This window comes from Ursus arctos, unplaced genomic scaffold (assembly GCF_023065955.2).
Source record: "Ursus arctos isolate Adak ecotype North America unplaced genomic scaffold, UrsArc2.0 scaffold_37, whole genome shotgun sequence".
Taxonomy (NCBI): Eukaryota; Metazoa; Chordata; class Mammalia; order Carnivora; family Ursidae; genus Ursus; species Ursus arctos.
The window spans coordinates 11,921,086-12,043,088 of NW_026623053.1; the positions used below are offsets into that span (position 1 = coordinate 11,921,086).

At 36.3% G+C, this 122,003-nt stretch overlaps 1 protein-coding gene across 2 annotated transcripts; it reads left to right on the plus strand.

Annotated features, from left to right (window-relative positions):
- Positions 1-65,026: 65,026 nt before the first annotated feature.
- Positions 65,027-118,350, plus strand: G2E3 (G2/M-phase specific E3 ubiquitin protein ligase). Of its 2 annotated transcripts, XM_026513537.4 has the most exons (15): positions 65,027-65,374; positions 79,916-79,956; positions 84,711-84,808; positions 87,254-87,355; positions 90,827-90,951; positions 92,186-92,351; positions 99,115-99,221; positions 99,879-99,995; positions 103,316-103,440; positions 103,552-103,684; positions 106,152-106,459; positions 108,835-109,016; positions 112,917-113,089; positions 117,034-117,224; positions 117,966-118,350. In XM_026513537.4, exons 2-15 carry the CDS (start codon positions 79,920-79,922, stop codon positions 118,220-118,222), a joined length of 2,121 nt encoding a protein of 706 aa, XP_026369322.1. In that variant the 5' UTR covers positions 65,027-65,374; positions 79,916-79,919; the 3' UTR covers positions 118,223-118,350. The 2 variants fall into 2 exon arrangements, with proteins under 2 accessions (XP_026369322.1, XP_026369323.1); XM_026513538.4 differs by lacking the exon at positions 84,711-84,808.
- Positions 118,351-122,003: the final 3,653 nt, after the last annotated feature.

Below are 122,003 nucleotides of genomic sequence, written 5' to 3' on the forward strand. Positions count from 1 at the left end.
CAATTTCCCCAAACGGTGAGTTTATTTTGACTCCCTTGGAATATGAAACCCTTTTAAACAATTCTTTGATTGTTGATTCAGATTTGCATAACATTTGCCCTTAGTGGAAACCTGACTAATTGCTAACAATAATTACTATTTATCTTTGTCTATTCTTCCTTTTTTGTTGTGTACTTGTGAGAGAAAAGTAATAGGGAAGAGAAAGGGCATAGGTCCATAATAAGACCATTCATTGAGCTGCCCTGGGAATGGAGAATTTCTGAAAATTTCTTCTCAGACTGGTATCCTTTGGACAGACTCAACCCTTGGTCAATTATCAAAATATCCTGGGAACTTCTTCAGTCCTGAGATGTCCCTGAGATTCTGGTTCTGGGTCAGATTTCCTCTTAACCTTTCCTTCCACTAGGAACTATAAGTAAGTTGAGTTTTCCTTTGGTGTAAAGAAAAAACAGCTTTTTCCACCTTTCTGTGTAGAGAAAAAAACAGTTCTTCCCTTCTGAGTTTCTTTCCTGTGTGTCTCCTTTACTACTCACACAAAACACTTCTGACACTTGTGGTCACCACATGTGTGGAGGTTTTTCCCCACACCAAACAATTCACTGCAGTACCAGCTAGGTGTTTTACAATGTAACTGAATTCTGACATTATCAACACAGAGATAACATCAGATTTCACAAGTTAAGGGCTCAGTCCCATAAGACTGTCCCCCCACCCAACACACACACACTTCAGATGCCAGTTGCAAGCCCAGGTTCTCCCTGTGCTTTTGACCAATCAGCTATAGATCAGAGCTTCCAAAAACCCCCTCCTTGGGTTCAATCAATTTCCTACAGTGGCTCAAAGAACTCAGAGATACACATACCTACTATAGGAGTGGAAGGCAGGCAGCCCCAAGATGGGCCACGTTGGCATGAAAACTATACTGAGCCAAAGGCAATTGAGACCCTATGGGCTCAAGAAAAACTTTTGCTTCTCCTTTAAGGATCTAAATTGGGGGTCTTTTTCAGGATAAGAGTTACTAGCAGAGATATATTTTATCTGAGTGACCCAGCTATATGGCAGGGCAAACAGCTAATTACCAAACATCTGCTTTTCTTATCACCCTGTGAATTACATTCTTTTCCTCCGAAGTCCCAGACCACTTAACAGAATGACATATATACCTCATTTTGCCTATCTTTCCATGTCTGTATAGATTTCCCATATGTACACTATTAAATTTGATTCTCTCCTGCTAATCTGCCTCATGTTGATTTGATTCTTAGTACAGCTAAAAGGAACCTTGAAAGGGACAGAAATTCTTGCTCCCCAACAGTATGTTTACCAGTTTATTAAAGAATATGATAAAAGATACAGATGAAGAGCCAGATGGAGAGATACATAGGGCAAGCTCTGGGAGGGTCCTGAGTCCAAGGGTTTCTGTGCCTGTGGACTTGGAGTGTATCATTCTCCAGGTATGGATATGTTTACCAACCTGGAAACTCTCCAAACCCCATACTTTTAGGATTTATGAAGGCTTCATCACATAGGTATTATCAGTTGTGAATTCCATTTTCAGCCGTATTCCCTTCTCAAAAGAACAGGGGGAACAGAGCTGAGAATCCCAAGCTTCTCAGTATGGGTTGGTCTTTCTGATGACCACCCTTCATCCAGGAGCCCACCCAGAGTCACCTCATTAGAACAAAAGACCTTCCTATCCCCAGGAAATAACAGGTGTTTCAGAAGCTCTGTGTCTGGAACAGAGGTCAAAGACTAATATAAGAACAAGAGATACTCCTAGTGTTCTTATCACTTAGGAAATCACAAAGGTTTCAGAAGCTCTGTGCCAGCAACTGGGGGTAGAAACCAATATACACTTTCTATTATATCACAGTAGGAGATGGTATGGCCATTAGGCTGGTGATCTAATTCACAAAGTACATGAGCAGCAATTTTGACTGTTCCCAGATGCTCATGGATTAGTCTCAGTCTTAATCTATGTCTTCTACTCTGGGCTGGACTTCTCTTTCTCATGTGTATTTATGCTACATCTCAAATTCTTCTACTTATATTTTCAAGTAAAATAATTTCACCAATATAGAATTTATAGTGACCACTTTGGTGAGCTTTAGATATCAACAAAATTGCTCACTTGATAGGCATCATAGAATGAAAAGGGAACAAAATACTAAATACCAATGGTCAGCATGTTTTTATTGGTCTTAGGAAGCATGCCAAAGAAATTCAGATTCCAGAATTGCTTTATTAAGAGATTCCTTGGCCAAAGCAAAATTTGAAAAACTTAAAACTAGCTCTCTTCAAGATACTTCAAATCTCAACTTGAAGTGAAAGATTTTTATCCTACTGTTCTTCCCCCATTCTATGCTCCTGCATATCATTCTATCTCTCCTTCTGACCTATTTCCCTTCCTTTCTAGCCAGCCAGTAACACCCAAAGCTCAATTACCTCTTAAAATTAATCTTTTCACAGGAAAATCTCTCATGGTTGATTATATGGCCTGATACCATTTTAAGTGATGAATCATTGTCAAAGACTTCCCAAAGCCTAGACAAGATGGAGAGAAATTTATAGAAGAATTTAGTATATAGTTTTAGGAACATAAGCTTCAGAGCTCCCAGATCTGTAACAATTGATTTATATATTTGTGAGAATTTCAGGTGCAAAACAAAGAAAAAAAGGTAAAATAGAAAGACCCTGAGGATAACTTAAGGATCCTAAATTTCATAGGTAATCTAAGAAGTTTCGAAAATCTATAGATGTTGGAGAAGATTTTTTTGGAGACTCTCACAAAAGCATTTCATGTAGAAATAGATGGGACTCTAATTCAGTCCTATAAGCAGAGTGAAGAGAATCTTTGGAAGGGGAAGATCCTTTGGTGGCACCAGAGGTTCTCAATTTGAACTTTACAAACTTTTTACATGAAATTACCCACCACAGTTAAGACAAAATCGACCATGTAATCTTGTGGTTAATGATAGGGGCTGTAGAGTCAGCCAGATGGAGGTTTGACTTCCATGTTGGCCACTCACTAGAAGGGTGCCTAGGGACAATAGGGACCAAGAGCAGACCACTTCAAAATGGACCACTTTAGCAGGAAGATTATTTTGACTTTAAAAGCAATCAAAACCCTGAAAATTCAGGAAAAGTTCTTTACCTCCCCCTCAACTGCCTAAAAGATTTTGGATTGAGAACCTGCTCCAGGAAGAGAGCTATCACTATGGATAAATATATTATGATATAAACTAGGTATAGTGGGGCTCCTGGGTGGAGCAGTCGTTAAGCGTCTGCCTTCGGCTCAGGGCATGATCCCGGCGTTCTGGGATCGAGCCCCACATCAGGCTTCTCGGCTGGGAGCCTGCTTCTTCCTCTCCTACTCCCCCTGCCTGTGTTCCCTCTCTCGCTGGCTGTATCTCTGTCAAGTAATTAAAAAAAAAAATCTATAAACTAGGTATAGTAGACAATGAGGAACCTAGCAAGACCACTTTGGTCAAGTCCTCTCTCTGTCCCATTGTTTCTGAGAGGCCCAGCAAACATTTGTTTACCAAACATTTAATCTGTTTTATCTTCCTGTAAATTGTATTTCCTCTGAAGGTCCAGACCCCCTACTTCCTCTCTTGCCTTCAGGATAATATACATATCTCATTTTGCCTATCTTTGGACATGTCTGACTATCCATGTCTGTGTGGATTCCCAGTATATATGCTATTAAATTTTATTTTCTCCTGTTAATCTGTCTCATGTTGATTTGATTCTTAGTCTAGCTAGAGGGACCTTGAGGGGACAGGAATTCTTGCTCCCCAACAGGACAACTTCTCAACTTTTCTTTCTACCTCTCAAGACCCTAAGACTCTATCAAAGTAGTGATTTCCCTTACTACAATAAAGTCAGCTGTGTTTTTATTAATAGGCTATTTTGGTGGTATTGGGGTGGGAGAGACAATATTCAAATACCTTAAAGCTTAATAGTTTTGAAACTGCACCCCGTAGGGTTAATGAGGTTAAACTGTCACCAGCAAGACCCCCAATGACCCCCCCCCCTTCTTCTTCACAGGAATGTTAAACCTAAATTAAATTAGGAATCCTAAACCTAAATAAAAGAAATCCACTCATTCCCACTTAGAGGAGTCACAGCTTTGGAAGTTTTTCCCGTGATCTTCTTATTTGCTGCAAATAAAGTTTCCTTTGTATGACAACACCTGGTGTAGTCTCCACCTGTAACTTACCAAGGAGTGAGCTCATGTTAGTTCAGTTACAGCTTGTTTTAGCAAAAATAGAAGCGTATAATGACACAGCAAAAGACCCTGAGCCAAGCCTAGCCATTAGATTTCTAATGTTCATGCGTCAGTAGGATAGACCTAACTTAGATATATAGCTAGAATTGAACAATTTTTAACTAATAAAAGAGAAATCAGTAGAGTTGAATCAATATGTTTGCCAAGTAGCCCCCAAATGATATAAATATCATATTCTAGAAGTAGTAATTTTAGATGCTGAGCAAAATTATCTTTACATGGGATGTAAAGGCGCCTCATAAGCCAGCCCACATAATTATTATAGGAAAGTAAATGGATGAATATATAAACAGTCACGATGAGCTAAGGACTACAGGTGGCAAAAATAATAGTGCTTCAAGGTCCTAAAGGTGAGAGTTTACGAAAATACACATTTCCTTTTCTGGTGCCCATTTTCTTTAGAAGATGCTTATTTACAAAAGTTTTCTTGAAGATAAAGAAAGATTTTCTTTGATAACTGGAACAAGAGCTTTCATTTCCTTTAAAAAAGTGAACTAGCCACCAATCAACCCTGGGGAAAATTAAAGAAGAAAGGATAGGAATACTAGTAAAAATAAGAGGGAGATGAGGAAGCCATGAGAAATGCCAGGTAGATGGAAGGCAGGTGTGAACTAGATGGGCAAGGGTGATTGCAGCTTAGGGCACAGAGCAGTGAGGAGGCCCAGAAAGGCAAGTTTAGAGATAAGTGTCAAACAAACTCAGCCAGGCAAAGGAATGCGTACCTTAGAAGAAACTCACTGAGTACTCCTTGAAGGGAGAAAAGTCAGGGCTTTTAAATGCTAGGAAGCAAAGAGGGAGGACAGTTTATGGTGGTTGAGTTAATTAGGAATTGGAAAGATTGAATTTATAAAGTGTAGGGGAAGAAAAATAATAAAAGGTAGAGACAACTCTACCCTTCTGAGTTCTTGGCTGAGACCCCCCCTGTAATAAAGGACAGATTAACAGAAGAAAAACAAAGAGAAGTTTAATAACATGGATCCCTCCCGTATTCATGGGAGACACCCAGGATATGAGTCTCTGAAATGACCCAAGCCATCACCTTTAATATCTTCTTCATCTAAAGACAAAAGAAGATGTTGGGAGGAATGAGGGAGGCCAGTTATGGGAGGTTACCAAGAAAAGCACAGTAAACAAGTGTATGGTTGTTAAGTAAACTTAAGTCTCTGCCTTCTCATTGGTCAGAGTTTCTAGAAATTTCTAGAGAGGGAGACACCTTGTACAAATGGAGATTTCCCTTATAAATGTAAATTTCCCTCACAAAAAGGCAACTTCTACTCTGTTTTCAGAAATATTCCTTTGTCTGCTGTTTCTTAAAAATAATCAGCTCAAAATCATCCTTATGTCAAAGAAGAGTATTTTGGAATGGCATTTTCTGCTCCCCTTCAATATAATTGGTTAAAACAAGCTCCTTTGTTTCTTGCAGGGGGAGGGGGGGTCATTTCCAATCTGCATGGTCATTTGTCAGCTTCAGGTAGTTAGAACCAGTCACAATGAAACACAATGTCAAGTCAACAGGAGAAAAGCCATTTTAATTATGTACAGGAGCCTCACAAAGATATGAGACTCCAAAAAGACAGCCAAGCAATTGAGCCTTATATACCATCCTGAGCTAAGGGAAGGGGTAGGGGTCTGGGGCTTCAGAAGGGAGGAAAGCAAATCACGGGAAGATGAAAAGAGGAATTATTTGGTAAAGAATGTTTGCCCTGCCATGCAGGCGAGTCTTTCAGTAGATATCAGTGTTATCTCCGCCAACAGCTCTCTTCCCGGTATAGGTCCTCTTTCTAATGTAAATTTCCCTTGCAAAAAGAGTAACTTCTCTATTTTCAGAGACTCTCCGGTGTCTGCAGTTTTGTTACCAAACTCAACTGTCTGTGCGCCTGATGCGCAGTAAGCCAGTGTCTGAGACACAGGTCTTGAAGCAAGGAAAACTTGAGTATCAGAAGGGCAGCCCGATGAGGAGATGGGGAATCATTCCCAAAGCTGCCTTGCCCTGTTAAGCCTAGGGACAGCTTATTAAATGTTTGGGGAAGTAGGTAAATAACGAGGAGAGTGAGGAGTGTCTTAAGCCTTCTAAGGCTGTGGGGGGTGGGTCCTTGACACACTCTGGAGGTATGCACTAGGTGCCACTAGGTCGTGGTACATTAAATAATTTTAAGACAAATGTTATCATCTGTTTCCCATCAGATTCTTATAATCAGTATGCAACCAAGGGGTAGAGTCAAAAGGGCAAAGTTAATGATTAATAGTGCATAGGTCTTAATTAACATAAAAACACAATTAAGTAGGGAACAAAACAGAACATGGAGCAAGTTAATAATACAGCTAATACGACTATAGTGCTGCTCGTGCTTTCAAAATAGGTCCCAGGAACCAAGCATCTGGCCCCAGTTTCTCAAAATAATCCTTATGCCACAAAATCATATTTTGGGGTATCATATTCTGCTCCCTTTCAGTTCAAAGGCCAGAATATTGACACAGCTAAGGAGGTCAGCCAACAAAATATATATGGAGCGACCAGATTGGGTGTAGGCCTGTGGCTCTGGTGGTGAAAAAATTTACCCAAAATAGAAGTTTATCCAATACACTGTGAGAGAGCAGTGGGCAGTACAGCAAAGGAAAAACTGTCTGCCCGGAGGCAATGGTGGGGGGCAATAGTTAAGGGGGGGGATTGAGGAGGTATGGGAACATATGGAATTTTCCTTTTTTGGTACCTATGCCCACTTGCAAGTAGCCCATTGATCAGCTAGGGCCTGTGGATGTTTTGAGATGGGTCACCTGCTCAGCCTGTTTGCATTCAGCCCAGTGGTCACTGTGGTCACATTTTACCTTACTCAGGTTACCATTGTTTGAGCCTGTTGCCTAAAAACAGCCTCTACAATATAGTTAAAGTGGAAATATTAGAACACACATAACAAGAATTAAATATAATAAACTTAAAGAGATAAGGTGATGAATATCATAAAAACAGGCATAATACATTATTTTTTAAAAAGAGCAGAACCAGGGGTCCTTGGTTCCTCAGTGGGCTGAGCCTCTGACTTGATCTCAGCTCAGGTCTTGATCTCAGGGTCGTGAGGTCAAGCCCCACACTGGGCTCCATACACTTGGGGCCTACTTTAAAAAAAAAGAAAGAAAGAAGAAGAAAGGAAGGAAAGTAGGAAGGAAGGATGGAAAGAAGGAATTGCACCAATACCTTAAAAGTGAACATTAGAGGTTTACCAAAAATATGACCAACATTAGCTCCTTAAAGATCAATTCCATATTAGGGGGAATAACAGATGTAAGCATGTTATTTTACTTCTTATCTGGTCACATTATGGTGTTAAGGATAATCTAGCTGTGAATTAAAATTTTGAAACAACTAGAATTGTGGGTCACAAATAGGATTGAGAGATTCTGTTTCGGTTTTTTTGTTGTTGTTGTTTCCCACTCCCTGTATATCTTTGGGAAAAAAAAGAAAAGAAAAAAGAAAAGAAAAGAAAAGAAAAGAAAAGAAAAGAAAAGAAAAGAAAAGAAAGAAAACCCAAAGATTCACTAATGGGTGGGGGAGTAGGGGGGAGACAGGGATTTTCCTCTATTCTTCAAAGGTTTTTCCAGCTACTCTAAGAATTAAATTGATATGAGACAGATTAACAGGGAAAAAATCAAATTTAGTCTCATATGTATGGGAACCCCACATACATGAGAGATTTAAAGACAAACAGGTAAAATGAGAGATATATGCTATCCTGAGCTAAGGAATGGGATAGGGACCTGGGGCTTCAAAGGGCAAGAGAGCAATGCACAGGGAGATAAGAAATGCAGATGTTTGGGGCACCTGGGTAGCTCAGTCAGTTGAGCATCTGCCTTTCAGCTCAGGTCAAGATCCCAGAGTCCTGGGATGGAGTCCCCTGTCTGGCTCCCCTGCTTTTCCCTCTCCCTCTCCCAGCTGCTCCCCCTGCTTATACTCTCTGTCTGTCAAATAAAGGAAAAGAAAAAAGAAAAGGAAAGAAAAGACAAGACAAGACAAGACAAGAAAAGAAAAGAAAAGAAAAAAGAAATGCAGACGTTTGGTTATTAGATGTTTGCCCCGCCAAACAGATGGGTCACAGATTATCTCTGGTAATAACTCTTATTCTGAGAGAGACTCCCAATTTAAATTCTTCTAGGTAGCTAAGAGAGGGGTGAGTTTCTCTTAACCCTGCAGGGTCTCAACTGCCTTCAGCTCAGAATAGTCCTAATGCCAAAGTGGAACATTTTGGGGAGACTTGTTCTGAACCTCTTAACTGACATCCATCTGGGGAAAAAAAGACTCTAGAATAAAAACTTTTGTTTTCCATATTTTCTTTACTGAAAACATATTGCTTTTGTAAGAAAAGACTATTTTATTTTTAGAAAAGAGTCAGGGTTTCTTCTCCTCCCTTGGAAATGAGAGAGATCATTTAGTTGTGACAGTCCATTGATCCCAGATTTTATCTAAACCTGCTGCCACTACGAATCAATGCTAAGTGAGCAATAGGTAATGTTTCCCCAGGCCCGTATTTGATTTCTACAATTACATCCATCCAAACCAATATTCACACATTATAATGCACTAATGTAAGAAAGCTTTTGCTTTTTTTGTTTTGTTTTTTGAATTGAACTCTCAGTATGTGCTCCGCTCTGCGTAAATGATCCATGGCAAAACCACACAATACCTTTATATGTAACTTCCTTTAAAATGTGATTTGAAATGACTATGGTCATTATTAGTGGAAAATGCCAATAGGATTGCCCAAGGAAAATGTAGAGAGATATTTAACAAATCAAGAGTATTACATGGGAAAAACTGTAGGTCTAATGACTCTGAAATACAATACACATAAAAACCTAATTCTGTTCAGCATTCTTTCTTTAAAAAGCTTCTGATTCCCATGTAAATAATTTGAATGATGATAAACAGCAACATTGAACACCTAATCTCTTTCCACCCTCCAATTTGGGTGTCTTTCAGGGTTCCCTACCTTAATGACTGACATCACCATCCCTTCAGGGCTAGAACTCATCTGACTCTTCTCTCCACCCCCATATCCAATCCATCCCCAAGTCTTTTGGGTTTGCTTCCGGGATATCTCTCAAATCTATCCATTACTGTCTGTCTCCTGCCACCATTCTAGAGCAGGCTGTTACCGTCTCTGGCTTGGACTACTGCAATAATCGAACTTGGCTTCAGGAATCCACTGCTCCATTCTTCAACCCATCCTCCAAATGGCAACCAGAGAGGGTATTTTTCTAATTCAAGTATTATATGGCCCATCTCCCCATATCTTACTGTCAAAACAAACAAAAAACTTTTAAGCTAAAAAATTAAAAACCAAATATTTTCTTGCCAGGCAAGGAAACACCTGCAAAGGAAGAAATTCTGGCTGGGACAGGGTGCTCAGAAGTACCAGAAAGAAAGAACTCGTGGTGTTCATACTAATTAGGCGTTGAAAGCTAGCAGCTAGGTTGGATATTATGAGTCTGTAGGTCTTTACATAATTGTTTAAAAAAAAGTAGTCCCATTCATTGTTTATCATTAATCAGAAAAGAGTCTGCAGTTAGATCCAGTAAGGGTCTGATATCCTGAGGTGGTGGGAGTGGGTGTTGCTCAAATTCACAGTCCTTTATCAGCTTCAGCTAGTTAGAGTATCTGCAATGAAACAGGAGCAACAGTTTTAACATGTCCCATGCCGGTACTGCTATTTGAAGAAAATTTTCCTTTTACATTATTCCTTCATTCCTGGTCCCAATGTTGCAGGCTAATTATTCTATGATCTGATCATTTTACTTCCCCAGCCCAATCACAGTCCTCTTTAAGCCCTGCCCACACTAGGCTTGTCTCCTCTCTCAAATACCTTGTACTCCCTTAATGTGCTGGTAAATACTGATCCCATCATACCACCACCCACTTAGTTTATTTAAATTGGCATCTTAAAATCTCAGCTCAACTGTCATTTCCTTCCAGTTTTCCCTGGCCCTCTGGTTAGGTAAGACTCTTCTGTTATATACCTGCCAACAAAACTTGTTTTTTGTTCCTCCGGGCACTTACCTCAGTTTATCTGATTCTTGAGTTTGGTTAATTAATATCTGTCTCCTCTCCTTGACTAAAAGCTGCCTGACAACAGGGATTGCATTTTCTTTTGTTCACCATCGTGTCCACCAGTATCTTCTAATATATCAGATAGAATTGGTGCTTAAAAAATTAGTGCTTATTATTTCTTGAATGAATAAATGAATGAATGAGTTGATGGAGTGACAAATGAATCTATCATTACTAATTGGAGTTTGGGACTATAAGCTAACAGAAGTAAGGAAAATTTTATGAAAGTCTTAGCTTGTGATTTTCATAAGGTTTAATTATGAAGATTTGAAGAAATTTAATCTGTTGTTTAAATAAAGGGTTTGGTAAGACGGGAAAGGACATGGAGAGAAAAAAAAAGAAAAGACATAGAATCTTCAATTATTTCCTTTAAGTGCCATTATCTTAGGATCTTGAGAAATCATTCTTGGACCATCCCACTACATATATTACCTGATGCCATCATTCTAAGACCCATCCTCAAGCACAGAGTAATTATACTTACGTCTATAGTACCAGCCTAAAGTCCCGATTTCATTATTTGTTGTCAGTCGATTTCACAACTTTAGTGTTAATTAAATGTAGCTGTTTTTGTCCTTGTGCCTTTTGTTTCTAATAGCTTTAGCTCTTTTTTTTAACCAAAGCCCATTCTCTAAAAACAGTTTGGTGTAAATATGTTTTCATTAATTTAGTGATTATCTAATGCAAATGGACTTAAGAGAGAAAAAGGATGCCTGAAGTTATATAAGGCACTAATGGCACTAAATGAACTGTAAAATAATTGAAGCTCAAAATGCTGTCTGAGTTTATGAAATATTTCCCTTAAAGAAGTATGTTATTGGGGCATCTGGGTGGCTCAGTCAATTAAGCATCTGACTCATGATTTCAGCTCAGGTCATGATCTCCGGGTCCTGAGATCCAGCCCCAGTTGGTCTCCAGACTCAGCATGGAATCTGCTTGAGATTCTCTCTCTTCTTCTGCCTCTGCCCCACCCTCCCCAACTCCCCCCCCACCACAGCTCACACACATGTTCTTTCTCTCTCTCTCAAAATAAATAAAATCTTTTTTTAAAAAAAAAGTATAAGAGAAAATTAGAATATATACTTTATTGATCTATCATCTTCCAATATTTACTATCGTTATAGTTAGGCACATTTTAGAAATTGCATTACTGGTACACATGGCAGATTAAATCCAGGTTTATTCCAACTCTCTCTGAATGGCAGTGTCTTAGTCCATTTGGGCTGCTATAATAAAATACCACACTGGGTAGCTTCTAAACAACAGAATTTAATTTCTCACAGTTCTGGAGGATGGAAGTCTGAGATCAGGGCAGCAACCTGGTCAGGTAAGGGTCCTCTTCCTCTTGCAGACCTCTCTTTGTGTCCTTGCATGGCTGAAGGGGCTAGGACCTCAGTGGGGTCTCTTTTATAAAAGCACCAATCCCAAGGCCTGGGTGGCTCAGTTGGTTAAGCATCTGACTCTTGATTTCAGCTCAGGTCATGATCTCAAGGTGGTGAGATCAAGCCTTGCGTCAGCTCCATTCTGGGTGTGGAGCCTGCTTAATATTCTCTCTCTCTCTCTCGCTCTCTGCCTCCCCCCACTCTCTCTCTCTCTCTCTCTCATAAATAAATGAATAAATGTTTTCTTCTTAAAAAATAAAAATAAAAAAACAAAAGCACTAATCCCATTCATGAAGGTTCTACCCTTATAACTTAACCGTCTCCCAAAGGCCCCACCTCCAAATACCATCGTATTGGGCACTATGATTTCAACATATAAATTTGGGGGGAATCACAAACATTCAGGCCACAGCAAACAGTGAAGGAAGATAGCACACAAAGGCAAAGAGAACAGAAGAACTGGACAAAAGTTTGGAAGCTGGAAAGAAAATAAGTGATGGTACTGAGTTAACAGGCCAAAGGAAGTATAAACTTAAGCTTGGAGGAGGAAGATAAGCAGCAAGAGGTTTCTTACTCTCTCCTCAGAACCCCAGAAAGGCCTGGGAATTAGAAGCATCTGGAACTTTGGAAGGCTATGGACTGGAGAATTTGTTGAAAGTTCAATAACAGTGAGATTTCCAGATCTCCTTTCCAAGGAAAAAGGTGGGTTCCTCTTTCCCACCCTGGCAGAGATTACTCTCTGGGGAAGTTAAACTTAAAGAACCCTGGTCTTGGATCATCAGATACTGCTAAGGGTAGAGGTGTCATAATTAAAACAGAGAAATTAACTGAAAGTTCATTTATGAAATGGTAATACCCAGAACTCTCTTCCCCATTTGACTTCCATAACACAGGCAGCCAACTTTATAACTTCCAGGGCAGGAAACTGGAAGAAAGTGATCAGCCCAAAAGAAATAATATATAGAAACTGTCACTTGAGTGACCCTTCAAAGAAAGAATCAATGCTCCCCCTACCATTCTACACCAGTCAGTAAACAACTTCAAAATTTAGAACATCCTGGGACACAAAATTTAGAACATCCTACCATTCTACACCAGTCAGTAAACAACTTCAAAATTTAGAACATCCTGGGACACCTGGGTGGCTCAGTTGGTTAAGCATCTGCCTTCAGCTCAGGTCATGATCCCAGGGTTCTGGGATCAAGCCCCACATTGGGATCCTTGCTCGGTGGAGAGCCTGCTTCTCCCTCTGCCTGCTGCTCCTCCTGCTTGTGCTCTCTCTCTCTCCCTGACAAATAAATAAATAAAATTTTCAAAAAAATTTAGAACATCCTGTCAGCATTAGAGTGCATCATTCTCAAATGTGGACAACCCAGGAAGATTTGTCAAAATTCTCTCTCTCTTTCAAGATCCTCTCACATGTCATTTTCTCCATAAGTTTTTCCTTGAGCCATCAATTTAATGCAGCATTAACCATAACCTACCTTCTCGTGTAGTTATTCTACATGTTTTAATACCCATTAGATGAATGTTCTCCTTGACAACAGGTATGTATCTAAATATCCAATTACTTCCTAAACAGACACTTAGATACCCCTATTTTCCTCAGGCTTAGCATGTCCAAAACTGAGCTCATCATCCTGCCTTCCAAACCTGTGTTCCCTGTCTCATTAAACAGCACTCCAGCTACCCAATTACCTCGGTCAGAAATCTAGCCTCTCCTCTACTTCGTCATATACAGTCTTTCAACAAATTCTGCTCATTCTACTTTTTATGTATCTCTCAAATTTCTATTTTTACTCCCTTACTGAAAACACTTCAATGGCTTCCCATCTCCCTTAGAATAAAATCCAAACTCCTTAAAAAGTCTGTTGATATCCCGCACGGCTTGACTTCTGCCTTTCTTCTGAGCTTCAAATTCCCTACACTCTCTAGAAACAGAAACTTTGCAAGACTTTTTCCTTCCGCCTTGAGTGGTTTTCTTTCCACTCCTCCTCTGGCTAACTCCTACTCATCCCTTAGGTCTCAGAGAGGATTTCCCCCAACAAAATATATCAGGTACCCCTGTTACCCTTTTGTGTGGGAGCACATACTTTCCCTTCATAGCATTTATATTCTGTAGATAATATGTGTGCTATAGGAAAGATCATTCATTTAATATCTACCTCATCTATGACCCTGTAAACTCCATGAAAGCAAGACAATAGATGTTTTGCTTGCTATTATATCCCTAGCACAAAACATAGTCTATAATGGGCACTCAAATGTTTGTTGAATAAACAAGTGAATATTTATTGGATGAATAAATATTTTAATTTACTTAAAAGTCCAATGCTGGTGGGTACAGAATTGGAAAAAATAACGAGATAGGGGAGTCATCAAAATTGAACCTAGCCAATGGCAACAGAATGGATGTGAAAGACAAAATAAAAAAAAGAATGAAAGATGGATCTTAGGTCTGCTGATGATTCAGACCTAAGTGACAGGGAAAAGGACAGGGCCACTAAAATAAGTAGGAAAGTTAGAAAGAGTGCTGTGTGGATAAGGATGGTGAATTTGGGTTTAGACAAGTTGAGTTAGAAGACCTAATTCCATGTAGATTGAAACTGCAAGTGTGTAATTGGGAACATAGGTCTATAACTCTGAAAAGAGGCTGAGATTAGAGTTAAAGTCATTTTGGAGTCGTTTCAGTGGGGACAAATATTCCATCTACAGCTCTTTCAAGCAGATATATACTCTTGGTGCATCCTGGACCTAGCTTTTGTAAGTCTTCTCACTCTTGTAATACCTTGTTCAGTGCTGGTCTTTCCCTACTCAGTTGTAAGTTTCATGAGGACAGTATTGCTCTATCCTTAGAAAGGGAACCAGTAGACTCCCTACAGTGTAGGGATTCTGGGAACAGGTAGTCAGGAAAGCCAACCTTCAGGTTGTTGAATGGAAGAAGGTCCCTTTTTCCAATGACAGTGTTAGCAGCCACACTAGAGAAATTTCCATAACACAGTGCCCAGCATTTTTCCACCAATGCAATAAACAATTTTAAATCACACAGTTGGCTAGAAGTGCAGTTCTTTTTTTTTTTAATTTTTAATGATTTTTTATTATATTATGTTAGTCACCATACAGTACATCTCCGGTTTCCGATGTAAGGCTCGATGATTCATTAGTTGTGTATAACACCCAGTGCACCATGCAATACGTGCCCTCCTTACTACCCATCACCAGCCTATCCCATTCCCCCACCCCCCTCCCCTCTGAGGCCCTCAGTTTGTTTCTCATAGTCCATAGTCTCTCATGTTTCATTCCCCCTTCTGATTACCCCCCCCTTTCTTTATCCCTTTATTTTGGAGTTTATATTTGGTATCCCTTTATTTCTTCCCCTACCGATCATCCTAGTTCTTATGTTCCATAGATGAGAGAAATCATATGATAGTTGTCTTTCTCTGCTTGACTTATTTCACTTAGCATTATCTCCTCCAGTGCCGTCCATGTTGTAGCAAATGTTGAGAACTCGTTCTTTCTGATAACTGAGTAATATTCCATTGTATATATGGACCACAACTTCTTAATCCAGTCATCTGTTGAAGGGCATCTCGGCTCTAGAAGTGCAGTTCTAATCAAGATTTGTGGTTCTCAATCCAATAGCCCCTCTCTCTTGTGTACAACTACAACATATACTTCTACTAAACACCTATCTCAATCTACCACAATGTAAAACAGATTATCCTGCTATCTTAGGTTTATTATGGATATAAACTTGCCAATTTTGAAAGTGTGTTAAAGCTTTGAGATACAATTTGATATTTGGAATCCTAGACAGGTGTAAACTTAAAAAGTATCCACCCAAGTAGAGATTTCCTAATATCTTCTCCCTCTATACTTATGCAGAAAGATTTATGTCTTGTCAAGATCATTAAAATTGGTTCTGAAGTTCAAGTTCCACACTATTTGATTATGTTATGTAGATACAACTCAAAGAACTTCCCCAGAAGTTCTAAATACCAGGGACAACAGACAATCTTTATAACTAACACATCTGCTATTTACAGATAATCTGGCAATACTATAAACTTATTTTATATAATCTGATGAAAATATATCAATAGTATCCCCCTTTATTAATGATTTTGCTTCTTGACTTCAATTAAATTCACTGAAGCATATGCTTGAAGCATATAAGCACCCCACAATTGTTTCCTAAAATGATCTGAGAAGTACTATGTTACATCCTTCCCCGTTAATGGAAGATAAAGTAATATGGAGCCCATCTTTAAACAAAAATCTGAGATTCCTACCATTAACATGAATACAGTGCTAAGCTACTTCTCATTCTGTTTTACTTTTTGTGAACTGTGCTATATCATGAAACCTAAAAATCAATGTTAAAAAAACTAAATTATATGCCTACATTTATATGAATTATGTAATTATTCACATGGTAGATTATTACAGAATATTACCAATTCATTAGCTACAATAAACTTTTTTTTCCAAAGAGTTATATAAAACACACATGGAATTACTTCATTTTTAGTTTTTCCCCCCACAGTATAAATCATTTTTCTCTGCCTAAGATATCACTATCTCTCCAGCAGGTTAATCCCAGGAGGTTTAGCAACTGCAATTACTACATTTAAATATTCCACATATCTGTCAAGACTTAAAAGAATTCTGTGGTGTCAGTTTAAATATAAATATATATAATTCTAGTTAATCATCACTTAAGGCAGTTTTGAAAACCACATTACTTACTGCTGCAAATTTCAGTGTTACATTGTGTATGTTGTGTAGTTTTCTATATTCCAACTCTCTATTGATTTATTGGTTAAGAAAATGTCCGTACTGATTCTGCCAGACTTAAGTGTTCTCTTTATAGAGAAAATACATAGTTTCTCACTGAGGTAAACTTGTCAAGATCATTTCATCTAATCGTCGAAGAGAAAAGAACACCAGAAAAATCACTTTTGTGCTTTACATAGAGCTCAAAGTGAGGTTGGAAATCTCATATAAATATAGTATTTCAAGAAAATGCTAGCAAAACATATTACAAGCTTTTCATTTGTTTTCTCTGCTGCTGAAGGAAACCTTTATATTTACCAGTGACCATACTAACGGTCAATAGCTTTCATTCTTCTTTTACCTTTTAATGTAAGTGCAGATTTTGTGCATTTTGTAATTTCATCTTATAAACAGCTTCAATGACCCTGCAATGAAAATCAAGCATTTTGATGGTATGGCAACTACAGCTACATAATTTTAAACTGGGATGGGTCATAGGGTTGCTATATTTACCTTTAAGTTAGGTCTGTTCCTGTGTCTGTATTTATTTATCCTACTTGAATAGCGCTTACAGTGAAGATAAAAGTGTAATTATTTTTACAACAATGAAAGATTCAGGGTGCCAGAACCTAATATCCTAGTGCCCAGCAACCATAACTAGCACCAGTGAATAGCACTTCAAGGCTTTTAATCTCCATGACAACCTACCTTGCGTTATTCAATAAAATACCACTTTGCATGCATACAAACATATTCTTTATGCACACAGTCTACTTGTTAATAAATATCACCTGCACTGAACATCAAAAAAAAAAAAAAAACAAAACCCTTCCTTTTAAATAACTCTGAGTTCTCCCTGTAAAACTAATTAACTGAACTGAGAAAGAACCTAATTTATATCTTTACATCTATAGCACACCTACATAATAAGCCAACCAAAAGACTTTCTGAAATAGGTGTTGAAACTGATCCCTTCTTCAATGTGAAATGCTATGGAGACATTACCCCCAAAACCCTCTTGGGTGTCGTCTCAGTAATACTTTCTTGTGGTGAGTAGGTAATTTCACTTTAGACCTAGTTGTTGTTGATGTTCTACCATGGGGAGACATACACCACAACAGGCTTAGGATTTTCTGTTTATTCTCTTAGTTGTTAAGAACAATTCTGTAATTTTTAGGGTAAGACTGACAGGTTTGTTAATTGTTCTTGTTCTTGATATCTCCTTTGAGAGACAGTTTTTGTTTATTTTTGTCCTTATTAGTTGTTTGCAATCAAGAATAGATCAGGAAGAATTGGAAGAGAAAACTTGAAACTTTCAGGGGGTGGTTTTCCCTGACCCCTTTACAATACAGGTGCCAAGGTGGAAGATAAAAACAGTATCTAAAGTGAGATTTGGAAGTCTCTGTTGATTTGGTTTATCCATATCTGATTTTTGGAGAGGAACAGAATGGGTTTATTGCAAAAAAACTTACTTTCTTTTTAAGCTGTTGGTCTAAGGTGGCTTCTGTATAAATCCAAGGAACATCAGAAGATGAAGATCTTAGGGATGACTGGGTGACTCAGTGGGTTAAGTGCCCGACTCTTGGTTTGGGCTCAGGTCATGATCTCAGGATTGCTGGATCAAACCCCAGGTGGGGCTCCATGCTCAGGATGGAGTCTGCTTTAGATTCTCTCCCTCTTCCCCTCCTCCTGCTCTCACTCTCTCTCACTCTTTCTTTCTCTAGAGTAAAATAAGTAAATAAAATCTTTAAAAAAAAGAAGAAGAAGAGAAATATCTTGGAAATCAGAGAACTTGATATAATATTCAGACCATTGAAAGTTCTGTCTAAGATAAATCACAATTTATTTTTTAGATGATGCTTCACTTTCTTATGAAAATTACTTCTCCTTTCATGTCTCTGGCTCTCTTTTCAAATGCTTTCTTTACTCTCTTACCTACTTACTTAGCAAACCAAGGTATTCTTAATTATTGTACAGATCACATAAAACTCTTAGTATATTTGGCAAAAATATTTTGAATATAATAACCCCTACCTAAGAAAACAACTAAAAAAAAAAAAAAAAGACACCCTAATCTCAGCTTCCCTAAACTAAAATAATGTGGAAGCAAAACCTAGCCTGGGACACCTGGGTGGCTCAGTAAAGCATCTTCTCAGGTCATGATCCTGAGGTCCTGGGATGGAGTCCCACATCAGGCTCCTTGCTCAGCAGGAAGCCTTCTTCTCCCTCTGCTTACGACTCCCCCTGCTTGTGCTCTCTCTCTCTCTCTCTCTCTCTCTCTCTCTAGTAATAAGTAAATAAATCAATAAAACCTTAAACAAAACAAAACAAAACCTAGTCATGACTTCTCTTGTCTAGATAATTTCAAATAGGTTGTGCTCATAACATCCACAAGCCACTCATTTTGCCTTTGCCAGCACTGGATAGCAGGCATGTCTGGTTTGCTGTCTTCTCTGTCATAATGGCAGTATTTTCAGGATTCTGAAAATACTCTACTCATTATTTCAAGCATCCAGTACAGAACCAGAAAAGCAATTATGGGGATAATCTAGCAAACATTTTATTAAAATAAATCAATTTATTTTTTTGAATTTTATAAAACAACCAATTTCAGTAACACTTTTTATTGTACAATATAACTGAATTGACTGGTTATTGTGGCATATAAAAAGACTTTCAAATGTAGTAATTATTATATGACAATGGCAGACAACCTGGCAACTTTTTTTTTTCAGGGTTCTGAGAGCTGAAATACTTTATCAAACATCATGAATCTAGGGTTATTGGGATTTGCGTAGGTCTCTAACAATGTGGCTTATTTATTTTTTTTACATGACAGCCCCTGAAATTAGTCTTTGAACTCCTTGAGAGCCAGCACTGTGTGTCTCCTCAGTGTTCTCTAATTTCTAAAACAGTGGCCACCACATAAAAAAATAACACACAAATGTCTGTTTAATCTAACCAAATTAAATTCCAAGTAAAATCATTTTCAAGCACAACATTCTAATCATTAGGTTCTAGCACATTTCTTGCTTGGTATTGGGTTAGAAGTCTTCTGCATTTAGAAGATTTAAAATTGGTCCACTTAAGCAATTTCCAATCGCTTTGATTAGTGCATTAAAGCTGAGTATCAACATTTCTATTTTTGTGTCTTTAAATATTGCTATGAATAGTAATAATGCATCCTCAGCAGCAGTCTTTTTCCCTGACACTACCATGGTGAGAAAAGAACTATACTAAGACCCAGTAACTCTGACTGAGAAGAAAATAGCATTTCTCCCACTATGTTTAAGTGTATAATTCTTTCAAAAATGTGTCCACCAAAATAATTTTTATAAGCACAAAAGTCCAAAGGAAACATGAAAATACGGTGTAATTTCCCTTGTCTTCAGGAAAAATAAAACCAAAACCCCCAAAACAGCATTCTATTATCTGAAAAGTCACCAAAGAAGAGGCTTTAGGTGGTTAATTTTGTCACATGTTCTAACAGTTCACAACATTTACATATAATGCAAACTGCACATACAGCTAAATGTAAACTTACCTTTTCTGATTTAACCCTCAATTAAACTAATAGATTTTTTAAATGTAAGGAATAAAATAGTTCTCAGGCCTTCTGTGGCTTTGTTTACAGTGAATCAAAGAATTGAGAGCTGCAATTGTTTTTCTCATCCCAGAATTCACTACCCAACCAGTCAGCAGTTTAATGTTTTCATTTCTAGTGAGCCCTTCACCAGGGTTGGTTGTGGTTGGATTTTTACCAAAGTGAGTGATGTATAAGGGCAGCCCTGCCCCAACTCTTGTGTGTTTGTGGACTTTCTAGTTGTTGTTTATAAAGCCAACTGACTAGTCCTGCAGTTCATATAGAGATACTGGTTGCCTGTGGTGCCTGCTAAGCAGACTTTCTAAAACTAAAGCCCGAATGTTTAATGTTGACAATTTTCATGGTATAAATGTTCCTACCATGGCTGATTTCAAACTACCAACATGAGATCACTGAGCAGGAATTTGGGAAGAAATGTACGTAGCCTGCTCCCCTGATCCAATAAGAGTCAGTTCCAGCACTCCACAACTGGTGGCTGGCTCTGTTTTAGGGACTTTTTTTCTGATTATAAAGGTAATTGGCATACAAAATTGGAAATGATTAACACTAAAAAGAAGAGAAGAAAATGGCCTACAATTTTAAAAGCCAGAGATAGTCATAGTTAATATGGTATATGGTACTAGTGCCTACCACAAGTAACCCTTACGAAATATCTAGATTTATTTCAGTATACCTTTCTGGAAACCATAGAAGTTTCAATATATGTTCAAACTGGGGTCACTCCTAATGGGAATATCAGGAGAAGAAGGACTTGAAACTCAAAAGGAAAAGTAAAGAAACTAGCTAAGAATTAGTAGAGGATCTAGAAATGAATTCTTAGATAGCTAAAGCTGGAAGAAAATAAACTCCAAAATTAGAACTGTATTCCTGCATCTGTTAGCTCAAGGGAACTGAAGATGAAGGAGCTGAAGACATGTGCTTTGGCAGGATACTATTAAGTGAAACATCAGATAACCTCATATATTGAGAGCAGGGTTGAAAAATATGAGCCCAGCTAGGCTGGATTAATTAAATAATGATAAGTCAAAGGTTTTTCCATCTCATAATCCAAATAGCTACAGATCTCTGACACCAAAAACATGACCCTAGTAGTGGGAGTTGACAGTTCTGAGTCATAATACCACAAAGAAAAATACAGTGCTCTTATTATGAATATTATCTGCAACATAGCACAAGAAATTTATAGGTATTTTGTAAAAGAATGTAGAAGGAAGGAGATCTTGAAGAGCAAAGATGGCAACAAAAACATTATTATAAATTCGAGATTTACCAAATGACATTGATACTCTTATTTATGGTACCAGTTTTCTTGCTTTTGTTTTTGTTCTTTTTTTAGTGAATTTTGAATAAAAACCATTTATAGAGGATTCTATAAAGTCACCCATGACTGAGTTTCACTACCCATAGCCCCAAATTATGGAGATTTTTTTAAATTTAATTTTTATACTTGAACATTGCTTTTATATATATGACTTAAAATATACTATTTCTTTGCACTGATATGCTTTTATTAGGGAAATGGTTAATTAATTGTATAGTATCTTTCTAGATTTATACAACCTGATCTTAGCCCATTTTTGTAAATAAACATTTTATTTAAGTATAACATGCATAGAGAAGAGTATACAAATCATAAATGTCTAGTTACATAAATTATCACAAAGTAAACATATTCACATATACAGCACCCAGATTAATAAATAAGAATTTCATTCAGTCAATACATGGTCTTGAGAAAACTGAACAGCTACATGCAGAAGAATGAAAGTGGATCACTTTCTTACACCATACAGAAAAATAAACTAAAAATGCCAGTACCATACTGTCTTGATGATTACAGCTTTATAATACAGCTTGAAGTCTGGAATTGTGACGCCTCCAACTTTGGGGTTTTTTTTCAACATTACTTTGGCTATTCGGGGTCTTTTCTGGTTCCATACAAGTTTTTGAACTGTTTATTCCAGCTCTATGAAAAATGCTGATGGTATTTTAATAGGGATTGCATTGAGTGTGTAGATTGCTTTGGGTAGCATAGATATTTTAACAATATTTGTTCTTCCAATCCATGAGCATGGAATGTTTTTCCATTTCTTGTGTCTTCCTCAGTTTCTTTCATAAATGTTCTATAGTTTTGGGAGTACAGATCTTTTACCTCATTGGTTAGGTTTATTCCTAGGTAGCCTATGGTTTTTAGTCCAATTGTAGATGGGATCAATTCCTCGATTTCTCTTTCTGCTGCTTCATAATTGTATAGAAATGCAATAGGCTTCTGTGCATTGATTTTATATCCTGCGACTTTCCTGAATTCCTGTATCATAGATCAATGGAACAGAATAGAGAACCCATAAATGGACCCTCAGCTCTATGGCCAACTAATCTTTGAGAAAGCAAAAAAGAATATCCAATGGAAAAAAGACTGTCTCTTCAGCAAATGGTGCTGGGAAAACTGGACAACCACGTGCAAAAGAATGAAATTGGACCACTTTCTTACACCGTACACAAAAACGTATTCAAAATGGATGAAAGACCTATATGTGAGACAGGAATCCATCAGAATCCTAGAAAGGAACACAGGCAGCAAGCTCTTTGACCTCAGCTGCAACAACTTCTTACTAAACACATCTCCAGAGGCAAGGAAAACAAAAGCAAAAATGAACTATTGGGACTTCATCAGGATAAAAAGCTTCTGCATAGCAAAGGAAAGAATCTATAAAACTAAAAGGCAACCTATACAATGGGAGAAGATATTTGCAAATGATATACAAATATAGGACTAGTATCCTAAATCTACAAAGAATTTATCAAACTCAGCCCCCAAAAACAAAAAAATCCGGTCAAGAAATGGGCAGAAGACATGAACAGACATTTCTCCAAAGAAGACATACAAATGGCCAACAGACACATGAAAACATGTTCAACAATACTCAACATCAGGGAAATACGAATCAAAACCACAATGAGATACCACCTCAATCTGGTCAGAACGGCTAAAATTAACAACTGAGGAAACAACAAATGTTGGTGAGGATGCAGAGAAAGAGGAACCCTCTTACACTGTTGGTGGGAATGCAAACCAGGGCAGCCACTCTGGAAAACAGTATGGGGTTTCCTCAAAAAAGTTAAAAATAGAACTACCCTATGACCCAGCAACTGCACTACTAGATATTTATCCAAAGGAAACAAAAGTGATTTGAAGGGGCACATGCACCCAATGTTTATAGCAGCATGTCCACAATACCAAACTATGTAAAGAGCCCAGATGTCCATCAACTGATGAATGGATAAAGGAGATGTGGTATATATACACAATAAAATATTACTCAGCCGTCAAAAAGAATGAAATTTTGCCATTTGCAATGACGTGGATAGAACTAGAGTGTATTATGCTAAGCAAAATAAGTCAGTCGGAGAAAGACAAATATTGTATGATTTCACTCATATGTGGAATTTAAGAAACAAAAGAGATGAACATGGAAGAAGGAAAGGAAAAGTAAAGTAAAACAAAGTAAAAACGAGAGAGGGGGGCACCTGGGTTGCTCAGTCAATTAAGTGTCTGCCTTCAGCTCTGGTCACGATCCCATGGTCCTGGGATAGAGCGCCATGGTGGGCCCCCTGCTTGGCAGGAAGCCTGCTTCTCCCTCTCTCTCTCAAATAAATACATAAAATCTTAAAAAAAAAAAAAAAGGCAAACCATAAGAGACTCCTAACTATAGGGAACAAACTGAGGGTTGCTGGAGGGGAGGTAGGTGGGGGAATGGGGTAACTGGATGATGGGCATTAAGGAGAGCACTTGATGTAATGAGCAGTGGGTGTTGTATGCAACTGATGAATCACTAAATTCTACCCCTGAAATTAATAATACATAATATGTTAACTAACTTGAATTTAAATAAAATATAAAATAAAATAAAATAAAACAAAATAAAATAAGATAAAATAAAAATGGATTGAGAAACTAAGTGTAAGACCTAAAAACTACATATAAGACCTAAAACTTCTAAAAATACACAAACAGTTGGGACTACATCAAACTAAAAAGTTTGCACAGCAAAGGAAACAATCAACAAAATGAAAAGGCAACCTACTGAATGGGAGAAGATTTTAGTAAATGATATATTCAATAAGGGACTAATATGCAAAATAGGTATGATCCCAATTTTTCATTTTTTGCTTTTGTTTCCCTTGCCTGGGGAGATATATCCAGAAACATATTGCTATAGCTGATGTCTAAGAGTTTACTGCCTATGTTTTCTTTTAGGAGTTTTATGGTTTCAGGTCTTAGATTTAGGTCTTTAATCCTTTTTTTTTTTTTTTTTAGTTTATTTTTGTGTTTGGCATAAAAAAGTGGTCCAGTTTCATTCTTTTGCATGTAGCTGTCCAGTTTTCCCAATGCCATTTATTGAACAGGATATCTTTTCCCCGTTATATATTATTTCCTTCTTTGTTATAGATTAATTGACCATATGAGCATGGAATTATTTATGGGTTCTGTATTTTGTTCCATTGATCTATGTGTCTATTTTTGTACCAGAATCATACTGTTTGGATTACTGTAGCTTTGCGGTGTAGCTCAAAATCTGAGATTGTGATACCTCCAGTTTTGTTCTTTCTCAAGATTGCTTTGGCTTTATGGACCTGGATTTTACTAACTGCTATTTCTCCTGACTATGGATCACATTTTCCTTTATCTTTGTATATCTAGTGGGGTTTTTTCCATCATATACTGGACATCATGAAAACTATTTTTGGGGACACCTGGGTGGCTCAGTCAGTTAAGCCTCTGCCTTCAGGGGCACCTGGGTGGCTCAGTCATTAAGTGTCTGCCTTGGGCTCAGGTCATGATCCCAGCGTTCTGGGATCGAGCCCTGCATCAGGCTCCCTGCCCAGCGGGAAGCCTACTTCTCCCTCTCCCACTCCCCCTGCTTGTGTTCCCTCTCTCGCTGCCCCTCTCTCTGTCAAATAAATTTTAAAAATCTTAAAAAAAAAAAAAAAAAGCCTCTGCCTTCAGCCCAGGTCATGATCCCAGGATCCTGGGATCGAGCCCCACATTGAGCTCCCTACTCCTCGGGGACCCTGTTTCTCCCTCTCCCTTTGCTTGCCACTCCCCCTGCTTGTACATGCTCTCCCTCTATCTCTGTTCAAATAAATAAATAAAATCTTTTTTAAAAAAATAAAACTATATCTTAAAAACTCTGGATTCAGTTTTATTTCTTTAAAGAGTATTGATTTTTATTCCAGCAGGTAGTTAACTTGGCTACACTTAGAATCCCAAAATGTATCTCCCTATAGTGGGCAGCAGCTAGAATCTCTGCCCAAGTCTTTCCTCCTCCAGCTGCTGCTTTTTCACCAGGCATACTGAAGTATCTCCAGGGCATGTATAGTTTAGTGGCCAATCAAGGGTTTGAGAGGAATTTATATACAGATCCCGAGGTTCACACCTTTTGCAGCCTCCTTTCTTCCAGGATTTCCCCTCTAGTTTTTCTAGCTTCTCTGCCAGCCTACAACTCTGTCTTCTTTTACCACAAGCCATAAAGTTGCAACTTTCTGTTACCAACACCCTGGTACAGATTGGGATGTACCCTCAAGCAAAAAGTACATATTCCTAAATCTCACTGGTTGCAATTCTGTCTTTCAAGGGTATGCTCCCTCCAGTATCTGAGTGTTTTTGTGTTCTTCAGTACTTTTAAATATTTGGCATGGGGGAGGGAGTTAAATATATCTTATTCATATATGTATTATAATTGTTATCTGCAAGATTATTCTGGCTAAGTTGCTCTGCTATTTCTAAAAGCTTTAATATATATTTTCATATTCTGTTTTTTTCCAATTATTATTATATTACCTGGCTTTTAACGTGGATATTACCATACGATGTGTTTTGTGTGCTCTGATTGGTGTATTCATTACATCTGTTGGGTATCTGGATTCAGAGCCTTTAATTTGAACTTCACATAAGGAATATGAAGCCTTTCAAGTCCTAACATTAGTCTCTGCAAACCGGCTCAGTCTGTTAAACCTGGCAAAGCATTATTAGAAGGTAAAAAATCATCTTACGTTATGAATCCAAATTGAATCTCTTCATGAATTTAACTTATAACATAATTTAATTTGAATAATAGTATATTTACAGTCATAATCAATAATAAAAGCACTTTCTTGTTTTTCTCATTAAAAATTTTTTCATTCCTCTGACTTTAAAATAATGATTTTTGTTCTTCTACATAAATTTATGGAGAAGTGCTGTTTTTCTGTTTTACTTTTGCAGTCCTCAGCAAATTTTGGTATAAAAGCATTCAGTAGTGTTTTATTGTCTGTGAGGCAAAAGTTCACTTTTCCACAGATCACATTAAAGTTTATGTAAGAAAGATTCAGCTAAAGCTTCTTCATTCATTTATTTAGCAAATGTTCCATAAGTGCTCATTATATACAAGGCACTGTGTTAGACACAGGGGATACTAGAATAAATAAGATACCGTCCAGATTCTTCAAAGCCTCATAATCTATTAGGCAAGTCAGAGGAGTAATTAAAAATAAAAACAAATTAAAATGAGTGATGAGTATTTTTAAAATGATTAATTCATAAGAAGAATTTAATTCTGCATGGAGAGATCTAGAAAGTCTAGTTAAGGATCAGCAGTGTGCATGAGCTTGAAAAATGACTGTTTGCCAGATGCAAGAACTTGAGGAAAAACATTGCAAACTCCAGGGCACTGCAAGTACTTTTTCACAATAGAATACAGTAAGCAAGTGGAAAAATAGTAGAAGATGAGACTGGAAAAGTAGGCAGGAGCCAAAAAAAAAATAATGGCCTTGATTTATACTTGGTATACAAGTATATGAATTTTCTTCTATGGATTATGGGAAGTTGTAGGAGATATTAAGCAGGAGTAATTATCAGATTTGAGTTTTTGAAATATCACTCTGGCTGCAGGTTTGTATCAGAGGTTGCTAAATGTCTATAAAGGGCCAGATAGTAAATATTTGGGGCTTTATGGGCCAGTCTCTGTCACAACTACTCTATTCTGCTGTTGTAGCATAAAAACAACCATGGACAATAGGTAAATGAATAGGCATGACTGTGTTCCAATAAAAACTTTATTAAAAAAAAACAACAACAACAGGCAACAGGCTGGATTTGGCCAATGAGCTATATAGTTTGCCAACCCCTGGATTAGATGATTTATCCCAAAGCAACAAGATCAATTAGGAAGCGACTGCAATAATCCACAGGAGTGATAATGAGAGCTTGAATTAGAGCAGTGGACATGAAATTACAGAGGAGACAATTCCAGAAACATTAAGAAGGTAGAAATGGCAGGACTTGGTGACCAAGTGGATATTGTGGCTAAGGGGGCAGAAATTTGGGATAACTCCAAAGTTTATAGTTTAAATCACTGGAGCGATCATGCTTCCATCAACAAAAATGGTGGGGGTGGGGGGGGCGGGAGAAAGAGGATCAAGGAGGTCAGTGATGCAAAGATTTCACCAGGTCAGGAATTATAGGGTTTTTTTTTTAATTGTTTCAATACATTAACTATTTTTAATCACAAAGTATGTAATAAACATTTTTAATAGAAAATTTTATTTTCCCCTTAAATCTGTAGAATTGTTATGAGAAGTTAAATCTGTTCATTTAAGCTGTGCGTGAACTAACTCACTAGGCCTGTATTACTTGGGTTCCCTTGATAAACAAAATACTTTGGATTCTCTTGGTCTAGCTTTTCCTTACAGACTGCTTGGAAGAAAGAATACTTCCAGAAGTTTCAAATCTATATAAACACAGTTTGAAAACACTTTCTCCCACATCTTGGAGTCCCTGTTTAAACAAAATGCTGAGTTGAGAGACACCCAAATGCAGTAATTCCTAAGTTCCTATATGATACACTTGATCTCTAGCACTTTGTATGAATGAGCATTAGATCTTGTGAGGGGGGAGTGTGTATGGTATAAAACAGAGGATGAAACTAAGAAAGAAGTAAAGCCACCAAAATTGATCATTACACTATGTATCCTACTCAGAGATTGTCATTTATGGAAGTGAGTTGTCAGTAACTATTTATAAAGCCAGTTAGTATTTTATCCATCTTCTCTTCTTCTCTTGCCTTTCTCTTTTTTTTTTTAATCTGTTCCCTGCTAATCCCTTTCTTTTATTTCTCTTCTGCCTTAACTTTCTTTCTTCTCCTTTTCAAATTTCACTACCCCTCTTTCCATCTTTCCCTCATCTTCCTTATTTCTAGTCTTCTTTTGAGCTCCCGTTCTTCTTTTTTTTTTTTTAAGATTTTATTTATTTATTTGACAAAGAGAGACAGCCAGCGAGAGAGGGAACACAAGCAGGGGGAGTGGGAGAGGAAGAAGCAGGCTCCCAGCAGAAGAGCCTGATGTGGGGCTCAATCCCAGAACGCCGGGATCACGCCTTGAGCCGAAGGCAGACCCTTAACGCCTGCGCCACCCAGGCGCCCCTGAGCTCCTGTTCTTCACCCAATCAAACACATGTCTCTTTGAGGAGCTATCGCAATTTTTTAACAATTAACTTTCATCAACTAAGGATTTCCTTCCAAATTGGAGAGAGACAGAGAGAGAGAGAGAGAGAACTGTTTTCTGATTCTTTTAATCTAAAGCATGCTAGATCAATATAATGGGAACATATAAAAGAATACTACTTTCATACATTTTAGGACCAGTATATCAGGGAGAGAGACAGGTTTTGTGGGGCCTAAAGCTAAATCATACAAAATTAAGTATGGAAGCAAATTTTTGTTTTTAATGAGAGTAATTAAAACTATTAAAAAATATTAAAAGTTTACAAATGTTATGGGTATCTCAAATGCCAGGAAAATAATATAATATTTTTGTGAATTAACTATCTGACACACCTCTATGATACTTTCCCCCCACATCTTTTGGCTTCATATTCTTTGAACCTTTCTTCATATGGCAATGATTCTACAATACTTTCTATAGAAAGAATAATAGTATTGCTACAAGTTTGTGCCCTACAAATAGGAACATGAAATAAGTTCTATCTTATGCAATTCCTATTAATAAAGAAAAAATGAGTGGCACATTTGTAATTGTAATTGTCTCTGCTCCATTATCAAATATATTTCGGACAGGAGAAAAATTGACTGGAGTCCGTGAGAATCAAATCCTATCATTTTCCACATATGATGATTGAAAGAATTCTCCACAGATAGTTCTCCTCAATACGTGCCTGGTGTATTTTTCCTCCACTACCCAGATGTTACTGGTGGCAGCCTGCCATGACAAGCCCAAGCAGAGGACTGCAGGCTTAAAGAGAAAGGGCACCGACAGACTCTAAATAGTACTTTACTCATCTAACATTTCAAAGAAAATTGATAACAAGAAACTGAACTGTCCCCAGGATTTACTGAGAATAGTTTACCTGTAGCAACACACTACTGAGAATCTACTATACTTCTCAGAGAAGGAACTGTTTTCATTCTGGGGAAAGTTTTATTTCTTTAAACAATGTTTTGATGTCAGTAGAATTATGGAAAAACAGTCCCTGGCAATTCCAGGTAATAAATTTTGACTATTTCCCTCTTTCCTTTGGAAATTCTGCTATCAGGTAACAATTAGCAATTAGTGCACACCAACCTCTATGTGACTGAGAAGAGCATATCTCAATCTGTGGTCCTTGGAACACTAGTTTCCAGCGATGTTAATGGCTCTTATATGTTTTAGTTATTGAGTTCTTAATCTCCGATTGATTCTTGTTTATGTTTTCCATCTCTTTGTTGAGGGTCTCAATGAGGTCCTCCACTCTTTTCTCAAGTCCAGGGAGTATCTTTATGACCATTAGTTTAAATTCTCTATCAGGCATATTATTTATCTCTGTTTCATTTAGCTCTCTTGCTATGATTTTGTCCTGTTCTTTCATTTGAGACATATTCCTTTGTCTCGTGTCATCTAATTCTCTATGTTTGTTTCTATGTGTTAGGAAAGTCAGGTATACCTCCTGCTCTTAAAAGTAGTAACCTTATGAAGAAGAGGTCCTATTGTGCCCGGCAGTGTAATGTGCCCTGCTCACCAGAACCTAGCACTTCAGGGGGGGTCTCCTGTGTGGGTTGCATGCTCCCTACTGTTGCAGCTAAGCTGCATTTGCATTCAGTCCACTTGTCTGCAGTGCTGCTCTCTGCATGTTGTGGGCCGGGTCTGGTCCCTGTGTTGTTAATGGGCCAGTCTGGAGCCACCTTGGGCTTCAGTTGAGTTAGATATGTTACATGAAATGCTGCATACTCTCTTCTTTAAGAGTCAAAAGACATATTCGTATGTTAAAGGTTTTGTAAATGTCGCATAAATAAACCTATTTAATATTATTTAGCAAAGTTTTCCCCAAATTTATATGACCACAGAATCACAAACACACACACACATACACCCCCCCACCCCCATTTCTGGCTGTGATAGAAAGGGGGGAAGGTTAGCGGAACAGCTATAGAGCTAGTAGTGTTCTATGGACTGTGAAAAATGACCTCTCCCAAAGGCACAAAACCAAAGCTGCAAGAATGACACTTCAGGTTGGAATTTAAGGCGTATGGAGACAATAGGCATTCTCATAGCTGCTAAAATCCTATCAACAGGCAGCCATTTGTCATTTTTCGGTATAAAAACCCTGATCAAGCCTACTGCTCTGTCATTAATTCTAAAAGGATATAGCCAGTAATTCAGTCCATCTGATTTTCCAGGCCTGCTTCAGTGTGCCTCACAGAAAGCTACGGCAGATTGGGCATATTTTGAGCCACAGGCAAAATATTCTAAGTTCAAGTACTTACTGGATTTTACTTGCCAGTTTTCATGGCATGTGTGATATTTTTAGCTGACTACTGATAGTCATTAAACCCAACAATAGTGCACATGTTATAATGAGAAATGCACTAGTGTTTTGACAAAGACTCTCTCGTTGACCAAACTTTAGTCAGGCTTCTCTGAACTATCTTCTCAACTAGGCCTCAACCTTCAGACTTCCCTGTCTAACTTTATATCACCCAATTCTCACAAAAACCCCGGTTAGTCAATTGAGCAAGGATCCCTGCCCTCAATATCTGACCAAATTCTTCATCTCCCAGGTGATATCTGATGACCCAGGCCTGCCGTCAGCAAGAACCTATCAAGTTGGTTTAGCCAGAAACTTTCCATATGGCTGATGTTTCCTCTTAGTAATTTTCCATTCACTGCCCCCCGGCCCTGCTCCTTGGCTATGGATCCTCACTTATCCATGCTGTATTTAAAATTGAGCCCAGTTCTCTATCGAGGTCCTTTTCCCAAACTGCAACAGTTCCTGAAGAAAAAAATCTGTTTCTACTGCTTTAAATACTGTCCTGGTTTTTCTTTAACAAAATGCAAGCTTGCAATATTACTTTGCAGCAGAAAGTAATGAACACCTGCCTCAACTTGGGGGAGCCTTATTAAAAGTACTTGCGTATATTGAAAAATTAGACTGACAGCTTTTAAACACAAAGTCTTCTGTTTATCCATAAAACATATATATGATTGCCATCAGCAATTCTAAGCCCCCTTTATGAATGAACCTCTGCCTGCCCCTCTAGAGAGTGAGAAAAGGGTTCAGATTCCAGGCCCGTTCCATTCTTGGCTCCGCCACTAAGACTGCCAATTAGAGCATTTTGTGGTATGGACATCTGTCCACTGGACTGAGACCAGCTCATTTCACAAAATAGTTGTCAAATGGTATCAACTTTCTGTGACAACCTTCGTTGGATTCAAAGGCATGCCCCTGGAAATTACATGGCTTCCTCTCCTATCACTAAATCCTTTCCATACTCAGAACTTAGGCACACTAATTTTAAAAGCTAACTAATTAGAAAATCAGAAAGTCATCTTTATTTCCCTTAATTCATGGAAATTTTATTAATGCTCACATTTATTAATAGAAAAATGATCCCCTAAACACATTTTTATTCTTGGAAATCTTGGCATTTTTTTTCAAGTCATTTTGAAAGAAATTTATATATTTAACATTGCTTTGATGAGTGCTTTTTGAGCACCTACTACCTGTTAGGCAATGTGAAAATGCTACCAGTTTCCATTATTTTTTTTCTGGATATATCTGCTGAATAGCTGAGAAATTCATTTCATCTCTTCACCATGCTCTTTTTTTTTTTTTAATTCAGTATAGTGCAAGATAAGAAGAGCAAAAAGTTTTATGAGGGGAAAGGTAATGTTTGAAGTTACATTAGTTTGAAGGCAGTTTAGTTTTTCAACTATATATAATTACTTTGAAAGGGAAAAATCGTAAGAATAGCTTTATTGTTATATTTTTGCCAGTGGGTGTGTGAAGTGATTTAACTTACAGGTAATGATTATGTAATTGTATTGATACAGGGCATACAGCCTACCAAGCTTAGTGAATCATCCAGACTGACAAGAGGAGGTGTAAAAATTCTGCCTGCTTCTTTTCTGTTTCATATCCCTGCCTTTACAAAGGAGAGAAGTCTTTCTCACAAGTTGGGGAAGGCAGCGGTAAGTGAAACATCAAAGCTTCAAGATCACAGATATAAATGCATCAAGACAATGTGTCAACTCCTTGTGGTATAATTTAAAAATTAATTGGGTGGTGGTGAAACTGCCCAGCCCAAATGATGACTCTGCCATAAGAGATACAACACAAACGGTTTTCAGAAGCTACCTACCATTCAGAAATTAAGTTCTAAACTTGACAAAGCTGAACTAAGATACAAATTAATCTCACTGAACTGTTCCATGTTGTCTGTCCCTGTTTTACCTCGTTAGGACACATTTGTTGCATAAACCTAACCATTTATTTAGACAGGAAGAAGCAACACAAAAATATAAAGGTCTAGTGGTAGCACGGTATCCTGAGGTAATTAAAATTCCTATTTTTGCAGCCAATGGCCCCTGCAGCCATAGCTGATTAAAAGTACAAAAATTTAGATCTGGAGATTAATCGTGCCAAGGACAATGCTTGACCAAATGTAATTAGCTGAATTTAGATAAATTCTCAATCTGGCTTTCTTTAACTTGAATAGAAAAATCACACACTTCATTGAACATGAATGGATTTGAAAATGAACATTTGGATTATATGTGAGGATATTTCCCCAGAATAATAGGCTCAAGATTTTTCAATGTGCTAGGTAGAAGCTCTTTGTTGGCCCAAAGACTATATCAGCCTTCTGTTTTTACTCTCTAGTTCTATTTGCTGATTTTTGTTAATATTTATAATAACAGAAATAGTAGGTGAGGGAAAGCAGGAGAATAACAGATCCATTTAAATCTTTATTCTTTGTTTTTTCAGTGCTTCTTGTTCTTTTTCTTAGGGATAATTAGAGATAAATGGTATGGTATTATATTTGCTCAGATAGCAATACAAAAATGCCTATTTCCATCATTTTCAGTAATAGACTTTCAAGCTATATTTTCCTCAAACTTGATCCTCATTATTCCAGTAATATTTAAGCTATTAATTTCTCCAGAGAGTGCTTTTTGAAAATGGTAAATTATAAGACAAATCCCAAAATTACATTTTCTTTAATTTAAGAGTATTGTTCAAGCTCTACTGTTAGCATAAATGAATAGTCTGAGCTGCAATCCGAAATAAAGCCTTGAGCATTAAACAGTTGGCTTGGAAACAGAAACATTAAGAATATGATTGAAATTTTTTACAGAAGATGAAATAACAGCATGTGCAAAAGCTCATTTATGATAATTCTAACATTTCTGCTAGAGTTATAGAAAAGTAACAACATTCATGAAAAAAAGAAAGAAAGAAAGGTGAAGGGTTTCACTTTCTAACCAATTGCAATGATACCAATTTTGCTCTTAGTGAAAAGTGATTTTCACTGTTATATAGATTTCATTTTTTTCCAAGTTGCAAGTTTACCTTTTTGAAGGAACACAAAGGGCTTTTCAAAACAAAAGTAAATTGAAGCAAAAGTTGGCGTGTTTGATGTCTAAAATACAACACTAGCAGTAAATACAGTCAAACAGCATGTTACCCCGAAACACACTGAAGTCTATAAATGTCTATAAACTTCAGCACATTTATTTTATCTTATTATAAAAAGACATTAGTTACGCTAACATGCAATGAAATCATAATAAAATTTCTTCTTGAGTCTAAAGGTATATTTTAAATCACTTATTTCATGGGTTTCATTTCACACAAGTTTTACCTGTTTGCTTTTTTTGTTTTGCCTTTGCTAGCGGTGGGGGTTGGAGAAAGGATGATACAAAATACTCTTTATAAAACTATGAAGAAAACTAGTTTTGTTAAAGATATTGATAATCTGATAAATTCCTGTCCATAACAATCTGAGGCCTAAGCAAGCATTTGTAATTCTTCAAAGGAAAAACTTCAATTTCAGAGACTAAGAAAATCACTTCCTCCATCTAGTGGTAAATGATTGTAATTCTTCCAAATTCAAAAATACATTTCACCTTTTTTTTAAATGTCATTTTGTTTTTATATCCATGCTTGTATCAGGTAATTGTATTTATATGAAGAATTAGGCTTAATTTCATAAGTTTTCTGAAAGATCTTAATACAGTCTGAAGAAACATAGCACTACTATCTGTAGTGTTTCACTCTTGAGCCCAGAAATAAAACACAGTCCCTGGTTACAAAGCAGAGACTTGACATATGTGTACCCAAAGGTGATAAAAGAGAACATGTATTATCAAATGATAAAGGCAGATACTATAAGAACTCTGAGGAAGGTGTGGTTTTTCGATGGTCACCTTTGCTTGAAAAAGGCTTCAAAGGAATACATGGGATTAAAATGGTTTTAGGGTGGCTCGTGGCTGGGTGGCTCAGCCAGTTAAGCATCTGACTCTTGATTTCAGCTCAGGTCACGATCTCAGGGTTGTGAGATCAAGCACCATGTCTGGCTCCCTGCTGTCATGGAGCTTGCTTAAGATTCTCTCTCTCCCTCTCCCTCTGCTCCCCCCCTTCTAAAAATTAATTAATTAATTAAAATAAAATAAAATAGTCTTTAAAGAGAGGGTGGGAATTACATAACCAGAGAAGACTGAAAACAGTATTTCAGGCTGGAGGAATAGTTACAAACAAGATTGGGAGACAAGAATTTTCCGGCTGTGGCATTTTTGAAAGACAGTGGATAAATCCTTTCCCTGCAAAAATGAGTTTATGTGTGTGGTCAACAGGGGTGGGAAGGATAGAAAATAAAATTATTGTAGATCGGTTTCATGGAGTCTTAATGTCAAGATTAAAATACTGGACTACATCTCGTTAGACTCAATCCCAGGAATTATGATGGTGGCATCCATGGACACATGCATGGTTCATATGGGTTTTGGGTGTGTCCAAGAATTTCTTAGAATAGGGAAGTTATTCTGTGCATAAGCATACATGCATTTCTCTAGGGAAGATATCCATAACTGTCACCAGATTCTAACTGGGGTTCATGGCTTCATTAATAGGTAAGTATTAAAGGTTTTGAGCTGCAAACTGACATATTGAGATTTGGGAAGATTCCTCTGGCATTGGTGTGTAGGATAGTTCGATATGAGCAGAGAACTTATTATTCACATTTGGGCCCATTTTTAACCTACCACAAGCAATGATGAGATGTCTGCTGCCCTGGTTGCATGGTACATTTTTCCTCCTCAATCTGGGCACTTAATACTTCCTTATGATATGTTGTAAGTCTAGAATTAGCTCTATGATAATTTATAGACCCATATATGATCCCTTCAAAAAATATCCATAAGCATGTCTAAAATTAGGTTTGGTGAATACATCTTTCTCAGCACTGATGTCCATTCTGACTGCATTTATATTTAGGATTCAGACCTCATAATGATAGTAGTAAGCATAAAAACTTCTATTCATTGAGGATTATATGCCAGACACTAAACTAGGTACACTTGTTCAATGAGTATTAATTGAATGCTTATTATGTGCCAGGTAGGTTGTTAGTAATTTTTACATTAATTCAATGAGCTAGTTATAATACCTCAATTTTATAGATGAGGAAACTTGAAGTTTAAAGGGGTTAAGTAACACTCCCTTGGTCACCTTGTTGATAGCTAGTATAGCTTTGATTTCAACCCAGATCTCTCTGATTCAGTAAGACCTGTCAAAGGTGGAAGTGAAACAGTATTTGGCCAGGATGCAAGATTTCTGAATGCCTGTATTTTGTCCTGCCATAATACCTCTTCTTTCCCTTCCCTTCCCTCTGTCCAAACTACCCTTACCTCCCTAGCCCGTTTGCAAGATGCCTAAGGAATTTTGGCAGAGCCCAAAGCCAGGTAAAGTTCCCTTCTTTATTACCAAGAAGCTTTTATCCAAAGCCCCAGGCTATGAACTAAGCAACAACCAGTAGCTAAGTCCCTTTCCATAGCTTGATGTTTCTTCAACTCTTTTCCTAAGAAACTATTTAAAAGATGTTCATTAGTATGCCATGTTAAAGTATTCTATGACCAAAAGTATCATGGAAATACTGCATTGTGTATTTCCCTCTTGGTGTTTAAAAATGCATACGAGGGGCGCCTGGGTGGCTCAGTCGGTTAAGTGCCCAATTCATGATTTCTGCTCAGGTCATGATCTCTTGCATCCTGAGATGGAGCCCCATGTCAAGCCCCTTGTCCAGGGCCCCACTCAGCAGAACGTCTGCTTGAACATTCTGCCCTTCCCCCCCTTCTAAAATAAATAAATAACTCTTTAAAAAAATAAAAATCCATATTAACGGATTAAAAACCGAGAATCTCTGCAGGAAAAAGTAAAATGGGATAAGTCTGCTCAAAAGAGTTTTTCTCAAACTTGTTTGGCCACGAACTCTCTTACCATAACACTCCTACTAAAGGCACCACTGAACAGTGTCCTGTGTTTGGGAAAAATTGGTTATCACAATGATAGGTTTAAGCAAGCTCCAATACTAAAAATAGACCCCCTGCAGTCTTCCATTGGAATTAATGTAGCTTCTTCAGCGTCTACACAATTGAGTTTCTCTGACCACAAACATATCATGTCTACTTTTTTTTAAATGCCAAAGGTACAGCATGGTGGAATAAAGAATATGATTACAAACCTCACACTCAACAAAAAATTTACAAAGCACAATTAACTTCCAGAACAAACGTGACCACTGCTTTAACAATTTAACAACACACGCATCAATTATTTGTTACATATCATTTCCCAAACAAAACCAATGCAACCAAATTAGGAAATACTAAAATCAGGGCCCACATGGTTTTTACCAGCCATAAACCATAGCAAACAAAACACACACACACACACACACACACACACACACACCAGAAGAGAGGAAGAAAAAAAAAAAACACTTAATGGCTTCAGTTTCACTGGGATGCTAAGTTAATCCGTGCCAGTTCCCATCTGTGAACTTAAATTTCACTTAGGAGAAAGAGCCCATGAGGATGTGTGACCCTATAATTCCAGATTCAGAAGGGATGGGGGAACCAATGGGAAATCCATCGTTTATGCATACTGCAGCACTGCCTCTCTCAGAGAATACATACTTGAAACATTCCTGTTTTCCTTCAATTTTAGAAATTGCATTTGGGACACCTCTACTCATAAAGTCTTCTGAAGCCACATTTTCCACCTACCATATCTCACATCTATTTAAAACCTCGAGTGTTCTCTTTCCATCCCTTTTTGGTCTCTGCATTCCTGGCACCAGAGTCTGAATTGACAGTGGTCTCTCTTGAAAACATCTTCTGTGCCTTCTTATGAGCAAAGAACGCCACATTTATATCAGGCAATTCACACACTCCTAATCTCCTGCACTTTCTCCTGTGTTTCTTCATCCCCAGTGAGATCCCAGGATGTTAATGGTGTAGGGCTGCAAGAGGCTGCTGCCCCTGCCTTCTCTGAAATGTCTCAGGCCAGTCCTTCCCTCTTCATAGCAGAAGAAGCCCCTGGTCCCACATTTGTCCCAGCTGAAAAGAATGACTCAACAGTTTCCTGAACTGGACCTGCTGGTGGTGATGCAGCTTAAGGGGTCTAATGATATATAACCTTGATATGCTCATTATACAATCTAGGCCTGTGTTGCTGTTTTCAGCTGATAATCCATAACAGAAATCATCTGGAGAAAACAGATAAATCCAAAACATGGAAGAGAGAAACATAAGAAAAGACCCATACTTTCAAGCTTACCAAAGTATTTGTCAAATTTATCTGGAAAAATAAGCATCTTTGTGGTGAGAAACTCTAGAATGAATTGGTCGCAAGACTATTTTTATTTACCATTATTTGCTAACTTAATAGACAGGGCTTTAATTCTTGTTTTGTAGAAAATACAAAAAGAGCTGATGAGGCTTTTAGCTTTAAAGACATATTCTCCCACCTTCCATAATTTATTTTGATACTTCAATGTATCCCACAGTATTTGCTGCTAACACTACATAGTGAGTGGCAAGCTCAAAGTTACAATAAATTATGCATAATTTAGTCTCTTGGAATGTCTATAAATACAGTGTGAAGTGTTCAGCTTGTTATTTGATGCAACATCTGAAATCAAATTGCTTTGATGCAAATGTTTATCTCAATGTTATAATTGTGGCATGAATTTTGCCAAATTTATTTTGTTTGCAAAGAGCATTTTATTAATTAGATACACCAGTCTCAAGGGTATTGGATTTTTTTTTTAAGACATCAGTGTCAAAACTTCTGCAAATATAAAATGATAACTCATTTTTAAAAGAAGAGAAGTTTTATTAAATGACTTAAAAATACCATTTGGAGAGCATGAGTACTTCTACGGGGTATATTTTCTGAACAATTCTAGGCATTGAAGAATTTACTAATTTTATTATTTATTGCCTCTCATTATCATCCCATGTTCTTTCTCCTGACAAAACCAGAATTCAAGGATCCTACCTTTGTTTCAGTTGTTATAAGCTAAAATATTCAAGAAATTTTACCTTATTTTATGTCTGTAATTCTTGCTTTTATTCCATTTATATGCATTATCAATCTATGAATTGTGATGAATCTTTGCTCCATTTGTTCCCATTTATAGATATGAGTTTTATTCTCGAAAGGCATATATTTCATGTGTTTTGTGATTTTTTTTATTGTGAACTCACACTTATTGGAACTTAATATATGAAATTTATTTGAGGACCAAATTTAAAGTGAGTTTCTTCAGAAAGATTTGGGTTTGCAAGTAAGAAGTGCCCATTGGAACTACCAACTTGGAACCACTTAAAAAAAAAAGTCTCACCTTTGATTTGGGGGAAGGGAACACACAGATAGTAGGAATTCCTGCTTCACAGCCCCACTCTCGGGACCACTCGTGTCAGTTCAGGTCTTCCAAAAATCAAATGCCCAGATAGGACTAGATGTATAAGAAACTTCCTGGGAAAAAAACACCTGTGAAAGATAAAGAGGGAAAGAACAGGAAGCGATGAGAAGAGCCTTAGAATCACAAGGCAGGAAGATTTTCAAACTACAGTGTCATTTTGAGAAAGCCTTGGCCCAACCACTGGGATGTCTCAGAGCAAAGGTTGCCCTTGGAGGAGTCTGATGTTGGGCTGAGATAGCTCAGTTCTAGTATCACAGCCATGCTCAGTCATTGACTGGGAGCAGCAAGAAGCATAACTTCGGCAAAAATGCCACAGCGAATCCAAAGGTGCAGCAGCTGGAGGCTGTTAGTCAATAAGCAAGTAGCAAGAGATTATCTCGAAGGGATGTGTAGGAGGCCCACCTCCATGGCCAGCACACAACTGCTGGGGAGAGTGTTTTTTCTCATTTCATCATGACAGTGTCTCCTGAATTAGAATGGAAGAACAGCCATGCCACCTTCAGAAATTTCTGAGTTGTCATCTCAGCTCCCCACGATGGCTGTGAAAAATCAGGGAATGAAACAGAAACAAGAACTGGCTTAAAGAATCAGTGATGGGATGCCTGGCTGGTGGAGCTCAGTCGGTGGAGCATGCAACTTTTGATCTTGGGGTTGTGAGTTCAAGTCCCATGTTGGGTGTAAAGATTGCTTAAAAATAAAATCTTTAAGGGGTCCCTGAATGGCTCAGTCGTTTGAGTGTCTATCTCTTGATTTCAGTTCAGGTCATGATCTCAAGGTCACGAGATCAAGCCCCCTGTGGGGATCTGTGCTCAGTGCAGAGTTTTCTTGAGATTTTCTCTCTCCCTCTACCCCTCCTCTCTCTCTCCTTTTCTCTCTCTCTCTCTCTATAAAAGTAAATGAATAAAATATTTTAAAAAAATAAAAAAGAATCAGTGCTCAACGCAGTACCAGTCCTTGATATTGATAGCAGAGGGGGAAGACTGAGAAAATGTTTCAGTTATTACTGAAGAAGTATGTTATTACCACCACCTTATAGGACACATTAAACAGCTCAGAAATATCTTTGAACCAGGAAGAAACAATATGAAGCTAGATTTCCAGTTAGTTAGATGAGATCCAATTTTAAGTTCTCGTTTGAATATTATTTTATGTTCCAGCCTGTGGGCCCTAGAAAAACCAAGGCTACATACATCATTCTAAATGTAAACCAGTCATTCCCTCTGTATATCCCACCTGAGGATCTAGTGTACAATACACAGAACTGAACAGATTATATCACACATACACACAAAACAAAAACATACAAAGCATATCCTGACCCCCATATTTTCTATTTAATTTGGTGGCATAATCATCATCTAGTCACCCAACTAGAAAACTAAGAAGTATCCTGTCCTTCACTTTTACTCCCCAAGATTTAATCAAGTTATCGAATCCTATCAATTCCACCATCAAAACTATCTCTTTTGTCTGTTTTCTCTTCCTCTTACTTTACTGTCTTACTTTACTCTTGCAGTAGCTTCCAAACTAGTCTGGCCTACCAAGGTTCAATCGTCCCTCATCTCAATCCATTCTTATTACAAGAGGTCTCTCTTTTAAATGCATCTCTGATTACATCACTTTCCTGTGTAAAAACATATAGCTCCATATTGCATGTAGGATATATTCCAACATTCTCTAAGTGACATAAAGATTCACAACCCAACATAAACCTCACTTTTCTAGGCTGACCATTCAACACTCTTCATCCGTTCATTTATTCAGCAATTTATTTTCTGAGTGCCTACTCTGTATCAAGGTTATATTTTAGCCACATAGTCATCTGAACTTGCTGTTCTCTTAACCAGTCATGGTCTTTCGTGCTTCTAAGTCTTCGCACCTGTTTCTGATGCCTCTTTATTATTCAGGATCTAATTTTTTAAAGGTTTTTTTATTTATCTATTTTAGAGAGAGAGTGTGTGTGTGTGTGTGTGAGCCAGGAGAAGGGCAGAAGGGCTGAGGGGGTGGGAGAGGGAAAGGGAGAGAATCTCAGTAAACTCAGAACTGAGTGCAGAGCCCAATTCTGGGCTCAATCCCACAACCCTAAGATCACGAGCAGAAACCAAGAGTCAGAAGCTTAATTGATTGAGCCAACCAGGCACCCCCAGGACCTAATTTAGATGCTACATCCTCTGCAAAATCTATAAGCCCCTTATGGTATATTTCCCCCCTCTGTACTCTCTTAAATATTTCTATATAACACTTGTTACAGTAGAATATTCAACTATCCAACACTTGTTAAGTGTCTCATATATGCAGGAACAGTGCTAGGCACTGAGAATACAGAGTGAGAAATGGACCCTTCTATTGATGACCTCACGATCTGTCTGTGTGTTTTCTCTTCATTAGACCATGAGCTCTTCAAAGACTTGCACTTGCATTTTGGGATTCCTAAAATGTGACAAGGATTCAGCTGTTTGTTGGGAAAATAAACTATCAAGTTTGGTTCTGATGCTTTCTCTCTTTTTTAACCTTATATTTCACATGCTTTTCTTCCAAAACTCTGTGTCCTCTTAAAGCTAGGCAAAGAAAGTTTTTGTTATCAAGGCCTAGAGATATTACTAAGGCCATCCAGTCTGTCAACTCAACTTGCCTCAGAGTGGGGTTTGATGCTCTTCCTAATATAAAGGTGGCAACCAATTCCCTGCCTCCTGAATATAGGCTGGCCTTACAAACTTGCTTCTAATGGCTAGAAGGCAGCAGAAGGATTGTTGCATGACTTTCAAGGCAAGGTTAGAAAAGGTGATATTGCTTCCATTTGGCTCACTCTTGGAACCCAGCCACCATTAGGATACTGGCTCTTAGAACTAAGCCACCATGCTGTGAGGAAGCCATGGAGCTACATGGAAAGATTATATGTAAGTATTCTGACCACAACCACAGCCAAGAACCCAGCCAACAGCATCAAATGCCAGATGTGAATGACCCAGCCTTCAGATGATTCCAGCCCTCTCAGCTATTGCCAAGTGGAACAGAGATCTGAAATGACAAGCCCTGCCAAAATGACAGATTTGTGAACAAAACAAATGTCATTATTTTAAGCCTCTAAGTTTTAAGGATATTTATTAGGTAGCAGTAGATAACTGGAACAACACCAAAATGAACTGCAACCCAAATGCTTAGAACAGTTGCTCAGAGTAGCTGCCAAATGGACACAAAGGCCATTTTACAGAGCTGCAAACCCCGAAAGCTCCAAAGTAGCACTGGTTCAGCTGCTCCTTAAATTGACGCTTGTATTATATTGTCAGCAGAGCACAAGGTGCATAGAGTTGATCTAAAGCTTCCCTATGTCATGTTATCTTTGTAATACGTCTTCCTGCTTCTTCTCTCAATGCTCATTCACTCTATTATCAACAGAATGGCCGAAGTTATACATTTAAAACACTGGTCAAATGGTGTCCCTTTCCTGCCCCAAACCTTTCAGTAGCTTTCCATCTCATACAGAATAAAGTGAGTCATTATTATAGCCCAAATGTGTACATAATCTGGTCCCCCCAACTACCTCATCTCCTCCAATTCTGTCTCTTCAATCTGTTTCAACCAGTTGACACCCTTCCTATTCCTAGTACATGTCAAGCACATTTCTGTCTCAGGGCCTCATTCTCTGACCTTATTCATAGCTATTCAAATGTCATTTTATCAGAAAGGACTTCAATGATCTCACACTTTAAAACCTCCCTCCTTCCTCTCTATTACTTTGCTCTGTTATATTTTTCTTCACAGTACTTTCCATCCTCTGACATACTATATATATATATATATAGTTTACTTGTTTATTTTATGTCTCTTTCCACTAGAATATGAGCTCCATGAGAATAAGGATTTTGTTTACTCTTCTGTCTTCAGGGTTTAGAATATTACATGGCACTCAATAATCATTATTGATTGTATGAATGAATAAATTTTTTAAATAAATGAATATTCTAAAAGAGGAGATCCAAGAATAAATAGTTTCTCTTTTTTTTTTTTTTTTAGGGAGAGGAGGGTCAGAGGGAGAGGGAGGAAGAGGGAGAGAGAGAATCCCAAGTAGTCTCCATGCCCAACACAGGGCCTGTCTCAGGGTTTGATCTCACTACCTTGAGATCATGACCTGAACCAAAACCAAGAGTCAGATGCTTAACTCTCTGAGCCACCCAGGCACCCCAAGACATAAATGGTTTCAAACCATATATTACTGGATTTTTGTTCAGTCAAAATGTCATTTATACTCATTCTGATGGTCACCAGAGTGTTAGTAAATGATGTTAGCCCTATGACTTATGTCTCTGTTTACAAAAACACAAGGGCTGTAAAGTTATTTTAATAGGAAATATTGACTATGAATTCCATATGTGAAATGAAAAATATTTCATGCATAAAAGGTATAGCTTGTAAACCTGAGGTGTAGAAAAATGAATTGGTAATATTTCAGAGGATAATAAGAAACGTTTTTCCATTTATTTTATCTGTCATAAATTTGCTGAACTACATTTAAATTTTAAACTACAGTTAAAGGCTGAAGAGACATGAGTAATGGACAATTCCTGGAAACAACTTATAATGCTGTGCTCATTCTTACCCATTTCTAGAACACTTCATCTCTTTGCATAGATCTAAATTCCCATCTGGTATCATGTATATGTTCTTTCTGTCTGAAGAAATTTCCTTAACATTTCTTATAATGCAATTCTCCTGGCAATAAAAGTCTGAAAAAGTTTGGGAATATTTTTATTTCTCTTTCATTTTTGAAAAAGATTTTCATGAGGCATAGAACTCTGGGTTGACAGTAGTTTTTGTTTTGGGGTGTTTTTTTCAGTACTTTAAAGATGTTGCTCCTCTGATTTCTGGCTTGTATAATTTCTATGGAAATGTAAAAGGATAGAAATAGATAAATCATGCTTACAATAAACAAGCAAACCAAAAAGCTATCATGGCTATACTAATATATTAATATCATACTGAGTAGACTCTAGAAGAAGGATTACCAGAGATATAAAAGGCCATTTTATAAAGGTAAAGGTATAGATCATAAAGATTATGTAAAAATCCTAAACATGTATGCACCAAATAATAGAGTTTCAAAATAAATAAAAGAAAAACTGATAGAACAGCAAAGACAAATACACAAATTTATAATAACAGTCAGAGATTTTAAAACACTGGTCTCTATATCTGATAGAAAATTAGTAAGGATATAAAAGACTTGAACAAGGTAATCAACTGACTTGACCTAATTGCATTCATAAAAACGCAACAAAGAACTTCAGAATTCTTTATGAGTACATATGGAATATTAACCAAGATAGGCCACATTCTGGACCATGATACAAGTTTCAGTAAATTTTAAATGATTCTAGTTATATAAAGTGTATTCTTTGATGACAGTGGAATTTAATTAGAAATTAATAACAAAGATTTCTGGCAAATCCTTAAATACTTAAAAATTAAATAGTATAATTCTAAATAATCCATGGTCAGAGGATAAATCAAAATAAGAAATTAGAAAATATTTTCAATTTAATGAAAATGAAAACACAACATATCAAATGTTGTGGGAAGCCATTATAGCAGAACCTAGGAAGAAGTTTTTTTTGGTTTTGTTTGTTTGTTTGTTTGTTATAAGATTGTATTTATTTATTTGTCAGAGAGAGAGAGCACAAGCAGGGGGAGCGGTAGGCAGAAGGAGAAGCAGGCTCCCGACTGAGCAAGGAGCCTGATGCTCACTTGATCCCAGGACCCTGGGATCATGACCTGAGCCGAAGGCATCCCCCTAGGAAATTTATAAAACTAAACAATTGTAGGGACGCCCAGGTGGCTCTGTTGGTTAAACGTCCAACTCTTGGTTTCAGCTCAGGTCATGATCCCAGGGTTGTGGGATTGAGTCCCGCCTCTGGCTCTGTGGAGTCTGCTTATCCCTCTCCCTCTGCTTATCACCCTGCATGTGTGCTCTCTCTCTCTCTCTCTCAAATTAATAAATAAATAAAATCTTTGGGAAAAGAAAAAAGAACACATACTCTATAACTTGATTCTTACAAAATTTTAGAAAATGCAAACAAATCTGTAGTAACAGGAAGCAGATCAGTGGTTGCCTTAACACAGGATAGGACCATGGAACAGGTTGGAACAGAGGGAGGAACTACAAAAGGGTCCAAGAGGAAACTTTTGGGGATGATGAATATGTTCATGCTAAGTTAATATCTTGATGGTGGTGATGGTTTCACAGGTGTATACACAAAATGTACAGTTTATTGTACATCAATTATACCTCAATAAAGCTGTTAAAAATGGATTTAACAAGACAAATAATAGCTTGGATATTTAAAAAATTTTTCCAAGTTTATTAAAATATAATTGAGATATAATGCTTGGGTATTATAGAAATATTCTTTTTTTTTTTTTTTAAGTAAACTCTACATCCAATGTGGGGCTTGAACTCATGACCCTGAGATCAAGAGTCACATGCTCTACTGACTGAGCCAGCCAGGTGCCCCAAGAAATATTCTTTCAAAGGATTTTAAAGTAATTGAACATGGTAGTTTCTGCAAGTAAGGTAAGAAAAATGCACTTTATAAAATAGATATATGTATTATTATTTATTCTTTATTTATTATAGAATTTTTGATTTTTGCATTTTTTATTATATTGCCAGCCCATCAACACAAAACCCAGCTGTGAACATTAATAATTAAATTTTTATCTTTGATATTTTCCTTTTAGTCATATCAAAATCATAGCTTCACACATTTAAAATTTTTTATTGTAATGGAAGTATATTCTTCAAGGCCAGAGGTTTTATTTCACACTTATCCCACAATCAGCAAGACATTTCAGTTGACAATATTCCAGGAGCACTTGTGTTGTATGAGGTCAAGAGCCATGGCTTATTTTAGTCATACCTACCAGATAGAATGATACTGAGATTGGCAAGAATCCAGGCTCCAAAACACCCTAATCTCACCATAGCTAAATGTTCTTGCCAGACTCCCCAGGAATGTATATGCAGAGAAGATACTGCTAGATAAATGTATAATCTTTGTTACCATGAGGCTTTTCTTCCAAACTTGGAAGTCCTCATTTGAGGGGCACCTGGCTGGCCCAATTGGTAGAGTGTGCAACTCCTGATCTTGGGGTTGTGAGTTTAAGCCCCATGTTGGGTGTAGAGATTACTTAAAAACAAAATCTTTAAAAAAATGTCCTCAGTTGAGATGGAAATGACCCATTAAGGTCTTCTTTTGCCTAGGCTAGAAGTAGACTGTGTGATATTGTGACTAATAATAAGAAATACATATTTGGTGTTCATCCCTGTTTGGCAGAGCTGCTGCTGCTGCTGCTGCTGCTGCTTCTTTTTTCTAAAGATTTATTTATTTGAGAAAGAAAGAGCTTGTGCATGAGTTGGGGGAGGGGTAGAGGGAGAGGAGTGTACTCACCACTGATGGTGGCTCCTGACATGGGGGCTCTACATGGAGCTCAACATGGAGGTCAAGGTGGGGCTGGATCTCAGGCCCCTGAGCCAAAATCGAAGAGTCAGACGGCTAAATAACTGAGCCATCCAGGAGCCCCCCGAGCTTCTTAAACCCTTGGAATTTCCTAGGTGACAAAAGCAATAAAGGTGTGTTTTTTTATGTTAATGAGGTGACTTTGGGACCCCCACCTAAGGAGAAAGACTGGTTGCCAGGAGAACCAACCATGTGATTAGAGTGTTAGAACTTTCAGTCCCACCCACTGACTTTCAGGAAGGGGAGAAGTGCTAAAGGTTGAATTGATTGATGCCTATATAATGAAGCCTCCATAAAAATCCAAAATAATGGGATTTGAAGAGCTTCCAGTTTGGTGGACAGATGGAGATTCAGGGAGAGTGCTGTGCCTGGGGAGCCATGGTAGTTCTGCTCCCTTCCCCCATAACTTTCCTTGATGCATCTCTTCTGTCTGGCTGTTCCTGAGTTATATCCTTTCATAATAAACCAGCAAATGGGTTAATCTAGGGAGCAAATGAATTTCCTGAGTTCTGTGAGCTATTCTAGCAAATTAATCAAACCCAAGGAGAGGGATGTGGGAACCTCTGAAGTACACATAACAAACTGGACTTTTGGTTGACTTCTGAAGTCCAAGGGTGGAGTTGGAACCCTCAATCTGTAGCATGTAGGTCAGAACCACAGGTGATAAGTTGGGCTTTGACTGAGGTCTAAAGCTGGGACAGAGAAGCAGTCTTATGGGACTGAGCCCTTAACCAAGAGAATCTGATGTGTAGATAGTGTCAGAACTGAGTTGAATTGCCGGACACGGAGCTGGTGTCTGAGAGTTGCTTCGTGGTGTGAAAAACCGACCCCTCCCCCCAACACACACACATTGGAATTGGGTCCAGACCACTGGGCTGTGTTGCATATCCTGCATGTCTTGTCGTACATGATCTTGGCTCACTTTTTGGTTCCAGAACTGTTGCCACAAGAAACTATAGGATGGTGTGGCCTGGCAGCACCTTGTCGGAAGTGCAGCAAGGCTCTCTTACTTTCTGTCAGACTTGTCTTCTGTCACCATTTGGGATGCCTGTGGGAGCCCTTTCAGCCATTTTGGCACACCTACAGAACCCTTGATAAATGGGAGAGCAGAAGCTTGAGAATAAATACCCTCTCTTCTATCTCTCCAGCAGGTAAGTCAAAGGCACATTCTACACAGTTCTTTTCTCATCTGCTCCATAGTGGAGAGAGAAAAATCTCAGAAGCTAAAGCTCAAGAAAAGCCTAGGTGGGGTAACGAATGAAAATGAGGGATAGGAGAGGAGTCTGGCATCTTCTCTAGGCTATGCCATCATATTATACATTGCAGTATTCCTCTAGAAGTCAGCTGAGTATAGCCATTTAATAAATTTGTGTTGAAAAAGATAATATATGAAATACAGTAAGGTAAAAATAAGGCAATATTTTTCTGGCATATATTTGACTATAAATTCTTATGGACAATCTAATGTATTAGCTATCTAGAAAAATCTGCTTTAAGAATTCATTTAAAATTAGGAGCCTGGGGGCACCTGGGTGGCTCAGATGGTTGGGTGTTTGCCTTTGGCTCAGGTCATGATCTCAGGGTCCTGGGATCGAGCCCTAGGTCTGGCTCCCTGCTCAGCAGGGAGTCTGCTTCTCACTCTCGCTCGCTCGCTCTCTCGCTCTCTAGTGAATAAATAAAACCTTAAAAAAATAAAAATAAAAATAAATAAAATTAGGAGTCCAGAAAAACACCATGTGTAGTATTTGGCTTCTAACCAGAATTTTCATTGGAATAAGCCTATTATTTCTTCTTCAATGAAAATTTTTATTTACATTTTCTCTTTGCAAACAAAATATTAGCAAGAGTTAGCAAGGGTTGATTGGAGGCAAGAGAAGGATAGCAGGAGGGAACCTGAATAAATGCTGGCAAGGACTCCTCCCCTGCTGACTTCACTATTTTCAAAAGGCAAATGAGGAAGTATGGAATTTATTTAGTGGATGGTTAATAGTTTTTTAAAAGCCTAGTTTTCAGTGTAAAAACATTGACAAGGGCTATTGACATTAATTTACTTGAATAGATGGAAACATAGTGAAACTTTTATTCCAGAATGTTATAAACAATAAATTTCATGAATATTTATTGCAAAATCTACCAAATTATAATTCTTTACAGTGCATTGTTCACCTAAAATTTCACTGTCATAAAGTCGTAGCACAGTCAGAGTCTGGAATGCTTGGTATAAATATTTACTAAATGAATTAGAATCAGGGGAGTTTTCCCCACTATTCTGACTCCCTCTGATCCCACCAGGGATTTCCCTTCTTTAGCACCATCACCCACAGGGACTATAGGAGATTGAGGATCCCATTCTCCAATGGGGGAAGAAGCTTACTACTGTTCTGTTAAGAAAAGGAAAGTGTTCGTACAGTGCATTAAATTGAATGCTCAACAAAGTCTCAGGACAGAGCTAGGTGTCTAAGGAGGTGGCATGGGCCCTTGGAAGAAATTAGGTATATCTACATCTATTTTAGTATTTTACTTATGTTTTGGCACTAATTTTGTGTTTCTATCCTTTCAGGACTCTAATATTTTATTCTTTTTTTTTTCCACACACACACACACACACAGACCACGAGTGGTGGGGAGGGGCAGAGGCAGAGGGAGAAGCAGATGCACCGCTGAGCTGGGAGCCTGATGCGGGGCTCAATCCCAGGACCCTGGAATCATGACCTAAGCTGAAGACAGATGCTTAACCGACCGAGCCACCCAGGCGCCCCCTTAATATTTTATTCTTAAGAGACTTAGCTGAAATCTTAAAAATAGTAAAACTTGCATTGATTTTTGCTGTAACAATTCTAATTTTCCCTGAGATAATAAAGATAATGCCATTGTTGGGGAGCAAGAATTCCTGTTCCCTTCAAGGGTCCTTCTAGCTAGACTAAGAATTAAATCAACATGAGTCAGATTAGCAGGAGAAAATCACATATAATAGCATACATATGGGGAATCCACACAGACAGGGAAATTCAGAAGACAGGCAAAATGAGGTCTGTATGTCATTCTGAACTAAGGCGAAGGTGGTTAGGACTGGGACTTCAGAAGAAAGGACTGCACTTCACAGGGCAATAGGAAGAGCACATGTTTGGTAATTAGATGTTTGCTCTGCCAGGCAGAGGGGTCACTCATATAAAATTTATCTCTTGGGTACTTTGGCATGAAGATTATTTTGAGCTGAAGGCAACTGAGACCCAGCAGGCTCAAGAGAAACTTTTGCCCCTCAACTATATAGAAGGATCTCAATTAAGGGTCTTTTTCAGAACATGGGTTATTAGCAGAGATAACTGAGACATGATCTTCCAGGAACCTCTGGTTTCTTGTTTCCCAGAGTCAGTTTTCTATTGAAATCTCAAAGAAGCTATAATTAGTCAAACTATAAGCTAAGGGCCACAGGTCAGTGAGTTAGAGATACGTAACCTTTAGGATGCTTGGGACACAGTTACAAATCCCCATTGTCATTCCTTCATTCCATTTCTATGGCCTATGGGCAATGGTCTGTCTTCTGTAACTGCTTCAAGCTGAATCTGAGCATAGAAGGGATTTGGGAATAGAAGGTCTTGACATGGTGTAGGACGTAAGTCTTGGTCCCTTTTTTAAAGGGGGGGGAGATATCAGAGGTAATTCTTTATCTGACACTTTGGACACTTTTTGTGTAATCTGTTGGCATGTAACATTAGTAGTTTTGCCCCTAAGTATATAAGTATCGATAATATTGTAAGGCCCATTTTGATTATTCCCTCTAAAATAGATCTGATACTAAAGGGTATCCAAGAAAACTGGGCAGTAACCAATCTTAACCTCCTTGAAGCAGAGGGGTATGATGTTCTAATCTCTGCTGCAACCAACCAAGTGGCCTGCTGTCTAAGTTTGTCTACTAGTTTCAACTTGCATGGAGGTGCTATTTTAAGTACAGCAAGAAGAGCTGGCCATTACTCATATACCTCCTTGTTCTGCTAAAGCAGTCTAAGGCTCTTTGGTTGTCTAGTACCACGTTAACCAAAGAGTCCAAAGATTTTTGCAGGATGGCAAGAGAGTTAGCTGTTTTGTTAGCAGTAGACAAATTTTCTCCTTTAAAAAAATTTTTAATTTAAATTCAATTTAATTAATATATAATGTATTATTAGTTTCTGGAGTAGAATTTAGTGATTCATCAGTTGCATATAACATGCAGTGCTCATTACATCAAGTGCCCTTCTTAATGCCTAATAGACAAATTTTCTTTTTTTTTTTTTTTTTTTTTTTTTTTTTTTTTTTTTTTTTTTTAATTAATAATGATTTTTTATTATATTATGTTAGTCACCATACAGTACATCCCCGGTTTTCGATGTAAGGCTCGATGATTCATTAGTTGTGTATAACACCCAGTGCACCATGCAATATGTGCCCTCCTTACTACCCATCACCGGTCTATCCCATTCCCCCACCCCCCTCCCCTCTGTAGCCCTCAGTTTGTTTCTCATAGTCCATAGTCTTTCATGTTTCATTCCCCCTTCTGATTACCCCCCCTTCCTTTATCCCTTTCTTCCCCTACTGATCATTCTAGTTCTTATGTTCCATAGATGAGAGAAATCATATGATAGTTGTCTTTCTCTGCTTGACTTATTTCACTAAGCATTATCTCCTCCAGTGCCGTCCATGTTGTAGCAAATGTTGAGAACTCATTCTTTCTGATTGCTGAGTAATATTCCATTGTATATATGGACCACAACTTCTTAATCCAGTCATCTGTTGCAGGGCATCTCGGCTCCTTCCACGATTTAGCTATTGTGGACATTGCTGCTATGAACATTGGGGTGCATATGGCCCTTCTCTTCACTACGTCTGTATCTTTGGGGTAAACACCCAGTAGCGCAATGGCTGGATCATAGGGTAGCTCAATTTTTAACTTTTTAAGGGACCTCCACACGGTTTTCCAGAGTGGCTGTACCAACTTGCATTCCCACCAACAATGTAGGAGGGATCCCCTTTCTCCACATCCTCTCCAACAATTGTTGTTTCTTGCCTTGTCTATTTTTGCCATTCTAACTGGCGTAAGGTGGTATCTCAGTGTGGTTTTGATTTGAATTTCCTTGATGGCTAATGATTTTGAACATTTTTTCATGTGTCTGTTAGCCATTTGTATGTCTTCATTGGAAAAGTGTCTGTTCATATCTTCTGCCCATTTTTTGATTTGTTTATTTCTAATAGACAAATTTTCTAATACATGTTGATGAGTTGCAACTCCCCACCAGGGGAGCAAAGTATACCCAAAGAAATATTCATCTCTGTCTAGTATTTCCCCAGTGTGGTCCCCAGTGTTCCAGGTGAATAATTTGTAAGAGCTAGTCCAATGGGCAATTTTAGACTTATTGTGAACTGAGAAAGGAGTAGTGAGAAAGCCTAATAAGCACATGCCTCCCATTGTCCAACTGTTCAAACAACCATGAGTCCATGGAGTCCTCTCATTATCCCCACAACAGAAAACATATCCAGGGGGTACGCAGAGAGTACCTGCCCCTGACTGAAGGTTTATAGAGGCATTTTTAGGTATAATATGTGTTACATTTTGGAACTGGGAGTTTATGTGGGAGAGCTTACTTCCTCCTTCTTAGCTGGCAGGCAGTTAATTTTCCCAAATCCTAAGAAACATTCTTTATTGATGTATTAGGTTACAAATGGGGGTCTGATAATCTCCACCTGAGGGGTTGAAGCACTTCTTAATAAAATAGCTTAGAGGGGTGATTCTGCAAAGATTGTAGCAGTAGATCTTTACAACAGGTAGTTCATTTAGGGATTCCATTTGGCCAGTAGATATTTGTAAGCTTGTGGGTCTTCGCTACTGCTTTGAACATAATGTTTGATGAGGGGTTGAGTAAAGAAGAAACAGGGGACTTCTGGGTGGTTGGTTACTAGAAGGACCTAGTAAGTGACACAGGAAGCAGGTTTCTGTGAATCTATTGTGCAAGGGGGTACATGAGTGAAATTATACACAGGAATAACTGTAAGATTACAATAATCATACTGACCAAGGCTTTGGATGACTGATCCGACAATTGGTCACATTAGCAGCAGTGAGAAGCGAGTGCTCCTTGTTTCCCCAGAGTCAGTGTTCTATTGAAATCTCAAAGAAGTTATAATTAGTCAAGCTATAAGCTAGAGGCTAGGAGTCTGTGAGTTAGAGATACGTAGTCTCCAGGCTGCTTGGGGCACAGTTTCTGTTTTCATCACATCTTTGTCAGTACTAGTTATTTTCTGTTGTGTATGTTTTACCACTATTCTAGTGGCTGTATTTCTGTGATATCTTTTGTGGGTTTTTTAAAAGATTTTTTAAAAAATATTTATTAGAGAGAGAGAGCACAAGTTGGGGGAGAGGCAGAGGAGGAAGCGGACTCCCTGCTGAGTCTGATCTGGGGCTCCATCCCAGGACCTGGAGATCATGACCTGAGCCAAAGGCAGACACTTAACTGACTGAGCCATCCAGGCATCCCTCTTTTGTGGTTTTTGATTGGCATTTCCCTACTGCTTAATGACACTGAGCATTCTTTCATGTGTTTATTGAACATTTGTGTATTTTTCTTTGAGAACTGTTCATTCAAATCTTTTGTCCATCTTTTAATTGGGTTGTCTTATTGTTGAGCTATAAATTCTTAATATATTATGGATATAAGTTCCTTGTCATATTATATGATTTGCAAATATTTTCTTCCAGCCTGTGGATTTGTCTGTTACCTTTGTTAGTAGTGTTCTTTGGAGTGCACATGTTTTTAAAAATGATGAAGTTCAGTTTTAGCACTTGTGCTTTGGTGTTGAGTCTCAGAAATCATTACCTAATCCAGATAATTTCATAAATTTCCATTTCCAAGTGTTCATTGCTAGTATGTAAAAAGACAACTCACTTTTATGTATTGATTGTATACCCAAAAACCTATTAAATTCACATATTAGCTCTAATTGCTTCTTTGTAGTTTCCTTCAGAATTTTATATAGACAATCATGTTATCTGCAAATACAGTTTTACTTCTTTCTTTCCTATCTAAATGCCTTTTATTTGTTTTTCTTTAAAGATCTTGTTCTTGATATTAGTTTTTGTGCTTTAGTCACTTGCTGGTATGAATCCGACACCTGGCTGCAATTTACTCATGAATTGACTAAAGCATACAATCTTACTGACTCAAGGGGTTGTATACATTTTCCTTTGGGAGACACTCAGCATTCCTTGGCACCAGTTTCTTGTAATGAATCAAGGAAACCCAAGGTTTCCTGGGTAACTGGACTCAATCATTAGATGGATATTTAGATGCTAAACAATATAATAGGCCAGGCGGCCATCAATCTAAAATCCCCTATCACATCATCTCTATGATAGAAATGGAGTTTTCGGGGGCGCCTGGGTGGCACAGTGGTTAAGCGTCTGCCTTCGGGTCAGGGCGTGAGCCTGGTGTTATGGGATCGAGCCCCACATCAGGCTCCTCTGCTATGAGCCTGCTTCTTCCTCTCCCACTCCCCCTGCTTGTGTTCCCTCTCTCGCTGGCTGTCTCTATCTCTGTCAAATAAATAAATAAATAAAATCTTTAAAAATAAAAAAAAATTTAAAAAATAAAAAGAAATGGAGTTTTCCTTCTTTGCTGAAATAATAAATAGGAGCTAGATTTTGTAACCAATTATTTAGAGGAATAGAACTTTAAAGAGTTCTAAGTAGCAGATAATGTATATTGGAAAGTTGTCTCACTGCCACAGATTTTATAAATGAGATACGCTGCCTCTCTTTGCTTTAAATCTATTTTAAACATCTCAATACTACAGATAGCATTGCCTGGTACCAGGGATGCCAAAATGTTACCACACTATTTGACAACTCCTGGGAGTATTTTAGTAGAAGTCGATCATCAAGTGGTCCTCAACAACTGGTATGGGATTTGTGCTACAAAAGCATACCAGCGGCTACCTGAAATTGGGCAGGGATTGTACCTCGGTAAAGTGATGCCAGACATCAATCAGGGTTCATTTTAGACATCAACACCCTCTTAGTAAAATAAGTATATAGATAACTTAATTAAATGAGCAGAAAACTGGAGCTTGATTTGAGATCCAAACCCTATCTGCTCAAGGGGAATTCTGGACAGCTTTCTTTTCTCAATTCTCTTGAATACGTGTTTTACAAAAGGCCCAGAAAGTTGGGAGGATTTTACATGCTATGGGGTAGAGAACAAGTGATATATCTAATGTCTTTTACCAAATTAACATCCTGTAATTCTGCAGATAAGTAAACAGATTTCCCATACAAGTCAAACTATACTATTAGTTGATTGTTTAGGTTAATGTCAGGTTTCTTAGAGCTGCTCCTATCTCTCAGGGGGTTGTGGGAATTAAAATCTTGTGATGGATAAAGAACAGTTTTTGTATTCAAATGAGCTGGAATTAAATACCAATTCTGCCAACTGTGGCCTTGGGTAAATTACTTAATTGCCTTAAAACCTAGTTTCATTACCTATTTTATTAGTCAAGATTAAGTAAATCAACTTTTGAATAGTTTTAATACAGTGTTTGGAATATGAAAAGTATTGAACAAATGTTAGTTCCCTTTTTCTTTTCCAATCATATGCCTTTCATTAGTTAATCTCATTTATGAGAAATCTGATTGCCCATTATAATCACTGCCCACATACTGAAGATTTAATATCTATTACTGTACAAATGCCAAAAAAGGATGTGAACTGCTTCTGAGATGCCAGAGTTGTAAGCCCAAATTATTGAAAAAAAGAGGGAGAGTTAGATACCAAACATCATATCTGCCTATCCACAAATTTCTCACTGTCCTTTTGAGCTACAGGTAGAGTTTATTAAAACTAATCCACGGGGGGGGGGGGGGAGGAGTGTGCCTGGGTGGCTCTGTCGGGTAAGCATCTACCTTCAGCTCATGTCATGATCTCAGGGTCCTGGGTTTGAGCCCTGTGGGGGGGTGTCTGCTTTTCCCCTCTCCCTTTGTGCTCTCTTTCTTGTGCTTGCTCTCTTGCTCACTCTCTCTCAAATAAATAAAATCTTTAGAAAAAATTAATTCATTGGCTCTTTACATTAACAAGTATAAATTTTTCAGATTAGCTGCCTAGGTGGAAAGTAGAGAGCAAGTTACTGAGGAATTTATCATTGGCTCTGAGGGAAGAGGAGAGGAACAAGGTGAAGAGCCACTTGGGAGGAGAGTCTGGGCAACTCTAAAGGAACTGGACATGGCATGCTTCATGCCACTGAGGGAAGGAAGAGGATGTTGACTATACATTATGCCCATTTTGCCTACTCATAACTAACTACCTGTAAAATGTCTTCTCTTTCAAAGTTTACAACAAACCTGTGAGATAGATACTACAATTTACATTTTATAAACCAGTAGTGACGCTTAGAGGATTGGGTCCTTCATACTTAACTTGTAAGGAATAGTGCTAGTATTTTTCAATCCCTGGCTGTTTAGGTCAAAAGGCCAGGTTCTTAACACTGTCTCCTTGAAGAATTTCCCCTAAAGAACAGCCGTCAAGGTCTAGGCTTTAATCAAGAGCTTGCTTCCTAAATGGTAATTCAGTGCCCTGGACCTTAGTGAGAATTTGAAATTTTCTTCCACCCCCATCAAAACACGTAGGTGAGAATTGGGCTCATTTTAACTGAATCACTTTATCAACTCACTTGAGAAGTCATTTCCCTCGAGTATTCTGCGAGGGATTAAAAAAATCAAAGTACACAAAGTAAACTGAAAAGAGTTTTGATTGCCAGCAATTGTATCCAAGAATTTTTAAGATTCAGTTCAAACATGTTGTTCATTACTTGATTTATTCTGGGTGGCATTACCAATGTGTGTGCCTGCATGTGGAGTTACTCTTAACTGGAAAAGGGCTTTGTTTTTTACATACACACTTCAGGCCAAAGATAGCAATTAAGAAAAGCAATCCAGACAACCATTTGAAACACCAACCTGGAGAGGAAGAATGTTAACAAAACAGATCATAACTTTGACCTATATTAGAACACTACGTCTCCTATTGGCTACAAGCAAACTTTGAGCCCTTCTTGCTAAAATCACGCAGTTACCCAGCAGGAATGGTATCATTCCAAATCACTGTTGTTAATAAACCTACTTATTATCCAAACAACCCTGAAACAAGAAACCTGAAATTGCTGTTTTGGGTGGTGCTTCCTGCTGCCAGGAGGTGGTGTGTTTGACTTAAAAGACAGCAAACCACAGTTAGATTAAAAATTTAGATCAAAACATTTATGCGACTGAAACACTAAGGAAAAGAATTCTGTTTGGTAGCAAACAGCCTACTTCTCCTAAAATGTATGCTGATTCAAGTTTAAAAATTGATGTAAGTAGACTGGTCAGGCAAACTAATGTAAGGACTATTTTAGCGTACACAGTGAAAACTCCATTCAGAAATTTATTAGTACTGCTGATAGCATAGTAGATGCTTAATAAATGCTTATTGATCATAGAGTCAGACGCTAATAATGGTCATATACTTATTTTGTACAGTAGTCTCATTATGACTTGTGCACAAGAAGTGATCGATTAAATGGGCTAGTTTATTTTGCAAATAAGTATATTCCAAAGTATTTGAATATTACTGAGAATTGTAGAAGAAAGCTTATGAAATGGAAAAGAAAAATGAGCACAGAGAGGGTCATTAAAGAAGAAAGTCAAAACAACAAATCTGAGGTATATATGGAAGAAGTAACAAGATCATGAGTAGAGAAGGAATAGTTAAGACACCAAGTTATTTGGGGAAAATATACTTCTGTTTCATGCTTTCAAATGTTTGTTAGAAGTTAGAGAAATAGAATTTTGGGAATAGAGTCTCTTGGTACCCTGTATTCTTTGGAGGGACTAATTGTGACATATTTTAAACTGTGCTGGCCAATATTGAAGCCACTAGTCACATGTGGCTATGAACACTTCAAATAGGGCTAGTACAATTAAGATGTGATGTAAGTGTAAAATACAGACTTGACCTTTGAACATCTGGGGGTTGGGACACCAAGCTCCCCATGCAGTCAAAAATCAATGTACAACTTTTGACTCACCAAATACTTAACTACTAATAACCTACTATTGACCAGATGCCTTACTGATAACATAAACAGTCAATTAACACATATTTTGTATTTTGTATGTATTATATACAATATTCTTACAATAAAGTAAACTAGAGAAAAGAAAATGTTAAGAAAGTCATATGGAAGAGAAAAGACATTTAGAGTACTGTTACTGTATTTATTGAAAAAAATTCCACATATAAATGGACCTGCACAGTTCAAACCCATATTGCTCAAAGGTCAATTGTCTACCAATTTTGAAGACTTAGCACAAAAAAAGAACGTAAAATATCCCATGAATAATTGATTGTATTGATTACATATTAAAATTTAAATATTTTAAATATGGTGGGTTAAATAAAATACATTATTTCAGTTAATTTCATCTGTTCCTTTTGTTTGTCTGTTTTCATGTGGTTACTAGAAAACTGAAAACTTTATTTGTGGCTAACATTTGTATTGGGCAGTGCTGGTCTAAAGAATTTGCTGTGAGACTAAATGGGACCTATTCAAGTTTGTTGCTCCCCTAGCATAATCTCCAAAAGAAGTACTTTTTGGTAAAGCAGTATGTTGACGTTAGAGTTAAGTTTATAATGACATAATAAAAGGTGTTGAAGAAAGAAGTGTGAAATAAAGACTGGAAAACATAAAAGTAACACCATTTTTACATGTTTGCTTACTTCCTCAGCTACCAACCACCCCAGCCCTCTCCCTTCCTTCCTCCCCATCCTAACCCAAACACACCTATGCCGTTTCTAGGCTAGGCATCCTAATATAAGAATCTGAGTAGACCTCTGATTAGACTCCTTTTTTTTTTTTAAGATTTTATTTACTTATTTGAGAAAGAGGAGAAAGAGAGAAAGCACTAGCCAGGTAGGGTAGAGGGAGAGGGAGAAGCAGACTCCCTGTCAGGCAGAGAGCCCAATGAGGGGCTCAGTATCATGATCCTGAGATCCTGACCTGAGCCAAAGGCAGAAGTTTAACTGACCGAGCCACCCAGGCACCCCTGATTAGACTCTTTGAATGGTCCCTTCTAGAAGTACGCTTCTCATTGTATGACTTTGCTAGGGTTCTGAGTACCAAGAAACTTGATATAATAAAAAGTTTCATCCCAAGATCTCAGGAATGGTCACTAGTCTGGAGAGACAGGTGAGGTAACCTTGGGTACCAGACACGATATTGATAGGGATTGGTAAGAAATGATTTAAGGGCAGAAAGCTAGAAATTTATCCTCAAGGTGAACAGAATTCAGGAACCTATCAGGGAATAAGAAGGTGAGACCAGGATCTGCCAAAAGTGTGGGTCAAGAGTCTGTTTTAAGTGTGGGTAGGAGACGAGGATCAAGAAAATCTGGAGCATCTGGGTGGCTAAGTCAGTTAAGCGTCTGCCTACAGCTCAGGTTATGATCCCAGGGTCAAGGGAGCAAGTCCACATTGGGCTCCCTGCTCAGCGAGGAACCTGCTTCTCCCTCTCCCTCTGCCCCTCTTACTACCCCTGCTTTTGCTCTCTTACTCGCTCACTCACTCTGTCTCTTTCAGATAAATAAAATCTTAAAAAGAAAGACAAAAGAAAGAAAGAAAGAGAGAGAGAGAGAGAGAGAAAGAAAGAAAGAAAGAAAGAAAGAAAGAAAGAAAGAAAGGAAGAAAGGAAGAAAGGAAGAAAGAAAGAAAGAAAATCTGACTCCTGTGAAAGGCAGAAAGAATTACCAGAAGTTCAATATGGCTAACTCAGGGGAGGAATGAGTTGCTGTAAAGGACAATTTAGACCAGCAATGTGTGTCAATTCTTGGTGAGTGCTAATGTAAGAGTGAATGCCATTTTGCAGGGCCAGGTTTATCAGTGGTACTGTAGAGCAGAATATTATTATTTTTCTAATTAAATAATGCCATTCTTCATTTTCTTATATATCTTTGGGGTTTAATAGCCCTAACTTTGGAGGCAATAGTTTAGAAGATAAAGCAATACAGCTTTGTAAAGTCTTTTGATATATAGATGTACCTAACTGTCAATCACCTCCCTCCTGATGGATGGTTGTTTCTAATTAGGAGTGCTTCAAAACACACTATCATGTTTATTTCTATAGGAGAATTCCAAAGTTGAGAAAATTTGGTCAAAGAGTTATTTTTCAAAAGAGGTGTAGACATGCACCCGGTAGAGAAGAATGTACATTTTACCACCATACCCTCCCAGTATTGGATGTTATGACTTTTTTCAATTTTTGCCAATCCAAGAAAGGAAAATTAGTTTTTGGTTGTGTAGTAGTAAGTCTGAGTATTTTCTTGTTTATCGTCCTTTCTCATTTTCTCTTTACTTGGTCACTTCTTTTGCCCATTTTTATTACTTTTTTAAAAAAATCAAATTATAAAAATTGTTTACATCAGAGTTGTTAACCTTGTATCATATATATTATACATATTATCACAACTCTTTCACTTATCTTTTGAGGTTTTATGGTGAATCTTGCCAACTAAATACTATAAACTTTAACATACCCATGTGTATTTGCAGGAGAGGAAAGATTTTCCTCTACCCTCTTGGTAGAACTTGGAGTCCTGCAAACTAAACTGGCAAAGACAGACTAACAGGAAGAAAGGCATAACATTTTTTTTCTTTCTTTTTTTTCTTTTTTTCTTTCCTCTTTCTTTCTTTCTTTTGTTCTTTTTTTAAAGATTTTATTTATTTATTTGTCAGAGAGAGAGAGAGAGAGCACAATAAGGGGGGAGCAGCAGATAGAACAGGTAGAGGGAGAACCAGGCTCCCTGATGAGCAAGGAGCCCGAACTGAGGCTCAGTCCCAGGACCCAGGGATCACGACCTGAGCTGAAGACAGCCGCTTCACCGACTGAACCACCCAGGCGTCCCTAAAATTTTCTTTTTAATTTTACATGCACAGGGAGCCACAGAAAAATGTAAAAACTCAAAGAAGTGGTTAGGCTTGAGAGCTTCTATACTATCTTAACAAAGGATGATAAATCGTGAAATGACTAGACAAAGGAAGAGAAATTTGGGCTTCTAGGAGTGGTAAATTGTATGAAGGTAAATATATGGGGGAAACTACTGGTAGATAAAGGTTATTTAGTAAGACTTTTTTTTGCAGACTCATCACTGCCATTTCCATCTCCAGGGCTAAGGGATGTTCTCCTCCTTTGGGTATGACAGAGGAGAGGAACATCTTCACAAAGGGAAATTTATGCCCTGCTTTTGTTAGATGGAGGAAGGAAGAGTTCTTCCTGTGTCTGCTTCTCACCTGCCTTCAGCTCGAAATAATTTTTATGCCTAAGTGTCATATTTTGACATGGCACATTCATCTTTTATTTTATGGCTTCTAAGTTTCCTTCCTTCCTTAAGAAATCTCTTTAAACCTCAAGTCACAGTTATTCCTCTAATTTTTCTCCCAATACATTTTTGTTATATTTTTTATATTTCAATCTATAATTCTTGTAGAATTTATCTGCCATATGGTGCAAGGTAGAGGCCTAACTTTTTATCTTCCAGATAGATAGCCAGTTATTGCCATCTCTTGTGAATTTATGAATGAAACTATTCCTTGCCCACTAAACTGAAATGCCCCCTTTTTAATATATTAATATTCTATGAATAGTTGAATTTTCCTGGATTCTCTATGTATTAATCTTATTTATGCTAATTTTTTTTTTCACTGCTACTCCTTGATCATAGGAGTTTTATGTTAAGTTTTACTATATAGTAAGACACATTGCCTACTACCAGCCTCTGCTAATCTTTTTCTAAACCATTCTTAAACATTCATCTTCCATTTGCAAACATTGAAATCATTTATATTCTTCAGTAACAATTTTTTACATATCCTACACTTTAAAAAAAAATATTTCTAGGCATTTTATTGTTCTGGTCAGTCATGTTGCTTGTGATAAGAACTTTCAAAGTTAAGTTCTAGGAGCTCTTCTGCCAAAGTACTTTGTGTTGGCTCTTGTGTGTAAACTGATGACCATTGGTCCCAGAAATGTTTTCATCTTGTTTTTTGCAGCATATGGAGTGAACGGGAGGAGGAAAACAGGGAAGAGAGAAGGTTATATTAGCTATGATTCAAATTTTCTATGTATTCAGTTCTTAGCTAATTCAGATTACTAAGGTGTTATCAGAAACTAAATAAGACTCTTCTGTAGTTTTTCCCTCCAGTTTGTGCAGCTTTTAGTAAGTGGATTACCCATATCGATGTATTTTACTTGATTTAAAACATTTATTAGCTATCCGAATGCCCAGTTTGATAGCCAAAGTTGTTAGATTTAAATATATCCTGTAATGAATATTTTCTTTAAAATGTTCTTAAGTCTGAGATGCCTGGATGGTGCAGTTGGTTAAGCGTCTGCCTTCAGCTTGGGTTGTGATCCTAGGGGCTTGGGATTGAGTCCTGCATCAGGCTCCTTGGTCAGTGGGGAGCCTGCTTCTTTCTCCCTCTGACTGCTCCTCCCCCTGCTTATGCATGTTTGTTCTCTAACAAACAAATAAATAAAATCTTCTAAAAAATCAATTTAAAAATAAAATAAAGTGTCCTTAAGTCTAAGTAAGGCTCCTTGATTTAGTCAGTAGGTATTTATTGCAGATCTTCTTTGTTAATGAAATGCTGTAACATTACTTGAATACTGATTGTATTCAAATTCATCTATATTCAGTCTTTGGGGGGGGTAATAAGAGTTTAAAAGTGCAAATAACTTGATAGTCCACTCAATAACACCAGCCCTAGACAATTTATTGTTCATTCAATAACACCAGCCCTAGACAATTTCCCCTGGCTGGTCCTATGGTAAAGAATATGTCAGTGACTTTAAGGCACCTTCCATTGCAGATGAGAAATTAATATCATTGGTCTGATTGATGGCAGGGCTGCTAGTGATGATAACTTTGTCGACATCTTGGTGGGAGAAATTGAAGAATTTATTGCGAGTCCAAAAGGAAGAACTGAGTGGGGAAAACTCAGAGGACAAATATTTGAATAAAACATTAAAAGACAACAAAACTTCTGCCTATAGAGTTGTATAAAAAAATCATATTTTTAAAATATTTTAGAATTGTCTTGGGGACTTTTCAAGGGCAATTTGAGTTTTTAACTTTTGCTTGCAGATTAATTTGAGAATATAATCCATGTGAAGGATGAAATTTAATGGTGGGAAGTTGCCAAGAATTATGGGAGACAAGAAAATATACGACATCATTTCTGCCTTCAAAGAACTTGAAGGAGGGCACCTGGGTGGCTCAAATGGTTGAGCTTCTGCCTTCCGCTTGGGTCCTGATCTCGGGGTACTGGGATTGAGCCACGCATTGGGCTCCTTGCTTAATGGGGAGCTTGTTTCTCCCTCTGCAACTCCCCCTGCTCATGCTTTCTCTCTCTGTCTCTCTCTCAAATAAATGAATAAAATCTTAAAAAAAAAAAAAAAGAACTTGAAGGGGCAATATATTTAATAGGGCCACATTAGAAATGTGGTGACATTAAGTAATACAACATATTATGAATGACAAAATATGTGGTCAAACCATTACAAAATTGTTGAATGAATGTATGAATGAATGGACACAGACTATTCAAACATTATACTTTAATACATTTATTAAACCTGATTCTGTATCTAGAGTATACAATTTCTTTTTTTTTTTTTTAAGATTTTATTTATTTATTTGACAGAGAGAGAGAGACAGCTAGGGAGAGAGGGAACACAAGCAGGGGGAGTGGGAGAGGAAGAAGCAGGATCACAGCGGAGGAGCCTGATGTGGGGCTCGATCCCATAACGCGGGGATCACGCCCTGAGCCGAAGGCAGACGCTTAACTGCTGTGCCACCCAGGCGCCCCTAGAGTATACAATTTCTAATAATTTTCTTTTAAAAAACAATTAAAATTGCAAGAGTAAAACGTGTTCTTATTTTAAAAATTCAGTTGGTTATAAAGCAAGAGATAAAATCTCTTCACATCTCCGTTCACCAATCTGACTACCAGAGATAATTTTTACAGTTTACTATCCATCTGGAAACTTTGTATGCCATGCACATACACATACTTTAAAAGGATAATATATAGTTTTTCTAAAGTTGATTTTTTCCCCATTATTTCATTTGAGTACCTACTGATCTACTTCTTTATTCTTAGTGCCTCATGTCAGTGTAGCAGATCCTAAAGTATCATAACTTATTTAATCATTTCCTTATTGATAGACATAGGTGATTTCCTATTTTCCACTGCTAAAAACAGTACGCCAGTTAATAGCTTCACACTCCCTTCTGTCAGATTATCTGTAAAATAAATTCATAGAAATCTAATCTTTCAAATTGCAGTCTTGACAGAAGTTGAAGGTGTTCTGTCATGGCTTGGTTTGAAATGATCTGTTTAGGTAAATCAATACTATTAGATGCGAGAATGATCTGGTAGCAACGTCAAAATCAGAGTTGTTTAGTTTCCTTCTGGAGGGGTTGGGGCTAAAAAACTTGTTCGGTCTTTCTTTTCCTTTCTTATAGCTCCCAGATGTACCCCTTCAGAAGCAGTCCTTGGTAAAGGAAAATGACACTGTTGTCCTGAGACTCTCACAGGACAACTACGTAATAATCATGTAAAATAGTCTGTTATCATAGGTGGCAAAAAAGATTTGTCGCTTTCTAACACTTAACCTCACGTATTTTATTCGGGACTAGCAACTAGTTCGACCACCACTTATTTTCGATTTGTGGTTCAAGTAAGCGTGATTGGTTCTCTTGGCTTTTTGTCTTCCGCAAACGGGGGGGGGGGGGGGCGGAGGGTGAGAGAGGAGTTAAATGTTCTGACTGTGCCGGAACTAAGGCGGCCCAGGGAAAGTAGGTTTGTTTAGGGTTTATTTTTTCCCCTTCGCTATAGCTGTTTACACGGTAGGAGGAGCAAAAACGTCAGGGCCCCATTAGTGCTTTTATTCTCTCCAGCCCTTTAAGGAATGAAACTTCAGCGCATCTCTGTCCATTTCAGAAACAAGAGGATCCTCTCAAGAGTCACCGGGCAGAAACACCAACTCTGCACCTGGACTTTTCTGTAACCTGTGAAGTAAGAACACAGGCAAAAGACACCGAAGATCTCGCAGCACAGCGGAGCTCGCACTCCAGAAAGGAGCCGGGCGTGCTTCGTCCTTCCCCCACATCCCGCGTTGCCGTGGGCCCCGCCCCGCAGGGGGCGGAGCTCAGCGCACCTTCCGGATTGCAGGCGGAAGTGGACGAATTTGAATCTTGTGGGCCGTTGGATGGGGCTGCTTGCGGTCTGCTTTGCGGCTCCGCGAAAGAAGGGAAAAGTGATACGACCGTTCTGGAACTTCTGCCCAGCGCACCTTGGTGAGTGAATGGAGAACGGGAAGAAACTGAGTATTCCAGGGAGAGAATTTGGACCGTTGGTTGGGGCAGGGGTCGAGAGGCGGGACAGTGTGGCGGAGGCCTCGGAGTGCCTTTGGGGGTGTTGGGTGATGGGGTTGGGCTTGAAGACTTTGGGAAGTCGGGGCTCTAGGAAGCGTGTCCCGGGCCGGCGCACACAAGCCAACTCTGAGTACTGAGGATTCCGAGGCCCCCTCGCCCCCGAGATTAAGGCTTGTTTGACTTTCTGGTAAACACAGTTTAGTATTTCCACCAATTGGACTCGAATGCTGAAGCGGTAACAGTAGTTAGATCTAATTGCGAAAGCGTTACCACAGGTAAAAGAATCTTCCTTTATTAAAGATGGAAGGTTGGGGGCAGATTTAGAAATGAGGAGATGCTGTACGTAGCTCCGAGTTCCTCCTGAGAGGGATACTCAGAGTAGTCTTTATTACTCTGAACCGCAGGGAAATGACAGTCTTTGAAATGCCTGGTGGGGATTTAAACTGAAATCTGAGTATCCTTTGTATTTAAAACCCGGATATTTTTCTTTCACAATTGACATTTTTCTTGTACCGCAAAAATCCGAGACTCTTGCTCATTTAAACTAACCATAGTAACAGCGGTAATTCATAAAGGTCTTAGTTTGCTAACAACACGGATAAGGTTTAGCTAGTTCCACAGATCTGCCTTTTCACCTCCTTAATTCATTGGCCGACTGGGTTATTGTGGAGTCATTATGGAAACACTCTACTAATGTTTCCAGGATTGGGTTTTCTTTGTTTTGTTTTGTTTTTTGTTGTTTGTTTTATTTTTAGCGATGAACTACCTCAAATATCAAACGCTGTTTAACCCCATAGCAAAGTCTGCCTTCCTGTGGAATAGTTTAAATGTGTACCCTGCATCTAAAATATAAATGAGTTTAAATGTATAGAAATTTTATATCTTGCCTTATTGAACACTGTTGGACTAATATTGTGTTGTTTTATAGAAACCGATATTTTATGTTCCTTTTAAGATTTTAACACCTGGGTATCATACCATAAAAATGTATAAATATCTTTTAAAAAGTAGACATTCCTTCATCTATTACTGGCAGCTCTTACTCTCCTATTCCTGCTAGTGAGAGAGAACTTTTGTTTCATTATTAGCCAGGAAAAATAAATTTAAATATTCGGTATTTATGATTGTTGAGATTTAAACATTTGTGTGAGATTGTAGCAAAGACATTACCTGTACTTTCCTAAGAATTGCAGACAGCTGTTCTGCTCATTTTATGTGAGCTACCCGCAAATAGTAATTAAAAAAAAAAATCAGTCTTTACATTTTAATATATTTCTTGTCCTTATCTGGACTTGTTTTCGTTTATTTTTGCTCTAACTAAATCATTAGTGGATTTCAAATTTTATTGTGTACACATTACCTTGAAGAGTTTGTTAAGTGCTGATTCCTGCACTTCAAAATTAAAGATTTATTTATTTGAGAGAAAGAGAAAGTCCCAAGCAGACTGCATGCCTAGTGCATACCCCGTCATGGGCTTGATCTCCCAACCCATGAGATCACCACCTGAGCAGAAACCAAGGGTGGGCATCCCAACCAACTGCTCTACCCAGGTGACCCCTGACAAGAGTTTTAAGAGCACTGACTTGATCTTTCCTAGAGAGGCATTATAATATACAGTTAAACGCGTGGAACTGGAGTCAGGTTGCCTCGGTTGGAATTCCATCTCTACCAGTTGGTAGTTGCATGACCCAAGCAAGCTGCTTTACCTTTCTGTGCTTCAAATCCCTGGCTGTGTTAATGGGATAATAACAATACCTACCTTGTGGGATTATTGTGAGAGTCAAATTATATAACACATATAAAAATCTTAGATTATTGTGTGGCACATAGTAAATGATAAATGATGTTGTGTGGCACATAGTAAATTATATTAAGTTACTAAGCATTCATTGTACAAACCACGTTACATACATTATCTCAATCTTCACATATAACACTGCAATATTTACTATTTTCAGATAAGAAAGCAGAGGTTAAGAGGGTTCAGTTCTCACACAACTACCAAAATGTTTGAACCAGGTTCAGAAACTAGATTTAATTAGGAAGTTTATGACTTTTTTCTTTAATGTCATTATTATTATTATTTTAAATAATGCTTCCTGCTTCTCTCTGAAGTCTATCCTTTCAAATATTGCCTCTTAAAAATCTCTGATGACTCCTCTTTGTCTACCAAATATACTTCAGATTTCTCAACTTTTTTCATTTTTTACAAAGCCCTTGTCAATCTGGTTCCAACCTCCATCTGCAAGCATCAACTTCATAATATTCCACCACTCTTTTCCAACCTGTGATATTCTATCCGTACTACTACCATTGTCCAAATCTGTTCTCTCTCATTTTTATATATACTTAGCCATCAACTTTTTTAGGTCCCTTTAAGATTTTACCCAGTGGGTTTCCAGTACTTTCCTAGACTTCCCCAGGCGGAGTTCTTCCTCAGTGCAGTTTAGTTGTAAACATAGCAGTAGACTAAGAGCTCTTGTTCTCGTTGTCTTTATATCTGCAATTCTTAGTACATACAGAACAGTGAGTGTCCTTGTACACTGAAACTGTATATGTTCAGTGAGTGCTTGTTATTTTAACAATTTAACACATTGTGTGTTGTTAAATGATGAGGAAGTTAGGTTTTTTTTTAAACTTTACTTTTTTTCTGAAGCGATAGAATGTAATTCTGAATAGGTTAGTAGATTTTAGTGATACCATATGGTTTGTAAATTTCACAAATACGGAAAAATTTGTATAGAAATTGTAGGTTCAGAAGACATTTCAAGTGGTAAAAAATTACGAGTAATATTTACTAACATTCACAGAACTCCAGATGCTTTATACATATTTTCTCACTTAATCCTTATAGCCATTTTATTATTATCCCCATATTAAGATGAAGAAACTAGGCATCAGAAGATTTAGTAACTTAAAAAATTTTTGCATTTAATGTAGTTGGATTAATGTCTACCATTATTTGTTACTGTTTTTCTATTTGTTGCCCTTGTTTTTTGTTCCTGTTTGTCTCCATTCTTTTTCTGCCTTTTGTGGTTTTAAATAAGCATTTTATATGACTTTATTTTTTCCTTTCTTAGGGTATCAGCTATATTTCCTTTCTAACTTTTTTTAGTGGTTGTCCTAAAATTTGCAGTATACATTTACAGCTCGTACAATAATTATGTTGTTGGTATTGTTATTTTGAACAAACTGTTTGTTAGATCAATTGGAATAAGAAAAATAAAAGTTTTTATTTTACATTCACTTATTCCTTATTCGATGGTCTTCCTTTCTTTATGTAGATCGGAATTTCTGAATATTGTCTTCTTTCTCTTTCAAGAACTTCTTTTAACGTTTTTAACCTTATTATAAAGGCAGCTCTACTGGCAACAAATTCTCTCAATTTTTGTTTGAGAAGATCTTTACTTTTTTTTTTTTTTTTTTTGGTAAGAGAGTGTGCACGTGTGCAAAGGGAGAGGAAGAGAGAAAATCCCAAGCAGGCTCCACGTTCAGCTTAGAACCTGATACAGGGCTCCATCTCACAACCCTGAGATCATGACCTGAGCCGAAATCAAGTCAGATGCTTAACTAACTGAGCCACCCCGGTGCCCTTTCTTTTTCACTTTCGAAGGTTAATTTTGCAAGATACAGAATTCTAGATTGGATTTTTTTTTTCCTCAACACTTCTTGCCTGCATGGTTTCTGAGGAGACATCAGATGTAATTCCTTCCTTTGTTCCTCTGTAGGTAAAGTGTTTTTTCCCCTCTTTCAGGGTTTTTTTTTTCCTTTATTTTTTGATTTTCTGTAGTTTGAAATGATATACCAAGGTATAGTTTTTTGACATTTATTCTCCTTGGTGTTCTCTGAACTTAGTGGATCTGTGGTGTGATGTTTGACAGTGACTTGTCATTAAATTTTTTTTTAGATTTTTTTTTTTTTTTTTTTACTTAAGTAAGCTTTACACCCAGTGTGGGACTTGAACTCATGACCCCAAATATGCTCTACCATTTGAGCGAGCCAGGCACCTGTCATTAAATTGTTTCAGATATTTCTTCTATTCTTTCCTCTCTTCTAGTATTCCCAAAACGTTTATTTTACACCTTCTGTAGTTGTCCCAAGGTCCTTGGATATTTTGTTCTGTTTTGTTTTGTTTTGTTTTTCTTTTTTCAGTGTGTGTTCTCTTTGTTCAGTTTTAAAAGTATCTGTTGAGATCTCTTCAAGCTCGAAGATTCTTTCCTCAGCCATGTGCAGTTTACCTGGAATCCCATCAAAGACATTCTTCATTTCTATTACAATGTTTTTGATCTCTAGCATTTCTTTTGGTGCTTGCTTAGGATTTCCATTTTCTTCTTACATTGCCATCTGTTCTTGTATACTGTGTACTTTATCTGTTAGAGCCCTTATCATATTAATCATAGTTATTTCAATTTCCCAGTCTGATAATTCCAACATTCCTGCCGTGTCTGATAATTCCAACATTCCTGCCGTGTCTGGTTTGGATACTTGCTCTATCTTTTCAAATTGTGCCTTTTGCCACGATGATTTGTAATTTTTTCTTGGTAGCCTTATTGGGTAAAAGGAATTGCTGTAAATAGGCTGTTAGTAATGTGGTGGTAAGGTGTGGGTAAAGGGAAGAGTTCTATGATTAGGTCTTAGTCTTTTCATGAGCTTATGTCTGTGAATTTACAAGTATTTCTCAGTTTCTTCCACATACCCCCTCATATGAGATAGGATGGCTAGAGTAGCTTGGAGTCAGTTACTTCCCTTCCCCCAGGTCAGTTAGGCTATGATAATACCCTAGCAGGTTAGTCTCTGGTTAACTAGTTTCTCCTGAGGGCAGGCCTTATTAAGAAAAACAGAATGCTTTGACATATTTCAGAGTGGTATCTTTCCCCCTCTTCCTGCCAGAATGACAAGATTTTTCTCTGATATGTACTGTGGGATCCTGGTTGAGATCCTGGTTGAGTTCCTAATGATAAATCTCAACAATATTGTGTGGAGTCCCCATAACTGGGTCCTCCTGAAGTTTTTAACTCCCAAATTGTCCACACTGAGTCTCCAGCCATTAGTCAATTACAGTTCAGTTTTTCCTACCCCAGCTCTGGATCCCACAGTGGTTCCAGCTCGTAAGTCTCTGCTAAAGTAAGTTGTGACTCCTGGTACACACCTGTCTGTCCATTCTTGGGGGCAGTGGTTTCTCTGATGTCCCTCCCTCTTACTGATCCAAAAACGTTGATTTTTCAGTCTTTTCACTCTTACTGTTAAGATAGAATGGGGACCTACAACCTGCTCGCATGCTGCTTTTCTTTTTAATTTAAGCAAATATCTTTATTTTTAATGAAGGTATTAACTTTATGTATCTTTCTGGTAATAGAATTTTATAGAATAAAATTCACCCATTTATGGGTACAGTTTAGTTTTAATAAATGTATTCCATTATATGAATATACCTCAGTTTATCTTATCCATTGTCTATTGATAGGCAATTAGGTTGCTTATGGATTTTGTCTATAAAAGTAGGACATTTTTTAGCCACTATCGACATTGTGTACAAGGCACATGTCTTTGTTACTTGGCTGCATCATATGATAGGTGTACATTTAACTTAATTGAAGTAAAATTCACTCATAAAATTAACTGTTGTAACCATTCAGTGACATTTAGTACATTCACAGTGTTGTACAACTATCACCATCATTTCGATCTGGTTTTAGACATTTTGATCATCCCTAAAGGAAAACTCATACCCATTAGGCAATCATTCCATATATTCTATTCCCCCAGTTCCTGGAAACCACAAATTTGCTTTCTGTCTCTATGGATTTACCTGTTCTGGTTATTTCATATAAATGGGATTATATAATATGTGAACTTTTATGTCTGACCTCTTTCACTTAGCTTATTTCTAAGATTCATCCATGTTGTAACATATATCAGTGCTTCATTCTTTTTTATACCTGAATAATACTACATTCTATGGATATACCACATTTAGTATACCATCAGTTTAATGGACAAATGAGTCATTTCCATTTTTTAGCTATTGTGAATAGTACTGTTATGAACATTTGTGTACAAGTTTTTGTTTGAAAATCTGCTTTCAGTTCTTTTCGATAAGTACCTAGTGAAATTACTGGGTGATATGGTAGTTCTATGTGTGATACGTTGAGCAACTGCCAGACTATTTTCTGTAGTAAGTTTCCCATTTTACATTCCCATTAGCAATGTATGAGAAATTTCCAATTTCTCTCTATTCTTGCTTTTTAAAAAAAATTTTTTTTAAAGATTTTATTTATGTATTTGACAGATAGCACAAGGAGCGGGAGTGACAGGCAGAGGGAGAGGGAGAAGCAGGTTACCCGCTGAGTGAGGAGCCTGACACAGGGCTAGATCCAAGGACCCTGGAATCATGACCTGAACCGAAAGCAGACACTTGACTGACTGAGCCACCCAGGCACCCCTCTATATTGTTGCTTTTTAAATTATAATCACTTGAGTGGGCATCAAGTGGTATCTTGTTTTAATTTTCATAGTCCTAATGACTAATGATATTGAGCATCTCTTTAGGTGCTTGTTGATTGTATTAATATTTTCTTTGGAGAATGTCTGTTATTGCCTGTTTTTAAATTCCGTTGTCATTTTGTTGTTGAGTTCTAAAAGTTCCTTATATATTTCTGGATACTTGCTTTTTATCAGGTATATGATTTCCAAATATTTTCTCCCATTTTGTGGACTGTCTTTTTACTCTCTTGATTGTGTAGTACAAATTATTATTTTTTTTGTTTTTGTTTTGTTTTTTTTGTTTGTTTGTTTATGGTTTTGTTGTCATATATAAGAAACCATTGCCAAATCTAAGGTCACGAAGATTTACATAACCCTATGTTTTCCTCTAAGTTTTTTATAGTTTTTGCTCTTACATATTAAGTCTTCAGTCTGTTTTGAGTTTTATATGTAGTGCAAGATAGGGATCCAACTTCATTGCTTTGCACGTGGCTACCCATTTGTCCCAGCACCATTTGTTGAACAGACTGTTCTTTCCCTGTTGAATAGTCATGGCGCCCTTGTCAAAAATTGATCATAGAAGTATGGCTTTATTTCTATACTCTTCTCTTCAGTTGATCTGTATGTTCATGTTCATGCCAGTACTCACCTGTTTCAATTACTGTAGCTTTGTGGTGAGTGTCCAAGTTGGGAAGTATAAATCATTCACTTTTTATTTTTTGGTTTTGACTATCCAGGGTTCCTTGCAATTCATATGTGGAGGGACACTCCACATTTTTGTGTTTTTTTCCAGCTTTCCTTTTTTCATTTGTTTGTTGGCCTTGTTGTATGTCTTTTCTAAACTATGTATTCAACTCTCAAGCTCATTTTATGAGGCCAGCATTACCCTGATACCAAAGCCAGTTAAGGACACTACAAGAAAAATTACAGGTCAATATCTCTCTGATGAGTATAGATGAAAAAATTCTCAACAAGATGTACTATCAAACCAAATTTAACAACACATTAAATGGTCATAATACCACATGATCTAGTAGTTCCACATCTGGATATTTACCTGAAGAAAGTGAAAACTCCAAAAGATACCTGCATCCCTATGTTTATTGCATTATTTAAAAGATGTGGAAGCAATCCAAGAAAATGAAATCTTGCCATTTGTGACAACATGGATGGATCTAGAGGGCATTATGCTAAGTGAAATAAGTTAGAGAAAGACAAATACCATTTGACTTCACTTATATGTGGAATCTAAAAAACAAAACGAATAAATAAAAACCAAAAAACCAGAAACAGATTCATAAATATAAGGAACAAATACAGAGAGCAAACTGATGGTTGCCAGAGCAGAGGGATATGGGAGGGAATGGGTAAAATAGGTGAAGAGGAATAAGAGGTATAAACTTATAATTATAAAGTAAATAATTCGTGGGGGATGAAAAGTACAGTATAGGAAATATAGACAGTAATATCGTAATAACTTTGTATGGTGAGAGGTAGTAACGACTTATTGTGATGAGCATTTTGTAATGTTTGTAAATGTTGAATCACTGTGTTCTACATGTGAAATTAATATTGTATGTCAACTATACTTAAATTTTTTTAAGAAGGATCGTACACCATGATCAAGTGGAATTCATTCCAGATGCAAGGATGGTTCAATCTATGCAAATCAGTAAATGTGACACATCGAATTAATAGAATGAGAAATAAACATAAAATCGTCATTTCAATAGATCCAGATAAAGCATTTAAGAAAATTCAACATCCTTTCATGATAAAAATTCTCAACAAATTGGGTACAGAAGGAACATATCTCAACATATTAAAGGTCAAACATAACAAGTCCACAGCTAACATGCTCAGTGATGAAAGGTTGAAAGCTTTTTCTGTAAGATCAGGAATAAAACGGGTGCCCACTATCACCATTGCTATGTAACATGGCTGGAATTCCTAGCTTGAGCAGTCAGGCAAGAAAAAGAAATACAAGGCATCCAAATCAGAAAGGAGAAAGTAAAATTGTCTATTTGCAGATGACACAATCTTATATATTGAAAATTCTAAAAATCTCACTAAAAAACTTAGAATAGCTATCCAGCTATAACAAGAGAGAATTTGGTTTACTTTATTGTATTAGAGTTCTGTTGCTGTGTAACAAATCAGCCCAAAACTTTGTGACTTAGAACAACAAACATTATCTGACAGTTTCTGTGGGTCAGAAATTTGGGAGCGGCTTAGCTGTGTGGTTCTGACTTAGGGTCTCCCATGAAGTTGCTCTCAGGTTGTTAGCTAGTCTTCAATCATATGAAGGCTTAATTGGGGTTGGAGGATTTATTTCTAAAATGGCTCGCTCTTGCTAAGTGGGCCTTTCCAAGGAGCATCTTCAAAGTCTTTATGACCTGACAGCTAGCTTCCTCTATGATAGAGAGCAAGGTGGAAGTCACAGTGACTTTTATGACCTAGCCATACATTGTGATTTCTGCCAGCCTTTTTGGTAGAAGCAAATTACTAGGCATGGCCACAATCAAGGAGAGAGGGAAATCAGGCTTCACCTTTTGAAGGGAGGAGTATCACTGACTGACCAAGTGGAGGTAAGCAGTGGAAGAGACTCAGAATACTTCTTGACAGTGGCTTCTTGGAATTCTTCATTAAATTGTTCATGGTGTCTGAAGGAAGGAGAGACTAGTTTGCTATTATTTAGAAGACCAAGTCTGTTAAGACTTGGGCTATTATTGAGACATATATTTACATAATATTCTTTTCCTCCTTCCACTTAGGAAGTTACAAAGTTCATACACTGGAAGGAAAACAAATGATAAAATCAATTAAAAATACGTGAATAGTCTTTTTTTTTTTTTTTAAAGATTTTATTTATTTATTTGAAATAGAGAGAGTGTGCATGGTGGGGGCAGGGGCAGAGGGAGAGGTAGGCTCCCTGCTGAGCAGAGAGCCCAACCCTAAATCCCAGGACTCTGGGATCATCACCTGAGCCACACAGGTGCCCCCCACCCCCCCTTTTTTTTTTTGCTAAAGTTTCATTGTGAAGACTGAAATAAAACAAACATCAATCAGGATTTAGAAAATTTTATTTCAGGTCTGGGGATTAAGAAGAAGGATAATGTCAACTGGTCAAAAGTATGAATTATATGCTGTCTTTAGAACATCCAATTTGGGGATAGCTTTTAATTTTGATATAATTTTAAACTTAGAAAAAAGTTACAAGAATAATATACAGAACTCCTGAATAATATTCAGCAGTTGTTTTGTGACCTAGAATTCAGCCTAAAACCACCAGAGATAAATATGTAATGTGATAAAGTTGAGTTTATAACTCATTGCATTGAGAAAGATTGCAGACCAGAGGAGCCACCAGGCTTCTCACCAAACAAAGGGTAAAACAGTTTCTTAAAGGATTTTGGAGAAAGGTGGCATTTAGGTGAAATTTAAATGAACTGGTGTTTTGATAAGGTCAGGCAAAGCCAGGGCTGTGTGTAAACTAAAGGAGTCAGCATCAGATCCGGACTACACAGTGGACCTATGGTGTTGTTTCCTTGAAAACAACAAAATTAAGAGCAAGGAGTAATGTTGTATAGCTCTGTATCTTTGTTGGAAATTGAGATTTCTTCTCTATATCATTTACTGACTTAGCAAATTAGGATATTTCAGAAACTTACCTCATATCCTTTTTCATTCATTTCCCTGACTGAGAGACAAGCACTGTTGTGTTATTTTTCATGGTGGATTCATTTTGCCAGCCTCAGAACGTCATATGAATGGGATAATGTAAATATGAGTGGTATGTAGTTTCTTTTACTCAGCATGATATCTGTGAGGTTCATTTGTTTTGTTGCATCTTATAGCACTTCTTACCTTTTTATTGCTAAGTAGTATTTTTTTTTAACATTTTATTTATTTGGGAGAGAGTGTGAGCATGGGGTAGTGGGGGGTAGGGGGCAGAGAGAGAGGGAGAAGCAGACTCCCTCTGAGCAGCGACCTCAATGCGAGGCTCAATCCCAGGACTCTGAGATCATGACTTGAGCCAAAGGCAGATGCCTAACAGACTGATCCACCCAGGTGCCCCTATTGCTAAGTAGGATTGTATATTATCAATAAACTGCAATTTGTTTATACATTTTCTTAGTGGTGAACTTGTGGGTTTTCAGCTTTGGAGTATCATGAAGAAGGCTGCTATGAACATTCTTGCAAAGGTTTCTGTCTGTATATGTTTTTATTTTTCTTGTAGAAATAACTAGATGTGAAATTCCTGCATCAAAGGCTAGTGTATGGGTGTATGTTTAACACTTTTTACATTTCCACCAACAATTTATGTGAGTTTCTCAGTTGATTCATATCCAATGTTTGGTGTTGATAGTCTTCTTAATCTTACCCATTATTGTGGGTATGAAGTGGTCTGTCATGATTTTAATCTTTTTTATTTTTTTAAGATTTTATTTTTAAGTAATCTCTACACCCAACATTGGGGCTCAAACTTACAGCCCTGAAATCAAGAGTTACATGCTCTACTGACTGAGCCAACCAGCAGCGCCTTGGTTTTAATCTTTATTATCCTAATTACAAATGATGTTGAGCATCTTTTCATGTATTTATTAACCATTCACATGTCTTTCTTCATGAAGTGTCCATTCATGTTTTTTGCCCATTTTTTTTTATTGAATTGTTTATTTTGTAATTGAGTTGTAGTAGTTCTTTATATATTCTAGGTACAAGTCTTTGTCAGACACAGCTTTTACAAATACTTTCTCCCAGTCTTTGGCATACATAACTTTCTTAATCATATCATTTGATGAGTGGAAGTTTTTAGTTTTGATGTAGTATAATTTATTACTTTTTCTGTTAAAACTTTTGTAATTGTAGCTTATACAGTTAGGTCTATGATCTGTTTGAAATTATGTGTGTGTGAAGTATGGATCATGGTGTGAAGTATGGTTCAGGGTTCATTTGTTCATTTGTTTTCCGTATGGATGTCCAGTTTTTCCAGCACTGTTTGTTGAAAAGACTTTTCTTTTCCCCATTGATTGGTTTGTTACCGTTGTTGAAAATCAAATGACTGGAAAAAGATCTATTTCTAGGCTTTCTAGTTTTGTTCCATTGGTCTGTGTGGAATTGTGTATATTAATACACTTTGAAAAACAACGTAAAGTGCTTATTAAATATTAGCACACATAGGAAAAATCTTTCCCATACATGTTTTGCTAGTACTGGAGATCTTTCTTATGATCAGCTTATAGCTGATGACATTTGAAGGTTTTTCAGCATGGTTCTCTACATACGTCTTTGATACCCTTTTTTTTGGCGTCATGTAAGATTGATGTTCACTTTTAATTCTTTTAATTTGTTTGTAACTATGAGAAAGCTCTTGTTTTGGTGCAGAGTTCTGAGACTAGTAATGACAAAAAATTCAGACGCCGTTTTTCTTAAGATAACATAGTTATCTTATATGTTATAAAGATCTAGACAGAACTTTATCACACTGTCCACCAAGAGATGCCTTGGGTCCTTGCAGTGGGAAGGGGAAGAGGAAGAGAAGATGTAGCTACATAAAAAATGTAGTCTAGAACCTTGCCTGTCATATTAATATCTCTGGAGTATGTATTCATCATATTCAAATATTTATTAATGCTGTGCTGAATGATATGGGAATTTTACCTCGGGCAATTTGCCAGTGTAGCTGAAGAATTAAAAAAATTGAAATAAACATAATACAAAGTAATATGTGATTAATGTTTGCATTAAGGTCATTGAGAGAATTTAAAATAACTTTATTATAGTTGTCTGTGTTGTTGACCTCAATCATTATTCTGAATTACAATAAATATAAAAGTAAAAAACAGTTGCAATTTACCCACAGAGGGAAGAAGGTAAGGAATTATAAACGAGAGAGAGTGGATCTCAAATGTAAATCTGTGTTGTTGGATATTGATTAAACATTTATAAATTAAAATTTTTATGTTTACTCTAGGTGAACTATGGTTATATGTTTATGGAATTTTCCTCAATAAATTCTTACATGTGAATAGATTCTTATGCAGAATTCATCAGCAGTTGAATTACAGAGGCTGAACTCTAGGAAATAACTAAGGGTTGTGGAGGGGAAGTGGGTGGGGGAAGGGATAACTGGGGATGGGCATTAAATTAAGGAGGGGACTTCTTGTAATGAATACTGGGTGTTATATGCAACCAATGAATCACTATATTCTACCTCTGAAATTAACCAAAAAATATAACTGGAAAAAGAAGTTGAATTATAAAGAAGTCCTAATATAAAAGAGGCATTTAATCTTCCTATTTATTGTATTTCTTCAGTTTTAAGATGCATCTCTATCCCCACACATCTTTTAGCATGTTTTAAAATCAGATTGTGATCCTTAGTTTGGCCAGTGGGGAAGTCTACAGTCATTGTACGAACATATATAAACATCAAAAGTGTCGTCCTATGCCTGTACTGTATAATCCATGCTTCTAAAAAACAGAAAGTCTAGAAAACACAAAATACTACTTCAATATTACATTAATGATTGTGGGGAGGAGATGGGAAAGACCTACTTAATTACAAAGCCTGCTTAATGTGGGGCTCTTTTGTTGTTTTATGGATTCTTTTAAGAAATACCAATCTCGATGGCACATATGATTTTTTGTAAGGAAGAACCAGGAAATACTGAAGGCTTGGAGACAAAACGATCCAAATTTGGACTGTGACTGTTTATAAAAACACAAAAGTGATATGAGAAAATCGGTGTTTAAATCCAAAACAGTTCTTATAATCAGTATGAAATACAAATTTCAAATTGTAAGAAAGCATTGATGGAAGTTGCTAGTAATATTTATAGGGGGGTTTTGTCTTTCCTTTGACATTTAATATTCTTTGCTATTTATTGTGCTCTTTTATTATTTTCATGTGAAGTGGCGTAGTCACTCAGTTATGGCTTAGTCTGTTCCCACTTAACGAGCTCTGACTTTGGACAGCTTTTTAACATCTCTGAGCATTGGTTTGAAAACTAAAATGAGATTACATTTACCTTGTAGCATTATTAATTTTATTCTTTTCTACTTAAATTCCAAGAGCTTAAACATAAACTTTCTACTTGAATCTCGCAACATTTTACGTAGACTGTTAATATATTTTTGGTAAAGTGAAACTTTGATGTTAAGATAATATTCTTCTGATCTTTTCAAACTAGAGAACAGTTAGAAAAAGGTATGTTTCAGTAATGAATATAAGTAACTTTGTTAACTAGTAGGGAGTGAGGAGACAGAGGCAGATCAATGTCTTTCAGTATACACAAGGTTGAACATTATACTGGAAGAGTGATATGGCAGTCAGATACTTGCTGCTCTGTGAAGAATCCCTGCAAATGCAAGTCACAAATATAGCTTCATAAGGATTGTTTTGTGGGCTACTCAGTGGCGTTGCTATTGATGATGTGACGTTTTCCCCCCTAAATAATGAACAATTCTTGATAAAATGATGAACAAAAGTAAAATAAAAATTTTCTTGGCTTACATAGGAGTTGTAGTTCGAAAATTCATTTTGTTCTAAAACAGCAAGGAAAAAAAGACTTTGTATTTATGTGTCAAATGGGCTTAGGTTCTAGGTTAATGTAATTACAGTGTTTTTTAACTGATTCAAATGTCCAGCGGGAAATATAGAAGTCTAGACTATTTGTTATGTAGGTCTCTATATGCTACATTACAGATTATCCTGCAATCCTGACCTCTTTCCACTAAATGCCAGTAGTCATCTTTAATCTTCTTGACAACTAAAAAAACATTCCCTCTGATTTTAAGTGTTCCCAGACTTTAACATGCTTGTTAGATGTGTGAAAGGTAAGGAAATTAAGTACTAGAGAAAGAAATAATTATGCAACTTATTTATAATTATGCAGTGACTAAATTTTATTAAAGTAGATAATTTGAAACTTTAGAAATTAAGATGGCTGTATTGTATGTTCTTATTTTTCCCAGTAAAATGAATGAAAATAAACCTGGTGCCTCACAGAATCTTGGTAAGTAAGATACTTAAAACATTTTCAAATATAATTTAAAATATTAAGATATTTTACTCTGCTTTTTTAATTACAATAATACTTTTTAAGATTGCTGACTCAATATATAGGAATGAGCTCCCTGATCCATGCTTTTGTTCATACATCCATATACGAAAGTATATTACATGTATTCATTTTAATAAAAATACGCCATAAGAGGACAATTTGCCAAATTTTATTTATATTCTCTATGTGTATTTATCAGGTATGCTTTGTATCTGAATAAAACAGCATTATTTATTTAATAAACAATTTTTTCTTCTTTTTGTATGACTTTTTCTTATATAAGGAAAAATGCAGGTGAGACCATTTTAAACAATACACAAAACTTAACGTGAAAAGGAAAACTTATCTGTAGGTGCTCATAACAATCTCAAATAGATTCAGTAACCTTTGCTTTCAGTTGTTGATTTCTACATTTATTAGTTTAAACAGTATATATTGATTTGCTACCATGAGAAATTTAAATTGTTATTTTATACTCTTCTCCCATTACTCCCCTCATCTACCCTTTTTAAGATTTATTTTTTGATTCCCTCACAGATTAAAATATGATACATAAAACTCTTATCTTGACCATCACTGATACAGAGTATCTGTTAACTCCATATCATGTTGGGTACGGAAATTTGTGCTCTTAATCCTCCCTCTATTTTGCTTTTCTGCTTTTACCTACAGACTTCTATCTACTATGCTAATTTTTCTGAAACTTGGTAATTCATGGTCTACCTTCATGTATCGTGTACTGCAAATACTATCTTTACTCTTATTTACTTAGTATTTTTCCTAAGATTGACTCAGTTTTTCACTTATGTGAATAGACCCAGTATCATTTGCCATAGTTAGAAGGTGATCTAATATAGTGAAGTCAGAACAATGTTACTGAATTTTAAATAGTAAAATTCAAAAGCAACAAATGCAGTCTGCTTATAAAAATGCATGCCTGAAACCTAGTCTGTTCTGCATCCAGTGTCTCCATATACTGGCTGAAGGGAGGAAGGGAACAAATGGAAAAGCTATTGGTCCACAGCATAATAGCAAATGAGCTCCATCCAGCGCTCCTCATGAGTGCTTCCATTCTGTAGTCTCAGCTCATTCCTTGTATTCCTTTTCCTCTTGATAGCTGCATGCATACTTAGAGCTAAAAGTATAGGCACTGGGGATGAAGGAATTGAGATGAGAGCTGCTCTATAAGATGTCCAGTAAACAAATGGCAATTTGCTGAAGTTGATGTGGTCAGAAAGAAGGGGATTTGAAATCTGTTGAAAGATTGAGGAGAAAGGGCTTTCAGTTGTGGCTTAGCTCATGATGTTTTTTTTCAGTCCTGGAATCTATTTTGTGAGTAGCCTGTTAGCAAATGTACCATTTCAATGCATAACATTCATTCTTGATTACATGTATTAGCTAAACAATTAGTAATAAGACTTAATTTAATATGCTAATAATTAGTAAATAAGACTAGCTGCTGTAATAGTTAAATGCTGAAGCCTTACTGGTTTAACACAACAAAAGTTTATTACTTGCTTCTGTTACAATTCAGTGTGGATTGGTTAGGGGAGTTGGAACAGATGGGGAGTTTCTGCTCCATGCAGTCACTTAAAGATTCAAGCTCCTTGCATCTTGTATTATTCATCTGCTGCCTTGAGATTCTCAGTCTTTTCTCTTCAGCTAGTGGTTTTCTCATTGTTTTTATTAGTATGTTATTAGAAATTTTCTGTGCAAGTAAACATCATAAGTCAGAAAAGATTTGAAAATTATACTAATGTTTATTCAGTTATATGTAGCTACCACACTCTTTTAATTATATTTGTGACTTGTCCAAGTTTACACAGTAAGAGTGTAGTGCTAAGATTTAACTCAGATCTCCCTGACTCTACAGTTTGCCTTTTTAAAATTATTATTGTTATGGTAAAATACACAGAACATAAAATTCACCATTTTAACTATTTTGAAGTGTACAATTTGGTGGCAGTTGGTACATTGACAATGTTGTACAACCATCACCACTATCTAGTTCCAGAACATTTTCATCATCCCCAATTAAACTACCCATTAGGCAGTTACTTTTCATTTCCCTTCTCCTTGGGCCCTGGAAACCACCAATCTGCTTTTTTGTCTGTCTCTGTGGATTTACCTATTCTGGATGATATAATCTACTATATAAATGGAGTCATATAATATGTGACCTCTTGTGCTTGGCTTCTTTTACTTAGCATAATGTTTCTCGGCTCATCTCTGTTGTAGTGTAGGTATTAGTACTTTTCTTTTTATGGCTGAATAATATTCCATTGTATAGATATAACATATCAGTTTATCCATTCATCCATCCGTTGATGAACGTTTATTTGGCTTGTTTTCCCTTTTTGGCTATTGAGAACAGTGCTGCTATAAATATTAGTATAAAAGTATTTGTTTGAACATCCATTTTCAGTTTTTTGGCATATATACCCAGGAGTGGAATTGTTGTGTCATATGGTAAGTATGTTTAAGTTTTTGAGGAACTGTCAAATTATTTTTCCTAAGTCACCGTACCATTTTACATTTCCATCAGCAGTGTGTGAGGATTCCTGTTTTTCCAGATCCTTGCCAACATATGTTATTTTTTGACATTTTGATCATAGCCATCCTAATGGATGTGAAGTGATATTTCATTGTGGTTTCGATTTGCATTTTCCTGAGATTAGTGACATTAAACATCTTTTAATATGCTTATTGGCTATTTATGTATCTTCTTTGGAAAGATGTTTATTTGGATCATTTGATCCATTTTAAAATTGGTTGTGTTTTTGTTGAGTTAATAAGAATTTCTTATGCATTCTAGACACTAGACCCTTAACAGGTATATGGTTTCTAAATATATTCTCCCATTCCGTAGATTGTCTTTCCACTCTCTTGAGTGTCCTTCGATGCACAAAAGTTTAAAACTTAGTTGAAGTCCAATTTATCTTTTTTTTTTTTTTTTTTTTCATTTTTACTTTTGTTCTTGGTTTCATGGGATCTGTAAGAAACCATTGCCAATCCAGGGTTATAAAGATTTACCCCTATATTTTCTTCTAAGAGTTTAGTTTTAGAGCTTACATGTAGGTCTTTGATCTGTTGCGTTTTTTAAAGATTTGTTTATTTGAGTGAGAGAATGAGCTGGGGGAAGGGCGGGGGAGGGCAGAGAATCTTAAGTAGACTCCCCGAAGAGCACAGAGCCTAATGTGGGACATGATCCCAGGACCCTGAGATCGTGACCCGAGCCAAAATCAAGAGTCAGACACTTAACTGACTGAGCCACCAAGGTACCCCATCTTTGATCTGTTTTGATTTAATTTTTGTATATGCTGTCAGGTAGGGGTTCAGTTTCATTATCTTGCATGTGGCTATCAAATTGTCCTAGTACAATTTATTGAAGAGACTGTTTTCCCCTGATGAATGGCCTTGGCATTTTTGTTCAAAATTAATTGACCATAGATATAATATATGTTTATTTCTGGACTCTTTTTTCCCATTGATCTATATCGCTGTCCACTACAACACTGTTTTGATTTCTGTAGCTTTTCCCTAAGTTTTGAATTTCCTCTCCTTTTTTTCTAGGTCAGTCTGGCTAAAGTTTTGTCAGTTTTGTTGATCTTTTAAGAAAACCAACTTTGGTTTTTATTGATCCTCTGTTATTTTTCTGTTTTCTATTTCATTTATCTATGTTTATTTTTTCCTTCCTTTTGCTAGTTTTTGGCTTAATATGCTCTTATTTTTCTAGTTCTTTGAGGTTAAAGTTGTTATTGATTTGGGGGTCTTTCCTTTTTTCATATTGGCTTACGTAAAGATCAGCCAGAGGTGAAAGCTTGGGGTTTCTGGGGTCTTTTCTGAGCATGCATCCAGCCATGAGCATGTGTGCGTCCTCTAGATTCCCTGTTATCTGTGGGAGCTTTTCAAAGCCCTTTTTTACCTATGTATCTCCTTTCCCCAGCCTCTTCTTTCCTAGGTCTTTTGGTCTGTCACCTGCTTGTCCTGTCTGTTACCCTTTACTCCAAGCTGCTTCATCTAGTATATTTTTCTTAAATGCTTTTGACAGAGAAAGCTCTGAGGCAGGCAAAACAAGGGCAAGTATCTGAGCCCATCCCTCAGGGATCCACCACACAAATCAAAACACACAATCACTTCTCTTTAAGAACAAGCTTCATTTTTACCTCCTCTTGGACAATCCAAACCTGAAACATGGGCCATCATACCTAAGGCCATTGCTCAGCTGGAGAGTGGGGGATGGTAGTCCGGTAAGTTAAAATGCCACAAAGTGCTCATCTGAATTTACCATTCTGTTTCTTTATTGAGCATTCTCCTCATTGTTGTAAGTTTTAAAATTAGATTTCAGAATTTCTGAAAAGTTGATTCTGACGGTTTTTGGCAGCTTAATTTGTTGCTTTAGTGGAGAGATAGACTTTTGCAGTTTCCTAATCCATTATTTTCTGTGATGTTACCCTACAAGTTGCCATTTTAATTATACACTGGAATTCATCATTAACATTAATTAAAAAATGTAAAGTCTAAAACAGTGATGTTTATTGTTTTAGAAATATGTGTTAGAAATTTTAAGTTACTGGCAATAATATAATGTGGTTTGCTCTCTCAGAAAGAATTGAATACATCACTTGAGAAAAGCTCCAATTCCATAGGTTTTATTTTAAAAATTTAAAAATATTTTTATATCTATTTACTTTTTTCACTGTTAGCTTGTGTTTTTTGTCGAAAAAATGATGACTGTCCTAATAAATATGGAGAAAAGAAAACTAATGAGAAATGGAATCTTACTGTACATTACTATTGTTTGGTGAGTATAATTTATAATTAAATCCTGGAAATTTGATACTCCTCTAAAGAAGACAATTAGATCTTGATGGCTGGTTTCTGAGAATTGGATAAGTCATTTTGCTTCTTTGGATCTCATTTTGCCTATATGTAAAATAAGGTTTTTCATTTATCAAATTCTAAGATTATGAAATTACTTGGTATGTATGAAGGAAGACCTGTCATCATTATCTGTTTATTTTTGCCTAGGCCTTTAGGGCCTAAGTGAAAAAAAGGAAAAAATGGTTAGGTCTCTAAGCGAGTTGTCTTTTTACCACTTTCTTGTTTCCATTGTTGTTAGTGATGAATCTCAGAAAAGAGTTGTTTGAAAGTTCAGGGAGTAGAAGGAAAGTATTTTATTTCGCAGACAACCTGAAAAGAAAAGTTCTGAATAAAGGTAGTAAATATTTGTGGACAAGGAGATAGGTGAATTTATGGGTCACTCAGGAGAAGGAAAAAGTGATTTCATACTGAGAATTAGTGTCTCATTTGTTTCCCCTTCCCTCCACCAACTTTTCACCTCACTGCCTTAAGATATGAATGGCACCATCACTGCCTTAGCATGCCAAGGCTGCAGTTAATAGACACAATATTTCTTGATACTGTATGAGTTATATACCACTTAACAAATTATCCTGAATTTTAGCAGCTTAAACAGTTACTATCTCAAACATTTTCTGAGGGTCAGGAATATGGTATTGGCTGAGCTGGGTAGTTCTGGCTCAGGGGCTCTCATGAGGTTGTGATTGAGATGTCAACCAGGGTTCAGTCATATGAAGGTTAGATTGGGCTGGAGGATCCAGCTCTGATGGCTCACTCACATGGCTTTTGGCCTTAGTACTTACTGCCTTTTGGCAGGAGGCCTCCGTTCCTTACTTCCTGGGTACCTCTGTAGGGTACTCACAGCATGGCATCTGGCTTCTTCCAGAGCAAGTGATGAAAGAGGGAGGGAGGACACCAAGATAGAACCATATGGCCTAGTCTTCACAGTCACATACTACTGTCACTTTTACTTTATATTCTATTTGTTACAAGTGAGTCATTAATTCTAGCCCACATTCAAGGGTAAGGGAATTAGGCCCCATCTCTTAAAGGAAGAAATACAACAAATCTGTTTTTATACCAACCCTAGCATCCATGTTAAAACTCTAGATGCTTCCTTGAGAAACCATCTAACGTATTTTTTAGTGGTTCTCTAAGACTATAGTTTTGTGTCTCAAGTACCCTGTAGGTTAAATGGACTTCTAGACTGGTCTAGGAACCTACTTGCTTTGTACTAAGATTTAAGGAAACATGAATTTGGCACTCCAAATGTATTTGTAAGTTTGAAGTCTTGTATTTCGTATCACCAAAGAAAACCTTTTCATTTTTCTGAGAGTTTATTTTACTTTTTATGCAGTAGAATTAGGAGAGCTATTTTATTAGTCATTGGGGTTTTTTTTCATAACCAATTCTTAACTAATGTCTGTTTTTTTTTCTCTAGGATATATTGATTAAAATAATCCTCTTCTCTAATCACAAATTTGAAGTATTTTTGAATTATTTAATATATGTAATTTGATCAAATTTCCTTTATATTCTGTTTTTCATTAATGAGTAGAAAAATTCAAAACATAGGCTCAACACTTAAAAGATTCAATTTCACTGTGAACAGGAAAGTGCAGTAAATTACTATAAATAGTAATGGAATGTTAGAGCTTAAAGAGACTTAGAGACAACCTAGTACAGTGTTTTTATTTTTGTGTTTAAGGTGAGAGACATTAAATTACTTGCCTGGAGTTCCAGAAATTTGGACACAGAGCCTTGTTTGCAAGCCAGGATTTCTTATTCACAGTTCATGCATTTTCTTGATTCATATTTCCTTAACATATTTAAACTGAAGTTAAAAGATTTTTAAAAATTCAAACATTTATGTTAACCATGATTCATTGGGTTTCCGTAAATACACCTTTTATGATTCATAACCCAGGTAGATTTAAGTTAGCCTGAAATATCACTGATAAACTAAATTATCTCCATAAAATTTACTGTTATTACATTTATACCTTTCAGTATTTACCACTTTTTTTCTAAGCTTCATTACAGGTGTTTCCTGCCTTGCATTCTTCCTTTTTCTGTTATTTCCTGGAATACTTTTAGAAACCAGTTTGGTTATATGAACTGTTAATGTACAGTGTCTTCCAAATCGAAGAATGTGAGTAGCCTCTTACTTTGACCATGGAGAATAACTATTATAGATAAGAGGTGCTTGAAATTCAAGTTATGTCCATTTTATATTAGAACATTTCATATATATATATATATATGATATATATATAATATATATACACTTTATATGTATTTATATATTCACACATTTTACATATATATATATATATTCCAAACTAATTTCTTAAAGTCTATTTTCTAATTGAGAATATATTTATAGTTGATGTCAAGTGGAATTTGGCAGAGGGGTAAAGAAGAAGAAGGAGTTTACGGTTTTCTAATAGAAGACATTAGGAAAGAAGTGAACAGGGCTTCTAAACTGGTAAGTAAATTGTTTTCCTCATTACACTAAATACCATAAGTTTGATCAATCTAGGGAAGTTTTTTCCATCAGTTTCCCTACTGGAAATTTATAAGACTTTGATTTTATGTTCAAAAGCTTATTTTTGTCAAATAAGGTAAATTTTAGAAGAACTTTTTGTGTATTTGCACATAAAAGCAAGGTTAACGAACTCTGAATAGTATACGTGACAATGCTGATTTCACTTCCTTACTTTATTCCAACCTATCCATCATTTCACGCACTCCTACCATCAGAATTATGAGCATACTTACACTCTGCTGTTCTTCAAACCTTTAATCCTGAGTCAACCCAGATGATTCTTATACCTCAGTTGCTCAGTTGGCATGATGGGTTGAGGTGGAAATTACACAGCTATGCAGACCAGTAATTTATGATATCTCCATCTCTTGTGGACATTCTGTGACATTCTATAACTTTGTTCATTGCCTTCTCATGTTCTCCAAGATAAGTATTCTACACTTTAACCCCTTGTTCATTTAATTATAGTTTGTGAATCTTCTGTGTAATACGTACTGTATTAAATGCAAGGAAAGGATTGTACGGTTTCTGTCTGGTCTGAGTAAATAATGAGAGTTAGAAAATGAGACAGTTAAAAAAATCTGAGAAAGTTGGAAGTATAGGGAATTTTGTCCGGAGAATATAACTGGAACTGATGGTTTCAGTGGTGGAGCAGTTTTGGGTCATGAGAGGATTCATTATTGCACTGGGTTAGTGATGAAGGGCATTGACAAATCATAGTTGAAGAAGTGAAAGAAAGGTTGTCTCATCCATGTAGAAGTTGTTTACAATGGTATGAAGAATGAAGATATAGAGGAAGGTGCCAAAGTCTGGAGGTGTGGTGGAAGCTAGTAGGTGACAGAGGGTAGATATCGTTAGGCTTAAAGGACCAGATTTTTTAAACTATGAAGGTAAATTTGTGGTCTACAACCTGCAACAGAGAACTAAAATAATGTTTTGATTGTTACCCTTGCCTTTTTCCATGTCCTACTCCTAACCCTTGCTAAGTCTGGATGAAAGTAAAGGAGGATGGGAAAATAAGTAGCTTCATTCAAGAAATTCTGTAAGGGAAATAAGCATATAGAGACCTTTATTTTAGTTGAGGCAAAAAGAAAAAAAAAGGAGGCAATGAGTTTTGAAGATGCTGAGGATGCTGGGGACCAGATGGTAAAATAGAGGCTATAGGACACAAGAGAAAACCTTGGGAGAAAGGTTAGTAGTGGCATTTATCTAAGGACCATGTGAGAGTATTAGTATCAAAATTCCTCAACCTCCTGATGACAGTGAACTTGTGGTGAAAGATGACCTCAAAATGTCTCCTTATAGTTTGGAAATATCGGTTTTCTTAAAACATCTGAATCCTCTCTGACTATATTGGGAATGTTTTGTTTTGTTTTGTTTTGAAAGATTATTTATTTTAGAGAAAGAGCACCAGCGGGAGGGCTAGGTGGAAGAGGGAGAGAGAATATCAAGCAGATTCTGCACTGAGCATGGAGCCCAACTCGGGGCTTGATCCTACAACTCTGAGATCATGACCAGAGCCGAAACCGAGTTGGATGCCCAACTGACTGTGCCACCCAGGCTCCCCTATTGTGAACCTTTGAGAATATCTTTATCCTGAAGAAGTTGTCTCCATTTGTGACATTAAGCTAGAGTTCCATATGTCAGTTTACTGGAAGAGCCTCAGGTTGCCAAGGTATTCTCCAATAACCTAGTGGTCAGCATAAGACTGTATAATCCCTTCATCAGTGACCATTTTATAATGGCTATCTCAAGGGTTCCAAGATGTTTTAGATACCCTGTGTATCTTAATAATGATTTTTGAATCATCTAATAGGCTTTGTGTTCATATACCACTTTTAAAGTTTTAGTTAGTAGCAGCGGTATTGTATTTGTTTCCTTTGGGCTATACCATAATAAATTACCACAAACTGAGTCATTTAAAACAGAAATTTGTGGTGATGGGTATTAAGGAGGGCACATATTGGCATGGTGCACTGGGTGTTATATGCAAATAATGAATCATGGAACACTACATCAGAAACTAAGGATATACTGTATGGTGACTAACATAATAAAAAATTTATAAAAAAATAAATAAAACAGAAATTTATTCTCATAATTCTGGAGACTAGAAATTCCAAATCAGGGGCGCCTGGGCGGCACAGTTGTTAAGTGTCTGCCTTCAGCTCGGGGTGTGATCCCAGCGTTCTGGGATCGAGCCCCGCATCAGGCTCCTCTGCTGGGAGCCTGCTTCTTCCTCTCCCACTCCCCCTGCTTGTGTTCCCTCTCTCGCTGGCTGTCTCTCTCTGTCAAATAAATAAATAAAATCTTAAAAAAAAAAAAATTCCAAATCAAGCTGTCAGAAGGATTGGTTCTTTCTGGGAGCTGTGAGGAAGAATCCCTTTTCCGTGCTTCTCTCCAAGTTTCTGGTGGCTGCTGGTAACCTTTGGCATTCCTTGGTTTGTGGCAGCATAACTCCAGTCTCTGCTCCAGCTGCACATGTTCACATGGTCTTCCCCTCTGTGTGTATGTGTTTTAAATTTCCCTCTCCTTTCACTTATAAGGACACTAATCATTTGATTAGGGACCACCCTAAATCCAGGATGGCTTCATCTTGAAATCTTTAACTTAATTACATTTACAAAGACCCTATTTCTGGGGTGCCTGGGTGACTCAGTCACTAAGCGTCCCACACTTGGTTTTGGCTCAGGTCATGATCTCATGAGTGGTAAAATTGAGCCCCAAGTTGGGCCCCATGGTCATTTGGAAGTCTGCTTGAAGATTCTGTCCCTCTGCCCTCTCCCAACTTGCATACTCAATAGCTCTCTAAAATAAATAAATAAATAAATCTTTAAAAACAAAAACAAAGACCCTATTTCTAAATATGGGTTACATTTATAGGTACCAAGAATAAGGACTGGAACTTATCTTTTGCAGGGGATGAGGGATGTCACTACATAACCTATTACGGGTATATAACACTTTTTCATTTAGTTAGGATAGGGTGATCCTAGCTGATTTTTTTCACAGATTAGTTTTTAATATTGTTTTGCAGTTCTCCTTGATGAATATTTCGTATTTATGTGTTTCAGATTGGAGACTTTAGGTATAGCCATTATGTTTACAAACCCTTCAGTTGAAAATATTTTAGCCAGGTAGGAAGGAAAAGAAGCTTCTCTGTCCCATCCACATGTTAGAGATAACTCTTTTACCAGAAATTGTTACAGGAGTGAATCTTTAGTGTCTTTAGACTGTTTCTGGGTAGAACCGTTTTTTTTTTCAGAAATTGCTTTAATAAACCGTCATCATAGCTGTTATATGATGAAAATAATTTTCAGACTGCCCACAGGAATATTCATTTATACCTTGGTCATATTATATTACTCAGATTTTGTGTGTTATGACCTCTGTTTTCATATTTTCTTCTAGAAGTGCTGTGTTTGCAAGAAAAATGGTGCTTCAATTGGATGTGTTGCACCCCGATGTAAACGAAGTTATCATTTCCCATGTGGACTTCAGAGAGAATGTATTTTCCAATTTACTGGCAATTTTGCGTAAGTTAATTAATTAATTGTTGAATATGAAAGATGAATGTTAAGGAAAAGTGGAAAATGGATATGGGTATCGCACTGATAATAAATCCTTTGTAAAATTTCTTTTCAGAGCTTCACTGAGTTTACACATATATGTTACATATATGTTTTACATATATATACATATTTAAAGTTGCTCACCTCCTCCTTTATGGAGTCATCTCTATCTGCAAAGTCTTGGGAATTGCAGGTTTTGAGTGGGCTTAACAGTTAATATTCACCTTCAATTTTCAGCTCTAGAATATAATATGAAACTGCTAATTTATTCATATTTTGTAAAAATTTCCACCTTACGTAATTCTAGATTTCTATGCCTCTCTTTAGATTTATGGTCCACTCTTCTTCCGTAGGGCCATGTGTATTTCCCATTGAGTAAACTGAAGGCATTTAAATTTGGTGGAGTCCAAAAAATAAATATTGTGCCCTGGAGTGCCTCTGACAATATTTACTTTCTGAATCCAGCTTTAAACATCAAGATTTATGAATTTTAGTATTTGGTATTATGAGTGTTCTATTTGTTTTAGTCTTTGTGTTCTTAACCTATTTAATGGATTGTCAGCATGTATAACACTGCAGTTTAGAAAATGCAAATAGAAATAAATTTAGTGGTTTAGGAATAAGTTTTTATTTGTATTTTTTGTGTTACATAATTAAAATATTTCTTTTTAAGTTCCTTCTTTAATTTTGTACAATATTGAGTATGATGGTGTTGCTAACAATAATACATAGTATTCTCAACATAATAACAAGTTACTGAATTTCTGTGCGTTGAGTATTTTTTTTTTTTTTTAAGGTTTTATTTATCTGAGAGAGAGAGAGACAGAGATAGCGACAGAGCTAGCAAAAGCAAGGAGGAGAGGGAGAAGCAGGCTCCTCACTGAGCAGGGAGTCCAGCGCAGGGCTTGATTCCAGGACCCTGGGATCATGACCTGAGATAAGGGCAGGTGCTTAATCGACTAAGCTACCTAGGTGCCCCTCTAGGAGTTAAGTCTTACCACCAAAAGGTTCACATTCTGAAAGTCCTGCTCTCCTTGGTCATAGTTTGTGAGACTGATTAACAGTGCCAAAGTTCCAGTCTTGTAGGTTAATTGTGAGAGAGATACAAATGAGTTTCCTCTTATAAATGTAAATTGTAATGCTAGCCTCGTGTTTTGTAATTTATTAGATGTTGTTTTTAAATAATTTACATTTTTAGGTCATTTTGTTGGACACATCGACCTGTTCAAATAATTACATCTAATAATTATAGAGACTCCTTACCATGTACCATTTGCTTGGAATTTATTGAGCCTATTCCAACTTACAACATATTACGAAGTCCTTGTTGTAAGAATGCTTGGTTTCATAGAGACTGTTTACAGGTAAGTTATTTTGTAAGCTTTACTGATATAAAATTGTTCCTTGCTGATTTGAATTTTATTTTATCTTATATTTTATTTTATTAAAGTTTATTTACTTATTTATTTACGTAATCTGTACACCTAATGTGAGGCTCGAACTCATGACCCCAAGATCAAGAGTTGCATGTTCCTCTGACTGAGCCAGCCAGGTGACCCTGATTTGATATTTAAATTGTAAAGAGTTGACCTGTATATTTTACCTCTACTTGTAACTTAAGAACAGCTTTATTAAAGCATATTTTACATAAAAACTTTGCTCTGTTGAAATGTACAACTAATATTTAATAAATACGTTAGAATACTACCTTTTAATGTATATTTACACTTAAATGTATATTTACACTTTTGTTGTTTTAACCTAAGGATTTGTTTGTATTTCACAATGAATAAAACACAGATTTAATTCCCATGTTCATTTACATATTTAAACTTAGAAAACCAAGACATTTGAAATGATAATTTAACTAGAAGCTAAGATATTTAAATGTTGAGGCCTTTAAAACAATCACAGCTTCTTGACAGGAACTGATTACTATTTAATGAATTAAAAGTATTCTTTTTGAAAGCCACCTTGTATGTCAAACCTGATGACCATTGGTTTTGTTTTGTTTTTTTTTTTTAAGATTTTATTTATTTGAGAGAGAGCATGAATGGGGGCAGGGGCAGAGTGAGAAAGAGAAGCAGACTCCCTGCTGAGCAGGGAGCAGGACGCAGGGCCCCAGGATCATGATCTGAACCAAAGACAGACGCTTAGCCACCTGAGCCACCCAGGTGCCCCCGATGACAAGTTTTTAAAACACATAAAACACATAACATGAAACACTTTAATATTTATTTGATTCAGAAGATTCTTGAAGGTTTTAAAAAGATCTCACTTATTGATAATATCAAATACAGTAGTATACGTGTGTGAAAGTGCCAACTGATAGACAGTTATAGTTAATAGAATGCCAAATAACAAAGGATTTAATTAAGTTTAACACTTTTTTTAGAGCTTGGCTTTTATTATTTTTTAGTAAAATGAAATGTTATTATTGATTACAGGTTATTCACAAAAGTATTTTTTAAAGTTACGAGATGTTGTAAATCCTCTTATATTTCAAGAAAGTCTTTAAAGTAATAATAATATTCAAAGTACATGAGTGAGTCGAACAATAGACAATAATTATGCAACTTCTTCTCAAATAGCGATCACTCAACCTAATACAAAATATACTTTCAAAACTACAGTTTATCCTAGTAAACCACTGCAGTTTCACCAGGGGTGGTGTCCCCTACTTTTGAACTTACAAATCTTTTAAGCCATCCTGATCATTATGTAGAAACAGAATATTCAGCACCTCATGGACCCTACTTTAGCACATGTGGATAGAATGAGTGAAGCACAGAAGTTGAGTATGGGATCTGATGCTGCTGCCTACACTCAAGCTCTGTTGGTACGCCAGAAAGCCAGAATGGAATGACTTCAAAGAGAACTTGAGATTCAAAAGAAAAAGCTGGATAAACTAAGATCTGAGGTCAATGAAATGGAAAATAATCTAACTCAAAGGCACCCGAATAGATGAAATTCCATATCCCAAATACCTTCACCCAAAGTAGGCAGTTGAGAAGTTGTATAGACAACTCCAGATTGACATTGATATTAACCAAAGAAATTATCTTATTCAAGTCCGAGGACCACATTTTAAATTTAGTGCTATTCATAACTTTTATGACAGTTTTGGATTTATAGATCCTATACCACCAAAACCCAAAGATCAAAGGTCCACCATCAAAACACCAAGGACTCAAGATACAGAAAATGATGAGGGGTCTCAGTGGAATTGTACTGCCTGTATTTCTTTGAACCGTCCTTAACAGCCTTAATCTGCTGTGAACAGTGTGAGGTGCCAAGGCATTTTTGAGCCAAAAGGCCCCTATATCTCTAAAATCATATCTGAAGTTCAAGAAACTAGTCTGTCATCAAAGTTCCACTGCCTCATAGGATTTTGTCAAATTGAAGGTGTGGCAAGATGGTGGTATACCGATGTTAAATGTTAGCCCACAGAGCTAATAATAACCTCAGTCTAATGTCATGGGCAGTTGAAATTCATCACATGAAAGGTAATCTGCTGAAAGACCTGATTGCCTACTGCCTAACCATGTACAGTGTTACTAGTAGCCCATTGTGGATAATTCTCAATGTATTAATGCCTAGGTGTTCTCAGTACCTTTTTTTAAAAAAATTACCTAAATTCAAATTAGTTAAGATACAGTGTAATAATGATTTTAGGAGTAGAATTTAGTGATTCATCACTAACATGTAACACCCAGTGCCCAGTACTTTTTCCCCTTCACGTCACTACTGAATTTTGATAGGAGGAGGGAATAGAACCATAGCTGGCTTGCTTGCTTGCTTGCTTTTTTTTTTTTTTTTTTAAGATTTATTTATTTGAGAGTGAGAATGTGAGCAGGGGCAGGGGCAGAGGGAGAACAGGGAGAGAGAATCCTCAAGCAGACTCCCTGCTGAGCACGGAGCCCAACATGGGGCTTGAGCCCAGGACCCTGAGATCATGACCTGAGCCAAAATCAAAAGTCAGCCACGTAACTGACTGAGCCACCCATAGGAGGCACCCCATAGCTTGCTTTTCTTTCTTTCTTTCCTTCTTTCTTTCTTTCTTTCTTTCTTTCTTTCTTTCTTTCTTTCTTTCTTTCTTTCTTTCTCTTTCTCTCTCTCTCTCTCTCTTTCTTTTCTCCTTTCTTTCTTTCTTTCTTTCTTTCTTTCTTAAGCTTTAGGTGAAACACTACTTACGTGAAGAAAAGAAACAAGATTTAACTCTTTAAAAATTGCTGCCTCGTGGTGCCAGTGGACAGGGGAAGAACTTCATGATTTCATAGTACTCTTCGCCTTGTCTTTGTCTTCCCTAAAAATGTCTCCACTCTGTGAAGCCAGCAACTAGAGTCTAAAGATGAAATGGAAAGCAGCACGCATTGTGTGTAAAAACATGCAGTGAAATATCCCAAAGCTTTTCCTACTGTACCAGTCTCTCGAGTTTAAGTGATTTCTTCTTTATTATTTTCTTATATTTCTATATGCATAGTGTAATAGTCTTTTGTTAACTGATTTTCTTTTCTCTTTTTAGTGATTAAGCACAATCATCTCCCTTTTTAAGCCTTACCTGAGAGAAGCAGTGCCTTAAAAAAGCTTTAGTGAAATGAAACTGCACAAAATAACTTTCCTCTACTTACTCTGTACTTTGCCCTCATGAGTGCCGATGTTCTGCAAAGACATACAGACAGACGATGCCCAGTGAATTGCAGGAAATATTACAAGACTTAGGTCTATAAAGTCAAACTATATATTGACTTTAGCCGTGGGTGACACAACACAGTGTTAATCTTCCACAGGGAAGCTTAAAAGATTTTTAACCCCCTGACAGAGCAACAAGTTTAAGCTTGTTTCATCTGCCTGGTGTCCCACAGAACTTTCACGAGAGATTACTATTGGAAAAGTACAGTTTTCAAAACCAGCAATAGCAGCAGTACTTACAGCCCTGGTTTTGGGAGAAGTTTAAATGCCTTACTGTTGGGACCATCAGTATCTAAACCTGATTTGGTGGCGGTATCATGTGTATTTATAAAATGAGGCTGGTCATATTTAGGACAACTGAAGAAAAGCTGGGGAGAAAAAAAGCAAACCTGAACACTGAAGCAACCTCAAGCCATCTCTTTATTTTGATATGTTTTTATAAAGAAAGTAAATATTCAGGTGGTCAGGAATGTATATAACTAAATGAAATCAAGAAAAAGAAATAACTATACATTTAAAAAACCAGAATTATGAAGTTATATATTCATGCTTACAATGGGGTGAAGGGAAGTGCTGAAAATGTAACAAAAGTTAGGAGATAATGATTATTGTCATTCCCTGTAGATGTCTGCAAATACATATTTTTTAAATAAGTAGGATTATTACTGGTGTTCTATATGAATGTCAAAGCCTTGACTTCCAGGCTTTGCATCTGGTATATGGGAAGAAGTAATGACAGTCCTAGTTAATTAGACCATGGAACCAAAGCCCTTACATATATTGTGCATTTTGTTTTAAAACTACACCTTCATCTGTAGTTCTGTGTGAAGATTGATAAATCAGTTTTTACTTGTTTTATTAATAAAAACATAATTTGGGTAAAGAAAAGTACTTGAGTGATTACTTTGTATTTTTTTTTTTTTTTTTTGCATGAGCCTCCAACTTTCTTATATTTAGGATTATTCCATTAAAAGTGTCAGAATGGAGCCTATTTTATAACAGAATTTTATAAATTCTGTTAGTTCTTATAAAGAAGTGTTTGTAAAAGTATCCAGGGAGTGCACTTCATAAATATCATGAGAAGTCATCTTTACCTAATGAGGATGAAATTCACATTGTATGAGAATTTTATAAAAGCAATTTATCTTAATTAAGAGTTTGTATTTGAATGAATGTAACTGCCACCAAATGTATCGTCTTGTTAATTTTATAAGTGTATGTTATTTTTCAAAACAATTAAGATTTGCCTCAGTCAATAAGAAAAAAATTTGCTTCAGTTATTTGTTAGTAATGAAACACAGAGAAGTTCTTCAACTTGACTGTAGTATTCATAGGGCTTTTTGCGAGCACTGAAAATACCAAATTTCTAATCCTGTCTTTAAGAAGTCAAAATAATATTACTTACAAAAATGTAGGTCTACTTTATGCAAGTATAATATAAAATCACAGCCACATGGACACCTGTCTATGACATAAATACGAACATGCATTTGTTGCTTGATTAGAGACCAGTAAGAACTAGTTCTTGAGTCATGTTCTGTAAAGGTACTACAGCGCCTTTTCCATTTGTTGTCACAAGTCTTAACTGAAATAGTAAATGGAGTCTATCCTATTATATAACAATCCTCAAAGAACAATTTTTTGAATCTCTGAACTTCATTAATATAAGAGTTGAAGGAAGAACTGTCCTATGCAACAGAATGGGAATTGTATGTAGGTAAGCATATTTCATCATTTGTGACCTCTACAATGCTAATATACATTGGGATTTTATAAGGATAGAGTGCAGATTAATATTTTAAAGTTGATGGAAACTTTTCATTCTGTGTATATAGCGAATTGCCAATATTCTTGTTCAGTTTCGATTTCTCCATCATTGCAGTGGTCTTGTTGTATCTTCCTTATGCCCTATCTTGTTTTTTTTCTCCATACTAGACACTTCCTTATATTGCATCTATTGACTAAGATCTTGATAATCTCTGTACAATTACTCCTAACGGCCCTTTAGGTTCAGAGATTTCAGTGACTTGTTGATTTTCTCCCACATTCATTGTGTGTGTGTCCCACTTGCTAATAGTGGTGTTTTTGTTTGCTTTAATTTTAATTTTATTTATTAATCTCTACATCCAATGTGAGGCACAAACCTATGACCCTGAGACCTAAGAGTCGCATGCTCTTCTAACCTTGCTACTTGTGTTTTTTGAACCTGAATTCTTTTGTTTTCTTTATCATTTATAAACCCTCCCCAAGTCTGTCAGGTCTACTTGATAGATGTTTTTTGTGTATCTTTTTTTGTTGCTAACCTCTGCCTTAAACCCTCTGTGATTTAACTTTAGACACTAAAAAAATAAAATAACTAGACTTTTGAAGGAGCCTACTAACTGGCCTTTTCTCCTGCATACCTTACTCTATATCAATTCTTCACATATAATACTGGCTTTGATTTCCCTGTCTAACCTCATTACTGAGTTAGACATGTAATTTTCATCATGTAATCCTTAAGCATATTATTAATTAGTTCCCTGACCACATTATGCTCTTTCTTGCCATGGAGACTTGATATGTGCAGTTCCCTATTCTTGTAATGCCTTTTGTCCTGTTTTCCTGGCAAACCTTTGTTTCCTCTTCCAAACTTAGGTTTGACCTCACCATTCCTGTGACATTTTTGTGAGGCTCTTCCGTAGTCTTAGGTACTTATTCCTTTCTCTTCCATGTATATACTTTAAAACACACACAAACACTTTACAAAGTATTATAATTGTATCTCACAACAGTTCCTCCAAGTAGGATCTAAGTCATTTTGTTTATTTTTGGTACATAGCATAGTGTTTGCTACCTACACAGTAGGGGTTAAATAGTTGTTAAATGTGTGCTACTTGTTGTTGTTGTTGTTGTTGTTGTTTTTATTGGGGATTGGCTACTCTTTCTAGTAGGTTTATAGTTTTCTGCTCCTGAGTACCCTCTGCCTGCCAGTTCTATATTTCTATTTGCTGAAGCGCTGAGAGTAGTTTCTTCCCTTTTAGGAAGAAAACTAGCTTAGAGATTGAGTTAAAAACAGAACCAAGAATGTTATATAGTAACACTTATTTAAACATCCTTCCTAGATGAAGTAATTCAATATTTGTACTGTTTTATTCAGTAAGAGTGATGGACAACATGGTATGTGGGGACAGAAATGACATTGGTTAAAAAGGTTGAGAAACATAGATGTAAAGCTAAGAACAGCCAATTCATTAACTTAATTTTCTTTTTATCATTGGAAAAAAAGATCTCAAAATTTTAGCAGAATAACTTCGTTTATCAAAGCTTGAGAACTAGCATAGAAAATGTTTTCATAAATAAGCGAAAGGAAGCACATATTCTGTTAGCTATTATAATTTATAACCTGATAACCTGTTAAATTGTTACCAATAGGTTTTCTGTTTTCCACTATAGGTTCAAGCAATAAATGCAGGAGTGTTTTTCTTCAGATGCACAGTATGCAATAATAGTGATATATTTCAGAAAGAGATGCTGAGAATGGGAATTCATATTCCTGAAAAGTGAGTATCATTTAGCCTTTTGACAAAAAGATAATTTAAATGTAGGATTTAATAACAATGGAAGTAATCACATGTCTGTCATAGAGAAGCAGTCATCTTAAATGGGGAAATACAAACCTCCCCCTACCACTGCCTCCTTCTGCTTCCCAGATTGCTAGTTCTTGAGAGCAGGGACTGTGACTTTAATGTCTCATTAGTTGACTTATAATCTCTTAATAAATACCTCAAGTGTGTACAATATTAATTGATTGACTTATACACAAGTATAATAGACTTCAAAATGGCATGTATAAATTAAGAGAATTAAGATGTGGTTTAAAATATATAACAAGGATTTTCTTAATACTTAAAGATGAGGAATCCAGAAATAATGTTACTAAACTTGAAATTAAAAATTAGAAGTGAAATATTAGGAAAAATGTAAGTTCTAGGAAATTTCTAATTTTTCATTTAACATTTAAAAATTCACTGTGAGAATAATTAACTGCAGGATAAAATGACACTAATAGATTTATATCCTGAAGAGGATGATTAATCCTAAAAAGAAAAGTTTTATCCTTGTTCCTAAGTATGTGAAAAGTTTGTGTTTTTAGATTTCATTACTAATCGTTTTATGTAACATTTTAGTTCAAAGTGTATATCTTTCTTCGTTTACAGAGATGCATCTTGGGAATTAGAGGAAAATGCTTATCAAGAACTTCTGCAGCACTACGAGCATTGTGATGTCCGAAGATGTCGTTGCAAAGAAGGGCGAGACTATAATGCACCTGATAGGTATATTGGGAAGTCCAGTTGTGCTTATCGTGTTTATTTAAACTGTCAGCTGAGGAAGTAGTTTTCTAGTTAATGAAATGTCATTTTGCTCTTCGGATGTTAGAAGTTTTAACTTGAGAGGAGGTATATTTATTAAATGCATGTTTACATCTGTTTACAGAGAAATTATTGCTATCAGAATAGTTGTAACTTATTTCTTTGGTGTATTTTCGTGAGGCTTCATTTACTAGAGCTGCATTGCCCTATATGGGTAGCCACTAGCCACATGTGGCTATTGAGCACTTGAAATGTGGCTATTCCAAATTGAGAGGTGTTGTAAGTGTGAAATACACAGTTAAGGCTCACTGTCTTAATTTGCTAAGGCTGTCATAACAACAGATACTTGTTTTCTAACAATCCTAGAGATTAGAAGTTGAAGATAGAGGTATTGGCATGTTTTATTTCTTCTGAAGCCTCTCTCCTTGGCTCGTACATGGTTCCTTGCTAGCTGTGTCCTCACATAATTGTCCCTCTGTCATGCCCTAATTGCCTTTTCCTATAAGGACACCAGTCATTAAATTAGGGCCCACCCATATGACTTCCTTTTATCTTAATTATCTCTTTAAAGACCCTATCTCTAAATACAGTCACATAATGAGGTATACTGGGTTTTAGGACTTTTCAACTTATGAATTTGGAGGGGATATGATTCAGCCCACAATAGTCAGACAAAAAGAACTTAGAGTATCTTGTTAATAACTTTTTATATTGATTACATGTCAAGCAAAATGATATTTTGGAAATGTTGAAATTCATTTCACCTATTTCTTTTACCTTTTTATTTTTATTTTTATTTATTTTATTTATTTTTTATTTATTTATCAACAGAGATAGAGACAGCCAGCGAGAGAGGAAACACAAGCAGGGGGAGTGGGAGAGGAAGAAGCAGGCTCATAGCGGAGGAGCCTGATGTGGGGCTCGATCCCATAATGCCGGGATCACGCCCTGAGCCGAAGGCAGACGCTTAACCGCTGTGCCACCCAGGCGCCCCTCTTTTACCTTTTTAAATCAAGTTGCTAGAAAAATTTAAATTCATTAAATGACTTATATTGTATTTCTATTGGATGGCACTGTTCTAGAACTTAATTTAACTAAAGTAAACTAGCAGTGTTCTTTTGGATCAGTATAAAAAGGGTTTGGTATTTGACATTTATTGATTCTTTTGTAATGCAGTAGATCCTGGCTCTAATCTTAATCAGCCACTATTCTGTGCCTTCTATGTATACTATACTGTATTGGGTACTGGAAATCAAGAGTATCTTCATTTTTTAAGATGCAGAATAAACAGTAACAAATCCAGTTTTGTTGAATTGATAGAGGATATTTCAATAAATTTTTAATCCCTGTTATACAATCTTACTTAACATGGCAAGCTGAAACTTAAAGTGCAAAGCAGAATACTGGGAGCCTTGTTTCTCATGGAAAGTGATTTGGCTGGGTAAGCTATCTTTTATTTGCAAAGACTCAGCTGATGTCTTGCCAGCTTTGAAAAATTTCCCTAAGCAGTTCTTGCCACTCCTGATTTCCCATTCTTGGCTGGGTTTTTTTCTTTTGCGTGCATGTTACAATGCAATTGATGTTACTGGAATTTGTTTTTGTTATTCGACTGAAAATTGTTTAAGGGCAGAGATCTTATTGAAGATGTCAAGTATTGTATATTGCTTACGTGACTGGTGACCCTGATTATTCATTTGTAAACCTCTAAAGGGTTGTGCTGAGGCACAGATGAGATAATGTATATTAAGTGTGTTTGTAAACAATAAGGCACTTTAGATATCTAAGAAACAGTACATTCACTAATATTGATATTTTCTAAATTTATTTCGGGCTTTTTTTTTTTTAAGTTTTTATTCAATAATTTGAGAGAGAGTGCGTGAGCACAAGCAGGGGGAGTGGCAGGCAGAGGGAGAGAGAGAAGCAGGCTCCCCGCTGATCAGAGAGCCTGGTGTGGGGCCTGATCCCAGGCCCTGGGATCATGACCTGAGCCCGAAGGCATACTCTTAACCAACCGAGCCACCCAGGGCTCAATTTGGGCTATTTGGGGCTGTTTTAGTAAACCTATATGTATTGCTTATATATTACTGGTCTCCCAGTCATTAGCTACCAAACTCCCTTTCCTTTCTGGCAGCTACTTGAGGTTGCTATCCCTTGTCTTTTCTCGTAGGACACAATACCTGCCATCTGAATGCTTGCTTTTTTTTTTTTTTTTTTTTTTTTTTGTAATCTCACTCCCTCATCCTTGTGATAGGAAGGTGGTTTTGCTAAAAGGCACCATGGTGTAGTGGTTAGGAGCATGGGTCTGAAGCCAGGTAAACTAGGTTGGAAGCCCCACTCTGGGACTTATTAGCAGTGTGAACTTAATTGGGCAAGTTATTTACCCCTCTATGCCTTGGTTTCCTCCCCTTTAAAATGAAGGATCATAGCGGTTTTCCTATCATTTAAAATTATGATTTTCCTATCATTTAAAAATTTAACTTTTTGTGTAGACTGAGAACTGGGCCTGGTGTATAGTAAGCACGCAGGTTAGTTGTCCTCTTTCTCTTAATCATTTGGCAGAACTATCTGGGAAAGTGGGGGAGACAACACAGAGAGGACATACACCTCCATAGCCATATCCACACAGAGAGGGTATACTCATAACCAAACAAAAAGTAGGCCCCGCACCACAACCCACACCTCTACAGAAAATGTGTATGGACTGGCATACATCACACAATCCAGTGTAGAAACATGAAGGTGGGGGTGGAAAGGAACACATGAGAGAATATAAATATGGGCAAGATAGTAAGTCTGGATCCTGTTGAGCCGCACAATACTGGGTGTCTAAACAAGCATTTATAAGAAGTAATTCCTCACAGTGAATGTGAAAAATAATATTTTAGTAAGATATTTACTGATGCTTCTTCCATGTTGGCCACATTTATATAGCATTTTCCCTATGAGCTATTAATTTACAAATATAAAAGAATTTTTTTTTCCTTCTTAATTCTATTCTTCCTGGTGTTTATATTCTTGTGCATGTACATGTTGATATTTAATTTAGGTATTTTAAGTTAGTAAATATTTAGAGGAGGAGGTTGCAAACATAAGTGAAATAGAAAAAAATAAGAAATAGTAACGAGGTGTCAAAGCAGTCAAAGCAGATAATCTATTTTCTCCTCCTTTGGTAGAAAAGTTGCTTATATGTGAGATGGACAGTGTAGCCTGCAGCAGTGCAGGTGGTTGGAATTAGACCAAGTTAATACCAAAATGTAAACCTCTGCTTCTGTTTATGTCCTCAGCAAATGGGAAATAAAGCGCTGTCAGTGTTGTGGTTCTAGCGGAACACATTTAGCTTGTTCCTCATTACGATCATGGGAACAAAATTGGGAGTGTTCGGAATGTAGAGGTATTCTCTACAATTCAGGTAATATTTTGTAATTTTGAATTTTGAATAAAGATGTTTTTTCAAATGTATATTACTTTAAAATTTCTTCCTATTTATCTGTAATGCTAACATTGGGTTTTAAATCTACAGAGGATTTCCAAAAAGCCAAAAAACATACATTACCCAACACTAATAGTGTGGGAATAACTGATTGTTTGTTGGAAGAATCATCACCCAAATTACCCAGACAGTCACCTGGAGCCCAGCATAAAGATCTGCTGAGGTATGTGTTTTGAATTGGAGAAAAATATAAAACTCTTTTTTTTTTTTTTTTTTAAAGTAAGCTCTATGCCCAGTGTGGGGCTTGAACTCATTACCCTAAGCTCAAGAGTCACATGTTCTCCCAGCTGAGCCAGCCAGGCATCCCTATAAAGTTCTGTTTTGAGAAAATTAGAATAGGAAGTGGCCATATATTTACATTTAGAATATTAACTGATCTTAGTATTCTGGAAGAGTGTTTTTCAAACTGCAGGACCAACATTTGATCATGAAGTCGGTGCAACCAGCATTAAAAAAAGAAACCAGGATAGAATAGAATGTAAAATATCCGATTGCATTGCAAGTAGAATATATATGAAATTTACTTTATTGCATACTGAGTCATGATGTAAAATATATATTATAGATCATTTTCAAGGTAGTTTAAAATATCAAGTATACCATGTTACTTGGTTGGAAGGAAGGAATCGTATTTAATATAGTGATTTTCTTTTAAATTGTGTAATCATTTACTTAATATATTTGCTGTCAATGTCAGAGGTCTAAATGTCACCTCTTTAGAAAGTTTAAGGCGTACTTACAAGCATTATCGTATTGTATTAATGCCTAAATATTTTCCTACCTGGGCTGGCTCACCCTGTCCTTAGGCAACCTGGTGCTTCCCAGCTCCCGGGAGGTCACCATATTGATGCCAAACTTAGTGCAGATACCCAGTTGGCATAGCACACAACAGCCCAGAACTCCTGTGCTCAAGCGATCCTCCTGCCTCAGCCTCCTGAGTACCTGGGACTACAGGCGTACACCACTGTACATAGTAAAATAAGTAGCTTTCAAAATCATTCATAACATTTAAGGAAGACTAGAATTATAACTTAGTACCATGTCAGGTATTTATTTATTCAGTCGAAGTTAGGATTTTTAAATATGTGTAGCTTTGTGAAGGAGTTTATAGGAAAAATACACAAAACTAACATTAGTAGCTAAGCGTGATGAAGTACTACTTTTTTGTTAAAAAATAGTATCAAATTAGGGGCACCTGGGTGGTTCAGTCAGTCAAGCCTCTGTCCAACTCTTGGTTTTGACACAGGCCGTGATCTTGGGGTCCTGGGATCCAGCCCTACGTGGGTCTCTGTGCTCAGCAGGGAGTCGGCTTGTGATTCTCTCACTCTCCTACGCACACTCTCTCTCTAAAATAAAATCTTAAAGAAAATAGTATCAAGTTAAAACTTAGAAGGTAAAGGGAATTTCTGTGAAAATATTTGGTAACTAGATTTATAGATAGAAGTGGAATATGAAGGACTATTCAAAAAGTGAAGAAATGCTGTTTTAAGATATCACTTGTGTTAACTGAAAACTTGATACAGATGTTTTTATATTTTTAGTATTAAAAAAATGTTCACGTTAGTTTTAAAACTTTTAATATGTAGCTTTCCAAAGATGTTATACCAGGGAAGTTCGATTACTTGTTCCATGCTTTAACATCATATTATAAAAGAATAACATCAGCGTTTCCATTTCATGCACGAGCAAGGAATCAACCTACTACACAAAGGCATATGTCTGAAGGATTGTCTCACTTCCAAAAGACTTTGGTTTTCCTGCAACCTGGGTTAATGAATAGGGGGTGTGTGAAGAAAGAAAAAGCAAAGCCTCGTCCGCCTTGGGGCATTGTAATGTCTTATGATGAGAAAAATTTATACTTGATTTTGAAAGATGATCCATGGACATTGCTCCAAACGAGATTATTTTGAGTACATTAATTTCCATTACAGGTGGAGAAATTGAGGCAGAGACAATTGATCTGGTCCATACAATTGCCTGGAGGTCTTAAGGCATAGCTTGCTAGGCCTCATGCTAGGAGGTTCTGATTCTGTTTACTTGCTGTTATAGCTCAAGAATTTGCATTTCTGGGGCACCTGGCTGGCTCAGTCAGTGGAGTATGCATGCGACTCTTGATCTCAGGATTATAGGTTTGAGCCCCACATTTGGTGTAGAGATTACTTAAAAATAAAGTCTTGGGGAAAACATTTTGCATTTCTAACAAGTTTCCAGATGCTGTTGCTGCTGCTGGTTTGGAGCCACACTTTGAGAATTAAAGTATCTAGTAAACTTGAAATGCCTTGAAGCAACTGTTTGTGATAGCCATTGGCCAGGAGGGTGAGATTCTGAGCTTCTGACTTTTACATCTGAGTCCACTGAATTGATCAAATTTGAGATAATGATCCTTCAACATTCTCATAGATCTTTTATGATATTCAATTTGAATTGGTAGGAAATTGGGGAGGGAGTCAAGAATTTAGAATCAAATAGCTTTTTGGTTCTGGTGGCAGCTGTTGTCTGTTTTTGGGTGGGAGTTGGGGAAGAATTTCCTTTTTAATTATTTTTTCTATTTTTTATTGGCTGAATAACTGCTGTGTCATGTAAAGTACTTTAGAATACTTAACCTCTATGTTTAAATTCATGTTTTATAGGCAAGGCAGTAAATTTAGAAGAGACGTTTCAACAATAATGATGGAATTAGGGTTTCAAATTAAAAAAAAAACTAAAAGATTATGGATTAATAAAACCAATATCTGGAATAGTGCCTTAGATGGATTCAGAAATCAACACTTTAATCCTTCATATACAATTGAAATAGCATATGTCAGTGAAAATGATAATTTTGGAATAGAGCATCCTGGATCAAAGCAAGAATTCCTCAGTCTCTTAATGCAGCATCTTGAGAATTCACCAGTATTTGAAGGGTCCTTGTCAAAGAACTTGTCTCTAAATTCTCAAGGTAATTTTATTTATTATTGTATCTGCTGAATATACCATATGAAAGAGATAGCTGGTTAGAATTAATATTCAGTCCATGTGGTTGAAATGTGTAGTTCACTTTGTTAGTAAAATACTTATTGAATCACAGAAGAGTAGAGAGAGGGGAGCAATATTTTTACAATTTTTGTAGTGGAACTTTTTATTTAAGAATGGGCTTGATTTCTTTTAGCAATATCCTCCTTGGAGTGAATTTATAATAATTAAGTGTAACTTCTTAAAAATGTACTTTATGTTCATTTTAATTTCATTTGACTAGAGTGACCAAGTGGAGTGGATGATTATTTGAGCCCTTCTTGTTCACATCGTTGGAATTTGCAGATAGGATGTTTCTTCACAACCTAGGATTTTTATCACATAATTTTCTGGTCCACATCTAACGGATTTTTTAATGTACTTTTGCTTTCAAGAACTTTTCATGCACATTTATGTATATGATACTTTTCTGTCTTGTGATGATGAGTTAAAACATGCATTTCAGAAGAGTGATTCATTCTAGCATTCTCTTTTAGGAGATTTTATACCACTTTTGCTATAATAGGAAATTCAAAAAAGTGAGAAGATTTATTTCATTCCTTTTGAATTTTCTCCTGTATATTCCCTAGAACTTCTTTACTGTTGCCTGAAGCATCATTAAAATAATTGAGAAACTACCAAGGTTTATTTGTACTATGTATAGTACACACTGTTTAATTCTAAACTCCCTAAAAAACATAAAATCACTCCAAATAATCAGTAATGTTAACTCAAGACAGTTTTGGTACAGTGGATGAATGCATGAATTCACAAAATCTGAATTCAGTTTTGTACACATCTACTTCAGTTGCTTTATATCCTTAGATTAATTATGTAGCCTCTCTGGAATTCAATTAACAGATACAGAAACTGTGACAGCTAATATGTAGCATATAAGGTTATTGTTGAGATGTTATTATTAGTTCATATATTGATAATGTTACTTATTAATAATTTGTTCTTAACAATATTAAGAGAAATAAAGGAAAAATTTACATGATATATTTTTGATTTATCAAAGTAGTTAAAACATTTTACTTATTTTTAAGTTTTTATTTTAATTCAAGTTAACATACAGTATTATATTAGTTCCAGGTGTACAATATAGTAATTCAGCACTTCCATACATCACCCTATGCTCATCATGACAAGTACACTCCTTAATCACCATGACCTATTTCACCCATCCCTCTACCGTTCTCCCCTCGTAACCATCAGTTTGTTCTCTATAATTAAGAGTCTGTGTCTTGATTTGTGTGTGTCTGTCTCTCTTATTTTTTTTTCCCTTTGCTTGTCTGTTTTGTTTCTTAAATTCCACATATACATGAAACAATATGATATTTGTCTTTCTCTGACTGACTTATTTTGTTTAGTAGCTAAAACATTTTAAATGAAAATTTAAAAAAATATTGAAAGCTAAATGATGATAAGGTAAGAAAGATAGCATATACTCTTGGGAGTAAATTTGTGCCATTTTGGAAAATAATTTAGCCCTATTTATAAACAACCTTAAAAATGTTTCTATCCTTTGCACTACTAATAACATATATAGGAATCTGTACTAATCAAATAATCAAAGACGTATAAAAAAGAATATGGAAATAGATGTTGATTGTAATATTGTGTCTCATATAGTTGAAAATATAACTTAGCCAAGGTAGCTAGTAATAACGAGATGGTTTATATTGCAGCACATCTATAAATTAGTCTTAGTCATTAACTATGGATTTGAATAATTGTGTATAATATAGAAAAGTTTACAATATAGTAAGTAAAAAAAAGCAGAAGTCAAACTATTTGTCCGTACACTAATATACATACATCAGAGTGTGCACACTGGTTATTGCAATACAATTATATGTGATTTTTAGGGACGCCTGGGTGGCGCAGTCGTTAAGCGTCTGCCTTCGGCTCAGGGCGTGATCCCAGCGTTCTGGGATCGAGCCCCACATCAGGCTTCTCCGCTAGGAGCCTGCTTCTTCCTCTCCCACTCCCCCTGCTTGTGTTCCCTCTCTTGCTGGCTATCTCTCTCTGTCAAATAAATAAAATCTTGAAAAAAAAAAAAAGAATTATATGTGATTTTTATTAAAGATTTTCTGTGTTTACATTTTTTCTATTATAGGTTATTTTGTGTTCAGAAAAATATATTTAGGTGAGATCTATATTTTATACATGATTCTAGTTTCTGTGAATTATTTTACATTTATCTAAGTCTTGGTTTTTTGGGATTTTTAACTTACTGTTTATGTATTCATTATGTATGATGGTTATCTTATAATAATAAAATAATTACATTAGTTGTATTTTCATCTATATCTACAGCACTGAAAGAGAATCTTTACTATGAAGCTGGCAGAATCCTTGCCATTTCTTTGGTTCATGGTGGTCCTTCACCTGGTTTCTTTTCTAAAACCTTGTTTAACTGCCTTGTTTATGGACCAGAAAATACCCAGCCAATTTTAGATGATGTTTCAGACTTTGACGTGGCACAAATTTTAATCAGGGTAAGAAATACACTTGTTCGTTATAATACAGACTACGTTCTAGTTATATTTGAATGTAAATGATGGGTCTACAATAGAATAATACTCTTTGTGCAGTAGTCAAGAGGTCTCAATATTTCTGTTTACCAGCAGAGTTCACAAACAATTAAGAGATATATGTTAAGGTTGGACAGCTAGAGATCAAAGGGCCGGGTTTAATGTTGCTATAACCTGTTAGATAATGTCACTTTGGTCTGTGGTTTGTTAACACGTCTCAGAATTAGATGGATTTATCTACCCTGCCAGAGACAGTGTAAGGCAGGTTCCTTATTTTCTGCTAGAATGCAGATGAAAGTGCACTTTATATAGGCAGGTGGATCTGCAAAGAGGAAGGACTTGGCTTACCAGTCAAAAAACTTAGTCTAACTCCTACAGGGAGATAAGTGTGATAGGTGGAGAGAAGGACCAGGCTGAATTTCTTCTTTATGGAAACATGTAGGGAGATTCAATGTTTCTACCCAAAAATAGTTACCATTTATTAAGCCCCATACTACATATTATCTGTACAAACTCAATTTAGTTATCATAATGCCCTATAAGTATCATTGCCTACATGTTACTGATTTGGAAACTAACTGAGACAATGAAAGTCATCCAACTTTTTTTCCTTTAACCTCCTTCCTGCTTAAGCCTGCTCTAGCCATTGTCTCCATTAATAGGCAGCATAGTTTAATGGCTAAAAGCAAATGTTCAGAAGTCAGTTTTTAGTTTGAAATAACTGCTATAAGCTGTTTGACCTTGGGCATGTTAGTTAATCTTGTTAAACCTCAGTTTCAAAATCACAAAGTAAACAACATGGAAGTGTGTCCTTTTATTTGGCCCAAGATGTCTCATCCTAGTTTAAATTGATCCTTTAACTCAACTGATTTTTCCTTTTCTCCTCTTTACCAAAACATGCACTTTAGTATAACTTCATTGTCTCAGCTTCCTCTTTGCTACTCATTTCTTAACTTCTTAGAGTCAGGCTTCTATTCCCACAGGACATTCTTCCGAGTTAGCTAGCTTGTAGCTGATTCCAGGGATCTAATTCACCACGTGCAAAAGCCTTTCTTTCCTAAGTCCTCATCTCCTTTTGTAATCATCACTGTCTTTGAATTCATCTTTCCTGTTTTCTTTAATATTGCATTTCTTCCTACCCCTGAAACTTGGGTATTATTCTGTGTTATCCTAACAGTCCTCCCTCTGTACCTTTTGGAAAGCTTCTTCTTGCCCAAAACCTTTCTGAATGATTCCCAGACCTGTGTTTTTGAGCCACTATACTTTTATATCCAGATAGTGTCTGAGTCTTTCTAACACACTGAGCCGAACATGTTTAAGACACAACTGTTTTTTCCTCATAATTTTCCTCGTAATTTTTTTTTTTTTTTTGCCTGATTTTTCTTTTAAAAAGATTTCTTATTTCCATGCCTTTCTGGAGAAAGGGTCATTTTCATTCTCCCATATTCCATTCATCAGTGTGTGTCAAGTCATCTGTCTCTAAAAGTGGTTTATCTTCAGCATTTCCCTCTTATTTCTAATGTACTTACTATACCAAACTCAAATTATTTCTACTTTAGGGGCGCCTGGGTGGCACAGCGGTTGGGCGTCTGCCTTCGGCTCAGGGCGTGATCCCGGCGTGATGGGATCGAGCCCCACATCAGGCTCTTCTGCTATGAGCCTGCTTCTTCCTCTCCCACTGCCCCTGCTTGTGTTCCCTCTCTCGCTGGCTGTCTCTATCTCTGTCGAATAAATAAATAAAATCTTAAAAAAAAAAAAAAGGAATATCACTTAACTTTCTATTTAAAAAAAAATTATTTCTACTTTAAACAATTAGGATATTATTCCAATATTCAGGATGATTCTTTTAAAAGTATAGTTTCAACAACGTTGCTTTCTTCGTCAGGAATCTTCAGTGGCTTCTCATTGCCTATTGAACAAAGTTCAAGCTATTCATTAGGGTATTTAAGACTTCTAACTCTTCTCATGGCTTTATCTATTCCTGTTTCTGTGCCCCTATCCAGTGTTTGTTCATTTAGTCAACAAATAACTATGTACCTCATATTTTCATCACTGAAGATACAGTAGTGAACCATTTTAAATCCCTGCCTCCTTGAAATTTACATTTTAGAGGAAACACAGAAGATAAATAAATATATAATATACTGTTGTGTAGTAAAATGCATTGTAAAAATAGAAAGAATAAGAGAAAGGAGATAATGTTTGGGGTATAATAAGTTGGAGCTTAGGCTAAGCTTCTGTAACAGAGACCCCAACAGATATTTTATTTTTCTAAAATTTGTTATCTAGATTTTAGTGTAGGGATTGGCAGATTATCGCTCTAGGCCAAGTCTGTCCTGCTGCCTCTTTTGTAAATAAAGTTTTATTGGAACACACCCATACCCATTTCCCATTTGTTATGTGTCTATGACTGCTTTCACACTATAGTGGAAGAGTTGAGTAGTTGTGACAGACACCCTATGGCCCACAAAGCATAAGATGCTGTCTGGCCTTTCAGATGGCTTGTATTTTAGTGGTATGGTTATGATACACCAAGTTATCTAGGGAATTGGATTTTTTCCTCTCACTGTGTAATTACTTAGGATATCATCTTCATCTCCATGAAGCTTGCTTTTTTTTTTTTTTTTTTTTTATTAAAGATTTTATTTATTTATTTGACAGAGATAGAGACAGCCAGCGAGAGAGGGAACACAAGCAGGGGGAGTGGGAGAGGAAGAAGCAGGCTCATAGCAGAGGAGCCTGATGTGGGGCTCGATCCCGCAACGCCGGGATCACGCCCTGAGCCGAAGGCAGGCGCTTAACTGCTGTGCCACCCAGGCGCCCCATGAAGCTTGCTCTTAAGGGAGGAAATAGAAGTAGAGTTCAGGGAAGTTTGACACATTTTCACTCACATTCCTTTGGATAGCTTTTAGTCACATATAGCCACATTTAGCTGCAAGGGAAGTTGGCTATCAACTAAAACTCAGGGTGGTGGGTTTGGGAGCAAAGGTAATATTTACCCAACTATTAGCCTCTGACAGTGTGTGAAGGTAGTATTTTGAACAAGGGGCCAAAGAACTCCTGGGATTTCAGCAGAGGTCTGAAGTGAATGAGGGAAATCATATAAATCACTGGGAAATGAACTTTTGGGAAAGAAGAGATAAAAAGGAAATTTTGTATTCAGATGGACCATTGACTGCTTCCTATTTTTAATCTTTCTTTCCCTGTATAACTTTGTTGAAGAACTAACCTATGTAGAAGTGTCTGACACATAAATGGTCAAGTATTCTTAGTTTATACTGTTTCCTGAACTAGTCTTTTGATTCTATCCCTGTTTTAAGTCCCTCATTAAGTCTTAAAGGCCAGACAGCTGATATTCTTTCTCTTTCATGAAATCTCAGGTTATTTCTTGCCTCACTAGTGCTATGTGACTGTGCTATGTCAATTATTATCTCTTATGTAAATAATTTCCTGTATTAAAGTGGCAGTTTACCATAGGTGTCTTGAAGGCAGAAATTGACACTATTTATTAAACTGGATTGTCCTTTATTCTAGAAAAATAATTTTTTTTTAAAGATTTTATTTATTTATTTGAGAGGCAGCGAGAGAGGGAACACAAGCAGGGACAGTGGGAGAGGAAGAAGCAGGCTCCCAGCAGAGGAGCCTGATGCGGGGCTCGATCCCATAACGCCAGGATCATGCCCTGAGCTGAAGGCAGATGCTTAACTACTGAGCCACCCAGGCTCCCCTAGAAAAATAATTCTTGATATACTTTCACTCCATGCTGGTGTTCTCCAGAATTGAGTATAAAGTAATAAGTGTCATTTGAAATGTAAATATCATTCACAAGTAAATGGGTAAACTGGATGTATTTTCTTTTCATAGGTAAATACTGCAACAAATGTGGCTGACTTAAACTCAATAGTAAATGAATGCTATAACTACCTAGAGCTTATTGGGTGTCTAAGACTTATAACTTCATTAAGTGATAAATATATGTTGGCAAAAGACATACTAGTTTACCATGTAATTAAGAGAGTCCAAGCACCCTTTGAAAGGTAAGTTATTTATATGTGATTCTCTCAGATTTCATGTTTAAAGTGATATGAGATATATTTGATAAAAATTTAAGTGCTATTTTAAAATAATGCTTTAAACTAATGTCTAAAGGATGAATACCGTTCTAACCATTTTATACAGAGTTACGTAAATGTTTGATGCTTGGGTAGGAAAAGTAATCATTACCTCAACTTCTAATTATTTTTCTAAATCAAAAAATTTTAAAATTCTTAGCATGTAAGCCAACTATTCCATTTCCACTCATTCATTTAATAACTATTTATTGAGTACCTGCTGTCTGCTAGGTAATAGGTACTAAACATTCTTTGATTAACAAGGTAGATATGAGTCTTGATCATTAGCTCAGAGCAGTGGTCTTCAAACTCTTTGTTGTCGTAATCTGTAAAAGAAGTTTGGAAACTTATGGTTGTTCTCACATTTTTCTATTTGTTTTAATAATTTAAAATGTATATGAAAGTAAGCAGAATGGTACATCATGCAATTACCACACAGATCTAATAATTATCAGTCAACCTGTGGCCAGTCTTGTTCATCTAGCCTACCATGATTATTGACTCCAGGATTCTTTTCTTTCTTTCTTCTTGTTTTTAAAAAATATTTATTTATTTGAGAGAGAGAGAGCGAGCAAGTGCTCGTAGGGGGAGGGGCATAGGGATAGAATGCTCAAACAGACTCCCCGCTGAGCATGGAGCCCCATGTGGGGCTCAATCCCACAACCAATGAGATCATGACCTGAGCCGAAACCAAGAGTTGGACGCTTAACCGACTGAGCCACACAGGCGCCCTGACTCCAGGATTATTTTCAGGCAAATTCCGGACATAATACCATCTCAGAAGTGATCATTTTTTTAAAAAAATTTCAGTATCCTTAACCCATAGATTTAAATATATTTGACGTGTTCACAACCGTTATTAACCTTACTGGAGTTCTCGTTGTCTCCGTGTTTGGCCATTGGAAATGTTCTTATGTTTCTTTTGAGTTCTTTTGATGTTGACCTTAATGATCTTAATAGCTTTCGTGGTGTATGGTATATAGCAAGGTATTTCAGGCTCATTTTGTGCATTTTGGACTGAGGATCCTTGGTTTCCTTGAATGGGGAATGATATTTCCAAACTACAATCTGGATGTTAGGGATGCTTATTTTTGCCAAATTGGTCATTGTTTCTAAGCTTTTTCAGTGGACCCAAACTAGGACATATAGGGTTGGTTTGGTTTGGTTTTGGTTTCAGTTTTTTAAGGTAAAATACATCTTGAGTTTTACTGATACTTCGAATTCACTACTACAAGATTTTAAACTTTTTCTTTGTCCCATGTTGAGAATCTCGATTGTCAGCGTAGCAACACAGGAGAATTACATTATGAAATAATAACTGTCTTGATTTATTCCACATTTCATAAACAATAGTCTCAAGTAACATTACCAACATTATCACCAATAACATACTATTATTGAAAACAGGTTAACATTATTTTTCTAGAGCTGTGTAGTCAAATTACTGTATTTTAAAGACATTTGGAGTATTTATTGTGTCATTATACTATCAACTGTATATACATTTTATTTTCATTTTTTATTTCATTTTTAGTGATTTTTAAAAATTTCATTGTTTTTTTTTTAATTCTGTAAAATATTTGCATGGTTCCAAACTCAAATCTATAATGAAAGTATGTTGAAAGAACTCAGCTCTATGATACAAATTGCATTCAAAGAAGTATAGCTTTCATCCTTATCACATCCACTTTTCATCCCCTTATGAAGTCATCATTTTAGTGGCTTTTATTGTTTATCCTTCTATTTGTCAGTTTTGTAAATGATTGCAGATAAATATATGTGTGCATGTGTACTAATTTCTTTTATTAGATAAATAGTAACATACCATCCACCCTTTTTCCTAGTCATTTTTTTAAACTGGCAGTATATACTGGAGATCACTCCATAGTAGTAAATACTTCTGTTTTTAGAATCTATATCACATAGCCTTTTCCTTTGTGTGTGTGTTTTATAAAGACACTTGTCATTGGATTTTGGGCCAGCCCAAATAATCTAGATAGGCTGATCTCAAGATCTTTAATTATATCTGCATAGAATCTTTTTCCAAATAAGATCACATTCATAGGTTCCAGAGAATAGTATGTAGACTTATTGGCAGGGGTTGCGGGGCTAGGACTCCGTTTAGTCTGTCTCAGGATAAATGACAGTATTGGGGTTTATTTCTGGCACATGCCTAGTACTACAGCATGGAAAATGAACTTGGGAATTTGCACACCTGGTAAAACAGTTCCTCTTCAGGTGGTTTGTAATAGGGTGGTGAAGGAGTATATGGAGAAATGAGCAGATAAAAGGGATTTCAGACAAGGAAATTCATAGGACTTGGTAATATGAAATGAAAGAGGAAATACTTGAGGACTTTTAGATTCAACTATACTAATTTGATGGATAATGGAGGCATATATCAGCAATTATGGTTTAGATTTTAGTAGTAAGGTGATTAACTTTCTTTTGCACTTAATACGTTTGGGTGCTTGGAATATATGGTACCCATTAGCCTGTTGGATATATTTCTGAGCTAAAGATAATAGATTTTATTTTACATTTAATTTATTTTTTTAAGACAAAGCCAGATTTTATTTTTTAAGATTTTTATTTATTTGAGATCAAGTGAATGAGAGAGAGAGAGAGCACAAGTGGGGTGAGGAGCAGAGAGAGAAGCAGACTGCCTGCTACAGCAGGGGGAGCCTGATGTGGGCCTCAATCCCAGGGTTCCAGGATCATGACCTGAGCTGAAGGCAGACGCTTAACTGACTGAGCCACCCAGGCTCCCCAAAATAATAGATTTTATAGTGATGAGTGTATACCTGCTAAATACAGCCATGGGAGAGGACAAGGGAGAGGAGAAATTGGCCATGTTACAGATCTGTGAGGCACAAACAGCAACATTTAAGGCAAAGTAAAGAAAGAAGAAGCTTTGTAAGAGACTGAAAAGATCTGGCCAGAGAAATAAGGGAAACCAGAAGACTGATGCCTTAGAAGGAAATCATTCATAACTTAGGGCAGTTTTTCCTCAGGCATAGACAGGAGTGGAATAAAAGTGAATGGGAAATAGCAAATGAAAGCAGTGAATGTAGATAAAGTCTTTCAAGTAGGTTGCCTTAAAAGGAAAACATGGGATTGAATGATTTTTTTTTTTCCATTAAAATGGGAAAGATAAGCTCTGTGCTCTTGAGAAAGAGCCAGTAGAAGGGGAGATGAATCTGTAGCAGGGTACCTAAGGATGTGGGTAGGAGATCCAGAGCCACAGGTAGGGCTTAGTCAGATGGATAAAAATATACCTCCATTCTTTCCTAACTAGTGAGAATGTGCATTTAAAGTAATTTACTTGTTACTTGTATTTTGTTAATTATCCATTCATATTTTGCTAATTTCCTATTAAATTGTTCTTTTAGAAAAATGGTTTGTATTTTTTGTATATTAGAGAAATTAGTTTTCTGTCATACATATTCCCACTTTGTCTTTGTTAATTTCTTTTTAGCAGTACATAAGTTTAATTTTTTTGTGACTAAGATTTATTGCTCTTTTTCTTTGCAGTTCCTAGGAAACTTCATTTTAATATAGCTTTGTAGTGTAAAATACTTCACATGTCTACTTTTTTCCTCTTAAATTATTAGCATAATTTTATTTTTATTTTTTTGGTTTAATTTTAAAACTATTTTATAAAATCAAATAGTGTGGGCAGATAAAATTAATTTTATATTAATATACTTGCTTGTTATTGATTTAAAAGTATCATGTCATGTATATCTATATTATATATTTTTCCTCACATCTAAGAATATGTGATAGTAAATTAGCTAGAAATGTTCATTTGTAATTATAATACCAAACGTGTATGATTGTTGATTTATTGTTTATCTTCTCTTAAGTTTTAAGCAGGGTCTGAAAACTCTTGGTGTTTTGGAGAAAATTCAGACTTACCCAGAAGTCTTTTATAGCATCTTCTGTCATAAACCTGAGAATCTATCGGCAAAAATCCTTAGTGATCTTTTTACAGTACGCGCATTATCTGACGTACAGGCTTTGGGATTTTGGAACAGTTACTTACAGGCTGTTGAGGGTATGTGAATGTTCATTTTTATTTAACTGTCATAGAACATTTGTTTCAGTATATTAATTTATTTGAGTTTTGCCTTTTGGTAATAAGACTTTCTTGTCCCAACTCCACATTTACAAAATTTCAAAACAAGTGTATATGACTGAGTTCAAAGGGATGAAGAAAGATTACAGAGTAAATTTGAATTTTGCAATTTGTTTTCCTCCAGGTAGTTTGAGGTGATATGAGTGACTGCCACAGCATAGAATAATCTTAAAGCTAATTATTATGTATGTCATCTTTCTCAGTTTTAAGTTAAATATCATTGAGCATTAGCAATGTAAAATCATTCCATTTAATAGAGTGGGAAAGATTTAACCTTGAGTTGAAATTGTTTTTTAGCCAGGTTATTCAGTTGTTTTATACCGTTTAGTTTTCTTCTCTGAGTTTGATGAACTAGTGTATCAAATAGTGATGATCATGCCCCCTGAACCTCTTGGATTATATGATAATTTTATATTAGAGAAGACATTCAAATATATAATGAGTAGTTCAATTAAATGACTTTTTGAGTTATACTTTGAGGTTCAAGTAAACATTTATTGAGTGTACTATTTTCCTGTTACTGTGCTTGATCTGGTGACTTATTTTGCCCAAGATAGACAGATGTTAGAGTCTCTTAAATATTCCCTGTCTAGTTGGGAAAGAGTCTATGATGATAGTAATATATATAACACAGATTTTCTTTTTTGGTAAACTTTTCAGATGGTAAATCTGCAATAACAATGGAAGACATTCTTATTTTTGCAACTGGTTGCAGTTCCATTCCACCTGCGGGATTTAAACCCACTCCTTCAATTGAGTGCCTTCATATGGATTTTCCTGTTGGAAACAAGTGTAATAACTGTTTAGCTCTTCCAATCACCAATACGTATCAAGAATTTCAAGAAAATATGGACTTTGCCATAAGAAACACTCTAAGACTAGAAAAGGAAGAAAGTTCTCACTACATTGGACATTAAAATGTTTTGAACAAAGAAATGCTTCTTTGAAAGCTGCTATTGATACTTTTTGTTTCAGAAATCTGTCCATTATTTGAACAAACTTGTCAGCTTCTTGGCCCAATAAAATTTATATGAACATAAAGAAATGTTTTGGCCACTTAAGCAAAAAAATTTTTTGTTAACATGTACCAGTCAAAGTTGATGATATTTTTCTATTTTCGTAATATACATGCAACATAAACTTTAATATAAATAGTTTTAAAACAGCTGTACAGACTTTTTTCAAGTATAATAGCATGGTATATATATATATATATATATATAAACTTGTATTCACTGTTTCTGCAAAGTAGGATTGTCTATAGGATGTCACAATGATTTTTCTAGTTTTATGTAATTTTCAAATTATTTTATTTTAAAACATTAAATAGAAAAGCTAATTGATAAATCCTGTTATATAAATCAAAGGGCATATATTCTGGGATATGTGTTATAAGTATTTTTTCTAGGATGGCACTAAATTGGTTAAAAATGGTTTTAGATTACTGATTTATATTGAAACAGACCCACACTGCAATTAGATTATGCCTAATGGGAAGTATTATATGAAAAAGCAGAATTGCACAAGTATTCTAGAACCTATTGACGTTCTATAGTCTTAAGGACACTTCTGAGGTGGATAAAATATAGTTGAAAATACCTAAAAAAGTGTTTAAAGGCTAGGCTTTAATCATAGGATTTTTTTTTTTCCTCTGTATCCCATATGTGGTATGAAACCACATTATATCTAATCCAGAATCATTTGGGGTATGTCAATTATCTCTGTGGTTTACCATGTGATAGGTTTGACTCTTTGACAGTTATTTATTATCGAGTTGGTTGTATGATAGGTAAGCTGGTACCATTGCATTATACAGTTACCTTCTTTGCTCTTGAAAGATATCTGTTATTATATAAGCAGTGTAAAAATATGTGAGAAAGAAATAGAAATAGAATGAAAAACCCACTCTAATCTCGCTATGGAGAATTAACTACTGTGTTTCATTGTATCGTACTATAAACTATTTACCTTTCCTTTTAAACTTTATTAATATTACTAAAAGTCAAAGAATACCTAAAAGTGACAAGAAATCATGTAAAAACAATTTGAAGGTATGTCCCCATTTTTATACTCTTGCAAAAGAAGTAAGTGGAAAAGTTTTATGTTCTTAATCTATTATCAAACATAAATGGGTTTTCCAACAAAGTAAATTTAAATTGGATGAGAGGTAAATCATTATGAGAGGTTGGTTTTAACCACATTTGTTTTGATATACAAAACAGGTATCAACTACCATCATATTCTCATCCTCCCCAAGACAACCTTAAATTATTGGTATTTCCAAAGAAAAACAACAGGATCGATTTGATACTGGTGATGTATCTCTTAATACCAAAGGAAAACTAAACATAATCCTAGTATAATTTTCTTTGTTACACTTACTGAAAGATCCAGCAAATTCAAGTTTCATTTTAACTTGAAGTTTTTAAGAACATTATACGAGGCATTTATTTGTCTTGTATTGAATTGTTAGATCATCAAAAGTAATTCAAGGATTAAGAATTTGAATATCTAATACAAACTTCAAATTTGCCATACAGCTTTTATTCCAAATGTGTTGATAAATTGGATATTTCTCAACTGTACCTAGTTTTTATAAAATTTAAAAAGCCATTAAACCAATAGAAACCAAAATATCTAATTAATGCTATTTTCTGGTCATTTGTAATTTTAACTTCTACAATGGTAATTAAAACTGATGAACTTTCACACAGTTTTTGGGTGGGGTGGGGTGGTGGAGAAGCCATGTGCTTGGGTTGACTATAAAAACAGTATTTCAGTTTTCATTTCATTATTTTATGTGTAAACAGGGCCTTTGGGATAATGTGTGATGTATATAATAATTTAGGATATTCACATTTTAAAGTGAAGCATATTCGTTGCAAAGCATTTTCTAGGTTTAAGGATGTTCTATTAGTTTGATTTTTAGGTTAGTCTGCATAGTCAAGGCATAGCAAAGAATCCTATAGGTTATTTATTTTCTGCAGTGTTACTATGTCACATGGTTGACATTGTGATGTTCTTTTTCTATTCATTGTTCTAGCCAGTACACAACTCTTACTGACGTTGATTTTTAAAAGTAATTATGCCATAAAGCCTTATAAATGTGTATTTGTATTTCTTAACTATTTCAATTGTCTAAATACCATATATTTCAAGTTTGTTTTCTATTGCTCTCAATATTGAGGAAAACCATAAATTCATCTATTGTACGTTTACTGTTAATAGTCTTTGATTAGTTTTAAATTCATTGTTTTAGACACTTTTTAAACCTTTTGGTATAGGAACTTCATCTGAAGACCTTTTATACAATTCTTTACTATTCTTGTACTTACTCATTTTAATGTTTTAGTATTTAAAGTTTCTTTAAAATATCGCATCAGAAACTGGGTTATGATTTTATACATTGTAATATTTAATTTCCATATTATGAATAAGCCATTATTTGGGTCAAGTAAAAGCCTTAATTTGATTACTAACCTGAGAATTCACTTTGGCTTCTACTTTATGCCAAACTTGTAATAATTTTTTCCCGAAATTTATGGAAACTATTGGAACTTTTGTACTCAATGCTGAATGCTAAGTAAAGGAGATTATAATAGGTAAGTTTTCTCCATGACTTTGCCTTTAGGATTTAGTCATTATAAGAAAATGATTAGAACAAAATTCTATTTATATGTAATTCTTTTATATAGGGGTTATCACATTCTTCACTGATAGTTTTACACTAAGCTATTAAACTAGTGTTTATGCTTTAAGAAATGCAACACAGAGTAGAAGAACACATTGAATAATGGATTACCTGAATATATATGTAGTTTAGAAAAATTTGGGTTGCTTTGAAAAGACCCAATTTTCAAGTTCTCATTTGATTGTTATTTTTTCCAGTTGCCAAACATATTCCAATACCTACTGTATGCCAGGTATTATGCTAGGTTATAGTTGATACGGCAGCCTATTCCCCCATCCCCTTTTTTTGACTTCAGATGTAACCAGAAAACATGATAACTTATAATGATGTTTCCTAAATAAATATGTTCATGTTACTAAATGTGAAGTGCTTATATGAACTAAGTTAAAAAACTTGTTAGGATTTATTGAGGTTAAGATTCTGACAATACTAAATAGATACAAGACCTTTTTCATATTTGAGAGATCCTGTAGGCAGTTGTTGGCTGACACCTGAGAACCTCTCTTGAATGAGACATCCTGAAGCATTCTGTGTTAAAACTATTCCCTAATGTAAAATAATAGTTTGCCAGAATAAATTATTTAAGCCAAAAATCTGGATAGGTAGAGCCAGTTAGTTAAAAGTCTACAGTATTAGGTTAACACTTCGAAGCCATAGTTTGATTCTTGCTTATTCTAAGAATGCATAACAAATTCTCAGTCTCAGCCTTACAGGGTCAATTTGTCTACTGCCACCATTTTGTGGGGTATATTTTTTTATACATTATTTTGCCCACCCTATGTGCACTCCTTGGTCAGGACAGTTTTTATCATTGCATATGTATATACTGTATATAAATGTTAAACATTGTCTTAATGTTTTATATTAATAGGACAGTCTTGGGAAGAAGTCTATGATAGAACTGAAATGGTTAGCTTATAGATTTGCATTTGAAAGTGAAAGTACCCAAATGAACAAGATTGGGCTCTCAGATATTGGAAGATAGTGAAGTGTATGTTTTACATTCT

Excerpts from the sequence above, each read along its gene's own strand:
- G2E3 (XM_026513537.4), top strand. The coding sequence starts at position 79,920 with ATGAATGAAAATAAACCTGGTGCCTCACAGAATCTTG. Across the intron at positions 84,809-87,253 it reads CTGTACATTACTATTGTTTG|TTGATGTCAAGTGGAATTTG; the intron begins GTGAGTATAATT and ends ATATATTTATAG. Across the intron at positions 87,356-90,826 it reads TGAACAGGGCTTCTAAACTG|AAGTGCTGTGTTTGCAAGAA; the intron begins GTAAGTAAATTG and ends ATTTTCTTCTAG.